The 144,179-nt window shown below is 41.3% G+C and overlaps 1 protein-coding gene and 1 pseudogene across 1 annotated transcript; one reads left to right on the forward strand and one right to left on the reverse strand.

The window, feature by feature from the left end:
* Window positions 1-12,926: 12,926 nt before the first annotated feature.
* On the reverse strand, window positions 12,927-83,609 carry LOC126162476 (peroxidase-like). Its single transcript, XM_049919017.1, has 4 exons — window positions 83,569-83,609; window positions 62,528-62,725; window positions 27,295-27,421; window positions 12,927-13,070 (listed from the first exon to the last, which is right to left on the reverse strand). The coding sequence occupies exons 1-4, from the start codon at window positions 83,573-83,575 to the stop codon at window positions 12,983-12,985; spliced, it is 420 nt and encodes a 139-aa protein (XP_049774974.1). The 5' UTR covers window positions 83,576-83,609; the 3' UTR covers window positions 12,927-12,982.
* LOC126097268 (5S ribosomal RNA) lies at window positions 52,732-52,849 on the forward strand (annotated as a pseudogene).
* Window positions 83,610-144,179: the final 60,570 nt, after the last annotated feature.

The following is a 144,179-nucleotide window of genomic DNA, read 5'->3' on the forward strand; positions in this document are numbered from 1 at the left end:
GTTTAGTTAGAAAGATGACTTTTGAAACATCCATGGCCAACATGCATCAATAACAGTTCACTAAGGTAAAATGCATAAGTTCAATTTATAGCTTCAGCTGTTAGGAATTTTTTTGAATTCGTTGAGAATGACAAGAAATAGGTTAATACAATTTTGTCAGAGATTAGCCTCATGATTGAATGATATATGCCAATGTTCAATATTTAACATTTTGAATGTGTTTTAAGTGTTCAAACGAGATCTGTCATATTTACAATAAAGTTACTGGTACAGTATAATCTAATTGATTAACTTAAGTTTTCTGATTACTACATTATGCATGTCATTGTCTTATTGAAACAATAGCTGACTGAGATACAAGTCGGGAGATAATTGGTGTTTCTTATTCAGATGTTGTAGAAACTGGCAACTCTTAACTTGTATGATTCCATAAACTGGCACAAAATATTGGGAAGAATAGCTTTCCACATGGACTTACAGAAGAACTCACAATGTGCAGAACTGTTTTCAGAAATGACTGTGGCCCTGTGGTTCTATTCTAAGTGGAAAGATTACAGTTGTAATTTCAAAGGTTCTGTGACAAGCTAGGCTGTGACTTTCTTGACCTGTGCAATATGGTGAGAACTGCAAGGTCCTCCAAATGACTCAAGGATCTACTACACACCAGAGACAGACACACAGGAAGCTGACTACCGTACCGAGTGCACAATCCACACTGAATCTGGTATTAATCACCTTGAGGTAGTTGTAGCTGCAATGATTATAAAAGTACTGATGGCACCTGAAAGAAGTAGAAATGTTTACGCATTTGGAAATTCTGAAGTAGGACATTTAGTTTGGATAAAAGATATGCAACTATATGAATATCCAGAGCCCACATGGAAAACCAGTACTAAGCAAAGAAGGGAAAACTGAAAGATGGAAAGAGTACGTAGAGAGTCTGTAAAGGGAAATGAAGGCAATGTTCTAGAAAGGGAAGAGGACATAGATGATGATGAGATAGGATATATGATACTGCGAGAAGAATTTGACAGAGCACTGAAAGACCTAAGTTGAAACAACACCCCTGGAATCGACACAGTTCAATGAGAATTACTGATAGCCTTGAGAGAGCCATCCATAAGAAAAGTCTTTCACCTGGTGTGCCTTATATGACTCAGGCAAAATAACCTCAGACTTCAAGAAAAATATAACAATACCACTTCCAAAGTAAGCAGGTGTAACAGGTGTGAATATTACTGAAACTAAGTTATGATTGCAAATATTAACATGAAGTATTTACAGAAGAATGGAGAAACTAGTTGAAGCTGACTTTGTGGAATATCAGTTTGGATTCTGGAGAAATTTAAAAACACACAAAGCAGTACTGACCCTACAACTTATCTTAGAAGATCTGTTAAGGAAAGGAAGTCCTATGTTGTATAACTTTTGTAGATGTGGAGAAAGTTTTCCGTAACATCAGCTGGAAGGCACTTTTTGAAATTCTGAAGGTGCAGGGGTAAAATGGAGGTAGTAAAAGATTATTTATAACTTGTGCAGAAACCAGAAGGCAGTTATGAATTGAGGGACACAAAAGGGAAGGATTGGTTAAGCTGGAAGTGAGACAGAGCTGCATCCTATCCCTGATGTTATTCAACATGTACATTGAGCAAACAGTAAAGGAAACCAAAGAAAAATTTCAAGAAGCAATGAAGACTCAGAGAGGAAAAAAAAAAGTTTTGATGTTTGCCAATGGCATGGCATTGTAGTTATGTCAGAGACAGCAAAGGACGTGGAAGAGCAGTTGTCTGGAATGGACAATGTCTTGAAAGGAAGATGTAAGTTGATCATCAAGAAAAGGAAAACAAGGATAATGGAATGTAGTCAAATTAAATTAGGCAATGCTGAGGGCATTAAATTAGGAAATGAGACAATGAAAGTAGCAGATGAGTTTTGCTATTTGAGCAGTAAAATAGCAGCTGATGGCAGAAGCAGAGAGGACATGTTGTGGAATTGTGGTTTATTCATCTCATAATGTACATTTTCGGTCTATTTGGTTTGGTTTGCGCACAGAAGCCATGTAAAAAAATTTACAATACAGTTACTTCAAATAGCATTCTTTTAAGTGGATCCAAATTCGTCCACATTAACTTGTTTAATATCCACATTTTAAGTTCACTAAATAATGGATGACATTCTTTTTGAATTATAGTGCACATATTTCAAATAATTTTTTTGTATTTTTAGTATACACGCTGTGTTCATTGAGTTACTCCAGAAAACAATACTGTAGTGATTTGAGAATTTCTGTGTGAATTCTAGAACCACTAAGCCTTCTACCGTCTCAAGTGAAATACAAAATGTATCCTATTATTCCTAAGTCATTACACGACCTCACAGCAGCAGACTTTTTTAAACCAATTCCACAAGGAAAGGGACGAGTATCATATAGTTTGGTTATCATACAATGCTTGTCAAAATATGTTAAAAAAGCAAATACACAAACAGTTATACACTGTTTACAATAATACTTCCTAGAAGTAGGTAAACCAAAACAGTTTCTTACAGATAATTGACCACAATTTGTGAGTAATGAATTTAGAGAATTCCTAGCATGGGAAAGTATTCGACAAGTGTTAATATCCAATTATAGCCCATCATCAAACCCGTGTGAATGAGTAATGAAGGAAATTGTAAAATTATGTCATACTTACTGCCACGAAAAACCTACTTCGCGGACAACAAAAATTAGACTTTGAACTTATCCTAAATGAGTTACCCCATTTATTGACTGTGTCAACACTTATAGAAATTATAGGACAAACCTTTTATAGAAGAACCTCTAATTACATATTTTAATTGGCCTGAACAACCAAGTGTCAATTATGAAGTGAATCAGGAAATAGTTACTAAGAATTTAGTTGAGAAAGCACAACAAATAGTAAGTAAGCATAACGAAAAAGCTGTAGAACCTCACTACCAAGTCGATGACCTGGTCCTTATAAAACAACATCTTCAAAGCTCAACTATAAAGAAAGAGACCAAGAAGTTTTTCCAAAAATATGAGGGACCATACCAGGAACAAATGGTGATCCATCCTAAGATGATATTTTTAGTAGATTCCACAACTGGATCAGAGAAGGGGAAATACAATATAAAAGATGTAAAACTGTATATCCCACAGGGATGTTAACATTCTGAGTTAACGGGCGGACTGACGACTGTCGGGTCACAAGTTGTTTGCGGTGTTTCTTCCAAAATAGTCTTCCTGCACCGAATTCCTTTAAAATCTTCAACAATTCTGTCATATATCCTTCAAAATCTAGAACTATCCTGGAATCTTATTGCTTAGAAAACTTAATATGACTATAAAATAGAGAACAACTCAAAAGAATCACAGAAAAACAGGTGATATCTAGATGAAATGAACTAAATAGAGTATTATATTTGTGGAAAATATAATACGATGTGACTAGCCGAACAACTGTTATACTGTTGTGTATAGATTCTCTATTTTGTATAGAGTATTTTATGCCTTTTATGAGATGTGATATAGGTAGGAGGGTTTGTTTAATTTTGAAAGGGGTGGGTATTGTAGCTAAAAGCTTGATTTACAAGAACAGATAACACAATACACACAACACACCTTTCAAACAACCCTCACAAACAAGTGTGACTGATTCATCATCATTTACCATTTCCCTAGGGTTGCTAGGATTTCCTTCGGGGACCATGACAGTGAAGGTGGGACAAGTCCATTCTGTAGGAGACGATTTAACACGGAATCTCCTACGGCGTCTCACTCAAGTACCTGAGATGTAGGGATCCTGGAGAAAGGGGGTGGGAAGGCTTTCCTGTCTTTGGGGCTATCTTCTTTCTCTTTTTCAACCCTAGCATCCACGTCTATTGTTTTCTTTCTTACTTCTCATTTGAGGACCTGCCTATTTTTTCCCCCTTTCCATATTCATAAACTTCTATTGCTGAAGTCCTTCCTTATTTCTGTGGTTTCTAACAACCTACATCTTATCTTTAGACAAGAAAACCGAAGAATCAGATTACATGAACACACATCTGCATATACACAAGTATACACTTAGATACAAACATACAATTACAGACTAGAAAACCTGTCATGATGTGAGAACCACTAAGTGTTGTAGGGGAAAATGTGGGTACATATAGAAAAATGCACACATATATAGAAAGCTATGACGGTTCTACATCGAATATACAGAAGAAAAGGTGTATATAAACTATGAAAGAGGCACGAGCAAAGAGAGAAAACGAATGCAGGAGAGAACGTTAATCATGATGATCAATAAGAAATGTCGGTATAATAAATACTCTAATGAACTGAAGGATGGTGGGACATGAATAGTATATGTTGACATAGTATCTATTGAAAGCATAGAAGTTGATAAGTAGAGGAGGACTCTGGGGAGTAAATGATGTATTAAAGAATAAACGTGAAGCTTAAGATAGATTTATATCTTTACCAGTAAATACTTAATTATGGGTAACGAACTGTGAGGCCTACTCAGAAAGGATAAGGGGTGTGTACCCAGCATTCTCTAGGTATAAAGGGCAGGCGTACTTATGTGGAGATGGGATGACCTGTGGCCTAAAAAATAGGGATTTTTTATAAGGGGTTTAACTACCAGAATGGAAAGAGGAAGTGCTCTCATAAGGTCAACCCACAAGAAAGGTATAGGTACAGATGCCAGGAGAAGGGTACAGTATTGTGACAAAAGTCGCATATTTTATAGGGATTATTCTGGAAATTTTATGAACAACAAGCATTATTATGTTTTGTAGAAATAAATGAGTGTCAAAAGAACATTTTTATTTAAGCCAGAGTTCCTCCAAGCTACAACTAATGAAAATAGTACATACTAGAGAAAGGTAGTACAAAAAGATAAGACTAGAAAATAGATTACTCATGTGTCATAGATTACTCATGTGTCATACAAGGGCGATGTACTTGAGGACAATATTATGGAAATGGAAGAGGATGTAGATGAAGATGAAATGGGAGATACGATACTGCGTGAAGAGTTTGACAAAGCACTGAAAGACCTGAGTCGAAAAAAGCCCCCGGGAGTAGACAACATTCCATTAGAACTACTGACGGCCTTGGGAGAGCCAGTCCTGACAAAACACTACCATCTGGTGAGCAAGATGTACGAGACAGGCGAAATACCCTCACACTTCAAGAAGAATATAATAATTCCAATCCCAAAGAAAGCAGATGTTGACAGATGTTAAAATTACTGAACTATCAGTTTAATAAACCACAGCTGCAAAATACTAATGTGAATTATTTACAGATGAATGGAAAAACTGGTAGAAGCCGACCTCGGGGAAGATCAGTTTGGATTCTGTAGAAATGTTGGAATGTGTGTGGCAATAGTGACCTTACGACTTATCTTAGAAGAAAGATTAAGGAAAGGCAACCTACGTTTCTAGCATTTGTAGACTTAGAGAAACCTTTTGACAATGTTGCCTGGAATACTCTCTTTCAAATTCTAAAGGTGGCAGGGGTAAAATACAGGGAGCGAAAGGCTATTTACAATTTGTACAGAAACCAAATGGCAGTTATAAGAATCGAGGGGCATGAAAGGAAAGCAGTGGTTGGGAAGGGAGTGAGACAGGGTTGTAGCCTCTCCCCATTGTTATTTAATCTGTATATTGAGCAAGCAGTAAAGGAAACAAAAAAAAATTTGGAGTAGGTATTAAAATCCAGGGAGAAGAAATAAAAACTTTGAGGTTCACCGATGACATTGTATTTCTGTCAGAGACAGCAAAGGACTTGGAAGAGCAGTTGAACGGAATGGACAGTGTCTTGAAAGGAGAATATAAGATGAACATCAACAATAGCAAAATGAGGATAATGGAATGTAGTCGAATTAAGATGGATGATGCTGAGGGAATTAGATTAGGAAATGAGACACTTAAAGTAGTAAAGGAGTTTTGCTATTTGGGGAGCAAAATAACTGATGATGGTTGAAGTAGAGAGGATATAAAATGTAGACTGGCAATGGCAAGGAAAGCGTTTCTGAAGAAGAGAAATTTGTTAACATCGAGTGTAGATTTAAGTGTCAGGAAGTCGTTTCTGAAAGTATTTGTATGGAGTGTAGCCATGTATGAAAGTGAAATGTGGATGATAAATAGTTTGGACAAGAAGAGAGTGGAAGCCTTCAAAATGTGGTGCTACAGAAGAATGCTGAAGATTAGACGGGTAGATCACATAACTAAGAAGGAGGTATTGAATAGAATTGGGGAGAAGAGGAGTTTGTGGCACAACTTGACAAGAAGAAGGGGTCAGTTGGTAGGACATGTTCTGAGGCATCAAGGGCTCACCAATTTAGTAATGGAGGGCAGTGTGGAGGGTAAAAATCATAGAGGGAAACCAAGAGATGAATACACTAAGCAGATCCAGAAGGATGTAGGTTGCAGTAGGTACTGGGAGATGAAGGAGCTTGCACAGGATAGATTACCGTGGAGAGCTGCATCAAACCAGTCTCAGGACTGAAGACCACAACAACAACAACAACGTGTCATAAACACCTGAAGATTGCAATTGAAAAAGAAAATAAAGAAAAAAAAGTCCTCACAATTCTTAATGTTAGTAAAGCTGACTAAAACCTTGAGTGTATGCTCATGTCAAACGAAAAATTGTTTAAGAAAGAACAAAGAATTGTTACTGAAAGAAGAGATATATATATATAATCTTCTGTAAAATGTATATTGTTAAGATATGTAATACTATTATAAGTGGTATTACTTGCATAATGATTATGTATAAAATATTGCGTGTTTGATCTGAGGGGGGGGGGGGGGGGGGGGAGGGGATATATAGTAATTCGAGAATTTCTGTGTAAATTCTAGAACCACTCAGCCTCCTATTGTTTCGAACCCATGATACTCTAGGTACAAGTGTGGGATGGTAAAAACCTACCTACTGCGTGTTACATGTCTGTGTGTGCAGGTTTAAAATCAGTCGCGGGAGGAAGGTAGACATGGCGGTCGAATGGCACCAGCAAGTACCCGTCTCACAATCCATAGATGTGTTAGTGTGTGTGTATGGAAGAACCACGGAGTTTATATGCAACTCTGTGTGTATTGTGTTACTCACTATTGTTATGTGAAACAAGAACAATTGAAAAAACTATTCTTATAGACTCTTAATCCAGTCTTGTTAGAGGCAAGACCTATTTTATGATTCATGTGAAGTAGAGTCATAGTTATTAAGTCAATTCTTTTATAAATGTAATTAAATTTGTTTCTGACATTGGACAAAGTGAGTGACTTACTGGAAGTCATATATGTACGTGGAAAGTAAGAATTTTATGCTGTATGGAGTTCAAATAAAATGGTTAACGAAATGTTAAGTTTGCGTATCTACTTATTTCACAAGTAGAGAGAGAGGCTTAAATATTCCTATACCTAGCATCATTCTACAGAGATGAAGTCGAGAGAGTTTTTCAGCAGCCAGCTAACCAGCAAAGAATATCAGCTGTTAACCTCAAGTAAGTCATCTCGTATAAAAGAAGTGGGAAGTTTGTACATCTACTTCATGCTTTAAATCACCATCAAAAACATTAGAATACTGTACCTAATAATGGATTAAATTTTGATTGTATACACTACCTTTTGTGTGTCCATGTCAGCTGCAGTTGATAATATTTGCACTGCAAATGTGAAGATGCTCAGTTTGTTTGCTAGGTCCTCAAGTTGTGCCTGTCAGTTCAAATTTTTATCCATGTTTAATCTAGAAAATTTGACTGAGCCAACTTCTCCTATATCTTGGTTGTTGTTAATAATGTTAACTTACTCACATTTGACCGTTTGGTTTTGTATTGTATCATGTGAATCTTAGATATGTTTATGCAACCCATTTAACAGAAAAAAAGTTTCCATGGTAGTGAGCGAACTGATTACAGATTTGGGAATCTTTCTGAATCCTGATTTTCTACTAAGAAAGAAGTATCATCTATGATCAGAAGTGATGGGGAGCTGATATTTAATGGTAAGTCATTAACATAGAAGAGAAAGAGGACTGGGCCTAGTACAGACCCTTGTGGAACAGCCATAAAAATATATATTCATATCATTTTCGAAGTCTTTGTTTTCAGTCTGATAAGTAAGGATTTAAGCCACTGTAGGGCAATGCCCCTGATGGGATACTTTTAAAGTTTGTAAATAAGCAGTGCATGGTTGACAGAATCAAACGCCTTTGTGAGGTCACAGAAAATTCCTGCCACCTTATGGCTCTTGTATAACTATGTACTTATTTTCTCAATGAAACTCTTCTTTGGTGAAAACCAAATTGAATGTTAACAATAATAGAATATTTTGCAATGAAGTTTTGGATTTGGTCAACAGCAATTTTTTCAAATATTTTAAATATGACTGGGGGCATTGGGCTAGGATGATAATTTCCCATGGTTTCACTGTTCCCTTTTTGAAAAGTGATTTGACTTCAGCATATTTTGGTACTTCTGGGAAATAGCTCTCTTCTAAAAATTGACTTTTGAGCTAATGGTTTTGCTATATTGTTGTGTACAACTTACATAACTTTGGTGGACATTCCATCCCATCCTTTGTTTTTTGATGCTAGAGATGCACTTTCTACATCTTTCATAGAAACATTTAAAAATTTTGTAAGGTATTCAGAGTTTTTTATTTATACCAATGGGATTTATTTTGTTGCGATAATCTGTTACAATTACATACACTTCACTAAATTTATAAAGAATTCATTAAAGCACTCTGGTATTTGAGTTGGACTTACAATAGTGTTTCCTTTAATGTTAATTTTTGAAATTTTTTGGTTACAGTATTTAACACCTAACTCAGATTTAATGATTGACTACACAGCCTTTATCTTATTTTTATTGAAAATTTTATGTAAAATGTATATTGGCAATGGCAAGAAAATTGTTCCTGAAGAAGAGAAATTTGTTAAGATCAAGTATAGATTTTAAGTGTTAGGAAGTATTTTCTGTAGCCTTGTATGGAAGTGAGAAAAGAATGATAAACAGTTCAGACAATAAGAGAACAGACCCTTCTGAAATGTAGTCCTACAGAAGAAAAATGAGGATTAGATGGGTAGATCATGTTATCCAACAAGGAGGTGCTGCACAGAAATGGGGAGAAAGGAAATCTGTAACATAACTCAATTAAAAGAACAGATTAGTTGATAGGACACATTCTGAGACATCAAGGGATCACCAATTTAGCGTTGGAGTGACATTTGGTGCATAAACTGTAGAGGGAGACAATAGATGAATACGGTAAGCAGGTTTGAAAGGATGTAGGCTGCAGCAGTTATTCAGAGAGGAAGAGGTTTGTACAGTATACAGTAGCGTGGATAGCTCCAACAAACCAGTATTCACACTGATGAAAACAACAACATATGCATTGGTCACCTTTATTTTCCCTTTTGCTGACATAAAAATTTTCTGAGTGAATGTTAACAATCTAGTAAATGATTTCCAATAATTACTGAAGTAAAATGGTTGCCTAAGAATGACATCAGAAACAATGCTTCTTGCTTCCATCTTGAATTTTAGATAGAAATCATATGAACAGAACTGATTATTAATTCAAAGCAACTTTCAGAATTAATAAATTAAATCATTTCTTTCAGAATATGGTGACCATAAGAGACTAACTGTAATATTTATTTCAGAGGTTTTAACAAGGTGAGTCACAAACATATCTTTTCATATGCTAGATGGACTGGCAGATGCAATCATAGTGTTAAAATAACACTGAAGTTAGCAATGTTAAGCTGAATCCATTTGTTTTGAAATTGTGGGTGAAATACACTCCTGGAAATGGAAAAAAGAACACATTGACACCGGTGCGTCAGACCCACCATACTTGCTCCGGACACTGCGAGAGGGCTGTACAAGCAATGATCACACGCACAGCACAGCGGACACACCAGGAACCGCGGTGTTGGCCGTCGAATGGCGCTAGCTGCGCAGCATTTGTGCACCGCCGCCGTCAGTGTCAGCCAGTTTGCCGTGGCATACGGAGCTCCATCGCAGTCTTTAACACTGGTAGCATGCCGCGACAGCGTGGACGTGAACCGTATGTGCAGTTGACGGACTTTGAGCGAGGGCGTATAGTGGGCATGCGGGAGGCCGGGTCGACGTACCGCCGAATTGCTCAACACATGGGGCGTGAGGTCTCCTCAGTACATCGATGTTGTCGCCAGTGGTCGGCGGAAGGTGCACGTGCCCGTCGACCTGGGACTGGACCGCAGCGACGCACGGATGCACGCCAAGACCGTAGGATCCTACGCAGTGCCGTAGGGGACCGCACCGCCACATCCCAGCAAATTAGGGACACTGTTGCTCCTGGGGTATCGGCGAGGACCATTCGCAACCATCTCCATGAAGCTGGGCTACGGTCCCGCACACCGTTAGGCCGTCTTCCGCTCACGCCCCAACATCGTGCAGCCCGCCTCCAGTGGTGTCGCGACAGGCGTGAATGGAGGGACGAATGGAGACGTGTCGTCTTCAGCGATGAGAGTCGCTTCTGCCTTGGTGCCAATGATGGTCGTATGCGTGTTTGGCGCCGTGCAGGTGAGCGCCACAATCAGGACTGCATACGACCGAGGCACACAGGGCCAACACCCGGCATCATGGTGTGGGGAGCGATCTCCTACACTGGCCGTACACCACTGGTGATCGTCGAGGGGACACTGAATAGTGCACGGTACATCCAAACCGTCATCGAACCCATCGTTCTACCATTCCTAGACCGGCAAGGGAACTTGCTGTTCCAACAGGACAATGCACGTCCGCATGTATCCCGTGCCACCCAACGTGCTCTAGAAGGTGTAAGTCAACTACCCTGGCCAGCAAGATCTCCGGATCTGTCCCCCATTGAGCATGTTTGGGACTGGATGAAACGTCGTCTCACGCGGTCTGCACGTCCAGCACAAACGCTGGTCCAACTGAGGCACCAGGTGGAAATGGCATGGCAAGCCGTTCCACAGGACTACATCCAGCATCTCTACGATCGTCTCCATGGGAGAATAGCAGCCTGCATTGCTGCGAAAGGTGGATATACACTGTACTAGTGCCGACATTGTGCATGCTCTGTTGCCTGTGTCTATGTGCCTGTGGTTCTGTCAGTGTGATCATGTGATGTATCTGACCCCAGGAATGTGTCAATAAAGTTTCCCCTTCCTGGGACAATGAATTCACGGTGTTCTTATTTCAATTTCCAGGAGTGTATAAGATCAGGCTCCTATATCCACCAGTTGCTTTGGAATTAGTAGTTGATCCCCTTCATTGTCTAATAACAATCCAGCTAGAGCACACATGGTTTAAATTGGTTAAACAGAGAGGTAAAAGTTATGATGTGCTTCATAGCCAAGGTCATACACCTCAAGTACACAGATGGCTAGTGTAGCATCTGATTTTGTGTGTAGGAGCCAAACTTGCAGACCAGTGCCCTTCATAGTCAGTATAAATGTTTTGGCTACCCTTGGTGTATTTAAACAATATTATCATATGATATAAATAACGTTAGGGCTAACTGGTCACAAAGTACCAGAAATTTTGTCCTAATACATAAGAAACTGGATACAGTTGTACCCAGTTTGTCACCACATAAGAATACAAAATGAAATTAATGTGGAATCACACAAGCTCACTTACAAAGCGCAGGTCAGAACAAATGCAGTGGCTCTCTCTAACACGTTATTTAGCTGCTTCATGATATTTATTACTTCTGCTGAGTCATCTTCAAACCCTTCCTCCAGTTCTTGCACATCAATATACACGAGGTCTTTGCATGACACAATATCCTTACTAGGTTTCAGGGTTTCATGTTATTCAGTCACAACTGAGTATTTGCCAAGCACGCTTGCTTTCTGTATCAGTTCAGTGTAATGTGGCACAGCTGCTCCCACCAACAGTGCGTCATTCCTCAGGTATCTGATGGACTTTTTGTACCTGCTGCGCATTCCAAGTCTTTATGTGTATAAGAAAGTGACACATTTTCAAATAATCAAAAACATGTTCAGTGTCCTATTTTTTATAAGCACTCTTTTCTTAGATGAACCTCACTTAGAGTTATCTTAAGTTCTCTTTGTTGAGTGATTGTTACAGCACACCCTCCTGCTAGGAGTGTTTCTTGTAAAAGACTGGAAATCATGTTGCCCTTGTGAGAAGATAGGTGTATAAGAGTACTCTCTGAACAGGTTTAATGGACTACTGTTTGCAACTAAAGTTACTTTTCAATTTTATTATGTTTCAAAAACTTTTGCTTTTTTCTCTGCTTTACCAACATTTCATTACACTCCCTGGATTTTAAATTTTGCCTGTGTAGTTTAATTCTATACCTAAAAAATACCTCTACAACACTCACTTCAACCACATTTTTATATTCTGTAAGCAACTCCAGTCTTTCCTTTTCTTCTCTGACAAATGACACAACAAATGTATTGCAATTAATTTTATTCCTTCATATTGATGTTCTTCATATCTGTGTGGTTCTTTCCATGTAAAGCTATTATTCTTACCTTAAAGCAGCTTGTAATTAGCAACCAACAACAGTGGCTGGTATAAAAAGAGGTGACAAAAAATGTTATATTTGTGTCTGGGAAATCACCACCAAGCAAAAAATAAGAAAATGAAGAAGCAACACCTTGCATCAATTCAGTATGCAAATAGATTGAGGCTCTAGGTCAAGGAAAGAACATGCTATGACTATAAATAAGTTAATATATAATAGTAGATTTGACATAACAATCTGTCATTTATATGTAGCAGTGAGAGCAGTTTATAGTGATTCTTATTTCATTTTAAAGTTTCTTTCTTTGTTCTTAAATGCTATATCATACTTAAGGAAAATAGATTCAGCCTCTAATTTCATTTTAGATGAAAGAAAAGCCTAGTAAATGTTTATAAGTTACCTCTCTGTCGAAATTTTCATCCTCTTTCCTACTAGAATGAGTAACTGCTCCAATCAACAATTCTTAAAATTTTTTAATTATTATAGACGGCGCATTAAAATATTCACTCAGAACAAGCTCCTTAATAGTCTTGCGTTCTTCAGTCATTATCCTGCACATAGTCACAGAGTGGAATGTGATTCAAATCATACAGTTGCTGAAATTTTAGTATACAATCTTGAGAATTATTTTGTAGAAGCTTAAGCTGACATTTGGAAAAAAAGCTCCTTGTTACTGTTGGTACATACACTGATCAGCCAAAACAGTATGACTGTCTACTCTAGAATCTGTTGGTCCATCTTTGGAATTCAATGCAGCAGCAATTCCAAGTGGCATATATTCAACAGATCCTTGATAGGTTTTGAGAGATATGTGGTGCTAGATATCTATGTACAGATTATGCAATTCCCACAAATTACAAATCAGTGCTTTGTGGGTGCACAGCTAATTCCAGATAGTGTCCCACATGTGTTCTATCAGATTCAGATCAGGCAAAACTGGTGGCCAAGATATCAGTATGAGTGTACTATCATGCTCCTCAAACTAATGTAGCATGATTCCAGCCTTGTAAATGGACATTTATCTTGCTGGAAGGCACCATCACCATTTGGGGAAACATCAAGTATGAAGGGATGCAGATGGTCTGCGATAATGTCCACATAGTTCACACCTGTTAAGTGTCTTTCATTCCTGCCACAGGTCCCATGGAAGCCCAGGTGAATATCCTCCATAGCAGAATACTGTCTCAAACGGCCAGTGTCCATGGCACAGTGCATGTTGTGAGCAGCAATAAGCCTTGATAATGTCATATCTAGACCCATTCATCTGGTGTCATGAGAAACATGATTAATCCAACCAGGCAACATGCTTCAATTGATCCAAAATCTAGTCCTGAATGATCCTGTATCCACTGCAATCAAACTGATGAAGGCATTAGGTCAACATGAGAACATGTATCTGTCATCTGCTGTGGACCACATGCTCAACAACATGCATGGAATGGCATACTCCAAAACAATTGTACTTGCACCAGTATTGTGCTCAGTTGAAACACCTGGCACAGATCACTGCCTATCCTGATTGTAGAGTGGGAAGCCTCTGATCTTCACTTTCTGTGATAAGACATAGGTATCCAACACCTTGTTGCACAGATGCGGCTGCACCATCTTTCAACCACTCTCCATAGACTCTCAACACGATAGCATGGGAACTGACAACCAGGTTTTCTGACTCTGAGATGCTCATTACCATGTTCTAAGCCATAACAATCGGCCCTTTGTCAACATTGCTTATGTCAGTGAATTTCCCCATTTGCAGAATATATCATTGTTAGAGTGATTCTCCACTTGTAGGTGCTCCTCTCATATACTTTTCTTACTGCATCATGTGCCTGCAGCCCCACCAGGTGACATTCAGTCTCCAGGTGGGCTATGATCATAATGTTTTGACTCATCAGGGTAGACAGAAAGTAACAAGGTGCATTTATGCTATCTCCTACCATTTTGTTCCTTAGATAATTTAATTTGTTTGTTAAAATATACTGGTAGTTACCAGAACATATCTATGGAAAATGTTTAAGTCTTATGTAGGTAATAATTCATTAAACAATGGAAAATCCAGGATGGAATGTAACAATATTTTGAAAAGGATAGTTGCTACTCACCATACAGCAAAGATGCTGAGTTGCAAATAGGCACAACAAAAAGACCTTCACAAAATAAGCTCTTGGCCAAAAAGGCCTTTGTCAAAAATAAATGACAGACAAACAAACACACACACACATTCATACAAATGCAACTCACACACATGTGACAACAGTCTCTGGCAGCAGAAGCCAGACTGAGTTTGCACCATACACTAAGGGATGTGGAGACATGGATTCCTATGGGAAATATGCTTGTTATGACCTATCGGCTCTCTCATTTTCTTCCACCATTTCATGTGCACCCTGTATATACCAATGCCAGACAGTAAGTCAGCAGTCTACACTTGTAAATAACCATGATAACATCTATGTGTAAAGAGTCTGCCTCTAACCACTACTCAAATCACATCTCTACATTATATTATGATAACTACGTAATTAAAACTAATTTGTGGTAGTCATCAGCCATAGCTTGCTTGTGAAAGTGCACTGTAAAAGTACTGCCAGTCTCAGAATATTTCAAAGTAGATTGCAAATGTCTACCTGTGATTAACATTCAGACTGCTGTTGTGAGTGAAAATAATCTGACAATCGGTCAGATTAACCAAAGCTGTGCTGTGTCCATTATTTAAAAACTTTTTATACAGCCAGATCATAGTTGGATTTATTGTAGAGCTCAGGAATTAGAAGCACATTAATTTCATGGATCTAATACCTATCTCACAAGAAAGTATATAGGAAAATTTTTCAAGTTAACAATAAATATTAGGTTGATGATATAATTTGAAGAAGGTGTACACAAAAGGGAGCTCAATGCAATTGAGCAGATAAATAATGTGAACATACAGCTTACACCCAAAATATCAAAACATATCAAATCTGAAATAACTGATGAGAATTTTGGGAAGGCTAAGGCTAATGTAGGTTTTAAGTAGATTGTGTTGCTGTTTCTGATAAATGTGACAGTTCGGCAGTGTAAGAAATAGATTTAGTTGTGATAAGATTGGCGTTGGCCAGATTGACGGGAAACTGGCATTTTGCTTCAGGGAGCACAACTACAGTGTGAGCAGCAGTGTACTCAGAAACCATTTGTCAAAACAGACACATGAACTGGGTCACCTATTCAAGTGTATGTAAATTCTGCACAGGGTTCAAAAGGAATTAACTTCAAATGTATTGGCAATAATCCAACTTACAGCATATGGAAACAAATTCTCACAATCATTATTGAACGAACAGAACAAATTTAGCACAAACTTTTTAATATTTCATAAGTTACTGATTTAAGATACTGATAGATACTGCCTACAGAACAATTAAAGAGACCTTTGGAGAAAAGAGAACTACTTGTAAGAATATCAAGAGCTCAGATGGAAACCCAGTTCTAAGCAAAGAAGGGAAACCAGACATGTGGAAGGAGTATATAGAGGGTCTATACAAGGGTCATGTCCTTGAGGACAATATTATGGAAATGGAAGAGGATGTAGATGAAGATTAAATGGGAGATACGATACTGCATGAAGAGTTTGACAGAGCACTGAAAGACCTAAGTCGAAACAAGGCTCCGGGAGTAGACAACATTGCATTAGAACTACTGACAGCCTTGGGAGAGCCAGTCCTGACAAAACTCTACCATCTGCTGAGCAAGATGTATGAGACAGGCGAAATACCCTCAGACTTGAAGAAGAACATAATAATTCCAATCCCAAAGACAGCAGGTGTTGACAGATGTGAAAATTACTGAACTATCAGTTTAATAAGTCACAGCTGTAAAATACTAATGCGAATTCTTTACTGACGAATGGAAAAACTGGTAGAAGCCAACCTCGGGGAAGATCAGTTTGGATTCCGTAGAATTATTGGAACATGTGAGGCAATACTGACCTTACGACTCACCTTAGAAGAAAGATTAAGGAAAGGCAAACCTACATTCCTAGCATTTGTAGACTTAGAGAAAGCTTTTGACAATGTTGACTGGAATACTCTCTTTCGAATTCTAAAAGTGGCAAGGTAAAATACAGGGACTGAAAGGCAATTTACAATTTGTACAGAAACCAGATGGCAGTTATAAGAGTCGAGGGGCATGAAAGAGAAGCAGTGGTTGGGAAGGGAGTGAGACAGGTTTGTAGCCTCTCCCTGATGTTATGCAATCTGTATATTGAGCAAGCAGTAAAGGAAACAAAAGAAAAATTCAGAGCAGGTATTAATATCCATGGAGAAGAAATAAAAACTTTGAGGTTCTCCGATGACATTGTAATTCTGTCAGAGACAGCAAAGGACTTGGAAGAGCAGTTGAACGGAATGGACAATGTCTTGAAAGTAGGATATAAGATGAACATCAACAAAAGCAAAACGAGGATAATGGAATGTAGTTGAATTAAGATGGATGATGCTGAGGGAATTTGATTAGGAAATGAGACACTTAAAGTAGTAAAGGAGTTTTGCTATTTGGGGAGCAAAATAACTGATGATGGTCGAAGTAGGGAGGATATAAAATGTAGACTGGCAATGGCAAGGAAAGTGTTTCTGAAGAAGAGAAATTTGATAACATCGAGTGTAGATTTAAGTGTCAGGAAGTCGTTTCTGAAAGTATTTGTATGGAGTGTAGCCATGTATGAAAGTGAAATGTGGATGATAAATAGTTTGGACAAGAAGAGAGTGGAAACCTTCAAAATGTGGTGCTACAGAAGAATGCTGAAGATTATATGGGTAGATCACATAACTAATAAGGAGGTATTGAATAGAATTGGGGAGAAGAGGAGTTTGTGGCACAACTTGACTAGAAGAAGGGATCAGTTGGTAGGACATGTTCTGAGTCATCAAGGGCTCACCAATTTAGTACTGGCGGGCAGTGTGGAGGGTAAAAATCGTAGGGGGAGACCAAGAGATGAATACACTAAGCAGATTAGGAAGGATGTAGGTTGCAGTAGGTACTGGGAGATGAAGAAGCTTGCACAGGATAGAGTAGCATGGAGAGCTGCATCAAAACAGACTCACAAGACCACAACAACAACAACTGATTTACCAGTGTCACATTCATTTGCAGATATTGCTGTTGTATAGCTAAGGTGAAAGCAGGTAGTACAGCTTTGGCTACTCAGCCTGTGAGTGGCATCCCTTTTGAAATGTTCTTGGTTACAACACCATGAGACACTGTCAAATTGACCTTTAATTGATGCTTTTATTCATTTTAGATTTTTTAATGATGCAAGTCTTTCTATTATGTACTATACTTACATGATATTGACAGCTTCAGCCTGCATTTTATAAACGTAGGAAGACTGCAAGTCTTATTATACCTATGTAACACTAAAGAGGATTAGGGGATTACATTAACTTTGTTTCTCCAACTTTCACTATTAATAACAAATTCTTTTGGGACCTGGGCCTACTTATGGCAAAAGGTTTTTTGAAATTGTATATTTTAATTTACGATTGGTCTCTGTGTGATAAAAGCACCTAAATGTTTTTTTTAAAACAAAATGGCATCAGTTTTTATGTAAATGACTATATACAGTAATACTGTTATATGCTCTGCACTAGTGGCAGTTAGTAGGAGTTTCCTTTTACTGTTTCACTTGATGATGCCATGCTTGCAGTTGTACCTTCAACTTGCAGACATAAGTTCAAATTGTTGGGTTGGAGTCGCCTCTATGACTGTTGTAGTTGGTAAGACTACCCTTTAACTTGTTTTTGTAAAGCATGGCCTGCATTACTCCTTTGTTTTATTTTACTTCTGTTGCAAATCTGACAATGGCTGCACCACAATTAAAAAAAAAATCTTTAGAGTAATATGAGTTGCTTATCAGCTTGTATCTTACAAATGAGTGCTATGGCATGCAGCTACAGTGTGCAGTTTGCCCTGCATGCCCATTGTAGAGGGTTGTGTGTGCAGGCTCAGCTTCAGTGTGTGTTCCTTGTTGAGTCATTTGGAGACATCATACCACCAATGGCCAAGGTACACAGACACACGCTGAGCCACTGCAGTGTGCCATGCTGTTCAGGCTAGTGCCATGGTGAGCTGCATATGAGGAGACTTCAGTCTGTACATGAGACAGTCTGAAGGGTCGGGCTAATGACAGACTGAGGCCAGCTATCCCTAAAGAGCTAACAGTTATCTATGCTTTTCACAACACTGGCAGCAGAGTACCAAAGAAAATTAATCTGGTGAGGAGACTTTTTGAACACACACTTTCAGTTTGGCAGTGTGATGCAGCTAGTGACTTTTACTCCGCAGCATGAAAAATTTCATTCTGAAAATATGCCCCAGGCTGTGGTTACAGCATGCCTCCACAATATCCTTTCTTGCAGGAGTTCTAGTCCCACAAATTTTGCAGCAGAACTTATGTGAAATTTGGAAGGTAGGAGATGAAGTACAGGTAGAAGTACAGCTGTGAGGACAGGTTCTGAGTTGTGGCTGGGCAGCTTAGATGGTAGAGCACTTGCCCACAAAAGACAAATGTCCCGAGTTCAAGTCTCGGTTCGGCATACAATTTTAACCTGCCAGGAAGTTTCATATCAGTGCACACTCCACTGCAGAGTGATAATTTTATTCTGGAAATGCTCAAAAGTTATTAAACATTAGTGTTATTGAGTTTCATTGATGCTGATGCACATAGTATCACATATAGAATGTGCATAGTAAAGGTGTTAGTCAACATCTGAAGCACACCTGACATAGATCTTTTTTGTGAGCTTTGAAACTGTGAACTACCAATTTTGGGTAACATCCAACACCTTAGAGACTGGCATCAGAATAAATTGTTAGTTTGTAAACTATGTTATGCTTTAAAAATCAGCTAGGATGGATTTTACTGTTTTGGAAGAACCACCAGAACTAATATAATTTTGGCTCATATAAAATGTTGTTCGTTAGAAATTTAGAAAAAAAACATGGGTATTACTATTGTTCCAGTATGTGGATCCTCTGGTTTACATGTATAAGTGCCATATTTGCAATTTAGTGTCCATCACCTGAAATTATTAATCAGTGAGTTAGTTAGCCAGTGCTGTATGTCACTTTGTACAGAGCAATTAAAATAACAAAAGTATAAATCAAAGTCCAGAATTTAACAATAGTTATAATTAAATCAGCCGTGGAAAATTATAATAATCAGGAACTTTGATGTTAATTATTTTGTATGTTAATTAATTTGAGATGATTCAAAATACTTTACAGGAAAATGTGACTGTCAGACTTTCTGTTGGTGTAAGTCACCTTTCTCACATGTATTCATTAGCCCATAGTATATTTCATGTTACAAATTGTAGTAATAACATCAAATAATTATATTTTCAAATTACAAATGCTCTAATGAAAACTAATCACATAAATGTAAACAGAACAACAAAAATCATAATCTACACAATAAATTCAAGTTAAATTAATTCTAAATAAGATCTTCAGATTTTCATGTAAATATTACATGCCAATATGTTTATGTATTGAAAATAAGATGAAAATTAGCAAACAAATTTAGTTATTTATGGGAGTAGAAAGAGGTAACAGCTCAAAAAACCCACTTTGCTTCACCATGAACATTACTGATCATCTGATAATATTAAGTAAAGAACAATTAACACTTAAGAACCATCAAAGAGGCAGTAATTAATTTTTCATGCTGCAGAGTGCAAATTTCATTCTGGAAACACTCCACAGGCTGTGGCTAAGCCATGTCACCATAATATCCTTTCTCCCAGGAGTGCAAGTGCCACAAGTTTCACAGGAGAGCTTCTGTGAATTCTGGAAGAGACAAGGTATGTTGGAAGTAAGGCTATGAGGATGGGTCATTAGTCATGCTTGAGTAGTACAATTGGTAAAACACTTGCCCAGAAAAGGCAAAGGTCCCGAGTTCAAATCAAATATCAGTCCAGCAGACAGTTTTATTCTGCCAGGAGTTTTCAACTTTTGAGTGGTTTCTGCATATCAGATGAATGAACATTTTAACTGAACTGTGTTGTAAATAACAAGTAGATGTATGATACCATTATCATGACAGTGAGCTATTGTGTCACATGGTGACTCTCATTGTGGACTGAATTAACTGAACTACAGCAATGAATGTTTCTCTGACAAATTACTACAGGATAATGATAAGCATGAGCTGTGAATTTTTCATGTAAATGTGAACTGTATTTTGTGCCTAGTGTAGAATAATAAACTTTGTCACCAAAGTGGTGATAGGTAAATGTGGGTGCTGATCTGGTTCTCCTCTTTTTTTTTTTAAAGAAAAAAAGTGACACTACATATTTATTCAGAGATCAGCAGGTTATTTTTGGTTGTACATGCATGTGTAGTTTGAAATTGTCTGTTATCATATTACAACTTTAATGGTTTAACCAATGCTGTGTCACAAGTTTTATTTAGCATAATTTTATAACAATTACCAACAACAAATCTCACATTAGAACCTGAATATCTTTTTAATATGGTTTCACAAAAGATTTTTGCTTCCATGTTTTATTTACATCATTGGACATGATAAGAACGCAGAGGGAAAACCACACATTGTTTGTGCGTGTCAGTGTTCAGCCGCTGTCTTTGTGATTATTATGTGATTGTGCTCACACAGACAAATGCACGTTTCCTTCTTCAATGTGATCATGTACAATGGTGTAAATAAAACATGGAAACAAAAATCTTCTATGAAACGACATTAGGAAGATATACTAGTTCTAATGTAAGACTTATTTTTGACAGCCATTATAAAATTATGGTAAATAAAACTTGTAACACAATATTGGTTAAACCACTAAAGTTGACAGTCTTCATAAACAGAGAACAACAGACACAAAATCTAATGCTCATTGTGTTTCCTAAGCTGAAAAGTGTAAAAAGACAGTTTTACTGCATCTACATTAATGTGTGAGCATAATAAATGTTTGTGTTGTGTTCATATTTATATGGGCAGATATTTAATGAAAGGTTTGACATAAAACACAACTTTTTCCATAATCTATTGCTCTCCAATGGCACTGTGGAAGCCACTAAGTTTAGCATACTCACCAAATAAATACATTGCTGATGACCACATATCGCACACCTATTTTGTAAAATGCCATGAAAAGATTTGGAATTCATTGCAGAAAATTTACGGAAAATATTTGCTTAAGAATTCATGCATCACTGTTTTGCCTTTCTTACAAAAATTATAATGAAAATGTCTTTGATCACCAGTATTTGAATTAGTTATCTATTTGTAAATACTGACGTTGAGAAACCTTTCCTCTGTATGTGGTTGCCAATCAGGCAAACAAAAATATCAAAACATCTGTAGTAGGTATAAAACTAATTACAGGAAATAAGAACAACAGCCATACTTTTTGTTTCCATAACATTTTCTGATGATGAAACAAATTTTGCCCTTATCTTGTGCCTTCCACTCATTAATTTCGTGGTTGTTTCTTTTCTAGAGTGAAATAATAGCTCCATTTCTTAACCACAGTAACAAATCAATGCAGAAAATCAATTTTATTTTTTCTAGGTATTAGAAACAATGTGCACTACTGGTCGTTAAAATTGCTACACCAAGAAGAAATGCAGATGATAAACGGGTATTCATTGGACAAATATATTATACTAGAACTGACATGTGATTACATTTTCACGCAATTTCAGTGCATAGATCCTGAGAAATCAGTACCCAGAACAACTGCCTCTAGCCATAATAATGGCCTTGATACACCTGGGCATTGAGTCAAACAGAGTTTGGATGGTGTGTACAGGTACAGCTGCCCATGCAGCTTCAACACAATACCACAGTTCATCGAGAGTAGTGACTGGCGTATTGTGACAAGCCATTTGCTCGGCTACCGTTGACCAGACATTTTCAATTGGTGAGAGATGTGGAGAATGTGCTGGCCAGGGCAGCAGTCGAACATTTTCTGTATCCAGAAAGGCCTGTACAGGACCTGTAACGTGCGGTCGTGCATTATCCTGCTGAAATGTAGGGTTTCGCAGGGATTGAATGAAGGGTAGAGCCACGGGTCATAACATATCTGAAATGTAACGTCCACTCTTCAAAGTGTCGTCAATGCAAACACGAGGTGACCGAGACATGTAACCAATGGCACCCCCTACCATCACGTCGGGTGATACGCCAGTATGATTATGATGAATACACGCTTCCAATGTGTGTTCACAGTGATATCACCAAACACGGATGCGACTATCATGATGCTGTAAACATAACCTGGATTCATCCGAAAAAATGACGTTTTGCCATTCGTGCACCCAGGTTCATCATTGAGTACACCATCGCAGGCACTCCTGTCTGTGATGCAGCATCAATGGTAACTGCAGCCATGGTTTCCGAGTTGATAGTCCATACGATAAACCACAATTGCCATAGGCTACAATCCGACCTTTATCATAGTCGGAAACGTGATGGTACACATTTCTCCTCCTTACACGAGGCATCACAACAATGTTTCACCAGGCAACGCTGGTCAACTGCTGCTTGTGTATGAGAAATTGGTTGGAAACTTTCCACATGTCAGCACATTGTAGGTGTCACCACAGGCACCAACCTTGTGTGAATGCTCTGAAAAGCTAATCATTTGCGTATTACAGAATCTTCTTCCTGTCAGTAAACTGGAACCATCCTTCTCATAATCAGTTCTTCATGTAATATTATTTAATTTGATATGTAAATGGCATCATTTAACTGTTAATATCCAGTATCATGTTATACACTTCCTTGAAATATCGGGTTTAAGATGCCTTCAACATGGATCATTTTTGACAGAAGTGCACCCACATACATTCACACATCCATTTATTATCTTTTGCAAATTAAAGCACAAACTCCTTGTCAGTCTTCACAAACTTTTTATGAACCTCCACCGATTACATATCATCTAAAATGAAAGGCACCCCAGTTTGTCTCTTTGATCAAAACACTTAGCACGATACCAGGCTTAGAAACTTTGTAATAGTCCTTGCATTTCCTTATGTATGACTTTCAAGTCATTGAAAGACTACAATGGACTCATTAAATGTTCAAATTATAAAAATACAATTGATAACACTCTCTGCCTCATACAATAATTTTGTATATTTTAACCATAACTGCAAAATCTACAGATTACTTCAGCATCAGGTAATCATTTAAATTATAGAGTAAGACTGATGTGAAATGATAAAGGTAACTGTACATTGTTATGGATGCAAGCTGAGAACAGAAATATAAACTACAGTTGCCTTAAAATTTTCATGCACTTGACATTAACAAGCTATTAAAGAACCACTAGACAGGTGAAGATCAAAATTCAGAAATGTAGCTTGTAGAAGAAATATGTCTCAAACAAGGTGGGTGTGTTTTGTGTATCTCTAAAATACTGGCAGCCATTCTGTAGGTGCAGCCACATTGGAGGGGTATCAATGGAGAGGACAGACAAACACATGGTTCCTGAAGAGGGGCAGCAGCCTTTCAGCACTTCCAGAGGCACCAGTGTGGAAGACTGACTGATCTGGCCTTGTAACATTAGCAAAAATATCCTTGCTAAGTTGGTATTGTGAACAGCTGAAAGAAAATGGGAACTACTGCTCTTGCATGCCTTGAGGACCTGCAACTCTGTTGTGTGGCTTAATGGTATTGGCATCCACCATGGTAAGATACTCACTTTGTCATAAAAGTTCCAGGATAATACTAAACAGGAACAAACATTGTTTTTATGTTACCTGGTGTGTGTGCATACTGGAAATGATCTTAGCCACGTCTCCATGCAAACTCACTAGGTGTCAGGACTGTGCTTAGAAAAACACTGTTTGGGTTCCTGGCACTTTAGTTGCAGTGACACAAGGGATGCTGATTGTGAGCAAAGTGTGAGCATTAAGTTCTGTGTTAACCTCTGGAAAACCCCTAGTAGATCATGGACAATGATTCAGCAAGCTCATGCAGGCAAGGCACTTTCAAGGAGTCGTGGCTTTGAGTGGCACAATACGTTTCATGAAGGCAGTGTTTCAATGCAAGAGGATCCCAGAGCTAGTTGCCCGTCAACAGCACATATCGATGCAAACATGGAGCAAGTAAGGCAGTTATTGCAAGGGGATCATCATGTAACTGTACATGGGGTATCAGAAGAACTTAATCTGAGTTGTGATGTGTGTCATAAGAATCAGGGGAACAGAAACTTAATGCAAACTAACAGACAAGCAGAAAGAGGAAAGATGAAGAACTTCTGCTAAACTACTGGATAGAGTCAGATGTGATCCCAGATTTTTTCAAACATTATTGCTGGTGGTGAAAGTTGGTACTATTAATTTAACAAAGTACTGAGTGATGGAGTCCTGGATCAACAGCCCCGAGAAAAGTCAAACGATAACTTCCAAGAACAAAGAAAATGTTGATCACATTGTTTGACAGTAAAGGATTAGTTTACCATGAGTATACTCCTACATGTCAAACAGTGAACCAAACTCTTTATATCAAAGTCTTGAAACATTTACGACAAGCAATTCGATGTCGCCGCCCTGATTTGTGACATTCTCAGAACTGGTTCTTACTGCATGACAATGCAAGATCCCGCACTGCTTTATCTGTCACTGAATATCTGACCAGACATTCTATTATTGCAATTCCCACATCTGCCATATTCACCCAACCTCTCACCTTGCAATTTTTCTTGTTTAAAGGTGACTAAAAGGAAAGCTTCATCAAGATGTTGCAGAACTCCAATGGGCTGTACAAATGAGCTTACAAGCATCACAGGTAAAAATTTCCCTGCTTGCTTCCAAGACCTCCAGAAGTATTGAAAATTGTGTGTAGATAGCCAAGGAAACTACTGCAATAGGAGCTAGAACCATTAGTTGGTAAGAACAGTATTCTATGTTGGATTTTTTTATTTTTTATTTTTTTATAGCAGCAGGTGTTCTATGGGTCAGGGAGTGAAATAATAGATCCCTTAAATAAGTAAGAAAACAGAACATTTAAAAAATAGATGAATAGGCTGAAGTTAGATATTGTGGGAATTGGTGAAGTGTGGTTCCAGGAAGACAGGACTTCTGGTCAGGTAAGTACAGTGTTATCAACACAAAATAAGAGTAGTGTAGGAGCAGGCCTAATAATGAATCAGAAAACAGGACTACAGGTAATCTGCTGTTAACAGTACAGTGAACCAATTATCATAGCCAAGATACATACAGAGCCAGCACCAATTACAGTGGTATAAGATTACATCACAAGCTCCAATATAGTTGCAAATAAAAAACAGTGATCCAAGAAACAATGGAGAGTCCAAGTTGGGATGTCAACATTTATAAAAAGGATAGATCGCAGAGTGGTCAGAGATAGTGGTCATGTGTGCATGAGATGTGCCTGCTTGTGTGAATAGGCATTTTGTTTTCTTTTCTGAAGAAGTCTTTGGCCAAAAGCTTAAGTGCATATGCATAACAGTCTTTGCATTGTGCCTGCCTGCAGCTCAAAGTGTCATCCTTACAGTGAATAGCGATCTATCCTTTCCACAATTGTTAGTGATCCATGAAATGTAGAATTTGTTTGTATTATTCCTGTCTATGATCACAAAAAACTTTGTCATCAGGTCATAGATTTCAATCAGTGGTGACAATCTTGAGATCAGAACACAAAAGGAAGCAGTAATGGACAAGGAATTAATCTTCATGAAGAAGAAATAAATTGTAATTTTATCAAAAATGGCAAAGGTCTTGGAAGAGCAGTTGAATAGACAGGATAATATCTTAAAAGAGATGATAAGATGAACGTCAAAAAGTAAAACAAGGATAATGGAATGAAGCTGAATGAAATCTGATATGAGATTAGGGACTGAGACCCTAAAAGCAGTAGATAAGTTTTGCTATTTGAGCACCAAAATAGTTGACAAAGTCTGTAGTAAGGAGGGTATAAAATGTATACTGGCAATCACAAGAAAAGCATTTCTGAAAAAGTGAAATTTGTTAACATTGAGTATATATTTAAATATATGGAATTTTTTTCTGGAGGTGTTTGTATGATGTGTTGTTCTGTATGAATATGAAATGTGGCTGATAAACATTCCAGACAAGAACAGAGTAGAAGGTTGGAGCATTGAATGAATGGAGAAGAAAAATGCCCTTTTCTTCCTCAAAGGAAATATCCTTGCATTTTTCTTAAGCAATTTAGGGACACTGTGGAAAATCTAAGTCTCGATGAGGTTCTGGACATTGATTCTCCTGACTATGAGAAGAAATTTACAGGCAAGAACACAACCTACATTAACAATATATCATGTTTAAAATAATACAGCAAACCAAATATCAACAATATTATGGGAAAGCTGCTACTCGCCATATAGCGAAGATGTTGAGTCGCAGATAGGCACAACAAAAATACTCCCTCAATTAAAGCTTTTGGACATTAAGGCCTTTGTCAACAATGGAAACACACACACAAACAATCACACTCACACAAATGTAAATGCAACTCACATGACTGCAGTCTCAGGCGACTGAAACCATACTGCCAGTGTGTGTGTGTGTGTGTGTGTGTGTGTGTGTGTGTGTTGTTAATGAAGGCCTTAATGGCTGAAAGCTTTAATTGTGAGAGTATTTTTGTTGTGCCTATCTGCAACTCAGCATCTCCTCTGTATGGTAAATAGTGACCTTTCTTCTCATAATATTGTACAATTCCATCCTGGATTTTCCATTGTCAAATATCAACAAAGAACGATGTCATCTGCCTTGTTTCATACATACTTCAAAATCCCGTGTACAAGTGTGTGAAAGTATCGGAAGCACACACTTGTGAATTCAACATATGTACCAGGACACAATTCTTCATCATATGCATAGCTCTGGAAATATTTCTGAAATGCTTCAAGTCCTAAAATATAAAAAAAGGAACTGTATTGATTACTTGCAGATTGATTCACATTTTATGAAACAAGATATTTTATTCATTCAGTTATACATACGTTGGGTTACTTAGGTGCTTGTTTGAAGGAGAACTTTCAGAAATGAGTTTCATAATGGTAAAACATTAATAAAGAGATGGGTTATTATAAAGACCTTTTCATTGTAGTGTCTAATGTTACTGCTGTTATGTTTACAGGGTGATAATTATTGAACTATATAAATTATAATCACCATAACTTCTGAACGATTTGCATTAAGATGTTCAAACAGCATGTTTAGGCACGGGGCATGATGGGGACTAGAATGTGCATGCACGGTTTGGTTTAGGGATGGAGCCCACTTTCATTTGGATGGGGTCATCAATAAGCAAAACTAGCACATTTGCGGGACTGAGAATCTACACTTCACAATCAAGAAGTCTCTTCACCCTCAACGAATGACTGTGTGGTGCACAATGTCCACTCACGGAATAATCCTTGTGATATTCCTTGTTGGCATGGTGACTACTGAATGGTATGTGAAGGTTTTGGAAGATGGTTCATCCCCATTAAGCTGATTTTGACAAGATGTGTTTCATGCAAGACAGAGCTTGATCCCATCAAAGCATGTGAGTGTTTGATGTCCTGGAGGAGCACTTTGGGGACTGGCCTGGGTACCCAGAGACCATTGCCAGGGACCTTGACTGGTGCTGTATTCTCTGGATATGAACACATGCAACTTCTTTTTGTGGTACTATATTAAAGACAAGGTGTACAACAATAACCCCAAAACCATTCCGCAGCTGAAAACAGCTATTCAGGAGGTCATTGACAGCATCAATGTTCTGACACACGGGTCATACAGAATTTCGCTATTTGTCTGTACCACATCATTTCCAATGATGGCAGGCATATTGAAAACGTCATAACCTAAATCCGTATATCTGTAGTGCTATTTACATGTTGAATGAAGTGTGTGCATGCTATAGTTTACAACTAATTTACTTTTTTTCATATAGCTCAATAATTGTCACCCTGTATACAATTAACAAAGTTTATCAGCTGTAGCATATAGTGATCCAAATTAGAGCATAATCAATGAATGAGAGCACATTTCCTCAACAGAATGATGGAATCATTATAAAGCTTAGTAATGAAGCATAATGTCACACAACAATAATTATAAAACATGAAACTGAAGGTAGACATTCAAAATAAAAATTAGTATAACTTGAAAAATCTTTTCTACATCTGAAAAACCAGCTTCATCATTTATCAAACGATGGAAAATCCAGGATGGAATGTATCAGTGTTATAAAAAGGAAAGTTGCTACTCACCACATATAGCAGAGACGCTGAGTTGCTGATAGGCACAACAAAAAGACTGGTACAAATACGCTTTTGGTCAGCAAGGCCTTCATTGAAAATAGACGACAGACACACCCACACACGTGCACTCATGCAAACGCAACTAACACACATGTGACTGCAGTCTCGGGCAACTGAAGCCACACTGCAAGCAGCAGCACCAGTGCATAATGGGAATGGCAACAGGGTGGAAGTAAGGAGGAGGCTGGGGTGGGGGGGAGGAGCAAACATGTACAGCCACACTGCAAAAACTCTCCACCTTGCTCACTTCTTACTCCTGCCTTGGAGGACCACTGTCCATCACCTCTACAACAACCTCCAAACCTCCCCATGTCCCCTAATAGCTGACACACCCTGTCTTGCAGACCTACTACATTGATCCCACCCTCAAAAACTCTCTCCCACCATCACATAGAATCCACACCCTAAACAGACCTGAAACACGGCCAGGAACCTTTGAAATTCAGTCATGCAGGACTCATTAAAGATTTTCTCTCCTTCCTTCGCCACCAAAACTACCAATAAGACTCAACTAGAGACCAATGTTGAACCTTGCGTGACTCAGTTCATCCTCCATCCAACCATGATCCACCACCACTGCCCCCAAATCACCTCCTGCTACCTTTCCAGAATTTCTTAACCTTGAACCTCATCTATGTCATTCACCAAATTCCTCAACATGCAAACTAACCTTACATCTGCAGAAAGGACCACAGTCCACCATCCAAAAACTGATCCCAACCTTATAATCCTACTTGTGGACAAAGGCTCCACCACTGTTGTTTTGAACCACAAGGATTACCTGGTAGAAGGACTTTTCCAGCTGTCAGGTACAACTACCTATAAGCTTTGCCACAGTGATTCCATTCCAGAAATCCAGCAATATCTCCAGTCATTCCTCAAATCCTTAGGCCCATCCCAGAATCTCTCCCCAGAGTCTGTCTCTCTCCTCACCCCCACCATTCCCAGCACCTGTTACCCAGAGCCTACTCTCCTATATAAAATATACCAACCGTTCCCTCCACCGACTCTCAACAGTTCCTGTTCCTATACCACACAGTGCCCTGCTCATCACTATTGATGCCACCTCCATTTACGGTAGCATCCCTAATGCCCATGGCCTTACCACTATTGAACACTACCTTTCCCAATCCCCGACGGACTCCAAACCAACAACCTCATTCCTAGTTGCCATGACCAACTATATCCTTACCCTGCTTTGAAGGATTACTTCTGCTTTGAAGGATTTACCTACAAACAAATCTGGGGTATGGCTATGAGACCCTGATGGCACCATCCTATGCCAACCTATTCATGGGCCATCTAGAGGTATCCTTCCTAAACACCCAGAATCCTAAACCACTCACTTGATTCAGATTCATTGATGACATCTTTGCGATCTGGACAGAGGGTGAGGACAGCCTATCCATATTCCTCCAGAACCTTAACAGCTTCTCCCCCATTTGCTACACCTGGTCCTACTCAACCCAACAAGCCACCTCGCTAGATGTTGACTTCCACCTCAAAGATGGGTACATCAGTATCTCTGTCCATATCAAACCTACTAACCACCAGCAATACTTCCACTTCAATAGCTGCCACCCATTCCATACTAAGAAGTCCCTTCTGTACAGCATAGCCACCCGTGGTCATTGTATCTGCAGTGATGAGCGGTCTCTCTTGAAATACACCAAGGATCTCACTGAAGCCTTCGCAACTATCCTCCCATCCTTGTGCAAAAACAAATCTCCCATGCCTTATCTTTCCAGTCTCCTACCATCTCCCAAAGCCTCATTGTCCAGCCACAGAGGGGCATTCCACTTGTAGCTCAGTACCACCCAGAACTGGAGCAACTAAATTACATTCTCTGCCAGGGTTTCGACTACCTCTCATAATGGCCTGAAATGAAAAATGTCCTGCCCGCTGTCCTTCCCACCCCTCCCAAAGTGGTATTCCACTGTCCACCAAACCTACACAATATACTCATCCATCCCTACACAACCCCTGCTCCCAGCCCCTTATCTCATGGCTCATATCCCTGTAATACACCTACAGCCAAGAGCTGTCCCATGCGTCCTCTCACTACCACCTACTGCAGTCCGGTCACAAATGTCACCTACCCAATCAAAGGCAGGGCTACCTGTGAAACCACTCATGTGATCTACAGGCTAGTCTGGAACCACTGCGCTGCATTCCATGTGGGCATGACAACCAACAAGCTGTCTGTCCGCACGAATGGTCACCGACAAATTGTGGTGATGAAACAAGTGGACCACCCAGTTGCTGAGCACGCTGCCCAACATGACATCCCTTATTTCAATGACTGCTTCATAGCCTGTGCCATATGAATCCTTCCCACCACCACCAGCTTTTCTGAATTGCACAGGTGTGAACTTTCCCTGCAATATATCCTACATTCCTGTAACCCTCATGGCCTCAACCTTCATTAGTCATTGTCCTCACCCATCTAGCCCCTTCCTTGTTCCCATCACAGCACTACACAGCCCTCATTCCATCACCACATCCATCCTTTTCCGCACTCCCCCCCCCCCTCCCACCTCTCCCCTGCCCTTCCTCTAACCTCCTGACTGTACATAGATGCCCTACCATCTCTCCACCTCGTCCCTTTGCGCTCCCTAGCAGCACTCCACTGTCCCCACTCCAACCCTACTATCCCTCCCACTCCTCACCACAGCCTCCTCCTTATCCCCACCCAGTTGCCACTTCCATCATGCACTGGTACTGCTGCTCGCAATGTAGCTTCAGTTGCCAGAGACTGCAGTCATGTGTGTGTGAGCTTCTTTTGCATGAGTGTGTGTGTGTGTGTATCTGTTGTCTGTTTTTGAGGAAGGCCTTGCTGGCTGAAAGCTTATTTGTGACAGTCTTTTTGTTGCAACTCGGCATATCCACTATGCAGTGAGCAACAACTTTCCTTTTCATAGCTTTGTCATTTAGTTGTTTAGATCATTCTGAATTATTACATTCAGTTTATTTGTTTTCGTTACATAATAATTCACAGTGCTGCAGCAGCTACATTTAGCATTGTTCTGGCTGCACAGACACTCTCAGTTCCACATCAGTAAGACATACATGCACCTATGCATTCATCACACATATTAACGTTAAACTGAAATTGTAGACACCACAGTATCAATATTTAGAGTCACTGTGATAGCGTATGGCAGATTTAATTTTAAACACCTGAGTAATCTGTGAAAGTATACCTTTTTTGGAACTACAAGACAATAAAATGACTAATTTATAGTTATATACTGCATGGTGTCTGTTCTTTTGGACATGTCCCAAAAAATTGACATCACACAGAATCCGCAGCTGCGATACATATTGTATAAATTGAAGGTGAAGAGGAGAGGAAGGGAAAGAAAGGGAAGGAACTACTGATGTCAGCTGCATCTGGACTTTATGCGGAATCAGCAGTGATGGGTGAAAATGTGTGCTGGCCCGGGATTCGAACCTGGGATCTCCTGCTCTCTAGACAGCTGCATTAACCACTGTCCCAGTCAGGCACAGTGTCTATCATAATTGTGCATACTAACTTGGCATACCTCTTGGCTGACCAACATTCCCATCTAACACCACCTATCTGCAGTCCCTGTCCATGTGCTCAATACTTTGAGATTCCCAAAAGAGATTGGATGTAATTGTGCATCAGCACTGAAGGTAGTGGATTCATTGCCCATTGAGTCCAATAAATTATATGAATGCTTGGTGTCTGTTCTTTTGGACATGTCTGAAAGAGCAGACATCGCATGGAAACCGCAGCTGTGACAGATAATATGTAAATTGAAGGTGGAGGGGGAAGAAAGGAATGGAAAGTGAATGGAATTTTGATGTCAGCTGCATCTGGACTTTATACAAAATTAGCAGCGATGAGTGAAAATGTGTGCCAGACTGGTACAGAAACATGGTATTTCCTGTTTACTACGCAGTTGCGTTAACCACTGCACCACCCAGACACACTGTCTACTGCCATTGCATGGGCTATCTTGGTATTCCTTTCGGTCGACCCACATTCCCACCTATCCGCAGTCCCTGTCCACATGCTCCATCCTCACTACTTTCAGATTTCCACTGTGCATCCACAGTGAAGGTGCTGAATTCATTGCCCATCAAGGTGAATCAACTACATGAATGCATGGTGTGTGTTGTTTCATACATGTCCAAATGAACAGACGAATCCACATCTGTGATACATATTACGTAAATTCAAGGTGCAGGGGGGAGAAAGGAAAGGAAAGGAGCTATTGACAGTAGCTGTGTCGAGATTGTATGTGGAATCAGCGGCAATGAGTGAAAATGTGTGCCAGACTGTGATTAAAACCCAAGATCTCTTGCTTACTAGGCAGCACATTCCCACCTAGCACCACCTATCCGCAGTCCTGAAAGAACAGACACTGTGCATTCATATAACTGATTCTATTCAATGAGCAATGAATCCACCACCTACTGTGTGGACGAACAATTATGTCTGACCTCCTGCGGGACTGTCAAAGCAGCGAGGATGCACAATATGGATGGAGAGTGTGGATAAGTGGCGCTAGGTGGGAATGTAGGTTGGCCAAGATGCATGTCAAGATTGTCCACACAACTGCAATTGCTGCTGTGTCCAGGTGACACAGTGGTTAACCCAACTGTCTGGTAAGCTGGAGATCCTATGTTTAAATCCCTATCTGGTAGACATTTTCACTTGTTGCTGCTGATTCTGCATAAAGTTCTGACGCAGATGACATCAATAGTCCCTTTCCGCCCCCTCCACTGACACTTTACATAACTTGTAGTTAACGTGTCAATTGTTATTAGTGAACATTATACGTTACTGTGACTGGTGCCCATGCTCTAACCTGATGGCAAAGTTTCTGTCATTATGTATAAACATTCCCAGTGTAGTAACTTCTCATATTCTTGATGCGTCTGCAGCCAGATCATACAATCACCCGTTTTCTAGGTGAGAACACTGTTTGCTAATTGCACCAGAACTTATTCCTACCAACATCAGTGACTCTTTTTGTAGTACAGGAGACCACCAGCACATGTGCACAAGATTGTTACTGCTGCCCCCTGACTCTGCCAAGTTTTAGGTCGGTGCCTGTTCTTAGCTCTTACATCAAAAAGTGTGAAGACCATATATGTAGTTCCACGGTTTTTATCTAGCATTTGAAGATTTGTGTCTTTGTCCCTTGGATCTGCTTGTGTACTTTGATGATCTTCTAGGGAAATTCAAGTGAATAGTTCCTCTGAGTCAGTGTGAGTAGAGGTCATTCTTGGCAACGGAAATAAAAATAATAATAGGATCCTTTTCCGACCTCCCAACTCAGATGCTTAAATTGCTGAAAGGATCAAAGAAAATGTGTGTCTAAATTCAAACACGTACCCGACTCATAAAGTTATAATTGATGGTGACTTCAATTTACCCTCGATATGTTGGCGAAAATGCATGTTTAAATCAGGAGATACGTACAAAACAACATCCGAAATTGTGCTGAACGCATACTCTGAAAACTATTTCGAGCAATTAGGCCCAGTCGAATAGTAAACGGTTGTGAAAACACGCTTTGACCCCGTATCAACAAAGAATTCTGACTTAATAACGGGCATCAAAACGGATACAGGGGTCAGTGAACACAGTGCTGTCATAGCGCGACAATACCGTAAACCCCAAATCGTCCAAAAATAAACGTAAAATACAGCTATTTTAAAATGCAGATCAAAATTCCCTTGATGCCTCCCTGAGAGACACTCTGCAAGCCTTCCAAATTAACGATGTGTCTTGAATTAAAAAAAAAATAGTATCGACAGCAAGTGAGAGATCCCAAACAAATTAACAAAAGACAGAATAATAAACTTGGAATAATAAAGACGTCAGAACATTGTTGCAGAAACAGCGAGAAAAGCAAGCCAATTTAAACGAACGCAACGTCCCCAAGACTGGTGGCGATCTTTTAAAGCTCGAAATTTAGCGCGGACTTCAATGCGAGATGCTAATAATAGTTTCCACAATGAAACCTTATAGTCCAGTCAAATAGCAGATATACCTTGCAAAAGATGGGGTAGAAGAGTTTATTTTTTCAACTCGTTCATATGGTTGGAAAGATTAGAAAACCGAGTTTTGCCAACAAAATTTCGCTTGGGAAAACTTTCTGCAGTCAAAAAACTTGGAAAATTTCGGCCTTTTTTCAGTTTTTTCTAAATATCTCAGTTTCCTTTGCTCCTCTCACTTTGACGTGTATTTTCTTTTTTAAAGAGCACAAAATTCTCTACAAATTTGATTCTTACCATTTTTTTCTACTCCCAATATCAAAAAATACCAATTTTTCAAATTTTGAGCATAGTGGCAAGATACCTTATTTTTGAACACTATTTTTTCAGTTTCTGTTTGTGTAGTATAAATACAGGGCTATTACAAATGATTGAAGCGATTTCATAAATTCACTGTAGCTCCATTCATTGACATATGGTCACGACACACTACAGATACGTAGAAAAACTCATAAAGTTTTGTTGGCTGAAGCCGCACTTCAGTTTTCTGCCGCCAGAGCGCTCGAGAGCGCAGTGAGACAAAATGGCGACAGGAGCCGAGAAAGCGCATGTCGTGCTTGAAATGCACTCACATCAGTCAGTCATAACAGTGCAACGACACTTCAGGACGAAGTTCAACAAAGATCCACCAACTGCTAACTCCATTCGGTGATGGTATGCGCAGTTTAAAGCTTCTGGATGCCTCTGTAAGGGGAAATCAACGGGTCGGCCTGCAGTGAGCGAAGAAACGGTTGAATGCGTGCGGTCAAGTTTCACGCGTAGCCCGCGGAAGTCGACGAATAAAGCAAGCAGGGAGCTAAACGTACCACAGCCAACGGTTTGGAAAATCTTACAGAAAAGGCTAAAGCAGAAGCCTTACCATTTACAATTGCTACAAGCCCTGACACCCGATGACAAAGTCAAATGCTTTGAATTTTCGGCACGGTTGCAACAGCTCATGGAAGAGGATGCGTTTAGTGTGAAACTTGTTTTCAGCAACATTTTTTCTTAATGGTGAAGTGAACAGACACAATGTGCGAATCTGGGCGGTAGAGAATCCTCATGCATTCCTGCAGCAAATTCGCAATTCACCAAAAGTTAACGTGTTTTATGCAATCTCACGGTTTAAAGTTTACGGCCCCTTTTTCTTCTGCAAAAAAAACGTTGCAGGACACGTGTATCTGGACATGCTGGAAAATTGGCTCCTGCCACAACTGGAGACCGACAGCGCCGACTTCATCTTGCAACAGGATGGTGCTCCACCGCACTTCCATCATGATGTTCGGCACTTCTTAAACAGGAGATTGGAAAACCGATGGATCGGTCGTGGTGGAGATCATGATCAGCAATTCCTGTCATGGCCTCCACGCTCTCCCAACTTAACCCCATGCGATTTCTTTCTTTGGGGTTATGTGAAAGATTCAGTGTTTAAACTTCCTCTACCAAGAAACGTGCCAGAACTGCGAGCTCGCATCAACGATGCTTTCGAACTCATTGATGGGGACATGCTGCGCCGAGTGTGGGAGGTACTTGATTATCGGCTTGATGTCTGCCGAATCACTAAAGGGGCACATATCAAACATTTGTGAATGCCTAAAAAAACTTTTTGAGTTTTTGTATGTGTGTGCAAAGCATTGTGAAAATATCTCAAATAATAATGTTATTGTAGAGCTGTGAAATCGCTTCAATCATTTGTAATAACCCTGTACATTATACATCATGTTATATGTTGGAATTTACCAGCTCACTTTCAGTTATTCAATTTCTCCGTATGCAACATGAGGACTGCTGGGCACCCAACTAGTATGATTCTTACGTCACTACCTGAAGTTCACTATGGGCCGCCTCAGCCCTGGTATTTGTAAAACTATAAATATAAAAATACATCATTAAGACACACACACACGCGCACACACACACACACACACACACACACATACACACGCACACAAAATAAATTGTCTCAGGAAACTGAACTATTATTAACTGCAATAGGCAACCTAATTAGGTAGGTAATTATTCTTATGTATAAAAGCCACACAGTTGACATTATAAATAAGTAGCTTTAATACAATTAAAATGCATTGTCAGTTACTAAAATATGTTGACAGTTCTGGGTGTGTAATACTTGTAATATCGCACTTTAGTGCACTTGAGGCAGATATGAGCATCACTTCCAACGTTTTGATGGGCCAGGTTCCTCAGTGTCACTAGAAATACCAGAAATACCTTGAGTTACGGACTCAGGGTCCGTACATAGAGTTGATCCCAGATTGACCTCTTCTTTAAACAGCGAGTCAGCCTCAGCAAGTTCGTTGATTTCGTCAGCGGTTTCCTCAACATCCTCCATAACATCTTCTTCACTGTCTTCATATAAAAATTTTGGCACGTTTTCACAGTTGACCCCAATACACTTCTTGCAAATTGAAGAACATTTCAAACGCGCTTTTCTGCAGGAGCACGCTCCGCCACAGTTCAGCTTGCATGAGCATGAAACGATGTGAAGAAGTGCTTCAGGTGCTGGATCTTGGCTCATTATAACGGGTATTGGACCGTGGTCACTGTGATTCTAGCCCCATTTCTCAGGAGGTTTCCAGTTTCCCATCCAACTTTGGACTTGTTGGCAACCGTGCAAGATTCAGTTTGCTTTCTGTGGCAGACTTTGCGAATAGCAGGTACCGCAAATGGTCTAGTGTGTGGAACTGCTGACACCTCCACTATACGATGCGAAAGTAACCTGTTCTCCTGCTGTTATTATTTCTTCACGGGTAGCATGTGGTTTATTGAACGTGCAAAGCGCTGAGGTTAGGTGTTCATTTTTCGCAACAATATTGCAGCACTTAATTTTTCCTTGACCTTAAAAAAGCGGATGTTGTATCACATCCGCTAAAGGCGTGAGTGAACAGAATATATTCACTGTCAAACTTGTAAGATGCAGTGGAAAACCACTTGTCTTCTACATTTCCTCTTCCTGGCTTTAAGAAAAATAAGTTTTCAGTGCCTTGCCGCAAACCAGTCATGAGCACAAGCAGGTCAACGTCTTCTCCTACAATGACAACACTTCCAAAATCTTTGGTTCTTGAAATGGCAGATGTTACAATCATAACGTCAGCATCTTCTTGTGCCTGGCGCACTTCAATGCTACACTCCAGAAATTCCTTTTTAAGAAGTGTGATCAAACGCATCTTGTTTCGTTCGTTGTACAAGAACTTGTCCTTAGGGACTTGGTTCACCATCTATGATTCAACCACAACGTCAACCGAAGAATCTTTTTTGGACCTACGAATCCTCTCAGCACTCTTTGTGCTACATTTGTCTCCCTCACATGGATATCCATCAAATTGAGATCCAAAATGACGTTGCAGGTAAGAAACATAGCTTTGGGCTATTGACTTGAAGCAAACATTTCGAGTCCAAGTCACTTTGTGGATAAGGTACCCTCCATCAATGACAAAAAATTTACTCGGTCCACCTGACTTCACATCTTCCACTGGAGCGAAAGCATTGCAGAATGAGGATTTTGTTCCTTTTCGCATGCCTTTTTCTGAGAATAGGGACATTGGGTAAGGAGCAAGTTCATATTTCAGAAAGGCTTATAACTCTTCTTCACTTTGTTTCTTTAAACAAATCCTTTGGAAAAGAGTTAAAGGATCAAAAAGAGTAATTTTAGTGCTCCCAGCTTTTACAGAAAGGAGACTCACAACTTTATCTTTTCTACGGAACTTTACATCGTGGAAATTGTCACCAACTATTCTTTTCATGCCTTTTTCCCCCTCTTCGTGACACATATGACAATTAACATCCTCCGTTCCGACAATACCACTGCAGATAGACATTATAAAATCACTTTCAGGGAAGGGAGGATGCACTGAAAACCAATCACGCAGCTTACGCAAGTCTATGCCATCTCGTTCGATGCGACAACTTCTTGCATCTACATGCTGTTTTGATGTTACTGCGCTCACTTCGCAATACGACTCAGTTTCTTCACAAATGTTCTGCATGTGAATCATACCCAATGTCCATCTGGTTAATACAATATCCGTGATTCCTCGGCCAGAAGTAAGTCCTCCAGAACTCTTCATGGTTCTCATCAATGTTTGTTCTATAGTCATGTCAGAAGGAACCCCTGACCAATACTTTTCTGATCGCCGGATTGTAAAATGTCCTTTCGTCGTGAACTTCTCATATTCTGATAAATCCATTTTTTCCTCGAGTCTCAACATATCCTGTAATTAGAGGTGGCCACTTTTAGCGTACATAAAATGTCCAGCTGAATGGAAGTAGGGAAGCATTTTTTGCACGCTTTCAAGATGAAGTTTCCAATTGCCTGATCGATCCGCTTCAATAAATTTTTTCATGAGAGTGACCATCTTGTAGTACTGAACCCATAATTTTGCTGTGGGTCCCTTACTTTCAATCGTTTTCAGGGCAGTTACAAATTTTCTTATGACTTGTTCCCTGATAACACTGGTATCCTGGCCAACTGACAGCTCTGACTCACCACAAGGAGAAGACAAGTCATTCAATGTCCCACGTTCATCTTCTGTTAGCTCAATGCAATCCCACACTTGACAGGCCAAAGCAAGGTGGCACAATAAATGCGCTCGCACAGCTCTGGAATATGCATGTCCTGACAAAATCTTTTCAACGCTTTTTTCAGCGAATATTACACCAAATAAGTCCTTTAATACACTGCCACCCATGATCATACCGATACATTCCATGAACGACATAAGGAAACGGAAACCTCCAAGTCGGACCTCCACATTATGAAATTCAGGAAGGTCAATCTCCACAATATCCCTTACCTTCCAATACAGAGACTGATCAAATGTGACAAAGCATGTAGTCTGATTATGTCTTTTACATGCGTCTCTAGCTATCATCAGAGCAGTATATATGGTGTCATAATACGTAGCTTGGCGATGAATTAAGAAATGGAAGACACTTTATTTTAGAACGTTCATATTCTTTGCCTGCCGTCAAGCGTTCCATGTAACCATTCCATCCTGAAACAACTGCATTCTGAGACCATTTGCAATATACGTAATTTCCGCTGTTTAGATGACGATCTCACCTTTTGCAGGAGCAATTATGTCCAAATCTTCAATTTTTATAGCCTTCAGCCCTCCAACTTGTGTTCTGTGGAATGTCTGTATGTCATTTTTTCCAGCTTCACTAACAAGTTGAGCTGAGGGACGATGATTCCACTTTTTAATATTTTTCTGAGGAAGCAAGGCATCATGAGGAGTAACACACATTATACCTCCCATTGCATGAAAAGTACCAGTTCGATCTAGGGTGTTTAGATTGAAATCTGAATTATCAAACACAAATTGGCAAAATTCGTCACTTCGTTGTCAAGCTGAAGGATTGAAGACACTTCCAATAGGGCAGTTTCTGTATAAGATGCTGCAAAGCCAAGGGAAGACATAACCTGGATGAGATGTTTTGAGCCAAACTTCCGGTACAAGTATGCACTAATAGCAGTCAAAAGTGATGAAATAAATGAACGTGGCCTCGCAGCACTTATGAGTGCATGAGCAAGAGAAACACATATTTTCCTCCATTTTCTGGGAGACCGCTTGTGTTTCAAAATTATAGTTTCAAAGAGCAATCTTACAGATTCTGTTATGACAGACTCTACATCAAATAAAAAATTATCAGAGGGAGGGTACTGTTTTACATCGTACACTACTGATCTTATATCGTCTAATATGATATTTGCAGCTGCTTTGACGATTCATAGTCTTTGTTGCTGAGGATCTGAATTTCTTTTGCTGTACCAATTTTCACTGAGTAGTTGGTGTCCAACATTCTTGAAACATACGACTGCTGGCTTTGAAGCTGTTTCAGCTATCACCACATCGTCACCATATTTTTGGAAAAGGAGAGCCTTGACAGTTCGAATATCAGGACGAGGTAATGTGGGTATTTTCTCTAACAGATCGTCCATAGAAAACTGACATTCTTCCGTATTGGTCTCCAGGTAGGCAAATAGAGCCTCCATGCCTTCATCTACTTGTCTTGCAGGTCGGTAACCTCGTTTCTGTCCAGTAGCTGAAACACGGTGAAAGAACATCCTGTAGCAAAATCTGTGGTACCAGCCATCTGAAGCAACCATATCATTTACATTTTGAATCCGATCTATCACTTGTTGACCAAATTCATCACCACGTCGTTTAGCCTGTTCTAATACTGTCGATTGCACTTCCAATGTCATTACTTTGTAAACAAAATTTCGTTTGGCATATGGCAATCTTAACTGCTTGGTTAAAAAGTCTTCAGAATTCCCTTTTGCACATAAGAAGCATTTCTCTTTGAAATTGAACTGACCTTTTTCCTGCGACCGACGTAGCACGCCTGTTGGTTCCTGAGGATATCGAAGGCTAGCTGCTATCATTCTCTCATTAATGTACTTCTTGTAGCATGCTTCATGCACCATCATTTCACTGAGCGTTTTCAAAAAACGGTTGTGAGCAGACTCCCTGCGTTTAGCACTACAATCGATAAGTGTGCTCAGTCCTTTCTTTTTCAAGTTGCGTCCACCACTCACCACAGTTTTTTCGCAAATGAAACACAAATTCATGTCAGACATACTCATTTTCAGCACCACAACATATACGGAATGGAAGCGACTCCAAACTGTAGGACCCTTATTGTTGTGTGCTAATAGCTGTCAGCGCGCTGTGAGCAATCACCAGAGATATGTAACACAAATAAACTTCACGCAATCCGACGTGAATGTGTTCGTAGTTACTGAATATGATGCTGTTTGTCCTGGCCCTGCAGCAGAGTGAGATGGTAAATTCCAATGAATAAAATGATGAGTAAAATGTTTATACTACACAAATAGAAACTGAAATAACAGTGTTCAAAAATTAGGTAATTTGCCACTTTGCTCGAAATTTGAAAAATTGGTATATTTTGAGGCGCTGTAGAAAAAAATGGTGAGAATCAAATTTGTAGAGAATTTTGTGCTCTTTAAAAGAGAAAATAGACGTCAAAGTGATAGGAACAAATGAAACTGAGATATTTTGAAAAAACTGAAAAAAGTCCGAAATTTCCCAAGTTTTTTGACTGCAGAAAGTTTTCCCAAGAGAAATTTTGTTGGCAAAACTTTGTTTTCTAACCTTTCCAACAATATGAACGAGTTAAAAAAATAAAATCTTCTACCCCACCTTTTGCAAGGTACAGGCTTTTTTTCTGACAGTTTCACTGGACTATTACCGGTATCTCTAAATCGGGAAAATCCAAAGAGAGTCTTGTCGTTTATCGTATGTAAAGTATGCTAGCGACAAGACAAGCAGTGCCTTCTCCGCGCGATAGCAAAGGAAATACTGTAGATGACAGTGCTGCTAAAGCAGTTACTAAACACAGACTTCTCAAATTCCTGCACCAAACAAGACGAAATAAATATTTCAGAATTCGAATCAAGAACAGCTCCCAACCTGAGTAACTTAGAAGTAGGTACCCTCAGAGTAGTGACGCAACTTAATAAAAACAAAACTTCCCGTCTAGACTGTATACCAGTAAGGTTCCTTTGAGGTATGCTGATGCAATAGCTCCATACTTAACCGCTCTCTCAACCAAAGATCTGCACCCAAAGACTGGAAAGTTGTGCAGGCGGCACTTTCATTCAAGAAAGGCAATAGGAGTAATCCAGTAAATTACAGGCGTCGAGATTTAGAAAACGTCGTTTTCGTGAAACGCAACTAGCTCTTACACTAAGTGTTGAGTGCTATCGACAATGGATTTCAGGTTGATCCCGCATTTTTAGATTGGCAAAAGGCTTTTGGGGCGTACCTCATAAGCGGCTTGTAATCAAACTGTGTGCTTATGGGATACCGTTTCTGTTATACGTCTGGATTCGTGATTTACTGTCAGAGAAGTCACAGTTCGTAGTAATTGATGCAAAGTCAATGAGTGAAACATAAGTGATTTCTGGCGTTCCTCATGGTAGTGTTATAAGTCATCTAGTAAAGTCATCAGAAGATCAAAACCAACTGCAAGACGATTTAGAGAAGATATCTGTAGGGTGATAAGATTGGCAGTGGACACGAAATAGTGAAAAGTGTGAGGTCATCCCTATGAGTGCTAAAAAGAATCCATTAAACTTTTACACGATAAATCAGTCAAATCTGAAGGTTGTAAATTCAACTATATACCTAGGAATTACAATTACGAACAATTTATATTGGAAGGAACACACAGAAAATGTCGTGGGGAGGGCGAATCAAAGTGAGCATTTTATTGGCAGAACACTTAGAAAATGCAACGTGTCTACTAAAGAAACTGTCTGCACTACGCAAGTCGTTCTCTTTGGGGTAATGCTGCGCGGTATGGGATCCTTACCAGATGGGATTAAGGGAGCACATCGAGAAAGTTCAAACAAGAGCAAAACATTTCGTATTATCGAGAAATAGGAGAGAGAGTGTCACGGACACATGATGGAGAATTTGAGTTGGACATCATTAAAACAGAGACATTTCTCGTTGCGGCGGGATGTTCTCACGAAATTTCAAACATCAACTTTCTCCTCCAAATGCGAAAATATTTTGTTGACGCCGACTTACATAAGAAATGGTCATAATAATAACATAGGGGAAATCAGAGCTCGCATGAAAGATACGGATGTTTGTTTTTTCTGTCCGCTGTTCGAGAGTGGAATAATAGAGACTTATTGTGAAGGTGGTTCGATGAATCCTCTGCCAGGCATTTAAGTGTGATTTGCAGAGTATCCATGTGGCTGTACATGTAGATGTAGATGGCACTAGCCCCTTTTACCCAGGTTTCTCTTGAAGAGTCCTTAATGTTAATTAGCGAAAAACTGGACTTGGAAATGATGAAATTTTGCTGTCATACGCTGACTCTGACTATTTTTTTATTCAGTGACAAGTACTTTGAACAAACTGATGTAGTGGCTGTGGAGAGTACATTATCCCCCATAATCACCATTTTATTTACAGAAGATTTTGAGACAGAGTGCTGAAGATGGTGTTCTAAAAACCTACTATTTTGGTAGTATATTGACAGTGCTATATCCTGACAAAATTAGTAAGGGAACGCAAGAGTAAAATTTTTTGTAAGTCCAAAACAACTGGCGTTATTCAACCGCTTGAAAGTGTTGCCAACTGCCAGCTGAGAACCATAAACATTTCAACACCGTTACTGGATCGGGTAAAACAGCCACCTCACCACTTTTAAGAGAGTTTATGAGCAATTCAGTACATATTGGTTAGAGTATTGCAAACAGAAGTGCATTCATTACTCTTGTAAGGTTACACAAGATACATTAGTTGGGACACAACGAAGACAGGCAACAGTTTGACTAAGCAGTAAACACCCTGGAGCAAATAAGTTAAGAAACGTAGTGGAACAGAAGACCGTTGATGGCTTTGGAAGAACTCGGTCATTATGAACAACATCGTAGAGCAGAGTACCTCTTTGCTGAAATAAATACTCCGCCCCAACTAGCTTTTGGCACTGGGTCAGTAGGATCGATGGCGCTCACGTCATTTGCACATGATTCTCTGGTTATGGTATAGTATCAGCTTGCATGTAAGGTTGTTCTAATGCTGATCTTGCACTTGCTGGCCTACGAGACGATCAGTGAACTGAAGCCACATCTGATGAAGTCTAGCAGTAGCGAAGTCAGCATAACAGCCAGCGCTCATGGATAAACTGAGGGTCTACTAACACCGCTCTAGTCCTGGACAGAAGCTGCGCTAAACTCCAGCGTCATAGAGTCTGATGGTTGGCGGGTCATGTTCAGCATTCAGCACAACTACACAGCATCAGACATTGCGGTCCACCTGAGGAGACAATGTTGGCAGTGAAGTGGGAGGGGTCGAGAACTGCCCAAAATGGCGTGGAAATTAAAATACATACGTCTTGGTCACCACCACCTCCGAAAGCAGAGCTACTGATGGGGCATGCTTCCTCGCCAGTGGGTGCCAAAATCACCACATCAGGGAGTCATTGGCTTCCACTCCAAGCTGACACAGCGTCTTTGGCAGCAGTGATTCCGCCATTGGATTCGGCGGATTCTTCTCTGGGTAACGTAGCCAAAGGTTGGCACAGAAGAAGCAGCATCAACTTGCATTTTCAGCTAGAAAGATAATAATTTTGAATATTGTTTTATTGCGTCTGACGACGCCACACACATCCTGGAACTGCATCCTGACAAACTGATAGGGATTTCCAGCCCAGAAGACAGTTGTCCCTACAATACATTGGCAGTGTGGCCACTTGGACTAGATGCATCAAGTCATTTCCTGGATCACTTCTGATGCCTTCTTCCCAGCATCAAGTTCATGATGGAGAACAAGAGGTGGAAAGCTTCCATTCTTGGACATACTGATCTACAGAAAGGATGATAGAACTCTGGGACACAGCACTCAGAGAACACCAATATATATAAACCAGTATCTACATCTGATCGGTTGTCAACCACTGTACCAATGCACAAGAACCTGACGATGTTGCAAAAGAGGCCTTACACCTGGGTGCAGAAAACATTGACACAAGAGCTAGAATACCTCAAGCTTGCTATACTAACAAACAGACCTGTGATGGTTCAGAGTCTTGACCTCTGCTGGAACCAGTAGTAGATGTATGTAGTTTGGCTGCTTTCCTTCCATATGCCAAAAGCATATCTTCAGAGCTAGGAAGGATTTTAAAAAGATTGGCGCGCGGGATTAGCCTGCGGTCTTAAGGCGCTGCAGTCATGCACTGTGCGGCTGGTCCCGGCGGAGGTTCGAGTCCTCCCTCGGGCATGGCTGTGTGTGTTTGTCCTTAGGATAATTTAGGTTAAGTAGTGTGTAAGCTTAGGGACTGATGACCTTAACAGTTAAGTCCCATAAGATTTCACACACATTTGAACATTTTTTTTAAAGATTTAATTCTGTAAGTATGTTTCGTCTGGCTGCCATTACTAGAGCACTCTTTGGTTCAGTTAAAGAGGAAGTCCGTCATTTACAAACCCTCTTGCCTTTGCAGGAAATCGTATATTGGCCAGACAGTTCGCACAATTCACGACAGATGTATCGAACACCATCAGTATACACGATTATTACAAACTGAGAAGTATGGTGTGGCAAGGCACTGTTAACCAAGTGAAACAGAATAAGGTGTAAAGAGACACAGATAGTTTGTCTTGAGTCTAACTGTTGGGATCGTTTGTTAAATAAATAACTCGAAATTAGATTGGCAGATAAGGCTATAAATAGAGACTGGCTACCCTTTAAGTAAAACACGGAATCCTCTTTTATCTGACATTAAAAAGCGGTGGTCTATAACTTGGCCAGCAGAATGTATTGACCCAAATACTCTACAGTATTCATTATTTTTATCAGGGCCACTCTTCATGGCAGGAATCAGTTCTGGCAACATTAGCAAATAGTGCTCTCACCTGAAGATGGTGGCCAGATCGACCACTGAAATATTGTTTCAATATGATTTATGATCTGGCTGCAGATTAAGAACATAGAAATTGAATTAAATATGTTTATTTACTACAACCGCCAGAAATAATCAGAAAAGAAGAGCTTGCAATGTCTATCTTTGACATTTAGAAGCAACTGGAGATGAGATGAAATTAGTGGGAGCCCTATTCTGTAAAGTTTTAAGGCTGGACATTCATCTCAGCAAATTCGGCCAAACAGGCTAATATGCCAAGGGTAGAGTAGTGGACACGTTATTGTTATGAGTAGGTTCCTAGGATGTTGGTTCAAAATGGTTCAAATGGCTCTAAGCACTATGGGACTTAAATTCTGAGGTCATCAGTCCCCTAGAACTTAGAACTACTTAAACCTAACTAACCTAAGGACATCACAGACATCCATGACCGAGGCAGGATTCGAACCTGCGACCGTAGCGGTCGCGCGGTTCCAGATTGTAGCGTCTAGAGCCGCTCGTCCACCCCGGCCGGCTAGGATGTTGGTTTAAGGAATATTGGCAGTAGTAGGTTTACAAACTCAGGCAGAGTATTCATAAGTTTAAGCATGCTGAGCTGCATCTGCACCTCCTACACAAAGTTCAGTTAACACAAAAATCATGATCCACAAAGTCCTGAATGCTTCTTCAAAACCCAAATGGAGACCATAAACTGCAGAAGTGTGGTTACATGAACTGCAACAAAATAATATCAACTAGAATATTTTTGGAGTGTCACACATAGCAAGAAGGGAAGAGGACCAGATGGAGCTGCAGTCAGGAAATATGTTTTAGAGTAAAGGCACATTTATAAGGCAGGTACTCAGTATTAGTTATTATCATTAACAATGGAACTAGAGATTGAATGCTGAAATTGAAAGAATCTCAACATAATACTGGAAATGGTATTAAAAAATAAACAAGTGATGCTGACCGGAAATACCGTCGTGAGCAGCGTATGGCTCTAGCGGAGCCGGCCAGAGTGGCCGAGCGGTTAAAGGCGCTACAGTCTGGAACCGCACGACCACTACGGTCGCAGGTTCGAATCCTGCCTCGGGCATGGATGTGTGTGATGTCCTTAGGTTAGTTAGGTTTAAGTAGTTCTAAGTTCTAGGGGACTTATGACCATAGCAGTTGAGTCCCATAGCGCTCAGAGCCATTTGAACCATTTGAACTCTAGCGGAACGCACTGCATTTACAGCAGCAATTTCAGCAGCTGTTGGCACCACAGTGACGCAACGAACTGTTACAAATCTGTTACTTCAGGGACAGCTCTGAACCAGACGCACTGTAGCGTGCATTTAGTGATCCCAAACCACCGCAATTTGCGACTTCAATGGCGCCAAGCGAGAGCTCATTGGAGGGCAAGATGGAATCAGTGTGTATTCTGATGAAAGATGGTTCCGCCTCGGTGTCAGTGGTAGGCATGTGTTGGTTAGAAGGCCAGTTGAGGGCCTGCATTCAACCTGTCAGCGTGCTAGACACACTGTACCTACACCTTGACTTATGGTCTGTGATTTCGTATGACAGCAGCAGCTCTCGTGGTAATCCCATACATCCTGACTTTAAATTTGTATGCCAATCTGGTGATTCGACCTGTTGTGCTGCTATTTATGAATAACATTCCCGAGATTGTTTTCCAACAGGATACCGCTCGCTTACAAACCGTTGTTGTAACGAAAACTGCTCTACAGAGTATCGACATGTTGCCTTGGCCTGCTTGATCAGCAAACCTGTCTCCAATAAACACTTGCGGGACACCTTTGGATGACAGCTCCAGCGTTGTCCATAAACTGCACTAACCGTCCCCTAATATCCGACTAAGTGCAACAGGCACGGAACTCCATGCCAAAAACAGGCATCCGGCACTTGGTCAACACAATGCATGCACGTTTGCACGCTTGCATTCAACATATTGGTGGTTACACCTGTTATTAACGTACCAACATTTCACATTTGTAATGGGTTATTTCACACTTACTTTAACCTGTGATCTTGCAATGTTAATCACTTAAATGTGTTATTTAGACAAATGTAATCCTGAAAATTCATTATCTACATTAATTATTTTTTGATGTTGTGATTTTTTTCGTCAGCGTAGAAGAATTATTCCCAGCTACCTCACTCCCTCATGAACAAGTTGATCTTCATGAGGAGCCACAAAAATTGTTAAACGAATGTAATTCCTGTTGTACGATGGAAATGTGCTACTTTAACGGAATATAGTGACAAAGTTGAAAAATAATTCATCAGTAATAAGAGGAACGATCATGCAGGCTCAACAGTGCAATTTGCTGAGAAGAACCAAGTGTACTCCCTAAACACATTTTTAAGAAAAACCAAGGCATAAAATGGATATGGAAAGGACCAAACACAACCAAAAATGAGATTGACTATGTGCTGTAGAACAACAAACAAATCATGTCGTATGTGTTGGTGTGCTTTCACTGCTTTTCTATTTCTATTGTAACATGGATGAATTCTCTTCTTATCTACATTAGCAAGTTGACACACAAAATCAGCTAGTTTCCTCTATAAAAGTCCAACCATTGTCGATATGGTCCCCATATTGCACATAGATTTCTGGTAGTTTTGGTACAATTGCGCTATCTCATAGTTATTCTCCATGTAAAATGTTCAGTTACTGTTTTTCCGATAAGTTTGCGGCATTAGCTGTTTCACACACCTATGAGTGTATGAGCGATCATGAAATAACATATTAACTTTCTTCATGTTTTCATCTATGATTACAATTGTGGAGCATCACTCACTTGGATCTAGTTCAAAAGAAGAAAAGCCGCATCAAGCTCAACAACCCATGTCTTACACCTTGACAATGAGGAGGCACCCTCCTCATAGACTATCAGCAACTTTTACCGATCTCTGTAGGCATGGTGTGGCGATGTTACCTTGTAAAGCGGACACGTCGGTTTCAGTTTCTGCCTTCTCGGCACAGGGTTCTTGGTGTATCACTCTCACTCACCCCATATGCTGTTCCAGGCGCAAATGGTTCGCAGGGTGAAGCACTATTAGTAATCCTCTGTGTGATCTCGAATATTTCTAATTGCATCATCGTGTATTCAAAATATATGCGTCGGAAGACACCATATATTGATTGACTGTTCTACGAGTGTCTCCCTCAGAAATTTAATAGAAAATTACACCAGAACACCTCTCCTGCACCATTTGCCACTGGAATTGGTTGAGCTTCTCTATGACACTTGAGTGCTCACTAAATGAACTTGTAACGAAACACGCATCTTCCCTGTTTCCTGCTCAGGTCCCAAACTGAAGAGCAGTATTGAAGTACTGGTGAAGCAAGGGTTTTGTAAGCCAGCCCTTTTGCGGGTGGATTACACTTCCTGAGGAATTTTCCATCACAAAAAACGGTTGAAATGGCTCTGAGCAGTATGCGACTTAACTTCTGAGGTCATCAGTCGCCTAGAACTTAGAACTAATTAAACCTAACTAACCTAAGGACATCACACACATCCACGCTCGAGGCAGGATTCGAACCTGCGACCGTAGCGATCGCTCGGCTCCAGACTGTAGCGCCTAGAACCGCACGGCCACTCCGGCCGGCTTTCCATCACATCTCTATCTGGCATGACTGTGATTAGTTTTACGTGGTCATTCCAATTTAGACTGCTCGGTATACATACGCCAAGATAATTTATAGATATGAATGTTTCCGGAGATTATTCTGCATTTATGTAATTATACCACAATGACTGTTTCTGCCTATTTATGCACAATATGTTACATGTATTTATGTTTTGGGTCAACTGCCAGTCACAGCACCAAGCGTCGATTCTCTGCACGTCTTCCAGCATTTCGCTACAATTCTCTTCCAGAGCAACTTCTGTATCTGCACCAGTAACATCCACTAAAAGTCTCGTGGGATTTCTGACGTTATCTACTGAGTCAGTCATATATCTTGAAACGTAATCGTCCTATAACACTCCCTTGAGGTATGCACAAAATTACATTTACCTTTGACGATTTACCTTTGTTGAGAACGACATGATGTGTTTTGTTTGCTAGAAACTCTTCAATCCCGCCACACAGTTGGTCTCATACTCCATATGTCCATCTTTTGTTCATTAGCAGTGGTGTCAAACTGTACCAAACACCTTCCATACCGAGCGAGGTGGCGCAGTAGTTAAGCACACTGGACTCGCATTCGGGAGGACGACGCTTCAATCCCGCGTCCGGCCATCCTGATTTAGGTTTTCCGTGATTTCCCTGAATCGCTCCAGGCCAATGCCGGAATGGTTCCTCTGAAAGGGCACGGCCAACTTCCTTCCCCGTCCTTCCCTGATCCGACGAGACCGATGACCTCGCAGTTTGGGCTCTTCCCACAAACAACCCAACCCAACCCCAACCCAACCAACCTTCCATAAGTCACGGAACATAGCATTAACCTGGACACCGGTATCTACTGTTTTCTGGTCCCGTGGACAAAAAGAGAGAACTGAGTTTCACACGATCGCCGTTTTTGGAACCCAAGTTGATTCCTACAGTTGAGAATTTTGGTCTCCAGAAATTTCATAATACGATAAATTAAAAGATGTTCTAAAACTAAACAACATACCAACGTGTGCGTCTGTTCAATGACTCTTCTTGAAAGCGGGAATGATCGTAGGCCTTTTTCCAATTATTAAGCACTCTTCGCCCCTGCCTGACATACGGAGGGGCTAGTACTTACACAAAATCAATGCAATAATTTACGATGAATGCCTCTATGGTTCAAATGACTCTAAGCACTATGAGACTTAACATCTGTGGTCATTAGTCCCCTAGACTTAGAACTACTTATATCTAACTAACCTAAGGACATCACACACATCCATGCTCGAGGCAGGATTCGAACCTGCGACCGTAGCAGTCGCGCCGTTCCAGACTGAAGCGCCTAGAACCGCTCGGCCACAACGGCCAGCTGCCTCTTGGTTCCTTGAACAATGTCACTACTGATTTATACCATCGCCCGTGTGATAACAAAACTGAACGAGTGTCAGAGTTGCCAGCATGGACATGGCGATGATATAACTCAATATTTTAAAGAAAAATCAACGTGACAGTAAAGCAGTGGAGTGCTGAAGACGCATTTGTAAGCTCCATATAGACATCGGATTTTCCACAACATTTCAAAATCTTTTCCGACAAAAGCTAATGTGATTCCTTCATCAAGGTCAGTACCGATTTATATCCTTATCGGTGTGAGATAGTGACATATCTCTAACGCTCTCGATGTAACTGGTACGTTAAACTCCTATCCTCAATCTTACAAGCAGAATGCAATCTAGTGTTCGGACCAGCATTGCATTTTAAGAAATTTTTGAACGATTCCTCACAAACATTTTAATGCAGACTCGGTTTCCACGCAAGCTGCTTGCAAATATGCAAAATACGACTGAGGGTATAGTTCATATCAGCCATTCACCTCATCGTTGACAGACTCTGAGGCCAACAGTGAGTGCAAATTGATTCACACTTCTTTGTCCAATCTTGTTTAGTAATGCCTCTCGTCCATTCTTTAACCTCTAAGTTATATGTCGTTCATCGACCTCCACGTTTGGACAGCATTTGTAGTGTTGTTGTTGTGGTCTTCAGTCCTGAGACTGGTTTGATGCAGCTCTCCATGCTACTCTATCCTGCGCAAGCTTCTTCATCTCCCAGTACGTACTGCAGCCTACATCCTTCTGAATCTGCTTAGTGTATTCATCTCTTGGTCTCCCTCTACGATTTTTACCCTCCACTCTGCCCTCCAATACTAAATTGGTGATCCCTTGATGCCTCAGAACATGTCCTACCAACCGATCCCTTCTTCTAGTCAAGTTGTGCCACAAACTCCTCTTCTTCCCAATTCTATTCAGTACCTCCTCATTAGTTATGTGATCTATCCATCTAATCTTCAGCATTCTATTTGTAGTACTGTTACATTATCTGTTGTTGAATCTTCCCCTGAAGACTAGTTTGACACAGTTTTCCACTGTAATCTACACTCTGCAAATAGTTTGATAACTGTTGCAGCCTACATCAACTGGCACACTGTTAACGTAGTGGATAACAAAGGTCTGCAGGGAATTTTAAATACACTGACGGAAAAAGAAATCGCAACAGGAAAAACGAATTGTGCTACGTAAAAGCAAGTAGGTAGGCCTGTTTCTACATCTGAAAGACGGTATCTATTCAGATTTTGCGTCAGTTCCGTAAGTGTGGCGGTAGTAGGATGTAAATCTGATTTGCTTTAAATACATTATGTAACTGCCATGCATGTTAGTTACCTTTGAGATTGGACGTGGTGAGTTGTTCGTCAAGAATGCCTGTAGGGTGACAAAGATGGCATCATCAACATCTCACTGAGGTAGTGTAATAGGGTTATGGGAAGCTGGGTGTTCCTTCTATGATATTGCAGAAAGAGTCGGCAGAAATTTAGCCACTGTACATGATTGCTGGCAACGGCCTTGTCGCAGTGGATACACCGGTTCCCGTGAGATCACCGAAGTTAAGCGCTGTCGGGCGTGGTCGGCACTTGGATGGGCGACCATCCAGGCCGCCATGCGCTGTTGCCATTTTTCGGAGTGCACTCAGCCTCGTGATGCCAATTGAGGAGCTACTCGACCGAATAGTAACGGCTTCGGTCAAGAATACCATCATTATGACCGGGAGAGCGGTGTGCTGACCCCACGCCCCTGCTACCCGCATCCTCCACTGGGGATGACACGGCGGTCGGATGGTCCCGGTAGGCCACTCGTGGCCTGAAGACGGAGTGCTTTACATGATTGATGGCAGCGGTGGTCACGAGAATGTACTGTCGGAAGAAGACCGGACTCTGTACGACCCCCTAGCCGGCCGGTGTGGCCGTGCGGTTCTAGGCGCTTCAATCTGGAACCGCGTAACCGCTACGGTCGCAGGTTCGAATCCTGCCTCGGGCATGGATGTGTGTGATGTCCTTACGTTAGCTAGGTTTAAGTAGTTCTAAGTTCTAGGGAACTGATGACCACAGATGTTAAGTCCCATAGTGCTCAGAGCCATTTGAACCATCTGTACGACCACGTAGCATTAACGAGCGGGAAGAACGTTGTGTTCAGCGTATGGCTCTGGCTCATCGTACTGCATCTGCAGCAGCAATCTCAGCAGCAGTTGACACCACAGTGACGCAGCGAACTGTTAAACATCGGTTACTTCTAGGACAGCTCCGAGCCAGATGCCCTGTGACATGAATTCCATGACCCCAGACCGCCGCCAGTTGCAGCTTCAGTGGCGTCAAGCGAGAGCTCATTTGAGGGCAGGTTTGGGGGCCTGTTGTGTTTTCTGATGAAAGCTGGTTAAGACTCGATGCCAGTGATGGCCGTGTGTTGATTAGAAAGAAGCCAGTTGAGGGCCTCTTAGCAACCTGTCCACGTGTTAGATACACTGGACCTACATCTGGAGTTATGGTCTGGGGTGCGATTTCGTATGACAGGAGGAGCACTGCCGCGGTTATCCTACGCACCCTGACTACAAAACTGTTTTCCATCAGGATAATGCTAACCTGCGCGCCGCTGTTTTAACTCAACGTGCTCTACAGAGTGTCGACATGTTGCCTTGGCCTTCTCGGTCACCATATGTCTCTCCAAAGAGCACGTATGGGACACCATCGGATGACAACTGCAGAGTCAGCCATAAAATACGTTAACTCTCCCTTTATTGACCGATCAAATGCAGCAAGCTTGGAACTCCATCCCACAAACTGACATCCGGCACTTGTACAACACAATGAATGCACATTTGCATGCTTGCATTTAACGTTCTGGTGGTTACACCCGTTATTAATGTACCAGCACTTCATATTTGCAATGGCTGATGTCGCGCTTACACAAATCTATGATTTGCAATGTTTATCATTTAAATATGTTATCTAGACAAAAGTGTTTCATAACTATACATTAATTACTTTCTGTTTGCGATATTGTTTTCCGTGTAAATTAGAGCCCTTCCCCACCCTTCCGACACGTCCCTTCCCTTCACAACATCATCTTGAAAGTAGGGATATTTTCCTGGTCCCACCCTAACTAAGAAAAGAAAGTTTTGAACGATCCACAACGCTACGCATTAAAACAGTGTGGACCAGCTTTATGAGTTATAGAAAGACAGTTCCGCAGAGAAAAATGTATTCAAACATCCTCTGTTTCCCCACAGTACCTGCTTTCTCAGTCCACCCCCGTCTCTCTACCCCTCTCGCTTTTCCTCATTTCCTGTCTACCTCCTTTCATGCCGTCACACACACACACACACACAATCAGAGCAAGTTTGTGTCTAGCTATTGACTGTAGTGTCACTGACGTTGAAAACAGCAAATTATTGTTGAAACTGAACAAAGACAGGACTCAACAGAATCTCTACCAGTTTCTATCCAACATTAGCAGCTCAGTTGGCGTTCTTCTTAACCATAATACACCGCGGATCCCACGAACGAGAAATTCTGCAAATTAGTTAAAAGAAAGTACAGGACGACACTGTTTTGCAAGAAGGGATGCCAAAGTGATCCACTAAATTTCTGTCCATTATCTTTGACGTCCATCTGTTTTATAGGCATAGAACATATTCTGAGCTTAACGAAATGAAGTGTCTTACTGCTCCATGACAACTAGTGCATAATCCGAAAACATCGGTAATTTGAAATCCAGCTCATCCTATCCCCACACGACACCCTGAAAGCCGCGGATCAAGGCAGTCCGGCCATACAAGATTACTTAACTTTCGAAAAGCGCTTGACTCAGCACCACACTAATGCTTTTTATTAAGATGGAGCAGTCTACCCTCTATCGGGTATCTTCAATTATTGTTCCTTAATTCTACCCTCACTTATTGCGATACACTTCGTTTCCGCATCGGTACATGAAAAAAGATAGAAAATACATTGGGACTGTGAGTGAACTTACACCAGAAACAAGAATTTAGCGTTTCAGACTTAATTTCATCATCGTTGGTGCCCTCATTATCAACGAGTTTCTGGAGAGACACTTTTGACCGAGTGGGCGATTTTCCGTAGGATTTTAACAGGAACTCAGTAGATAAAGTCTTGCTCTCGAATTAATAAAACACTTACCGCATAGCTGTTATTTCGCTTGCTTTGAGTTTATTCAGCTTTTGTTTCTAGACAAGAATTCCGCTTCATCTGAATCTAAGGCGCAGGCCTCTGCTTATATAGAATCTTTCTAGTATCTTATTGAACAACGTGGGTTTTTGCCTTTCATCATTATCTTCCACGGCACAAACTTGTCTAGCACATGGCTCATAACATCTATGAATTTATTCCACAGATCGCCACATTCTTGCCTTCGAAGCCGAATGTTTCTCCCCTTTCTTAACTATTCACTCAATACTGGGGAACTGTGAGGATAATGTCTACATTCATTGAATTGGAATGTTTCAGCATATTTGTTGCAAGCACACGAATGGGTTAGCTAAATAGCTCCTCAGTGTGGTTTTGAAAAATATTGAAATTTCCCCCTTCCACTACCGAATCACAGGGGAGATTCCAAGCGTTCTCTGAAACATCCCACCACGTCCATACAGGATGTACACTGGTGAATCAAAGCGTTATGACCACTGCCCATTAAGAGGATGCATGCCACATGGTGGCGTTGCGGGCATATGACGTGGTAAGGAAAGTATATGAATGGAGGAAACACAGCTCCGCGAACAAAGAGAGATTCATCTCAGATTCGAGAAAAGTTAAAACCGAACTGACAAACAAAAGGCGAACGAAGCGAAAATGAGCGTAAGGAGATCAATAAGAGAAGCGTTCAAGGACTTTGAAAGTAAAATTTTATCGATCGATATGAATAAAAATCCTAATGGGTTTTAACCTTGTGTAAAATCAGTAAGCGATTCGAAATCTTATATTCATTCACTTGGAGACTATAGAAAAAAAAGCGTTTGAATGCTGAGGTTTGCCAGACTTACACACTATTTAAACTAACTTATGCTTAGAACAACACCACACACACACACACACACACACACACGCACACACACACACACACACACACACACACACACATGCCCAAGGGAGGACGCGAACATTAGGCAGGAGGGGGCGCGCAGTCCGTGACATGGCGTCTCATACCGCGGGGCGGAGACCATAGAAACACGGAAACGGCAGATAGCAGATAGAAGGCTGAAATACTGAATTCGGTCTTCCGAAAGTGTTTCACCACGGAAGATACACTACGAGCCATTAAAATTGCTACACCACGAAAATGACGTGCTAGAGACGTGAAATTTAACCGACAGGAAGAAGATGCTGTGATATGCAAATGATTAGCTTTCCAGAGCATTCACACAATATTGCTGCAGGTGGCGACACCTACAACGTGCTGACATGAGGAAAGTTTCCAACCGATTTCTCATACACAAACAGCAGTTGACCGGCGTTGCCTGGTGAAACGTTGTTGTGATGCCTCGTGTAAGGAGGAGAAATGCGTACCACCACGTTTCCGACTTTGATAAAGGTCGGATTATAGCCTATCGCGATTGTGCGGTTTATCGTATAGCGACATTGCTGCTCGCGTTGGTCGAGATCCAATGACTTAGCAGAATATGGAATCGGTGGGTTCAGGAGGGTAATACGGAACGGCCTCGTATCACTAGCGGTCGACATGACAGGCATCTAATCCGCATGGCTGTAACGGATCGTGCAGCCACGTCTCGATCCCTGAGTCAACAGATGGGGACGTTTGCAAGACAACAACCATCTGCACGAGCAGTTCGACGACGTTTGCAGCAGCATGGACTATCAGCTCGGAGACCATGGCTGCGGTTACCCTTGATGCTGCATCACAGACAGGAGCGCCTGCGATGGTGTACTCAACGACGAACCTGGGTGCACGAATGGCAAAACGTCATTTTTTCGGATGAATCCAGGTTCTGTTTACAGCATAATGATGGCCGCATCCGTGTACGGCGACATCGCGGTGAACGCACATTGGAAGCGTGTATTTGTCATCTCATACTGGCGTATCACCCGGAGTGATGGTACGGGGTGCCATTGGTTACATGTCTCGGTCACCTCTTGGTCGCATTGACGGCACTTTGAACAGTGGACGTTACATTTCAGATGTGTTACGACCCGTGGCTCTACCCTTCATTCGATCCCTGCGAAACCCTACATTTCAGCAGGATAATCCACGGCCGCATGTTGCAGGTCCTGTACGGGCCTTTCTGGATACAGAAAATGTTCGACTGCTGCGCTGGCCAGCACATTCTCCAGATCTCTCACCAACTGAAAACGTCTGGTAAATGGTGGCCGAGCACCTGGCTGCATCACAGACAGGAGCGCCAGTCACTACTCTTGATGAACTGTGGTATCGTGCTGAAGCTGCATGGGCAGCTGTACCTGTACACGCCATCCAAGCTCTGTTTGACTCAATGCCCAGGCGTATCAAGGCCGTCATTACGGCCAGAGGTGGTTTTTCTGGGTACTGATTTCTCAGGATCTATGCACCCAAATTGCGTGAAAATGTAATCACATGTCAGTTATAGTATAATATATTTGTCCAATGAATACCCGCTTGTCATCTGCTTTTCTTCTTTGTGTAGCAATTTTAATGGCCAGTAGTGAATCACCCTACGGACGTAGAAATGACTGATATTGAGATAACCGATCGCGGAATAGAAAGGCAACTACAATCGCGTAGTACTGGAAACGCAACACGGCCAGATTAGAAACCTATAGGTTTTTACAAAGATTATGCGAAAGAAGTTGCTCCCCTCCTAGCAACATTTCATCGTTGATCACTAGAGCAACGAAGGGTAGTTAGCAACTGGAAAAGAGTGCAGGACGACAGAAGCACATAATTATAGACCTACATCGCTGGCGTCGGCCTGTTATGAACCTATGGAACATGTTTTATGACCAGGCATTACGATTTGCGTTACGTAAGTCAACATGGATTTCGCAAACAGAGATCTTGGGGAAATGAACTAGCTTTATTCCTCCATGAGATCCATAGCGCCGTAAACAATGGCGCTCATTGATGCCGTGTTCCTTGACATCAGGAAGGCATTGGACACCGTCCCCCACAGCTGTTTAGTGAAAAAAGAGCTTATCAGTTCACTAAGCAGGTTCAGAAGGCTATAGGTTGCAGTAGTTACTGGGAGATGAAGAGACTTGCACAGGGTAGAGTAGCATGGGGACCTGCATCAAACCAGTCTTCGGACTGAAGATCAGAACAACAACAACGAGCTTATCGATTAACTGATCAGATCTGCGATTCGATTCAAGACTTCCTCGAAGATAGAGCTCAACACGTTGCTCTTGACGGAACAAAATCGGCATATGTAAAAATAATGTACTGTGTACTCCATGGAAGGGTGATAGGGCCGTTATTGTCTACAATGTCTATAAATGTTCTAGCAGAAAGCTTCGGATGCTCTTTAAGACTATTGCGAGATGATGCGGTTCTCTATAACAAAGTAGCAACGACAGAAGACAGTATCGATTTGCAGGACCTGCAGAGGACTGATGAATGGTGTAGGGACTCATAGTTAACCCTGAACGTGAGCAAATGTAACATACAGCTCACACATAGGAAAAGAAAGCTATTACTGTACAACTACACTACTGACGAGAGCCGGCCGCGGAGGCCGAGCGGCTCTAGGCGCTTCAGTCCGGAACCGCGCAACTGCTACGGTCCCAAGTTCGAATCCTGTCTAGGTCATGGATGTGTGTGATGTCCTTAGGTTAGTTAGGTTTAAGTAGTTCTAAGTTCTAGAGGACTATGACCTCAGTAGTTAAGTCCCATAGTGCTCAGAGCCATTTGAATCATTTTGATGAGAAACTGCTGGAAATAGTATCTACAAAGAAACATCCAAGAGTAACTAATCCAGGAGTAACTATCCAGAGCGATCTTAAGTGGAATGACCACATAGAACAAGTAGTAGGAAAAAGAGATGCCAGAGTCAGATTCACAGGAAGAATCTAAAGGAAATTTGATTCGAAGAGCGGTGTGTTTCGTCATGGGATCGTTCAGTCGGTGTGAGAGCGTTACCGAGATTTTCAACATACTCCATTGGCAGATGTTACAAGAGGGACGTCGTGCATTACGCATAGACTTACTGAGAACCATTCTTCCTAGGCGTCACTCGCAAGAGGAACGGGGTAGGTGGATCAGTTAGTAGTATCAGAAGTACCCTCCGCCACACATCGGGAGACAGCTTGCGGAATACACGTACCAAACCAGTGTTCTGAAGCATATTGTTGCGCACGAGTTGTTGAGAAGCAGACACTGCACAACACTGTCCCTACGTGATCCCAAATTGACACAACGATATTGTCAATAACGATTGCAGTGGGCAAGATTGGACCGCGGATCAATGAAAACGTGTCGCCTGATCGGAAGAATCACGTTTCTATTTACACAATGTCGATAGTTGTGTCCAGATATGCTCTCATCCAAGTGAACTGCTGCTCCAAGTACGCACCGCGCCACGGACCCAGGACGGTGGGGGTAGTATTATGTTACGGGTGAAGTCCACCTGGGCTTCCATGGGACCAGTCGCAGGATTCGAAGGCAGTGTGACAGCGGCGGACTACATGAACATTACTGTGGGCTACCAGCATCCCTTTGTGTGTGATGTTTAACCTGACGGCGATAGCGTCTGCTGTCGAAATAACTGGCTAAGTCACAAGACCAGAACCGCGCTACAGTTGTTTCAGAAGTATGATAGTGGACCCAAGTTGACGCCTTGGCCATAAAATTCACTTGATGTCAACGGAAGACGTCTGGGACAATATCAAGCACCAACTCCACTCATAAAATCCACCATCCAGTAATTTACGAGAATTGTGTGATTTTCGCGTTGACGTCTGGTGCGACATACCTCCAGAAACTTACCAGAGGTTTGTTAAACTATGCTACACAGATCCGCTGCTGTATTCCGATCCAAAGGAGGACCAACACGCATTAAGCGAGTGACCATAACGTTTTTGCTCTTCGATGTGGGTTGATGAAAGTTAACATGCCGTTACTAATTTGGTCCAACTACCACGGTTTTCTTAACTCACATTCCGCCCTTGTATTTATTTCATTCGATATAGAAGATTTTTTCGTGTAAATTGACATCCAGCGTGGTTTTTCAGTCACTTTTTCAAATGTTTCCAGATCTTATTATTATTATCTTAATGTTCTCACTATGATAAACATTTCCTGAGACAGTGGTACAAGTGTTTAGGATCCCTATGCAGCAACGTTTATTCTGATCGTAGAGAAAGTCACCTAACCCAAAACAAACCTAGTGTTCACTGCTCACACAGTCAGTTGCACCAGTAATCTACTTTGGTGTGTAATGCACTACTGATTCCTTTATAATGATCCTGGAATTTGCAGTTTTCAACTTAGAGGCTGAAGTACAGGAACTCATTAAGTCCGGAATTAGAGGTTCACAGTCACTTCTAGGAACAATGTTGCAGGCTATGAGCATCAAAGTGCAATACGAACATTTCTGGTAGTTTTAACCTTCTCTGTCAGCCGTTGAAAAAAATCAGATACGGCTTCTGAATGGATACGATGAAAACACAGATTTCCCAATCTGCAACTGGTTGTACCCTCTGTCTTCAGGTAGAATAAGTCCCCTGGATATAACACACTCCATGCACATGGTTCTCCTTCTCATGGCTCGAAGCCATTTGCCTAACAAAACATTATTTACCATACGTTCAAACTACCAACGAAAAATTCATCTCTTCTATTCTGTGTCTACTTTAATTAGGCACGGGATATTGATGGCCTTCGGCAATGAGAATTGAGTCACCCTGGTCCACTCTCACTGTCGGCTTCAGACAGTACCTAGTACTTGTCGGTGGGTGAGATCGTTGCAATACACTGGCTCTTCCCTTGCACTGCTTCCTCTGTACAGGACACCTACGTCCCCCACTGAAACGCGCCTCACAATCGTTGGACTAATTCGATGTAGCCCTACCTTTTACACTCTCAATAAATTCTACTCTTCGACAGAAACTAACGCCACTTTCAACTATGCACTGACTTCAACGAACTCATTCCGCGCATGGGAAAAGTATATGCAATGCATCTCCACTCAAATTAGTAACTTTTATTCTGAAATTATGCTAAAAGAAACTCATTTATGAACACCCACAAATAAAATCGAAAATATACCAGTAAGTGACACAAAAACGTCAGTGCATTCGTCAAACATTAATAGCGATAATGTTGCCTTTGGCCGAGTCTATCTCAAAACCCACTAACAAGTAAGTGCGAAGTTTGTGCTATGATTCGTTTTATTCACGCGAAAGGCGATATAGAAGATGAATTTTGCCGCCGTACCATTTCTGGTTATTGTTAAAATGATATAAAGAAACAGTCTGGTCCATTCGACCATCACTTAATTTGTGCCGGCCGTTGTGGCCGAGCGGTTCTAGGCGCTTCAGTCTGGAACAGTGCGACCGCTACGGTCGCAGGTTCGAATCCTGCCGCGGGCATGGATGTGTGTGCTGTCCTTATGTTAGTTAGGTTTAAGTAGTTCTAAGTTCTAGGTGACTGATGATCTCAGATGTTAAGTCCTATAGTGCTCAGAGTCATTTAAACCATTTGAACTTAATTTGTTCTACACTACTGAAACATCGGACGAACTATCCTTGAAACTGTTGGGTTGTATTGAAAGAAAGTTTGCGCAGTCTGGGTGACGAAAATACTTTGTGGAAATCAGAGGTGTCGTAGATGAATAAGTTTCTATGCACACTAGGTGGCTTTTTTTCTGAGCTGCAGTAATACTTTGGTGAACAGTTTTCGACGGGCAACAATGAAAAAGTGGTTTAGAGGGCATAGGGACATTTTTAAGATGAAATAAAAAGAGTTGGTTCACAGAAGCGCTGAATTAATTATTGCGCATCCTGGTGATATGTGGAAAAGTAAAGGTGTACTCGCCTTAATCTAGAATGAAACCAAACTAATTCAGAAGTACTTTTGGCTTTTATCGCTAGTTGTAAATAGAGGTTTATATTGTTATAAGAGTAATCGTAAGTTATTCATAGTGACAGCTGCTTGTGAGTTATAGGCGAACTTACCTGCCCCGTAGCAAACAGTAAGCAGCTACTAACATTCTGTCTATATAATGTAATGTTACGGATTTTGGAAGGATATTGCTGCAAATACTATATTTACAAAAGAAAGGGCAAGGGTTGATGAAGGCGGTCTGATAATTGAGACTTAATATTAAGAAATAAATTGTTCTCACACATATACCTATGAAAAGCGGTAACATTTCTTCGTATGTTATGTGCTGGTAACAGGCGATAGCGATGCGCCTGGACTCCTGGTAGATACGTTCATCATCCCAGTGAGGATTAATAACAGCGAGACTTTCTGCTATTCTGTTGTGTTCTCGTAGGTATAGCACATGCGTAGCCGTCATGAGAGGATTCTGGTTAGCGCGGACATCACCTGTAATACATTAGTTGAAGATTTTATGATATTATTGAATAACATGGAACGGTTGTCACATGAAATAATACTGTTGTATGTGGTTTGGACGCTACAGGACAGAAAAAAGGAAGGCGTAAATGTAATCGCCTGTTTGCAATTTATTGAAAGGTGTTAACTTCTGACATCTTTCATCACATTTTACTCTTATTTTTTCATTCATTATACTAACATTGCAATCGCCATTTGAGCTTCAGGTGCTGCCAATAACTTCATGGGGCAACTTATTTACAGAGAAGTTTGTCTGTGAGAAAATGAGACTCATTTAAACTTCGTAAATATGAAGCTGTGTATCAGTAAAGTAAGCAGATTTACCGTTCTGTTCCTGGGTTAAATACTGTTTATTGTGTGGCATATGTCAGCGAAATACCATATTATCCTTTAACATGTAATCTCATTGTAAATATTGTTCTCGGGCGAGACGTCCGATGTCGTTGTGAAAATTCCGCAATATTTCGTCAGCGCAACTGACTGACATCTTTAGATGCGGCGATCACACTGCTAAAGCTGTGTTTCTTTTTTCTTTATTGTTATTTCATACCCTGCCCCATGAACAATTAGCCGCTCTTCAGCCAAGAGACTGTATAAAAGCAAACGTTAAATACATAAAATACGGGAATGAAACGTGAAGTTTACATGAGAAGGGGAAACAATGGGAGTTAAAATATACAAAAAAGTGGTAGTTTCACAAGGCAAGTTTACATAAAATCCACATATAATTAAAATGACACGACGAGCTTAATTAAAAACGGCGTTGACAGTCATGAGAGCCATGCGGGACGGCGACACTGAACACGCGCTGCACTTAACGTTAGATACACGGCGAGCACCAAAAAACGACAAAGTAACTGGATTAAAATTGGAAGAACCTGCCAAGGGAGAGGTGATCACAGAGGAAACGAAAACCGCCAATCACATTATTTAGACTTGACGCTTGCAATAGAAGACAATCACATCACTTTCAATATTTTTCGAAAAGAAACGTATACTGACCAAATAGTGCCTGCTTCCTCTTTTCACCCACAGTCTCAAAAAATGGCCTTTTTCACTCTGCCGTCCACCGACCACCTCCATACCACTTTCAACAGAAAAGTTTAATGAGGAGATTAATTTACTTAAAACCATATCAGTCAATAATGAATATACGCCTAACATAGTGGACGATATTCTAAAAAAGAAAACTGCAAGAACTACCACGCTCAACACCTCATGCACTGAAAATAAAACCAAAGAAACGTTTTTCTATTCCTTTCATAGGACCCATTTCCTATCAGATTCAGCGCATGCTTCGCAACAAATACAACTGCAATGTTGCCTTCTCTACTAATAATAATCTAAAGAGAAACTTCATTCATAATTTGAAACCCATTCGCTCCCCTAGAGAAAGTTCTGGCGTTTATAAGATCATCTGCGATACCTGCTCCCCCTATTATTTATGACAAACTGGACGTGCTTTCACCATCAGATATAATCTTTTCAGAAAGGACGGCTTCAGTCTCCTAAATTCATCCTTTGCCGATCATCTCTTAATCACTGGACACGTGCCTGATCTCAAAGAACAGCTGCAGCTGCGAAATAAAAACTTTTTCCACTGTATAAAGCCATTGCTTGATCTTTGATTCAGATTTCCTCATGCAGTTTACCGAAACGTTGTTTTTCTGTCACATCTTTGCTGTTTTCTTGTATGTCATAACTAACGTTTTTTACGTTACAAAATGTACCTCTATTTAAAGCATATAAATATGTAACTTCATCCTATTATTATTAGTGCATACGTTATGCGTGAATCAGCTGCGTCACAATTTCATGTGTCTATTTTTGAATGTGCAGTAGCCTAGTTGTTTCTGCGGCTACTAGATGGCGCACGTAGCAACACCATGTTTACTTGCCCACACTTTCTAAAGTAGGACCTCAGTCTTGTTGCAACCCTTGTTCACAGTACGAGCAGCCCTTAGCGGTTCGCCATCTCACAACTACACTCCTGGAAATTGAAATAAGAACACCGTGAATTGATTGTCCCAGGAAGGGGAAACTTTATTGACACATTCCTGGGGTCAGATACATCACATGATCACACTGACAGAACCACAGGCACATAGACACAGGCAACAGAGCATGCACAATGTCGGCACTAGTACAGTGTATATCCACCTTTCGCAGCAATGCAGGCTGCTATTCTCCCATGGAGACGATCGTAGAGATGCTGGATGTAGTCCTGTGGAACGGCTTGCCATGCCATTTCCACCTGGCGCCTCAGTTGGACCAGCGTTCGTGCTGGACGTGCAGACCGCGTGAGACGACGCTTCATCCAGTCCCAAACATGCTCAATGGGGGACAGATCCGGAGATCTTGCTGGCCAGGGTAGTTGACTTACACCTTCTAGAGCACGTTGGGTGGCACGGGATACATGCGGACGTGCATTGTCCTGTTGGAACAGCAAGTTCCCTTGCCGGTCTAGGAATGGTAGAACGATGGGTTCGATGACGGTTTGGATGTACCGTGCACTATTCAGTGTCCCCTCGACGATCACCAGTGGTGTACGGCCAGTGTAGGAGATCGCTCCCCACACCATGATGCCGGGTGTTGGCCCTGTGTGCCTCGGTCGTATGCAGTCCTGATTGTGGCGCTCACCTGCACGGCGCCAAACACGCATACGACCATCATTGGCACCAAGGCAGAAGCGACTCTCATCGCTGAAGACGACACGTCTCCATTCGTCCCTCCATTCACGCCTGTCGCGACACCACTGGAGGCGGGCTGCACGATGTTGGGGCGTGAGCGGAAGACGGCCTAACGGTGTGCGGGACCGTAGCCCAGCTTCATGGAGACGGTTGCGAATGGTCCTCGCCGATACCCCAGGAGCAACAGTGTCCCTAATTTGCTGGGAAGTGGCGGTGCGGTCCCCTACGGCACTGCGTAGGATCCTACGGTCTTGGCGTGCATCCGTGCGTCGCTGCGGTCCGGTCCCAGGTCGACGGGCACGTGCACCTTCCGCCGACCACTGGCGACAACATCGATGTACTGTGGAGACCTCACGCCCCACGTGTTGAGCAATTCGGCGGTACGTCCACTCGGCCTCCCGCATGCCCACTATACGCCCTCGCTCAAAGTCCGTCAACTGCACATACGGTTCACGTCCACGCTGTCGCGGCATGCTACCAGTGTTAAAGACTGCGATGAAGCTCCGTATGCCACGGCAAACTGGCTGACACTGACGGCGGCGGTGCACAAATGCTGCGCAGCTAGCGCCATTCGACGGCCAACACCGCGTTTCCTGGTGTGTCCGCTGTGCCGTGCGTGTGATCATTGCTTGTACAGCCCTCTCGCAGTGTCCGGAGCAAGTATGGTGGGTCTGACACACCGGTGTCAATGTGTTCTGTTTTCCATTTCCAGGAGTGTATTCATGACGTCGCCTCTCCGGCTTGGATCTTTTTTAATTTGTGACTTGTAAGTACAGCATATTTTCCAGTCAGTAAAAACTTTAATTTTATTAATGTATTATTACCTAATATGTTTTAGTACAGTTAGTCTAATTCTGAAGACGACGCTCATAGTAGCGTAGAAACCTGGTCAATTTTGACTTAATATTTGTGACCGAGTGTTTATTTGTTCTAATATATGCTAATGGAATTAGATTAGGAATCGAGACATTTAAAGTAGTAGATGAGTTTTGCTATTCTGGCCGAAAAATAACTGATCATGTTGGAAATAGAGAGCATATAAAATCTAGATTGGCAATGCCAAGATTTCTGAAGAAGAGAATTTGTTAACAACGAATACAGATTAAGGTGTTAGGAGGTCTTTCCTGAAAGTATTTGTCTGGAGCGTAGCCATGTATCGAAGTGGAACATGGACAATAAACAGCTTAGTCCAAAAGAGAATTGAAGCTTTCTACATGTGATGCTACAAAAGAATGTTGAAGACTAGATAGATAGATCACGTAACTAATGAGAGGGTACTGCATAAAATTGGGGAGACGTGAAATTTGGGATACAACTTGACAAAAAGAAAGGATCGGTTGAGAAGATGCATTCGGAGATATCAAGGTACCATCAATTTAGTATTGAAGGGAAGTGTGGGAGGGAGGAGGTGGGGGTGAAAATAGTTGAGGGCGACCAAGAGATAAATGCAGTAAGCATATTCCGAAGCATGTAGGTGCAGTATTTGCTCGCAGACGAAGAGACTCACACAGGATAGAATAGCGTGAGAGCTGCACCAAACCAGCCTTTGGACTGAAGACAACAGCAACGACATGGTATTTAGTTACCTAACGTTCTCTGAATTTTTATCATAAATGAATATAGTGGTCCATTAATGAAATTACCACTATAACAAGCAAGTTGTTTTTTGGTTCGTTGCTTGATGTGGGGGAGGGGACCAAAGAGCGAGGTCATCAGTTCCATCGTATTAGGGAAGGACGAGGAAGGAAGTCGGTCTTGCCCTATCAAAGTAAACATCGCGCCATTTTCCTGAAGCGATTTCGGAAAACCATGAAAAACCAAAATCAGGATGGCCGGACGCGGGTTTGAACCGTCGTCCTCCCGAATGCGAGTCCAATGTGCTTACCAATGCGCCACCTTGCTCCGTAGACAAACTGTCTGGCCGTAGATATTCAGTCCTACACGTGCGAAGATGGGGCGAGTCGCTAGTTATTTCATATATTCTACATTAAGAAATTTTTTGTGGGAAAATGGAGTTGTTTTTGTCATCCTGTACAACATGGAAAGCACTAGTTATACGGACAACCCGTGGTCTAGGGGTTGACATTTACAATACACCAATAGTGATACCCAAGTTAAAAGTGAAGGCCTACCAGTACTCAAAAGTAAAACATCAGCCGGCACGGTAGCTCAGCGTGTTCGGTCAGAGGGTTTAGCTACTCTCTGCTTTCTGTAATAGAATAAAATGACAGAAAAAAAGGGAGTAGCGTCTCTGATTCATAATCAAAACGTCTTCGGTCCCGGGTTCGAATCCCGCCACTGCTTAAATTTTAATTAATAATCAGCACCGGCAGCCGAAGACTTCCAGCGTAAGAAGTCACCCTCATCCTGCCAAAGGCCTTGTTAAAGAGGGCGGAGGAGCGGACAGAGGTTCAGGACACTCTCTTGTCCTAGGGGTGGGAAATTTCCCCTAAAGGCGAAAGAATCAGCAATGATCAATGGCATGAGGATGCAGAAGCCAATGTAAACCACTGCATTAGCGACACATAACGGGTATCCACAGGACATGTGGCCTGTAATTGAAGAAGTGTCATCATGATATCTCCATTGGCAAAAGATTCCGGAACAGTCCCCCATTCCGATGTCCGGGAAGGGACTGCCAAGGGGAAGCTACGATGGGAAAAATACTAGATAATCATGGGAAGGATAACGTTCTACGAGTCGGGGTGTGGCCTGCAGAAGCTTGAACGTGGTAGGGAAACTAGAGAATCTGAAAACGGAAATGCAAAGCTGAATCTGGATATAGTAGGGGTCAGTGAAGTGAAGTGGAAAGAAGGCAAGGATTTCTGGTCAGGTGAGTACAGGGTAATATCAACAGCAGCAGAAAATGGTGTAACAGGATTCGTTATGAATAGGAAGGTAGGGCAGAGAGTGTGTTTCTGTGAACAGTTCAGTGACAGGGTTGTTCTTATCAGAATCGACAGCAAACCAACACCGACAACGACAGTTCAGTTATATATGCCGACATCGCAAGCTGAAGATGAAGAGATAGAGAAATTGTATGAGGGTTTTGAAAGGGGAATACAGTATGTAAAGGGGGATGGAAATCTAATAGTCATTGGGGACTCAAATGCAGTTGTAGGCGAAGGACTACAAGAAAAGGTTACAGGAGAATATGGGCTTGGGACATAGAGTGAGCGAGGAGAAAGACTAATTGAGTTCTGTAACAAGTTTCAGTTAGTAATAGCGAAAACCCTTTTCAAGTATCGTAAGAGGAGGAGGTATACTTGGGAAAGGCCAGGTGATACTGGAAGATTTCAGTTAGATAACATGATGGTCAGACAGAGATTCCGAAATCAGATACTGGATTGTAAGGCGTACCCAGGAGCAGATACAAACTCAGATCACAATATAGTAGTGATGAAGAGTAAGCTGAAGTTTAAGACATTAGTCAAGAAGAATCGATACACAAAGAAGTGGGACACGGAAGTACTAAGGAATGACGAGATACGGTTGAAGTACTCTAAGGCTATAGACACAGCAATAAGTATTAGCTCAGTAGGAAATGCAGTTGAAGAAGAAATGGACATCTCTAAAAAGGGCCATCACAGATGTTGGGAAGGAAAACATAGGTCCAAAGAAGGTAACTGCGAAGAAACCATGGTTAACAGTTGATTGATGAAAGGAAGAAGTACAAAAACGTTCCGGTAAACTCAGGAATACAGAAATACAAGTCGCTGAGGAAAGAAATAAATAAGAAGTGCAGGGAAGCTAAGGTGAAATAACTGCAGGAAAAATGTGAAGACATCGAAAAAGAGATGACTGTCGGAAGGACAGATTGAGCATACAAGAAAGTCAAAACAACCTTTGGTGACATTAAAAGCAAGGGTGGTAACGTTAAGAGTGCAACGGGAATTCTACTGGTAAATGCAGAGGAGAGAGCGGATAGGTGGAAAGAATACATTGAAAGCCTCTACGAGGGGGAAGATTTGCCTGATGTGATAGAAGAGATAGGGAATCCAGTATTAGAATCAGAATTTAAAAGAGCTTTGGAGGACTTAATGTCACATAAGGCAGAAGTGATAGATAACAATCCATGAGAATTTCTAAAATCATTGGGGGAAGTGGCAACAAAACGACTATTCACGTTGGTGTGTAGAGTGTATGAGTCTGGCGATATACCATCTGACTTTCGGAAAAGCATCATCCACACAATTCCGAAGACGGAAAGAGCTGACAAGTGCGAGAATTATCGCACAATCAGGTTAACAGCTCACGCATCCAAGTTGGTTAAAAGAATAATATACAGAAGAATATAAAAGAAAATTGAGGATGCGCTAGATGACGATCAGTTTGGCTTCAGGAAAAGTAAAGGCACGAGAGAGGAAATTCTGACGTTGCAGTTAATAATGGAAGCAAGACACGTTCATAGGATTTGTCTACCTGGGAAAAGCGTTCGACAATGTAAAATGGTGCAAGATGTTCGAAATTCTGAAAAAAGTTGGGGTAAGCTATAGGCAGAGACGGTTCTTATACAATATGTACAAGAGCCAAGAGGGAATAATAAGAGTGGACGACCAAGAACGAAGTACTCGTATTAAAAAGGGTGTAAGACAACGATGTAGTTTTTCGCCCCTCCTGTTCAATCTGTACATCGAGGAAGCAATTATGGAAATAAAAGAAAGGTTCAGGACTGGAATTAAAATTCAAGGTGAAAGGATATCAATGATACGATTCGCTGATGACATTGCTATGCTGAGTGAAAGTGAAGAAGAATTACATGATCTGCTGAACGGAATGAACAGTCTAATGAGTACACAGTATGGACTCAGAGTAAATGGAGGAAATACGAAGGTAATGAACATCACATCTACCGATTTCCGTCCCATTTGGATAATTCCTTCATGGTACGACTTTTTTTGTTTTATAGAGTATATTAATGACCTTGCAGGGAATATTAATAGTAGCCGGCCGGAGTGACCGTGCGGTTCTAGGCGCTACAGTCTGGAACCGCGTGACCGCTACGGTCGCAGGTTCGAATCCTGCCTCGGGCATGGATGTGTGTGGTGTCCTTAGGTTGGTTAGGTTTAAGTAGTTCTAAGTTCTAAGGTACTGATGACCTCAAAAGTTAAGTCCCATAGTGCTCAGAGCCTTTTGAACCATTAATAGAAACCTCAGATTTTTTGCTGATATGCAGTTACTTATAATGAAGTACTGTCTGAAAAAGCTATACATACTGATATTCAGTTTGATCTCGATAAGATTTCAAAGTGGTGCAAAACATGGGCAACTTGTTTTAAATGTTAAAAATGTACAATTGTGCACTTCAAACGTAGTTTCTTTTGACTATAACATCGCTCACAAATGCATTCGTTGAACTGTTACTTGTACGGTTATGAACTGGAACGATCACATAATCTCAGTCGTAGGTAGAGTAGGTGGCAAACTTCTGTTCATTGGCAGAATATTACGGAAATGTTGTCAGACTAGGAAGAAGATTGTTTACAAATCACTCGTGCGAACCACCCAAGAATATTGCTCAAAACGAAAAGTCACAGTTTTGATTGACCCGTGGAAGAATGTCACAGAGATAGTGCAGAAACTGAGCTTGTTAGCTATCCCGAGAAAGCCTACTTACAAAGTTTCAAGAATCAATTTTAAATGATGAATCTAGGAATATATTACAACCGTAAACGCATCACTCCCCTAGGAATCGTCAAAACAAGATTAGATTAATTATGGCATGCACAGAGGCGTTTAAACAGTTATTCTGCCTGCGCTCCATGCCTAAATTGAAGAGAAAGAAGCCCTAAGAACTGGTACGATGGGAAGTACTTTTCGCTACCTTTTACAGTGGTTTGCAGAGCATAGATTTAGATACAGAGATACGTCGAGGACAGCTTCGACGTACTGTGTGGAGTCGAGAAATCTGGAACAGCTGAACAGTCTCCATCCAGCATTCAATTATCGTTGGTGGTAAGGAAGTATCGACAGCTACTCATTTCGACATACTGGTCGTGAGGTGGCTGAACCCTGGGCCACAAGCTATTTTATCGACAGTCACATGATAATCTATACCGTATCTAAACAAGCTTTAGAATCATCATCACAACCAGGCAAGAGCCATTATCAGTTGACTTGCAACGAACACGGCCAAATATGGGGGAAGCAATGGTATGTAATCATGAGCGTAGCGTAAAGACAGTCTGCTGTCCAAAACTGGCAGTAAGCGTTTGAAGTCAACAAACTTAAAAAAAGAGTGATCTGGTGAAAAGTTTGTGTTGAGATGAGAGGGACAATTCATCAACACACCACGATCGGCGAGAATAGCTGATATTGCAGTCTGAAATGCACGGAAAAATTACCTGTGACTGAACACACGCTGCATGGCATCCATCAAGAGTTGATTAAGATATATTGACAGAATGAAATATTCACTCTGCAGCGGAGTGTGCGCTGATATGAAACTTCCTGGCAGATTAAAACTGTATGCCAAACCGAGTCTCGAACTCGGGATCTTTGCCTTTCGCGGGCAAGTGCTCTAGTTCTGCAAGGTTCGCAGGAGAGCTTCTGTGAATTTTGGAAGGTAGGAGACGAGGTACTGGCGGAATTAAAGCTGTGAGGAGGGGTCGTGAGTCGTGCTTGGGTAACTCAGTTGGCAGAGCACTTGCCCGTGAAAGGCAAAGGTCCCGAGTCCGGCACACAGTTTTAATCTGCCAGGAAGTTTCAAGATATATTGCGTCTCTTAAAAATACTATGAAAGTAGTTTTCTAGAGTTTGAAGGTCTTGCCAGCCAAATCAGTTGCTGATAAAAGCGTAGAATGAAATGGTGGAGAACAGAGTAGAGCGACTCTATGATTTCCATGGAGGCTCAGATAGCTTGGCGAGACGTCACATGCAGTTAGTATAGTGTAGTGAAATGCAGTGCAGTGAAAACATTTATACAAGGCAGTACGAGCCCACAGATATAAACAAGGGAATGATCACACATCGAAAATAACGGAGATAAAAGTAAGCCTTTGTTGTCATAATACACGTATGATTTAAATAATCATGTTAACCTAAACGACTCAAAATCAAAAATGTACAGTTAAGCAAATAATTATTGTAATGATCGTTCATAAAACACTGAATATGCTTAAAACGATTGAAGCGGCAGTGTTGAAAAGAACGAAGCCCTTATTTCGACATTTCAAATTATCAAATTTTTTTATCCAAGCTTATTGACCGGTTAGTGGAGTTTTATGCATTCTCGAAAGAGTGAAATAATATGTTGACTAATGAGAGGCGTTAAGTGAGTGAAGTGGTTCCGTTCAACACTAAGTAGGAGAAAGCGCATACGCACTCCGTCGCGCAGGATACACTTGTTGGATTTTCCTTAAAGCTTTCCGTGTCGTTTCTGTATCGTCAAGCATGCAGGGAAAGCCTGCGTGTTATCCTTAGAGTGTTTTGTGACGCTGTGAACTTGAAATTTCTAGTCAAGAAATGATTGTACGGGAACTTTTTGCAAGGGAGATGGACTATTATCAAGGGTTCAATAACTAAAGCAACAGGATACACTAACTACAGTGGTAACTCCGTGGCAGCAAAATCTGTCGGAGAAAACTATGAGTAAGAACTGTTTTTTACGGCATTTATGTTACAAATAATTTTTTTTTTACTTAGTTGTGTATTTTCGTTATAAACTACAACGTTACCATCGAGTTGGGAAAGAGGAAAGGCTTGTGATTTTCGGGATGATTCATGATTTATTACGCATAAATGAACAAGTCCTTCATCTAGAATGGTTCTTGAGATCTTTACACAGAGCATCCGGTGAAGATTCCACGAAGTGCGTCTTTTAAATACTTTGTGCTTAATGGAAGAACTCGGACCAACGTATGTAGAAAGGCTTTTATGCATATGCACGAAAAAAGGATATGGAGGGAAAGAAAAAGCATATTTAGATTCAGAATTAAACGTTAAAGTAATGCACAGCCTATTTAATAAAAGCATCCTGATGATAACGTAAACTAAGAATATTATCTTAAAAAATTAATCAAAATTTTTCTTATTGTTTTGGGAGGCCTCGGACTGACGTATACAGCGTATGGACGGTGGATCGCCTACTGCAATTTATGCAGTTAGTGTAAACCCTCTGATTCTTCCCGAAGCCTCGAAATTAAAAAGAAATGATAGAAATAGATGCTCCTTACAGCCTTAGTATTACGGGATGTAATAAATTTGCTTATGTCGTGTTGAAGAAATAAATTTTATTCACGCACGACATTTGGTGATCCCGAATTTCCGAATTACGATCGCATCACTAACCGGAAAAATTGAAACGCGCGCCTTCAGTGTAAAATGTATCTTACGTAAGTTTTCGCGCCAACCTCGCCTCGTAATCAAAGCCTACCATGACAGATACACAAAATCCTGCAAACACTAACTTAACAGCGCCAAACGTGAACCTTAGCCCGACTGCGGTGAAACCCCACCCATCGTCTCGAATAATCCAATTTTGAGGTTCGCCCAACTTGAGTGCCAATTTGTCTTTCTACGTAACGACAGACGAAACGAAACATAGTAATGTGGTGGCTGTACTTAACGAGAATATGGCCACAGAAGTGCAAGACATCCTAGTTTCGCCGCCAAGCCCTAAAAACACACCTGTATGAAGCACGCCCTTGTCGCAGTCAGAAGCTGCTCCGCACTGAAGAGCTCGGCCAGCGTACACCATGACAACTACTTCGTCTTCTTCGCACGGTGTCAGGCAGTACAATGAACAACGATGTTCTGCGACATTTATGGCTGTCGCGCTCATTTATGGATGCACAGAAAAAACAGACTGTGCTGGCAATATCGACATCGGCACTGCCGCTCAAACAGATGACGAATAGTCTAGATGTATTCATCGCTAGGAGCCGGAATCGAGACTTCTCTGGAAGGACTAAGCACGAGTAATTGAGCTATCTACGCAACTCACAGCCCTAAAAATCACTGAAGAGCCAAAGTAACCGGTACCCTTCCTACTATCGTGTAGGGCCCCTACGAGCACGCAGTAGTGTCGCAACACGACGTGGCATGGGCCTAACTAGTGCTGGAGTAGTGCTGGAGGGAACTGACCCCATAAATCCTGCAGGGGTGTCTATAAATCCATAAGAATATGAGGTATTGAGATCTCTTTTGACCAGCACGGTTCAAGGCATCCCAGATATGCTCAATAATGTTCATGTCTGGAGCGTTTGGCGGCTAGAAAAGTGTTCCTGGAGTCACTCTGTAGCAATTCTAGAAGTGTGGGGTGGCGCATTGTCCTGCTGCAATTGCTCAAGTCCGTCGGCTCGCACAATGGACATGAGTGGATGCAGGTGATCAGACAGGGTGCTTACGTACGTGTCATACGTCATAGTGGTATGTAGACGTATCAGGGGTCCCATATCACTCCAACTGCACACGCCCCACACCATTATAGAGCCTTTGCCAGCTTGAACAGTCCCCTGTTGACATGCAAGGTCCATGGATTGATGAGGTTGTCTCCATACCCGTGCACGTCCATCCGCTCGATACAATTTGAAACGAGACTCGTCCGACCAGTCAACATGTTTTCAGTCATCAACAGCCCAATGTCGGTGTTGGCGGCTCTAGGCGAGGTGTAAAGCTTTGTGTTGTCCAATCATATAAACGAGTTGGCCTTCGGCTCCGAAAGCCCATATCGGTGATGTTTCGCTGAATGGTTCGCACGCTGACAGTTGTTGATGGCCCAGCATTGAAATCTGCAGCAATTTGATGAAGGGTTGCATCTCTGCCACGCTGAACGGTTCGCTTCAGTCGTCGTTGGTCCCCATGTTGCAGGATCTTTTTCCGGTCGCAACAATGTCGGAGATTTGATTCCTGATATTCACGGTACACTCGTGAAATGGTCGTGCGGGAGAATCGCCACTTCATCGCTACCTCGGAGATGCTGTGTCTCATCGCTAGGGCGCCGACTATAACACCACGTTCAAACTCACTTAAATCTCGATAATCTGCCATTGTAGCAGCATTATCCGATCTAACAACTGCGCTACACACTTGTTGTCTTATATAGGCGTTGCCGACCGCAGCGTCATATTCTGCCTGTTTACATATCTCTGTATTTGAATACACCTGCCCATACCAGTTTGGTTCAAATGGCTCTGAGCACTGTGGGACTTAACATCTGAGGTCATCAGTCCCCTAGAACTTAGAACTACTTAAACCTAACTAACTTAAGGACATCACACACAACCCATGCCCGAGGCAGGGTTCGAACCTGCGACCGCAGCGGTCGCGCGGTTCCAGACTGAAGCGCCTAGAACCGCTCGGCCATATCAGTTTCTTTGGCGCTTCAGTGTATATCATAAAAAGCAGAGACAAGTTCAATCATGGAGAAAACAGTGTTATCATGAATGTGCATAGCAAAGTCTTCAATATGTGGCATGGCATAACGATCAGGCTTTGTTCTGGCGCTATGAGAGGACTAGGTACTAAACGATGAGCGACAGATCCCTTGTGCTAACACGAAAGAGAACTCTCGCTTAGCGGTCTTTTGTTATTCAGTGTGCACATGACGAGGCTGTACGTCAAATGACGATCCTGCCATGGTGACCATGTACTGTTGAGTGTCTTACCGATGCTCGATTAGACGATGGACAGGTGACTTACGGGAACTGACGAAGCAGGTCACTATGGTGAGACCTAAATCCACTATGATGCTAGCACGGTTATCACGGTGTAGGTCTCCGCGACTACACAATAGTGTTGTACAGTCAGGGAATCGTCGATTGCGAACATCTGGGACGAGGCTGTAAGACGATAAGAAATCCGCTCCAGCAACCCGCGTACTGCGCGTCGGCAACAATGAATCTCCGTACGAATTCAAGTCTAAGTATGAAGTTTAGATGTAAGTTGGTGCAGCCGCAAGTCTTGTTGGCAGGTAAATTCGCAGTATACAGGTAAATGCCGTAGGTATTCCACCATGGAAGACGAGAAGAAGAGTAAACCGAGGTCAACACGTGTATCAGTGAGAAACTGGAAGTGCTGTGTTGCAAACGGTCGACTGCTGTCCAGTTTGAAATCAGTCATTCCCGGCAACAGGGTGGTCGACGCTGCCGAGCTGCAACTCAAAATGTTTTGTCACACCAGCAGATATGCACCCCGGCGGGCGAATTCCAGTTTCTGCTGTAAGAGTCGCAATCGTGACGCACGTATGGAGGGCCGCGACTTGCTTAGATAGTCCAGTTACTTGTGCATGAACTGCTTTCAGAGAAATCTCTGTTCTAGCCGAAACAGTTGCGGCAGCTGCGGCGCCCGTCGGTGGATACATCTCGACTATTCGGGTCAGCGCTTTGAGCGACAGGGTCGAGGTCACCAGCACGAACTGTCATATTTTCTGTGCAGCGGCAGGCAAGCACGACATCCAATAAAAAGACAAAAAATAAAGAAAAGTTAATAGTTTTACAGGGTGTATCAAAAAGAATCATCCGATTTAAAAAAAATTGTAACTATTATGTTATTTGCGATATGTCCGTGAACAATGTACTGTTGGCAAACTCTCGAGCTTTACATGGTCCCCACTAGGTAGCAGCAGTGTGCGCCCACTTCAGTTCTAGTAAAACTGGTGTCATGACAACAGAAAGCGTTTTGTGATATGCGTTTTGCGCAGTGTGGGTCAGTAATAACTGTTCAGCGTAACTTTCATACTAGGTACGGTATGGATCCTCCTACAGCATAGACCATTAGATGCTGGTATGAACAATTCCGAGAAACAGGTTGTTTGTGTAAAGGCAAATCGCCAGGCCACCCCGAATGCGTGACACAGACGTCGAACGCATTCACCATAGTTTCATAAGGAGTCCGCAGGAATCCATTCACCATGCTGCTCGACAGCTCAACATGCCCCTGATGTCCTTCTGGTGTGTGTTGCATCGATGTTTACACACGAAACCACACAAAGTTCAGCTACTCCAAGCTCTTCGTGAAGGTGACAAACGTGTCGAGTTCTCTATTTCTTTCTTCGAAAGATGGAGGATGACAGTTTTCTTCCATGCTTACTATTTAGTAACGAGGCAACATACCATTCAAATGGCAATCACATGAAGTTGTACAACATGGGAGGGACTGTCGAAAATTTAATGTGTTTTTGTGCAGTTTCGCGGGAACACTGTTACAGGAAGTATATATTTCGATAATCTTGAGAACTTTCTTTTCCCACAGTTGGAGACTGATTCGAACGATTTCATTTACCAACAGGATGGGGCACTGCCACACTGGCATCTGGAAGTGCCGGAATTTTTAAATCAAAGGATTACTGAACGATGTATCGATCGTACTGGACCAGATGATTCAGCCTTACATAACTGGCCCCCAAGGTCACCAGACCTGACTGTATGCGATTATTTCTTGAGGGGATTCATAAGAGATTCCGTTTATGTGCCTCCATTACCAGCGACAATGAATGAACTGAGGCATCGCATAACAGCAGCTGTGGAAGCTGTGCCTCAAGTCATTCTCTCGCAGTAGTGTGTGAAGAATCTGAATATCGCATTGACATATGCCGTGCATCTCAACGGAGGCATATTGACCATCTACGAAAATGTTCATCAAAAACCTAACTTCATTGTATAAGTTTACTATTTTCAGAAATCTAGGCGTGCCAAATAGGATTATTTTTGCTTCACTCGGTACTACTGACTCTGAAGACAGTAAGGCATTCTACGAGGCTATCTTGCAACGGCCTACTACAGACTAATTTGTATTATTAAAATCTATTATGTATTCCAATAGGCTTTTGAATTAATGTTCTTTCATGCTGCTCAGGCAACTTTTTTCTTTTTAAAATATAAGTTAATATAAATAATATTCAGTATTTTGTGATTAATTTATTAAATTCACCTATGAATATTTCCTTTGTTCAACAAAATTTCAACTTTTTTTCTAAACTTTGTTGTGTGGCCGTCCTGCTTGGTTTTGAAAAAAGCTAACTATTAAATTTAAAAGTGGAATAATGTGTATTGCAGATACGTCACAAGATTTTTTAAATTGGAAAAATTATTAGATACCAACAGAAAATAAATAAAGAGAGAATGTGAAATTTATAAACTGTTTTTTTTTTTTTAGTTTTCCAAACATTCGAACACTGGAGCTTAGTCCCATTCAACAATTACTGATTCAGTTACATAATGTAAATTTTGTTTAAAAAATCAGTTGTAAATAGTTATTCTTCAGCACCAGATAAACGCCACTCAATTACACTCCTGGAAATTGAAATAAGAACACCGTGAATTCATTGTCCCAGGAAGGGGAAACTTTATTGACACATTCCTGGGGTCAGATACATCACATGATCACACTGACAGAACCACAGGCACATAGACACAGGCAGCAGAGCATGCACAATGTCGGCACTAGTACAGTGTATATCCACCTTTCGCAGCAATGCAGGCTGCTATTCTCCCATGGAGACGATCGTAGAGATACTGGATGTAGTCCTGTGGAACGGCTTGCCATGCCATTTCCACCTGGCGCCTCAGTTGGACCAGCGTTCGTGCTGGACGTGCAGACCGCGTGAGACGACGCTTCATCCAGTCCCAAACATGCTCAATGGGGGACAGATCCGGAGATCTTGCTGGCCAGGGTAGTTGACTTACACCTTCTAGAGCACGTTGGGTGGCACGGGATACATGCGGACGTGCATTGTCCTGTTGGAACAGCAAGTTCCCTTGCCGGTCTAGGAATGGTAGAACGATGGGTTCGATGACGGTTTGGATGTACCGTGCACTATTCAGTGTCCCCTCGACGATCACCAGTGGTGTACGGCCAGTGTAGGAGATCGCTCCCCACACCATGATGCCGGGTGTTGGCCCTGTGTGCCTCGGTCGTATGCAGTCCTGATTGTGGCGCTCACCTGCACGGCACCAAACACGCATACGATCATCATTGGCACCAAGGCAGAAGCGACTCTCATCGCTGAAGACGACACGTCTCCATTCGTCCCTCCATTCACGCCTGTCGCGACACCACTGGAGGCGGGCTGCACGATGTTGGGGCGTGAGCGGAAGACGGCCTAACGGTGTGCGGGACCGTAGCCCAGCTTCATGGAGACGGTTGCGAATGGTCCTCGCCGATACCCCAGGAGCAACAGTGTCCCTAATTTGCTGGGAAGTGACGGTGCGGTCCCCTACGGCACTGCGTAGGATCCTACGGTCTTGGCGTGCATCCGTGCGTCGCTGCGGTCCGGTCCCAGGTCGACGGGCACGTGCACCTTCCGCCGACCACTGGCGACAACATCGATGTACTGTGGAGACCTCACGCCCCACGTGTTGAGCAATTCGGCGGTACGTCCACCCGGCCTCCCGCATGCCCACTATACGCCCCCGCTCAAAGTCCGTCAACTGCACATACGGTTCACGTCCACGCTGTCGCGGCATGCTACCAGTGTTAAAGACTGCGATGTAGCTCCGTATGCCACGGCAAACTGGCTGACACTGACGGCGGCGGTGCACAAATGCTGCGCAGCTAGCGCCATTCGACGGCCAACACCGCGGTTCCTGGTGTGTCCGCTGTGCCGTGCGTGTGATCATTGCTTGTACAGCCCTCTCGCAGTGTCCGGAGCAAGTATGGTGGGTCTGACACACCGGTGTCAATGTGTTCTTTTTTCCATTTCCAGGAGTGTAGAAACTGAGGAAGAATGGCTATAAATGTGATACTGATAGCGAAAAGGGACCTCAATGGGGAAGAAACATTTTCAGCTCAATAAAATGTCTAAAATATCCGTTTTAATTTTTTTATGTATTAAAATAATTTCCCTCATTCTGTACGTTCTCCTATCTACTGGGAAGTTGTTTGGATCCAACAGTAATATCATTAAATGCAGTGGATGTCAGTCATCTGAGAATTGACTTCCTGTCGTTATGAGGAAATAACATAGGCCCAACAAGAGGTCCCTGTTCAGAATGTTGCAGCTTTGTGTGCAGTGCTTCACAAAATTGCATCTCCTAAATTTTAGACGCATTTTCAGGAGCTCAATAGTTTTATATAAAACCAGAACATTTAATAATTACAATAATGCCAAACAAGGCAAGTGACCCGTTTCATATATTAAAGCTATATACGCCTACAGGTGTTACCAATTTGCATTTTGCCGTACCATAGAATAAAAATACCAGCACTTTGCCAAACGAATGCAACACAATGTTCACTAATTTCTCTCGATTTGGGGCCAATTTCCTTGGTTTTACATGTATGTACGCTGCAAAGTGCTTGAACTTTGAAGGGGTTAACCTCATAATACGCAATGTTAATTGAACAGGCTCTGTACCATTTGACAAAGGAGATTTTAAAGGTAATATACATGCAGAATTTGTTTCTTAAATATGTCCAATTGAACAATGATAAAAAAGTGAAACTTTAAAACGCATTATCCCAGAACACCTATGTTCAACAGAAATGTTCAACCTGTCATAACTCAATCAAATTTAGAGACAGGAATCTATTTTTTTTTTTTCAAATAACTTAAAATCTAAAATTTTTGACAAGAGTCCCTTTTCACTTTCCGTCTCACAACTATTAACTGCATAAAATGCGAACTGATTGCACTTTGTGTACCAGAGACAAAACCCTTTGTAAGATGCCATATCCAGAACTATAGGAAGTAGTAATTCTTGTGCATTCCTCTGACCAGATTACCTGAAAATTCGAAAAAGCGACTGTCCTATTGCTTCCACTCTTTCTGTTTAAGGGTTACATTCTGATAATTCGTGGCAGATCAATATCAGATCGTGAATAAATGCTTTTGACATCGGGTTGCACGGAATTTACTTTGTGTGGTTGCTAATGACTGAGTCTCATTATACCAGCGGAAACTCTGGGTTTTTCCTGATTTGAAACCATCTCCAATTTTCTAGACATTGCACCTATCGCACTAACGTCACCGTAATGAAACCTACAACTAAATGGCTGGCTTAATTTTCCACAAATTTGGCATCAGTTTTATATTTGAATATTAAATACAGAAGCTATAAGTAAAGTTTGTAGTCAACGTCATTAAGAAGGCAATATATGACTAGTTTATTTCTTGATTAAGAAAAATTACGTAGATATTTACGCAGAATAATTCATGTAATTTACAGAGAAAGACTTGATTTATAGAGAGACGAAACACACAGAATGTTCCACAAGATTCATTCAAGGATCCTCTACTATTTCCGCTATGTATGAAAGACGTCGCTCAGTTCTTTGTACCAGGCGTAAGAACTCATTAACTTAATAAAGCAGACAAGTGTCACCCTTCACTATGGTGATTTTATCCGCCCGATAGCAGTTATTTTAAATCATGATATGGCTCTACACCTATAAAACTTTGTTATTTAAGTGACTGCGAAATTGTTAAGTTTCAGTTCTTTTTAGGCACTAGAGTCTAAAACTACGTATATGAAATTGGAAAACGACTGCATTCCTCTACCAGTGTCAATTCTGAGGACAGAAGAATCATTAAAATACTCCAACTGATAGGCTATATATTAAAGTTCTCAAATTTATTTGTGGGGTTTGAACTGGACACCTTGCAGGCATTTCTTTGAACGAAAATATAAAAGTACAGTAAGTTTAGTGTAGAGAAAAATATTGTTATATTATGAATTTTACTATCAAGATACGCCATAAGTTGTCAAATTCTACGGTCGGTAACAGATATAAGAAACAATCTTTACTATTTTCTGCTGATAATTACTTTCTATCAAAAAGAACTGATGAAGTACATAATTAAAAAATTATATGATAATATTCCTTCGAAGTAAAATTAGCTGCAGACAAGAAATTGTATTTAAAACCAAATTATAGTTCCAATTATGTATTTTCACTCTGCAGCGTGATGTCTGCTAGTTTGAATCTTCCTGGCAGATCAAAACTGTGTGCCCTACCAAAACTCGAACCCAGAACCTTTTTCTCTTGGGAGCTATTCAATCACGAGTCACAATCTACCGTCACAACTTTACTTTCGGTAGCACTTTTCACTGGCACAGAGGTTTGATCTGCCACGAAGTTTTAGGTCAGCAAACACTCCATTACAGAATTAAAATTCATTCTGGAAACAGTCTCTCAGGGCCGTGACGGTGGCAGTTTCCCACAACATTCTTTCTCGCAGGCGTGCTAGTCCCATAAGACATGCAGGAACATTCTACAAAGTAATGGTGGAAGCAAAGCCACGGGGTCAGGTCATTAGTTATTCTAGACAGCTGAGTCTGCACACGAAAGGCAAAGGTTCCGAGTTTGAGTCCCAGTTTGGCACGCAGTATTCATGTGGCAGAAAGTTTCTAACTTAAAGTTGTTTCATCTTCACAACTCCTGTATCATACAGGAACTCTTGCATAATATTAACTTCTCAGTTACACGTCTCTAACGATGTAGGCATTCCAACGATATCTATTTAAATGTTGCATACATTTTGTCTCTAATTATATCAATATCAACAGAAGTTTAAACCTAAGCATTCCTCCTTATCACAAATGGCATGTTTCACCACGTAAAATTGACCATGATTATAATCTCACACACGGAAGTACTTACTAACTATTAATAAACGGCCATTCAGTTGCTATAATAACACATTCGATCAGTCCTCCCACTCACGCTTACACAGTCAGTAATGCAAGCGAGAAAGTTATTGACATTTTACAGCATGACAATCGGCACATGAATGCAAATGAGAAAAGGTGCTGTGTTTCTTAACCTGTGTTTCGAAAACCTATCGTCTTATGTTCTGCTTGACCTACTTTGATAAGTGAGGATGTGTTTTTGATATGCCAACCATATATTTCGTTTCGTAATGTGTTGTATCGATCATTATTTTCATTTCTATGAATCTATCAAGTTATGTTTTGCGTTCTTCTATTCATTCCTCACTAATGCTATCATCTACAGAATTCTGTGACACCATAACAAATTTTATTTAAGTTACTTTTCAGTCTGACATACATTTTTCTGTATTCACAGCCTCAGCAAGCTGCATTGTTAGTTAATACGTGATTTCCCATAGCTTAGTATTTTAAATCCTCTCATTCGAACAAAGCGTAATGTGTTATTCCATAACATAGTTTTTACTTTGGACACTAAGCTGAACAATTATTATCGGTAAATCGATTGACTTACCGGCCATGAAGCATAAATCTTGTGAAGGATTTATCGAATTACAGGGCGCTGGGCTATTAGGAGTCAATGGCAGAAATTCTCCCGTCCAGAATTTTTTCACCGCAAGACGACCACGCCTTCCTTCTCTCAGTCTCCTATTAGCTGTATCACTGTTGCCATACACAGGAGAAAGGTCTAAATGTGCCGTGACAACATTCATCTGCAAATAGAGTTCACTTTTTGTACAAAATATTGAACGAAATTAGACCAAAAACATTGGAAAATCGTTTACGAAAAGATAAAGTCAAATATAAAGTTGTACAAACACATCACCAGTCAATATGAAAGGAACAAAGAGTGCAAATCATTAGAGTACTGTGGTTCTAAGAGTGTGGACATGTGCTAGCCAATGACTTTAGCGTTTCCATCTGTGCAAATAAGCTCACCAGACAAATACAGGGCTATTACAAATGATTGAAGCGATTTCATAAATTCATTGTAGCTCCATTCATTGACATATGGTCACGACACACTACAGATACGTAGAGAAACTCATAAAGTGTTGTTCGGCTAAAGCCGCACTTCAGGTTTCTGCCGTCAGAGCACTCGAGAGCGCAGTGAGACAAAATGGCGACAGGAGCCGAGAAAGCGTATGTCGTGCTTGAAATGCACTCACATCAGTCAGTCATAACAGTGCACCGACACTTCAGGACGAAGTTCAACAAAGATCCACCAACTGCTAACTCCATTCGGTGATGGTATGCGCAGTTTAAAGCTTTTGGATGCCTCTAAGGGGAAATCAACGGGTCGGCCTGCAGTGAGTGAAGAAACGGCTGAACGCGTGCGGCAAGTTTCACACGTAGCCCGCGGAAAATTGGCTCATGCCAGAACTGGAGACCGACAGCGCCGACTTCATCTTCCTACAGGATGGTGCTCCACCGCACTTCCATCATGATGTTCGGCATTTCTTAAACAGGAGATTGGAAAACCGATGGATCGGTCGTGGTGGAGATCATGATCAGCAATTCATGTCATGGCCTCCACGCTCTCCCGACTTAACCCCTTGCGATTTCTTTCTGTGGGGTTATATGAAAGATTCAATGTTTAAACCTCCTCTACCAAGAAACGCGCCAGAACTGCGAGCTCGCATCAACGATGCTTTCGAACTCATTGATGGGGACATGCTGCGCCGAGTGTGGGAGGAACTTGATTATCGGCCTGATGTCTGCCGAATCACTAAAGGGGCACATATCGAACATTTGTGAATGCCTAAAAAAACTTTTTGAGTTTTTGTATGTGTGTGCAAAGCATTGTGAAAATATCTCAAATAATAAAGTTATTGTAGAGCTGTGAAATCGCTTCAATCATTTGTAATAACCCTGTACTTTGTCATCCCAGAGCGCACACACGTGCGAATCGCATAGCCTTTACCGATGGCGCAGCGCTCGAGTCACGTTCTCAACCGCACAAGCACTGCCTCTACCTGAGCATAAGGCAGTAGCGATCAGTGAGACGTTCATGTTTCAATCGGACATTGTACGTATACATGTGTAAATGTAAGGACGTGGCAGAGTGACAAAAAGGGTCAATCATGTTTGGTCGTGCCTATGGCCATACGGTGTGTGAAGGTGCTGGATTTGTTGGTGTGTAATGGCGGACTTTTGAATGTGTCTGCAAGCGGTGGTGTAACACACGCGATCACGAAACACATCAGAATTGTGGTAGGAGAAAGATCCTTGCTCGGAGGAGCAGGAAACGCGTTTCAAAGCTTGTGAATAAAAGTCGCTTCCAAACCCGGCAGGAATTGCTGCAGGCAGTGAATGAAGGTCCATCATGACCTGTTAGCGAGAGGACATTGCATCACGAACGGCACGCAATGAACGTTTGAGTCGGTCACCTCGCAAGAGACCGCCGCTCACACAGGTACCTAAAGACCAAAACAGCAAAGTTCATTCAGCGGGAAGAATAAGCGACTAATGTTCTGTACAATCCTCCGCATTATTATATCCCGAATGGCTTGCAAAATCACGTGGCTTGACCCTCATAAAAAAATCTTTGGGAGATGGAATAGTAGGGCTGCGATGGAAGCAGAGGTAGATGGTGCACTGCCCTTCCTTGACGTCCTCGTTCGCCGGAAAACCAGTGGGCACCTCAGCCACAGCCTCTACAGAAAAGCCACACACACGGATCGATACCTGCTTACTCTCAGCCACCACCATCTGGCTAAAAAACGTGGCATTCTGAACACCCTAGTTCACTAAATTAAAGTCGTCTCAGACCTGAGAATCTGACACTGGAGTAAAACGCCTACGAAAAGTATTCCACGAAAATGGCCACAATCGCTGCCACGTAGCACAGGCATTTTCTAGTGGGATGTACAAGAAAAACACCTCTGAAAAAGATAGCGAAAAAATGCGTTTTTGCCTTTCTGCGACACAGTGTCGGGAACGATTAACTGGCTCCTGAAGAGATACAACATTTCATCAGTGTTCAGACCCCAAGCAAAAAATACGACACTTCATGAGGCCAGTGAAGAACAATCTAGGGCTCAGAATGCCTGGAGTGTACAAGATACCACGTCAGTGTGGCTGCCACTACGTCGCCCAAACAGTACACTCTGCGGAGCAACACCGGATGGACCACGAGAAGTACTTACTCCTACGCTATCCGGAAAATGCAGCAGTAGCAGAACACGTTTTGGAAAATGGACACTGAATTATATTCGACGAAACGTCTGTTATTATGAGAAAGAAGTGATTTTGGGATAGTTTTATAAAAGGAGCCATACAAATAAAAATATCTGAAAAACACCACGATAAAGACGCCGGTTTGCAGCTCAGCACAGCCTGGGACCCGGCCATCACGACGTTGAAACAGGCGCGATGAACGCGGGACAAAAACGTTACCATATTTGGCGAGGAAGGGAGCACCAGTGACGTCACAGACAGCAGTGCGGCTATATAAAGACGAGGCAGTCACTTACCACTAGACATCAACCGAGGAGAGGTCGATCGAAAGCCTGTGGGATTTTAACCGCCTGACACGGCTGGAAGCCCGAGAAGATTCTATTAATTCATATCGCCGCAAGACTATGTGTTTATTCATGGAACAGCAGGTAACATGCCGACATCAGCAGCCTCGCAATTTGGTGGAACTGAGTGATCAAATCCTCAGAGAGTTGCTTAACCTGGATGTGACGAGCCTGCACAACCCTGTGGACTCACTTTCTAATTAAATGCTATCGGTCAACCAGGAGCGGAATTTAACGGTATTAAATGATCCTTGTATGATTTCTACATCTACATCTATATCTAAATAGATATTCCGGAAGCGACCGTGCGGTGCGTGGAGGGAGGGTACCCTGTACGACTACTAGTCATTTCCTTCCCTGTTCCACTCGCAAATAGAGCGAGGGAAAACGACTCTCTATATGCCTCTGTATGAGAAAGAACATAGCCTTCCCTCCAGGAATTACCAGTCTTCGTAACACTTACGTGTTGTTTGAACTGATAACAAATCTAGCAGGCCGCCTATGAATTGCTTTGATGTCTTCCTTCAATCCGATCTGGTTCGGATTCCAAACAGTCGAGTAGTACTCAAGAATAGGTCGCACCATAGTCCCAAATATCGTCTCCACCACAGGTAAACCAATCTTTCCTTAAGTTCTCCCATATGCCGAAATCGACCATTCGCCTTTCCTACCACAGTTCTACCATGCTAGTTCTATTTCATATCGCTTTGCAACGTTACACACATATTTAACATCTTGACTCTGTCAAGCAGGACACTGGTAATACTGTATCCAAACAATACAGGGTTGTTCTTCCTTTTCATCTGCATTAATTTACATTCTTCCATATTTAGAGCTAGGTGTCGTTCGTTACACCAACTACAGATTTGTCTAAGTCGTCTTGTCTCCTCCTACAGACCCTCAACCTCGTCATCTTACTGTACACCACAACATAATCAGCAAACAACCGCAGACTGCTGCTCATCCTATCCGCCGATAATTCACGTTTGTATAGAGGACAACAGCGGTCCCACCACACTTCCCAGGGGCACTGCTGACGATATCTGCGTCTCTGAGGAACACTTACTGTCGAGGGCAATATGCTGGGTTCTATTACTTAAGAAGTCTTTTAGCCTCTCTCTTATCTGTGAACTTACTCCGTATAATCGTACCTTCATTAACAGCCTGCAATGGGGAACCATGTCAAATGCTTTCCGGAAATCTAGAAACATGGAATATGCCTGTTCCCTTTCACTCACAGTTCGCAGTATATCATTTGAGAAAAGGGCAAACAGTTTCGCACGAGCGATGCTTTCTAAAACCATGCTGATTCGTGCAAATAAGCTTCTCAGTCTCAAGAAAGTTTAATATATTCAAATTGAGAATATGTTCAAGGATTCTACAGCAAACTGAAGTTAGGGATATTGGTCGGTAATTTTGCGGGTCCGTTCTTTTACCCTTCTTATTAACTGTAGTCACCGGCGCTTTTTTCCCGTGACTTGGGACTTTGTGCTGAGCGATAGATTCACGACAAGTGCAGGCTTGGTAAGGACCCAAATGCCGTAGAGTACTCTTCGTAAAATCGAATTGCGATTCCATTCGGATCTGGTAATTTATTTTCTTTCAAATATTTCAGTTGTTTCTCGACACCAGGGATGCTTATTGCTGTGTTATCCATATGGGAGTGATCAAATGATGGTATGTTTGCACGATTCCCCTGTGTGAACCATTTCTTGAACCTTAAATTTAGCACTTCGGCTTTTGTTTTGCTCTCTTCAACAGCCACAACAGGCTGTCAACAAGGGGCTGGATGGAAACCTTAGACCCGCTTATCGATTTTATTACATAGGACCAGAATTTCCTCGGGTTCTCTGCCAGATCTTTTGCTAAGGCGTGACGTTAGTAGTTGTTGTATGCTTCGTGCAAAGATCTTTCACAGTCGCACGAATCTCTACTAACCTTCGCTTGTCGTCATTTGTGCGTTCTCTTTTGAACCGAGAGTGGAAAAGCCTTTACTTCCTCAGCATCTTCCGAATTACGTTATTAAACCATGATAGATCTTTTCCATCACTAACCCATTCACTAGGCACATGAAACTCCAGAACACGATTTATAGACCAGAACACGATTTACAGTCTGCTTGAACTTTGTCCATAATTCATCTACATCCAACTTATTGGAACTATGTGATGTCAGTTACTGTCTAAGTGAGATGCTAACAACTACTTACCTGCCCTATCTAGCAAAACACTCTCCAAGCCTTCCTGACTGATTTATTAACTTTTGTAATCTTAATTGCTATAATGTCATTTCTATACTGACATTGTCGGTAAGGTCTGGCCTATTTGTAGCGACAAGGCCTATATTTTCATTGCGTGTGGGCTGCCGAGCTAGCTGCTCACGACAGTTTCCAGAAAACGTGTTCAAAAGTATTTCTCATAACTGTCTGTCTGTACGCCACGCAATGTATCCATGGTCATCCCAGTCTATACTCGGTAGGTTAAAGTCGTCTCCGACTAGTGCAGGAGGCTCTGGATATTTACTTGCTACTGACTGTAGACTTTCTTTGAATGATTCTAGAACCGTCACAGAGGAATCGGATGACCGATAAAAACATACAACTATTAACTTGGTTTCACCCACACCTGTTATACGCAACCGGATAACTTCACTCTCACACTCGATGACGATGTTTGGTTTGTGGGGCGCTCACCTGCGCTGTTATCCGCGTCCATACAAATTCCCAACCTTTGCTCAGCCTAATCTCGCCACATTCATGAATGATGATGAAATGAGGAGGATAATACAAACACCGAGGTGAAAATCCCTGACCCCGCCGGGAATCGAACCCGGGACCTCGTGCTCGGGAAGCGAGAACGCGACCTCGAGACCACGAGCTGCGGACTCTCACACTCGACTTCGACCTCAATAGAGACAATATTTTGTGAACTCTAATGATCACTCCCCCCTCCTACGGCCTCTAATCTCTTTCCAATGTACGTTCCATGTCACGCCAAACATCTCAGAGCTTTACACCTTAGGTTTCAGCCAGTTCTCAGTCCCAAGAATAATTTGAGCGCGAGAACTTTCCCGGAGGGCAGTAAATTCGGGATCTTTATTACAATTACAATTTAGGGATAAAATTTTGACAAAGTGTCTTTATTCAGAACGGTGACTTCCCGTGGTGCGTGTCCAATGGCGAATGTTCATCAGAGTACCTCCAACTACCGCCCAGCCTAAACACCCTCATATTCTCTGCTACCTGAGTAGCTGCTTCCTTTGTGTGGTACATTCCTGACCTGTCAAGGGGAATTCTAGAAATCCCCACGAGATAACGCAGGTCTAGGAATCTGCAGCCAAGTCCGCCATAGAGTCGATAAAGGCTTTGGTCGAGACCCTCCACTTGGCTCCAAACCGAAGGATTCCGGTCAACTCTGGGAACTGTAAACTGCGAGCTCTGCTTTCACACCCACGTGCAGACCAGCAGCCTTCACCACCTCCGCCAGCTGGCTGTACGAACTGAGGATGACCTCAAAACCCACGCGACAGGCGTCATTGGTGCCGACGTGACCCACAGCTTGCAGACTGCTCCCTGCACGCTCGATAGCCGCAGCCAAGGCTGCCTCCACTCCTCGGATGAGGCCCCAAGGCAAATATATCGAGTGCTTATCGACTTTCTTTCCAGCTTCAGGGGCCCCATAAAGCACCTAACGTTGGAGCTCCCGACAACTAGTAAATTCCTTCCATCGTGCGCCTACTCGAAGCTTGCTGGATGATCTGTCACCTGTCCACCCACAGGGAATGGGCGAAGCGAACGTGTTACCACCAGCCACTCACCCTGCTGTGAGGGCTGATCCACAGCGACGGGTGCACTAGGAGGTGCTTCGGAAGCAGAGCCCGTGGGCGAAACAAATGACACCCGAAGATTCCATGCGACATGAAACCTGAATGTGACTGACCATAGCCAAAAGGGCATTCAGTTGTTCGCCGGATTTCTCTAGTGGTGACTACTTTTTTGTCCAGTGAGTTTGTCTTGAAATGTAAAGCAAATCGCCACACAGCCGATGAAGAATAGATAAGTTCTAGAGATCTGTTACTTATATTGGAAAGTTATTGTCACATGTCATCAGCTTACAGAAAGAAGAATCTCATTACGTGTTGTCAGTTCTACCAATGTTGTCTGGAAATGCAAGAGGCTGATGAAGTAATCAAGTGGCTTGCACTCAAAGTGCCAGAAAAAAATAACTGAAATAAGCAGCAGCAGTGTGAGCCTGCTGCGGAAAGTGTTGATGCGAATGGGTTTCTTTCATACAGTATCTACTCTTTAAATCCAAGAAAGGATTAGGGTTAAAAAATACCATCGACGAGGAAGTCATAGTGCAATCTCTTACTGGGGAAGTACGGGGAAGTAAATTGGCCTTATACTTTACAAAGAACCATGCCGGAATTTGTCTGAAGCAACATAGCGAAACAACGGGAAAAAATGGATGGTTAGACGGTGTTCTGAACCGATGTCCTCCCGAATCCGAGTCCAGGGTCTTAATTAGCCACCTCACTCGATCCACAGAAACTAAATCCCTGTTTTACAGGAGTGAGTTTCTGGTAAAAAGCGGCTACTCGTTTTGAATACGTGTCACGTGCTTGCGTGTGAATCAGCTACCAATCACGCCGCGAGTGAATCTGCGACGCCAATGATCAGTAGAGTGTGCCGATTGTGGATTTTGAAAATCTTCAGTTTAATGCAGACTGCGCACCCACTGAAACGGGGACATTGTCTGCTATCTTCATAAGTTAACCTGTTCTCGCTGTTCTCTCATGCAACAACAATGGATTTTATATCTTTTTATTTTTTTATTTTATTATTTGCTTTGATTTCGCGACCCACTTCAAAGTTTGCGCAAAGGCCTGGTGTTTTGTTCTCCCACAAGAGACGAAATATCTGAAACCAGAAAGTTATTTACACAGACAGAGGAAAATATTATATAATTCATAAATAAAAACATAAATAAATGTTGAAAATATGAAAATACAATCTATTTAACGAGAAATTTTATTTTAGATGTTATTTGGAACCTAGAAAGGAAACAAGAAACAAAGGATAATGATGCTGTCGTTTACCGTCCAGTAAAGCCATCAGAATATCAAAACCAATTGCAAAACGATATAAAAAAGATATCTGTATAGTGCGAAAACTGGCAGTTGACCCTAAATGACGATAATTGTGAGGTCATACATATAAGTTCTAAAGGGAATCCATTAAACTTTTACACGATGAATCAGTCAAAGCTAAAGGCCGTAAATGAAATTAAATACACAGGAATTGCAATTAAGAACCACATAAATTGAAAATAACACACAGGAAATGTCATAGGGAAGACGAAAGGAAGACTATTTATTGGCAGAACACTTATAAGATTCAACAGATCTACTAAACAAAGAGACTGCTTACACTACACTTGTCGTCCTCTTTTGGAGTACTTGGTTCAAATGGCTCTGAGCACTATGGGACTTAACATCTGAGGTCATCAGTCCCTAGAACTTAGAACTACTTAAACCTAACTAACCTAAGGACATCACACATATCCATTCCCGAGGCAGGATTCGAACCTGCGACCGTAGCGGTCACGTGGTTCCAGACTGAAGCGCCTAGAACCGCTCGGCCACTCCGGCCGGCCTTTTGGCGTACTGCTGCGCGGTGTAGGATCCTTGCCAGATAGGGTTAACGGAGTACATCGAGAAAGTTCAAAGAAGAGCAACACGTTTTGTATTATGGGGAAATAAGGGAGAGAGTGTCACTGACATGATACAGGATTTCAGGTGGACATCATTAAAACAAAGGTGTTTTTCGTTCCGCTAGTATCTCCTCACGAAAATTCAATCACCAACTTTCTCCTCCGAATTCTGTTGTCGCTGAACCATGTATGGAGAAACGATCATCATAATAAAATAAGGGAAATCACAACTCGCATGGAGAAATATAGGTGTTCGTTTTTTTCCGCATGCTGTTCGAGATTGGAATAACAGAATTATTGTGAAGGTGGTTCCAAGAACCAAGCACTTACGACTGATTTTCAGAGTGCCCATGTAGCTGTAGGTGTAAATCCCCGATTAGAACATGTTTTTGAGCACAATTTCAAAAATTGGAATCAATAGGAGAATACTGGCGATTTACTGTAGTATGCAACGACTTAACACTTTTCAAGAAAAGCGGTGAACGGTAAAACAACCAAGTTAATTTATTTGCCTATTTCATTTAATATTTTGTCTTGAAACGAGAGAATTAAAATTTTTTAAATTTTTTATTCGATTTCTGCGTTTTTTTACAGAAAGTAACAGAAATATAAAACCGAAAATCGATCTTTTCAGCAATCGGTTATTTTGAACAATTTTAACAGGCTGGTTAAACCGGTGCTGAAAAAAAAGATTTAACCAAAAAACAGTTGTTTCAGAGACAACCGCCGTCCTTAGTCGAGTACCGTCCTTCTCTGTGAGGTACTCCGCGACTTGAGGTGGGCCAGCAGCCTCGACAGGGTTGTCATACATCGGCTTCCGCGTGCGGCCTCTGTCAGCTATGGCCTTCCTGCTGGCTGCTGATCGCTGACTCCAGTGTCTGACACCGCTGCCCAGGCGTAGCTGCTGACGGCGGCTCACTGAGCTCTGAAGCTCACTACGTCATAGTGGGATCGACGGCCTCTCCTCTAGCGGCGACCACACCTCTGTACCTAACATGAATAAAAGTTTGATTCGACCAGGGATTTATTTCTAGTGGTCCGCCGCTCGCTTCCTGTCACCAACACCACTCTCAACCCACACCCCGGCGAAGGGGGTTGCCTTACTTACTGATCGCATAGCTGTTTCCTCCGCCACGGTCACATTCCAGGCCTATTGTCCGAGTCTTCTTTCCACATGCTTGTCAGATTCAGACGCTGATGCTCCACTGTCATCCGACGACTGATGCTCTGAAGGCTGACTAGTAATTTTCGATAAATCTACGTTGGTATCAAAGACCTACTGTTCCTACGACGCTATTTCAAATGACTGCACTATGTGGCCAACGTCGTAGAGGTTTGCGAGAGCCTTGAACCGAACTTCTTGTTTAGGAGTGAGACAACATGTCTGACGAGCGATTCTGCATTTACACGCAAAACCATTTTTGCGACCTAGAACCTGGAGGCAGGCAGTCCGTGACGTGCGTCATTGTATGACCTACTTAGCACACTGGTTGACTATAGTGAGGCAGCCGTCACAATTCGTGAACCACTTTGTATAACTAACTGCGTGATGACAGTAATAGAGCACTCGTAGAAGCAGGATCGACAACTATACTGACTACTGTTTTACTAGATGCTTACATGCTTCTGTTATTATTAGCAGAGTTTATACGTCTACAGGAAGTTTATGGGATGAATGCAAAGGTCGTCCAGTGTCAGTAGAAAAGGCGAAAAATGTGTCAAGGATTAATGGATTTTACACTGAAACGCCAAAGAAACTGGTACAGGCATGCGTATTAAAATACAGAGATACATAAACAGACAGAATACGGCGCTGAGGTCGGCAGCGCCTCTATAAGACAAGAAGTGTCTGACGCAATTGTCGATCTGTTACTTCTGCTACAATGGCAAGTTACCGAGACGTGAGTGAGTCTGGACGTTCTGTTTAGTCGGCGAACGAGCGATGGGACACAGTATCTCAAAAATAGCGATGAAGTGGGGATTTTCCCGTACGACCATTTCACGAGTGTACCGTGAATTTCAGGAATACAGTAAAACATAAAATCTCCGAAATCGCCGTGGCTGGAAAAAGATCCTGCAACAACGGGAACAATGATGACTGAAGAGAATCGTTCAACGTAACAGAAGTGCAACCCCTCTGCAAATTGCTGCAGATTTCAATGCTGGGCCATCAACAAGTGTCAGCGTGCGAATCATTCAGCGAAATATCATCCTTATGGGCTTTCGGAGCATAAAGCCCACTCGTGTACCCATTATGACTGCACGACACGGAGCTTTACGCCTCGCCTGGACCCGTCAACACCGTCATTGGTCCGTTGATGACTGTAAACATGTTTCCTGGGCTGACGAGTCTCGTTTCAAATTGTATCGAGTGGATGGACGTGTACGGGTATGGAGACAACCTCGTGAATCCATGGACCCTGCATGTCGCCAGGGGACTGTTCTAGCTGGTGGAGACTCTGTGATGATGTGGTACGTGTGAATCTGGAGTGATATAGGACTCCCGATACGTCTAAATACGACTCTTGATAGGTGACACGTACACGTCAATATCTTGTCTGATCACCTGCATCTATTCATATCCATTGTGCATTCCGACGGACTATGGAAATTCCGGCAGGACAATGCGACAACCTACATGTCCAGAATTGCTACAGAGTGTCTCCAGGAACACTCTTCTGAGTTTAAACACTTCCGGTGGCCACCAAACTCCCCAGACATGAACATTATTGAGCATCTCTGGGATGCCTTGCAACGTGGTGCCCAGAAGACATCTCCGCCACCTCCTACTCTTACGAATTTATGGACAACCCTGCCGGATTCATGGTATCAATTTCCTCCTGCACTACTTCAGACATTAGTCGGGTCCATGCCATGTCCTGTTGCGGCACTTCCGCGTTCTCGTGGGGGCCCTACGCGCTATTAGGCAGGTATGCCAGTTTCTTCGGCTCTTCGGTTTGTGACAGTCAGACAAGGCTATGAAGATCTGAACGAGATAAGTTTCCACCTATAAGTAAATTGCGGGAGAAATGGGTAAAGATATTACCTAATTATACAATTCCAGTATGTTTGTTTTAGAAGATGAGCCACATGGTGCATTCAGGGGAAACTGCCCTTTGCGTCATTGTATTCATAGCATGAATAGCATAGTATAGCATGAAGTTTTGGGTAATTTCTGACAATGAAAGAAGTTATGTATGGAATGTTCAGCAACATACCCGTAAACAAACTAGTAGCGCTCCTGAAAAGAATCGAGGCCTAAGGTTTGAAAGGACGTAACATTACCTGTGACTACTCATTTACCTCCTATGAGTTAGGACAAATGCTGATGAAGAAAATTTTATCACAAGATTGTAACTATGCGAAAAAAGCCGTCCATCCCACCAAAACGTTTGCAAACCAAGAAGATTCCTGGTTTCATTTCAACATTTGCTTTCAAAAAGGACACAACGCTAGCATCATACGTCCCAAAGAGAAACAAATGTATTATTCTGCAAAACACTCTTACCACAAGGCAAAAGTCAGCGTTGACACCAAGAGAAAACCTCAAATTATTTAAGATTACTACGCTACGTAAGGAGTTGTGGACACAACAGGCACGATGGAGGTGAATCTTACAGCAAAGGCGAAGACAAACAGATGGCCGATTCTTGTGTTCTCAGACACCAACGAGATACCTGCATACAAGGCAGCTTACCCTCAAATGAAAGCAAGCACCCTAGAGCGAAGAAGATTGTTCATAGAAATTCTTGGCGAGCAGCTAATTGTTGCAGAAATAAAGAGCCCAGAATGTCTGCCAAGAGGAAATGCTTCAAAAATACGTGTGAAGAACCTTATTTGAATCTGCATCCTCAAGATCGGAAGAAAATGATCGTACGGGTGGGAAGAGAGGTAGATGTCACCTATGTGGAAAAACTGATAACAAATGTTCCATGAAGTGTGCTAAGTGGATAAATTCTATTGCAAGAAACATCTTACTTATACATGTAAAAACTGTAATGGGTTAGTAAAATCAACACACACTTCACTTTAATATTCCACTGTTGTATTGCTGTACTATTCCATTATGCAATTTCAATGATTAGTAAATTAAACTATTTAAATTACAATTTTATTTATGATTTCAATACACGAATGTCGAATTATACATACCGGAAACAAAAAGAACTGGGTCTTTTTTAATCCGAATATCGTGAGTGCATATGGGAAATAAAGCACTGTGGCAGGGTTAAGAACAGAGGACCACTAGATGGCACTTCACACACGACAATTAACGATATTTTTGGCATTACAAAGGTAATTTGCATTTTTTGGACATCATATAGTATTAACTAATCAGTATTCTTCTATCAGTTTCTTCATAATATTAATTAAATATTTTCTTACAGTTACGTGCAAGGGGTTTGGTGAGTATTACACTGTTTGTCTCCTGCAGCAGATATTTGTGCGATAAACTTTCGTGAAAGTGAACTTTATTTACCACGAAAAACTTCGTTACTAGGTATAAAGAGTCAAAAACTGATAACGACGAACTTTCTTTACAAAAATATTACGAAAAATATTAATTAAATGTGTCATGACCTAGAAAGAACGGTTATACGGGAAACTAATATTTATGATCATTGTCAATCTGAGAACAAATGCTCTGATGAATTTTTTGTTCTCACTTCTTCTTCTTCCTTGGTTTCCAATGTTGTATCTTGAGTGTGCTGGAGGCGTGTAATTTCGGTAATTTCATGAAATAGATGAAATTTTACTAATTTTGTACTCTCTTACTGTAGTATCTGCTAGTTAGATATTTTATTAATGAACTACATTTGGTATTTAATAAAAAGAGAGCTTTCTAGCTGGAACTTATAGCTCTACCCACCAAAAACAGTTTAATAACGTGTGATTGTAGTTTGAGCATGTAGGTGAGATGTATTTGCTGATAAAGCAGATGAACAATTAATGGAATCTTATCACCAAAGATAACTGCTATTATGTATATGCATACTGTTGCAACCTGCATTTTAAGACATTCAAGATCCTCGCAGATTATTTTCAGTGTATATTTTGAAAGTTTCTCGTAAAATATTACACAAACAATATTAAAGTATGTCCACGTCCAAAGATTTACTATACAAAAACGAGCTTTATCAGATTCTTACGATACATTTCACAGCGTGTACATGTCTTTACATTAATACAATAACACGAATCATACAGACATTCTACACACCACAGTATTTTCAAAACTACATCGTGATAACGTATAACGATGTCTACAGTATTAGTGAATACATAGTTGAATTTTTTTATTTCATGTTTCAATTTTTTCCAACGCAGTCTAATCTGTTTGCATTGGCATGCGATGACGTTAAGGTTGTGAGATACTGTGTATCTATAGTGGACATATTGATTAATCGTTTCGCTATGCAGGAAACCTTGTATTATATTTTTGGAAAATAATATGACCAAGAGAAACAGTGTCACCTATATTCAAGTGTAATATCTGAATGTATTCACATTTTATTATTAAATACGAGGGTTGGAACTTAAATAGTGGAAACGATTTATTCACAACCGATACAAAAGGGTAACATGTTCGCACCTACTACTGTCCTTCAAAGTAGTCACCAGCATTGTGTAGAACCCGTTGCCAGCGATGTGGATGGCGTAGTATACCGTTAGCAGAGCCTGTTCTGTTGATGGTGCGAATGGAGCTGTCTACTGCCTGTCGAATCTCTGGAACAGTTCTGAAGCGAATACCACGAAGTGGTTCCTTCATCTTCGGAATCAAACCAAAGTCACAAGGGGAGTATGGTGGATAGTGCAGTACTTCCCAGTCCCATCGACCGGACAGAGCAACCACAGCTTGCGCTGTATGCGCCCGCGCATTGGCGTGCAAAATGATGGGTGGGTTGCGCAGAAAGTGTCATCGCTTCTTTCGCAAAGCTGGTCCCAGGTGATGCTCCAAAAACGAACAGTAATACTGAGCACTGACGGTCTGCCGTGGAGGAGCTTAATGCGTTGGGATAACATCATCACAGTCGTACACGAGAATCACCATAACTTTAGACCGCCCTATTCGCACCACCGCTCTATTCGCACCATCCACAGAACAGACTCTGCTACCGGTATACTACGCCTTCCACATCGCTGGCAAAGGGTTCTACACAACGCTGGTGACTACTTTGAAGGACAGTAACAGGTGCAAACATGTAACTCTTTTGTATCGGTTGTGAATAAATAGTTGCCACAATTTAAGTTACAATCCTCGTATAATCAATAAAACAGACTAGTAAAAGGAGAAAAAATATTTATGTAGGTGTAATTCCGTGCCAGTTCAATGTAAAAAAACGCAATATTTTCAACCTGATCATATCATGTTTCATACAAATTTCTTGCATTCAACGGTGCAGATAAGAAATGGAAAACTACGAGTTTGCAATAGTATATGACAATTGCGAAGAAAGTTACAGATCTGCCAAGTTCGGAAATTGTGTGAAATTTACACGTGTGTCTCAACATAAAATGATTCTAATCCAGACACAATCCTAAAACTTGTATCACTGAGAAGGAGAGCTCTACATGGGCATGCAACATGGAAGGTCATTGACCTTGACCCTTGATTAACTCAAAACACTCCACCGTCAATATTTTTTAAATATATTGTATTGCTCAAGTATGTTAGTATAAGCTATCAAGATGGCACAACAGAAACATCATGTCTTGAAATTTGTAAGAGATCTGAGTGGGTCAGGTTGGTGGTGCGTTGAACTTATGTACTGTTAGCAGTAGGCTACCTACACCTATACATTCACAGACACAAATGTCAGTTATCCCACCATACATATATGTTGTCTAAATCATTTTTCAGTTTTGTTTTTATCTTCTGATGACTTTACAATATGGTAAACGACAGCATCACCTGCAAACAATATAAAAGGCCTGTTTACATTGTCTCCTAAAACGTTTATATAGATTAAGAACTGTAGAGGACCTACAAAAATTCCTTGCGGAATCCCAGATATCACTTCGATTTCACTAGATGACTTAGTATCTGTTACTACGAGCTGTTACCTTTCTGACAGGAAATCAGGATTCAGTTATAAAACACGTAGGAGGGGCAAAAATTCACATTTTGCTCTTCTAGAAGAACTACCCACCTTAATCCTTGACTTATAAATACAGTTGTAAGTGAAAAAGGAGCTCACTATCGCTCCCTATTATTGACTACTCGAATGTCCCACTGCCTGACTACAAGGCATAGTTCAGCCTACACGTATTTTTTAAAAGTCATAGGACTACATTGAAATATTTATTGAGAGTGTACATGCTGTCAGTCTCGTTATGTAGCTGCTTTACCAGCAAGTTATGCCATAAGCAGTCAAATCACATCTAGGAAGTAATGTTGAGCGACAGTGCATATCACTGTCAAACATGTTTTTGCAATTACCCCGCGTGACACCATTTCTTATCCAGTAGTCAGTTACTATGGAAAAATCGCACAGCACACTAAAATATGTAAGAATACTGGGGTGTGACGTCCCGTCGAGGATGAGATCATGGGACTTGGAGCACAAGATCGGGCTGGGGGAGGACGGAGGATGAAATCGGTCATGTCTTTTTTAAGTAAATATCCCGTTATTTGCTTTAAGCGATTTATGTAAACTACGGGAACACTAGATGTGGGTAGCTGGACGAGGATTTGAGCTGTCGGTCTCACGAATGCGAGTCCATTGTCTTACCACTGCGCCATCTCGATCGGTAAACTGCAGTCTTTATAAGCTTTTTGGGTGGTAATATCGTTAACCTAAATACAACACCCGTGTGGAAAATCTGCATTTTGTAGAAAGCAAGAATTTAATCTTATCCAAGTTTAAAAGGACAAAGTTACTCAAGACTTACTGGGACAGCCGGTTGCAGTACACAGTCGTCAGGTGGGACTGTCATGGCACGCACAAACTCCATGCAGCGTACGTTGTAGCGCTCGTACACGGGGTCCATCGGCGGTATGGGAATGGGGTAGCAGGCGTCGGGAAGCCGCGGCGGCTCCAGAGTCGCAGAACCGTCGCTTGTGCAGCACTGCAGAGGGCCTGACTCTGCAACAGCACCAGATGGGCGAAACAAATGGGCAGCCGCTGCAGGTGAATAGGCATTTTCCTTTTATGAAAATATAGCTCCAAAATATGTGATAACTATTTAACTGTTACCTAAGTATATGTAGTATATACGAAAGTGACTCTGAAATGAAATTTAGATGACCTTTTGGTTCAAATGGCTCTAAGTACTATAGGACTTAACATCTGAGGTCACCAGTCCCCTAAACTGAGAACTACTTAAACCTAACTAACATAAGGACATCACACGCATCCATGCCCGAGGCAGGATTCGAACCTGCGACCGTAACAGCAGCGTGGTTCCGCACTGAAGTGCCTAGAACCGCTCGGCCACCGCGGCCGGCCGATGACCTTTTACCCAGTTGATGAACCATGACACTTGAGATCGTTTAAGGATTCGTGGATTAGTAGAAATACTTATTCATTATTCTTCCTTAACTAAAACTACTATAATAGTTTCTTATGACATTCCTTTCATATCTTTGCTGCTTCGAACTACTTTATTTACTAAGAGACGCTGCACAATCTGCTCTAACAGAGGAACTATGCTGCAATTTAAAAAAAAAATTGTTTTTAAACTGAATTGACGAACTTTTTCTCTTAATATTTAATGGCTTCTAATTCGAAATTATTTCCATTCATTACTTAAACTATGTCGCATCCATAATTGCCTCTACCTTAATCTTTGTCCTGGTGGTGTCTGTAGCCCCTTAAACCACGTACCTTTATCTACAGTTAATCCAATGAGAGAAAAGATGAAAGGAGAAAGACACAACCGCTACCTCCAATCCTTAAAAAGGAAAATATTAAAATGCTTGTGCCAAGCGAGGCAGTGAGGTATGCGTATAAAATATAAGAACCTTAAACGCAGATATCTTAATACAAATAGTAATGTTAGGTTCAACAAATAATGTGTTAAAACGGTATAATCCCTAAATATTTAAAGCTGAAAAATGGTGATAAAAATATCTTCACAATAACTATCTTCAACCGCTGAAATAGGCACACTTTATACGCGAAAGTATTTGCGGTAGAGGCCATCAAGTCAATTATAAACATTGTGAGAAGCTAAATGCTATCAAAGTGTATGAGAGAGGTTCACATTTAAATGCCACCAGAAAAACCGCACTGAATTCTAGGTGGTTAGTGGTTTGTTTCAGCAAACAATTGTAGGTCACAGATGTCGGGTGGTGTAGGTGACAAAGAATAGAAGAAGCAAACAAACAAAACATACTACAAAATTACAAAGAAAAAGTTCGAAAGTGAGAAATTTGTGAGTAAAATTGACGTTTTATTAAAAGGAATTCTTTTGTTCTGCGAAGAGTATAGCCGACAGATGCCGAACATATTCGACATAAGGAGTCAATCTCATTCTGAAGATGTTCAAAAGGGGAATATACGTTCAGGGTGCCCTTTTACCGCCAAAATAATATGTAATCTAAGAATCTCCAGGTGGCAACAGTTTATGATGCGATTACGAGCAAGGTAACGAACAAAGCTAATGTTCTACATGAGCATGGAGTGTCAGAAGTTTGATGTTGTGAGGATACTTGAGGAAAAATTGAAGACAGAGAGAGAGAAAGAGAGAGAGAGAAAGAGAGAGAGAGAGAGAACGATCTATGGAAGGATGACAGAAACTTCCTGACAGGTCATGGCATCCTCGAGTGGTATGACACACATTAACCTATTTATGAATCGTGCCTTTGGAGACAGAGTGAGCTACTACGAATGGTCGAACGAAGCCTGTTAAACCAGCTGACGTACCAACGTCACAAGGTGACGGTTATGATGAAACTGATGAAGTAATGAAATATTGGATTGGGGATGAAATTCTAATAATACTGGGTAACTGGAATGCTACAGATATGCAAGAAGGGAAATACAGAATTAATCGAAACATGTGCTGCGAAAAAAAAAAGAGAAAGAGACTAGTAGAGATGTGAGCTATGTTTCAACTGGGAGAAAAACACACTTTAAAAAATTCTGGGAGCCATGAGGATACATCTACTGATTAGGTAAAGATTTAGGTACCTTGCTCCGTATCTATTAGTCGTTAACGTTAGGCCGATTTTAAAAAGATTTTTTAATAGAAAGAAGTGGAGATTCACAACTAAAAAAAGTCTGTTTTTTTCTGAGGCAGTGAACGGCTGATCAAAGTCATCATCATCATCATCATCATAATCATCATCATCATCATCATCATCATTTAAGACTGATTATGCCTTTCAGCGTTCAGTCTGGAGCATAGCCCCCCTTATGCAGTTCCTCCATGATCCCCTATTCAGTGCTAACTTTGGTGCCACTTCTGATGTTAAACCTATTACTTCAAAATCATTCTTAACCGAATCCAGGTACCTTCTCCTCGGTCTGCCCCGACTCCTCCTACTCTCTACTGCTGAATCCATGAGTCTCTTGGGTAACCTTGCTTCTCCCATGCGTGTAACATGACCCCACCATCTAAGCCTGTTCGCCCTGACTGCTATATCTATAGAGTTCATTCCCAGTTTTTCTTTGATTTCCTCATTGTGGACACCCTCCTGCCATTGTTCCCATCTACTAGTACCTGCAATCATCCTAGCTACTTTCATATCCGTAACCTCAACCTTGTTGATAAGGTAGCCTGAATCCACACAGCTTTCGATCCCATACAACAAAGTTGGTCGAAAGATTGAACGGTGCACAGATAACTTAGTCTTGGTACTGACTTCCTTCTTGCAGAAGAGAGTAGATCGTAGCTGAGCGCTCACTGCATTAGCTTTGCTACACCTCGCTTCCAGTTCTTTCATTATGTTGCCATCCTGTGAGAATATGCATCCTAAGTACTTGAAACCGTCCACCTGTTCTAACTTTGTTCCTCCTATTTGGCACTCAATCCGTTTATACTTCTTTCTCACTGACATTACTTTCGTTTTGGAGATGCTAATCTTCATACCATAGTCCTTACATTTCTGATCTAGCTCTGAAATATTACTTTGCAGACTTTCAATCGAATCTGCCATCACAACTAAGTCATCCGCATATGCAAGACTGCTTATTCTGTGTTCACATATCTTAATCTCACCCAGCCAGTCTATTGTTTTCAACATATAATCCATAAATAATATGAACAACAGTGGAGACAGGTTGCAGCCTTGTCTTACCCCTGAATCTACTCTGAACCATGAACTCAATTTACCGTCAACTCTAACTGCTGCCTGACTATCCATGTAAAGACCTTTAATTGCTTGCAAAAGTTTGCCTCCTATTCCATAATCTCGTAGAACAGACAATAACTTCCTCCTAGGAACCCGGTCATATGCCTTTTCTAGATTTATAAAGCATAGATACAATTCCCTGTTCCACTCATAACACTTCTCCATTATTTGCCGTAAGCTAAAGATCTGGTCCTGACAACCTCTAAGAGGCCTAAACCCACACTGATTTTCATCCAATTGGTCCTCAACTAATACTCGCACTTTCCTTTCAACAATACCTGAGAAGATTTTTCCCACAACGCTGATTAAAGAGATACCTCTGTAGCTGTTACAATCTTTTCTGTTTCCATGTTTAAAGATTGGTGTGATTACTGCTTTTGTCCAGTCTGATGGAACCTGTCCCGACTCCCAGGCCATTTCAATTATCCTGTGTAGCCATTTAAGACCTGACATTCCACTGTATTTGATGAGTTCCGACTTAATTTCATCCACCCCAGCCGCTTTATTGCACTGCAATCTGTTGACCATTTTTTCCACTTCCTCAAATGTGATCCTATTCCCATCATCATTCCTATCCCATTCTACCTCGAAATCTGAAACATTACTGATCGCATTTTCACCTACATTGAGCAACTCTTCAAAATATTCCCTCCATCTGCCCAAGGCATCCACAGGATTCACCAACAGTTTTCCTGACCTGTCCAAAATACTTGTCATTTCCTTCTTACCTCCCTTTCGAAGACTGCTAATTACACTCCAGAATGGTTTTCTAGTACCTTGACCCATAGTCTCCAACCTGTTTCCAAAGTCTTCCCACGATTTCTTCTTGGATGCTGCAATTATCTGTTTGGCTTTGTTTCTTTCTTCAACATAACTTTCTCTGTCTACCTGGGTTCTGGTATGTAGCCATTTTTGGTACGCCTTCTTTTTCCTTTTACAGGCTGCCTTGACTGTATCATTCCACCAAGCTGTTTGCTTCATCCTACTTTTACACACTACTGTTCCAAGACATTCTTTAGCCACTTCTAGTACTGTGTCCCTGTACCTTGTCCATTCCTTTTCCAATGACTGTAATTGACTACATTCAACTAACTGGTACCTTTCTGAGATCGCTGTTATGTTCTTGTGCCTGATTTCCTTATCCTGAAGTTTCTCCACTCTTATCCTCCTACATATGGACCTGACCTCCTGCACTTTCGACCTCACAATCCCAATTTCACTGCAGAGTAAAACCGTTAAAAGTAAATCAGTAGAGAGGAATGGAGCAAATAATGAAATAATGAAGGTGTGCAATCAATTGCACGAGAAGTGAGAGAGCCAAAGACTGCGCACAAAATCATTTTACTTACAATAGATGGGAGCATGGGCGTGCGCAGATATTTTTCTAGGGGTGAGAGGGGGAGGACACGGCTCTAAACTGACATTTTTTTTATATAAATGGGTTGGGACGTTAGAGTTAAATTTTTTAGATGACACAAAGACTTATTTTTTCCTAGCGAATGGATGTTTATCTACTCAATTTATGACTAAAATCTCTGTACCCCAGATTCCTGAGGGGAAAGAGTGGACATGAGATTGTGTTAATTCCAGCCGTCATGAAACTTAGATGTTAGCTTTATACTTCGGCACGGCAGTTGCTCGGGCGTGCATCGTTAAAAGTCTAACTAGCTCAGTACCCAGTATTGCCCAGGTATGTATTTATTCCAGTCTTCTATTGGTCTGTCTCCTTCTCTCCCCTCTCTCTCTGTACATCTCCTCCTCCTCCTCACTTCGTACAGACTGGAACCGCACGACCGCTGCGGTCGCAGGTTCGAATTCTGCCTCGGGCATGGATGTGTGTGATGTCCTTAGTTTAGGTAGGTTTAAGTAGTTCTAAGTTCTAGGGGACTGATGACCCCAGAAGTTAAGTCCCATAGTGCTCAGAGCCATTTGAACCTCGCTTCCTGTCCAGCTCCTCTTCCCCCCTCTCACTGTTCATGTCCTCCTCCCTCCTGCCTCTGTCCATCTCCAGCTCTTTCCTTTCTCTGTTCATCAGCTCCTCCTTCTTCTCTCTATCCATCTCCTGCTTCCCCCTACCTGTGCCCAGCCTATCCGTACCTAAAGACAGGAAAGTCACACAAGTCACACCAATACCCAATAAAGCAAATAGGAATAATCCGCTAAATTACAGACCCATAGCGGTAACGTCGATTTGCAGTAGAATTTTGGAGTACATATTGTCATCGAACATTATGAGTTATATCGAAGAAAACGATTTATTGACGAACAGCCAATACAGATTCAGAAAATATCGTTCTTGTGAAACACAATTAGCTCATTATTCTCACGAAGTAAAGAGTGCTATTGACAGGAGATACCAAATTGATTCCGTATTTATAGGTTTCCAGTAGGCTTTTGCCATCTAATCTCACAAGTGCCTGAACTATCGTCACAGTCGTGCGACTGGATTCGTGACTTACTGTCAAAAAGGTCACAGTTGGTAATAACTGACGGAAAGTCAATGAGTGAAACGGAAGTAACATGTGGCGTTCCTCAGGGAAGTATTATAGGCCCCCTGCTGTTCCTGATCAACATAACGATTTAGGACACAATCTGAGTAGCCCTCGTAGACTGTGTGCAAATAATGCTATTATTTACCGTCTTATAAAGTCATCGCCGGCCGATGTGGCCGAGCGGTTCTAGGCGCTTCAGTCTGGAACCGCGATACCGCTACGGTCGCAGGTTCGAATCCTGCCTCGGGCATGGATGTGTGTGATGTCCTTAGGTTAGTTAGGTTTAAGTAGTTCTAAGTTCTAGGGGACTGATGACCTCCGATGTTAAGTCCCATAGTGCTCAGAGCCATTTGAACCATTTATAAAGTCATCAGAAAATGAAAACAAATTGGAAATTTATTTAGTCAAGATATTTGTATGGTCCAAAAAGTGGCAATTGACTATGAATAATGAAACTGTGAAGTCATTCACATGAGTACAAGAAGGAATCCGCTAAATTTCGGTTACACAATAAATCACACATATATAAAGGCTGTAAATTCCACTAAATACTTAGAGATTACAATTACGAGTAACTTAAGTTGAATCGATCACATAGATGCTAGGTCAGTTCAAAAAATTCTTGTACACTCGTAATTTCGCTCGAATGGCGTGTTGGAGCGAAATGCTCTTGACATTCCTGCACACGCCTGTGTTTAATGTGTAACTGGCAGAGGTTACATTGTTGTGTGAGCGGTAGTTACTGTTCAGTGCTGTATTAAATAGAACGTTGTGTCGCGCAGTTTACGAATTTTGATATGGTAGAGTTAGAGGAGCAACACGTCTGAATCGAATTTTTCATGAAACTCAAGAAAACCTAACAGAGACACCAAATGATGCAGAAAGCCTACGGTGATGAGTACTTAAGCCGTACTCGGTATTACGAACGGTTAACACGGTTTAAAAACGGCCAGACGGAAGTTAAATATGACCCTCGTTCAGGACGCCCTTCGATGTCTACTGACGACCCTCATGTCAGGAAAGTCAACGAAACCTTCCGTGCCAATCGAAGACTGTCCGAGGGATTGCAGAAGAGTGTAACAATTCAGTTGGATCATGTCATGAAATCCTTACACAGCATCTTGGAATGCATCGTGTTGCCACAAAGTTCGAACCACGGCTCATGAGTCAAGATCAGTCTGTGAAGAGCTTTTGAATCCCGCAAATGAGAATGAGATGGTCCTTAAGGGAACATTGTACGTCCTATGCCGTCAATGTTAAATTATCGAATTTTGTGATCCATTATCTTGGAAACTATTTAAGATACCAACTTACAATTTTCCATAATTATTGAACGCACCTTTATAGATACACTGAACTAGAATTATTACTGAAATTGTATTGTGGCGCATGTTATCTTTTTCTTTTTAAAACACTCAATTTTTTGACAGAATTTTGTAAATAAATGAACATAAAAACAAAACAACTCAGGATAATTTAATTATTCTAGTTCCATAGTTCAATATGTGTTGAGTCTCACACTTGGCATACTGTGAAAATTTCATGTCGCTACCCCCAGTACTTTTTTTAGAAAACGGGTCATTTATTGCAAAATATGTAGTTCAGAGATATTGAGGTTTAAAACTTTTTTAATTACAAATTCTTATACACTTACATTTCTGCGTCTTTTATGCACTATAATTGCCCTGGCTCCTAGTCTGTGTCTTCTTCAGTGTCGTAACAGTCCAAATCTTACTCCTAACTTCTCCAGAACCTTAAGTCTTTCATAGTTTCCACGGTTAGAAGTTATTACAGCATCAGACACTGCTAACTTGAGAGTCATAAGGCCAACAAATACATTTTTAGGCACACGGCACCACACAACATTATTGAAGAACTCATTCACATTCTTCGCCTTCCCACGTAAACACTTTTGTAGTAGCTCAGGATTTGCCAAATCTCTAAATAGATTTGATTGCCTACATTACTGCCAAAGGAAGAGAACGTTCATGTGTAAATTCATGCAGGATGCCAGAAAATTCAGCTTTCTTATATTTACACCAAGTGTTTGGAGGTGGACACAAAGCATGACATGGCTTTTCATCGGTTGATATTCGATGAAAGAAAGTGCTCCACACAGCTCTCTTCATTTTCTCTAAATTGTCACAGTTGTTTCTAATGGCCTTCCCATAATATTCCTGTAATTCATCAATTACTTTGTCTTCCAGAACATTTTATTGTCTTGCCATCAGACAGTTTTGTGTTACCCAGCTTGGTTTTTAGGATACGCAGACGTGTTCCCATCCTTTTCTTGACATTGCCTACACACTCAAGTTTTTGTACAGGAACTTCATATGGATTACTGTTCTGTACTGCAATGAAAGACTTGCTGTCTCCATCACCTAGGTTTACATATCTGACACCTCTCTCCTTCTGCAAACGCTGGAAAATGTTAACTGCTCCTTTTACCTACATTCCTCCACTTGTGCCATCATAATTTTTTATACACTGCTGCTTATGAAGTAATCTGTTCTTCTGGTTCACTGTACAACCTTGGCAGTACTTACTGAGAACTTCAAAATCCAAAACTTTTCCAGTGTCAATACTTATTGCAGATGTAAAACCATTTTTAGAACCAAACCCACGCTTTTGCCAGGATCCATCCACAACAGTGCTGATGTCTGTGTCACCCTCATTTTGCTCAACAGCTTCTGATGTAGTAGCAACCACTGAATCTTCAGCCACAACATTTACAGAGTCGTCAATTGCTGTTACATATTTCGTATACCTAGAAGGTGGTTTTGGCAAATTCAACACAGTGCAGAGAACATTACCAGCCCTTGCACCTTTACCAATGCATCTTAGACCATGGAACAGTCTCACATTAGTTTCATACAACTCATTACCTGAACACTCTGATGAAGTATGAAACGCTTTTTTGTTTTTGCCCTTCTGACATTTAATAATTAATTTAGACACATCACCTATTCTACACTAATGTTCATAAATTAAGGATAATGCTGATACATGGTAAAACAACGCTCTGTTGGGCGGTTTGCGGGTTTAAATCACCTCGGGGTATGACCATGCGGTGCATTTGATCTGCAGTCGTCGCACGGTGGCGCTGGCAGCAGTACACATACACAGAGGTCTGTTGATGCATGTCAGGTATGGTGCAGCGAGTAAGTGTGCACACGTTTTCAGACGTGCTAATGGTGTCAGTGTGTTGAAAATGCCTCAAAGAACACATATTGATGACGTTATGAGGGGTGGAATACTAGGGCGATGGAGGCTGGTCAAACACAGCAGGTCGTAGCACGAGCCCTCCGTGTGCCACAAAGTGTGATCTCAGGATTATGGCAACGATTCTAGCATACAGGAAACGTGTCCAGGCGCTACAGTACGGGACGTTCACAGCGTACAACACCACAAGAAAACCGATACCTCACCATTAGTGCCCGCAGAAGGCCACGGAGTACTGCAGGTCACCTTGCTCGGGACCTTACCGCAGCCACTGGAACAGTTGTCTCCAGACACACAGTCTACAGATGACTGAAAAGACATGGTTTATTCGCCCGGATACCTGCAAGGTGCATTCAACTGACCCCTGGTCACAGGAGAGCCCGTAAAGCCTACTGTCAGGAACACAATATATGGTCATTGGAAAAGTGGTCCCAGGTTATGTTCACGGACGAGTCCAGGTATAGTCTGAACAGTGATTTTCGCTGGGTTTTCATCTGGCGTGAACCAGGAACCAGATACCAACCCTTTAATGTCCTTGAACGGGACCTTTATGGAGGTCGTGGTTTGATGGAGTGGGGTGGGATTATGATTGGTGCAAGTATACCCTGCATGTCTTTGACAGAGGAACTGTAACAGGTCAGGTGTATCGGGACTTCGTTTTGCACCAGTATGTCCGCCTTTTCAGGGGTACAGTGGTTCCCATCTTCCTCCTGATGGATGATAACGCATGGTCCCACCGAGCTGCCATCGTAGAGGAGTACCTTGAAACAGAAGATACGAGGCGAATGGAGTGGCCTGCCTGTTCTCCAGACCTAAACCCCATCAAGCATGTCTGGGATGCTCTCGGTCGACATATCGCTGCATGTCTTCAAACCCTTATGACACTTCAGGAGCTCTGACAAGCACTGGTGCAAGAATGGGAGACTATATCCCAGCAGCTGCTCGACCACCTGATCCAGAGTATGCCAACCCATTTGTGCGGTCTGTGTACATGTGCATGGTGATCATATCCCTTATTGATGTCGGGGTACACGCGTAGGAAATACTGGCGTTTTGTAACACATGTGTTTCGGGACGGTTTTCTCAACTTATCACCAATACCGTGGACTTACAGATCTGTGTCGTGTGTTTTCCCTATGCGCTTATGCTATTAGTATGCTATTAGAGCCAGTTTTGTGTAGTGCCACGTTGTGTGATACCACATTCTGCATTTATCCTTAATTTATGAGCATGAGTGTAGCTCCAATATTCTCATAAAGTTTAACTTCACCACCACAAAGACAGCGAGAGACAGTTTTAGGGAGAACTTGTGCAAGGACTTGCAGATCAATAATGACGTTGTCCATAATATCATTACTTTTACAACTGTCTCCGTCCCGTTTCTGAAGTTACTTTCCCTGTCGATCCACTTGGGGGGCGTGGTCACTTCAGAAACATTATCGTGGTTTCCTTCACTACCAGTACACGTGTTTTCAAGTACTTCAGAAGAAACGGCAGGTCTCACATATCTGTAACCCGCAACTTTGCGTTTCTTGAAGTTACTTTTACACTTAGTTATTTTATTTACGTATAAAAAGCAATAGAAGTTAGTTTACTAAAAAATAGCAGATAATCACACTAAATTCAACAGAAACTAGTATCAGAAACAAAGGACTAATTTGTTTATTCGTAATGCCAACTTCTGAGACGTAGCAGTAGGCACAACACAAAACAAAGCACTTCACAACCTTCTAGTCTGTGTAGTTCCAAAAATTTTATTGCTCAAATGTGACAGTATATGCGTAGCCGCGAAATTTGACAGTTACACGTCAACATTCAAAATACTATTTGAAGGTCTCACAATTGTCTGATTTTAATGTATTATATACCAAAATATTCAGGAAAGTCCAAAGTACATTATGGAGTAGAAAACAGAAAACGTCAAATTGCAACGTATTTCACATACAATGCCCCTTAAGAAAATCATTACTGGTGATAAGACATGGGTCTACGGTTATGTTGTTGAGACTAAGGTTCAATCTTCACAATAGGTCGGGAAAGGTTCTCCACGACCAAAAAATGTTCGTCAAGCGAGGTCAAAAGTCAAAGCCATACTGACAGTTTTCTTTGAGTTTGAAGGATTAGTTCATCATGAATTTATGCCACAGGGACAAACTGTTTATCAATGGTACTATCGGGACGTATTGTGACGCCTGCGAGAAAGTATGAGAAAGAGACGGCCTAAAATGTGGCGAAACAATTCATGGCTATTGCATCACGATAAGGCACCCGTGCATTCATCCCTGTTGGTGCGTGACTATTGCACAAAAAACGAAATCACTCTGCTGCTTCTTTCCCCTCAGACCTGACCCCTGCGGACTTCTTTATTTCAAGAGTTGAAAATGCACATGAAAAGACGAAATGAAATGAAACGATCGTATGGCATTGTCGGCCGGGAGGCCCCATCCGGGTTCGGCCGCCGAGTGCAAGTCATTTCAGTCGACGCCACATTGGGCGACTTGCGTGCCGGTGATAGGGATGAACTGATGATGAGGACAACACAACAACCCGTCCACGAGCGGAGAAAAACTCCAACGATTTGCAACGATAGACAAGACAAAAGAAAATATTCAGAGGCCGCTTCGCGCAGTCAAGTAAGAGTCGCACTAAGACTGCTTCCGGAAGTGGAAACGGCGTTGGGAGCGGTGTATCAATTTTGGAGGAGAGTATTCCGAAGAAGACCATGCACAATAAGTAAAAAGTAAGCGTAGAAAAATTTGGTGGACAAAGATCCGGAATCTTTTGAAGAGATCTCCTAATGTTGTGGGTAAAGCAAACCAAAGGCACACTACGAAAAAGCAACAGGTCTACTATAGAGCGTGCCTGCCCTACGCTCGTACGTCGTCTTTTGGAGTATTGCTGTGCAGTGTGCGATCCGCATCAGATAGGATCTACGAAGAACATCGAAAAAGTGCAGAAGAGGGTGTAACAATAATGTACCTATAATAATTTTTTCCTTTATGCATGTAGATAAATGTTCCTTTCTGAATTTATGTGAAATAATGTAAATATTATTTTAGATTTTTTTCTTTTCGTGTCATGTTAAAGAAACTGTACACAACTTTTGAAATGAATGTCATTACTTATGTTAGATTTTAAGCAATTTGATAACCAAAGGAAAATGTATTTAATGTTAAAACTATTGTAAAATGTGTAAATTGTAATTTAAACACTTGGTCCATACGTAGGTAATGCATTAGAATATGTGTAGTAGAAAACCTGTGGTGAATACCCTACCTGTAGGGGCGCGGGAAAAGGTGGATGCTGGCGAGCGCGGGAAAACGCACACTGGCGCAGATCGGCACAACGGGCTCAGTCTGACAGTCGGAGTTGAGTATCGGTCAGAGGAACATGTACTGTACCGAGGAGGCTATCTAGGAAAAGTGGATTCCATTGAGCCTCGGATGGGCCGATTCCGACGACTACTTGGCATGGCTATATTCACAGGCACAAAACTGGAAAGATTACGACGCTAAGAAGAATGAAAGTGCCGATACTGTGAGAGCCTTAGCCGTGCTTGTATGTGTGCTGTGCTGCACGCTATCTCGCTGCCCGCCATCCGCCGTACCGACGTGCACAGGTCAAACATTTATTTCATCTTTAGAAGTGTATCTGTGTGGACCAGTGTTGAATCTGTTCTAACTGTTCAATAATAACGTGACTTTTACCAGAATTGCCTTAGCCATCATTTATCCTTATCATTGACCTAGACAGGGTCCTTACCGCATATTGTGCAACCCGAGTATCCCGAACTGAAAGTTACAGTTAGTACTAAATTATCTGCAGACCAATTTATGCTATAAAGACGTTCAAGGTTAGGAGTGCAAATATAAATGTTAGTAAAGAACAACAGTGTGGTTAAATTGAAAGATAAATTTTGAATGGAGTTAGCAATGTTATTTAATTGATTTGTGACTGAAATAATGATAACTAAGTAATTCAAAATAAGACAAAAGATTAGTTCTTCACAGATTGATAACTTCGAGTGTTAATTTACATTCAGGACTTACTAGTTTCAGTATAACAACCATAACAGTTTCAGGCCCCCCCCCCCCCCCCCACTTCTCTTGTCTATTCTTGCACATTTTGAAGTGTACTGATCAGAATTGAACAGTAAAATTAATTTCTATATTAAACCTAAGTGTATTAAAGATTTTTCCAATTTTAATAGTGACTTTGTATGTGTGTTTTCAAAATTGCTGATTCTAGGGTAATCTATGCCCGATTTCAGTCTGATCAATATACAAAGTGCAGCTCGTAGTAATCATTGCTGTGTGGTGTTGTGTAATTTTAGCTCGTACAAATTAGTACAAAAGAAGAAAACCTTAGTTCAGTAGATTCTTTCTGGTTCTAAAGTTTGTTATAAAACGCAACATTACCACGTGTCATTATGCTTGTACATGCTACCACTTGTACAGGGAAAAACTCACTAAATGCCTAATTAGGCTGGCGACCGTATTATTAATCATTGGTAGTATCTGCTGTGTGTACTTCTTGTCCATGCGAACGCGTAATTGTACTTTACATTTACTTGACGCATCACTGTAGTTACTTACTGAATAAGTCCGAATTGCTTCCATTAGGTACACGCGGTCAACTTATGTACTAAATCCTTGTTTACAAGGTGAAGCCCGTGAACTTATTACAGTACAGGCTTTATTGAGCTAACGCACGTCCGGCAGGGCGGTAGTGTTACACGTGGCTTCCCGGTGACAGGACATCCAGTTGTTGTCGGTTATAAACTAACGTAAAGACCGAACAGTGGATGTTCAGTGGCTCGAATAGAAATAAAGTTCAGTAAAATAAACTGCAGTGTGAGTCAAGTACAATAGTGTAGTGTAGTTGGCATTTAATATGGACAAGAACGGGGACAGGATAGATGTGCCAAGCGAAATGGAGAATGCAGCTAGCAGTTGCAGGAGTTTACGCGGCCAGATAACAGATGGCGTTAGCGGAAGACAATTGGCGTACATACAATACCATGAACACGTCAATGAACAGCTTGAAATGTCGCGATCGTCTCGAACACAGCAAGGGACAAAACAGGAAGTAGAGGGTGACTTTGTAGATGATAGTGGGTACGTGAACGAATCCACTGACATATTTGATTCACCGCAGATAAAGAAAGAACCGAAAGAAACTTTTGAAGTAGGTTCGGAACACACGGATTCCGTAGAACAAAACAGTGTAAAAATTTTGAGCATGAACGATCTATTTGAACAATTAACCAAACAAATTGCAGGGCAGAATGAGCAACTTCAAAGACAAGTCGGTAATCAGAATGAGCAACTTCAAAAACAAGTCGGCAATCAGGTTAATCAGCTCAAAACACACGTTGACGAGCAGCTCAAAACACAGAACGAGCAGCTCAAAACACAGAATGAGCAGCTAAAAACACACGTTGACGAGCAGCTCAAAACACAGAACGAGCAGCTTAAAACACACGTTGATCAAATTAAAGCACATGTCAAAGATCAAGGAATTAGAATTAGTAAACAAATAGAGCAGGTAGAACAAAAAGTGGGAAATTTAAGTTCTGTGGTAAATAATATGAAATTTGAAATTGATACTATTAACAAAAATATGGATACTATGCAGGAGGAAATTGGTAACATCCAAGAGAAGGTAGAACCTCTGGTTGAAACTAAGGTAGACGAAAAAGTTTTCGGTCTTAAAACTGAGATCGTAAACGAATGTCAATACGGAATATCTCAGTTGAAAAAGGTAGTTGTAAACACTGAAAAAGAATTAGGTGAAAAAGTAACCGGATGTGTTCAAAATTGTACGAAAATTCAAGGCAAAATTTTCGATCTAGAGAGCAAAATTAAAGATAGGCCTGGTGTGGTCTGTAATGGCGCACCAATTACGAAGCTGTTAGAAGGCGAGGAACGCTTTGATCCAGCCAAGAAACATAACGGGTGGCATCCGTTAGATTTTATCAAAAATTGCGAGAGAGTATTTCCTGAGCACTTGTCTGATCAGGAAAAGATAAATGTAGTAATTAGCGCCTTAGCAGGTGACGCTAAGCGCTGGGGAATAAATTTAGATACCGAACGAATGACGTTCGAAGAATTCAGGCAAAGATTTACAGAAGAATATTGGTCTGAACAAAAGCAGGACCATTTATGGCGCGAGTTTATCATGGCCAAACTGCATGATAACAGGGGCAGGAATTCTCTGAAAGATTTCTGCGAATATTGGTACCGAAAATTGACACATTTAAAAGGCCGAAGATCAGATTCAGAAATTATCTGGGAACTGTATAAAAAGCTCCCAGAAGATTCCAAGAGGTATGTAGGAAGCAACCATCGTAGCTTCCAAGCCTTTCTGGAAAGGGTCGAAGACGAAGACCATTGGCGCGCAAGTCGTGCCAATTATCAAAATTTTGGTAACCATAATAACCGACACAATGACGAAAGAAATGACGGCGATGGATTTCGCGTCAATATGATACAGAGAGGAAGAGGCAGAGGAAGAGGCAGAGGAAATTATCAAGGTCGCGGTAGAGGGTATGCCGCGCAAAATAATAACGACGCGGGAAACTAATTTCCGCGAACGTTGCGGGCCAAACGGAAGCGGACAATACATACCGGCCCCGAATTAAGAAAAGATACCGGTCCGACCGTAATGTATTGAGACAGGCTAGAGACAGGCGCGAAGCGACGCAATGTGTAGTGGCGAGACAAGCGTCAGGTGCGAGCCAGCATGAGTCATATAGGCCGCACAGAATACTCCAGATTAACGGGCGAGTGGAGCATCAGAGGGCAACGGCCCAGCCTAGCGGAACATCTGTTCAGAGAGAAGCCGCTAGCAATACGGCAGCAGTAGGTACGAACGTAGCTGTAAGAGATAATGAAAATTTTACGAGTGATAATTCCGTGGCAAAGGAAACAATAGATGAGACTGTGAGTACACAGAGAGGTGCGGTTAGCAGTGTTTGCAATGAGGAAAAGGGCGATAATGAATTAGCAGAAGTTACTGATTGGCGTGTGCAGATCGACGACCTGTACAAGGGCCTAAAGATGATAGAGTGGGAGGATGTTAAGAAGGAATATGAGGCGAAGAAATTAGTTAATAGAAAGGGAAATGATAGGGGCGTCAATATAGTAAAGTGGCCCAAATTTGAAGAAGGGAGAATAAATAGCGCCGCGAAAAGTACGCGTGCTGCCGATAAGGGGAAGGTTAATGATAGGAAGGATTTGGAGGATGAAATCCTCAGCATTGACGAAGAAATAACTTCTGCTAACAATCCGCCAATAGTGCAAGCTGCTACCGAGAGGCACCGTGGAGAAGGGGCAGATGATTACATGAAAGTAATTAAAGTCCACGAGGATTACACCGAATATGAAGTCACAGTAGAGGTAAATAAAGCTGATGATGAGGCCGTTTCACCAAAAGAGGAGATTGAATTAAAATCTAAGCCTGATGACAATACCGAGGAAGAACTTAGTGCCTGTCTCAGAAAAGCCTTTATGTTAGAACCTGATAGCGATCCGGAATGGTCGGATTCCGACGATAGTTCAGATGATGAAATATACGTAAATACAGACAAAATTGAATATACTAGCTTTCCCTGTTGTGCAAAAGTAGCGTATTTAAATGAATCTGATGTGGAGGAAGAGAGTAGTGATGACTCTAGTGAAGATGAATTTTTCGGGGTAAAAGAAAGTGAATATACTTTTACCGAAAGAGGGTATGAAAAAATCAGTGAAATCAAAGGGGATGCAGTTAAGTACGATATTGTACCTAACAATGACGAAGTGTCAAAACAGAATCCAGATGTTGTGACTGAACAAAGAAAGAAAGAACCACCGGACGACTCAGAGTTTATTTCGCAAAGGGTTCAGGTAATTAATGACTTTGAACTCCCGGAACCAAAGAAACCGCCTGATATATGTGAAGTGAATGTTAAAAGCATATCTTGGGACGATGTTATCGTCGACCCGGATTTGCTCAAGGAAGACCACGATAATGAAAAGCATTCGACGGTGAAACAAACAATAATACCGGTTGAAATTTATAACATGAAATTGCAAGTACTTCTTGATACTGGGTCTCAGATAAGTGCAATTTCCCAATCGTTTTTCGAACACATTTGTGATAAGCCTGGGCTAGTAATTATGTCAGTAACAGGTGTAAAAATTGTTGGGGCTACTGGCAAGGCTAGCAAGCCGGTAAAGAACCAGATTTTGGTTGAATTTAGTATAAAAGGACAAAACTTTGAACACGATTTTTTGGTTGTGCCAGACTTGAGTACTGAAATGATTTTGGGAATAGATTGGTTGGATAAGGAAAAGGTTATTATTGATTGTAGCCAGGGAGTGATCAAAATTAATAGTACATTTAGGAATTTGGAATTAAATTTTGAGGGAACTGGGAAAGTGTTGGATTCAGAAATTGATTCTTTGTTGTTGGAGATTGACAAAGGGAATGATGGGTTGACGAACAAGTACGAGATGTACCATGTCCAGAAATTATTGAATGAGAGTGACAAGCAGGGGCATGAATTTAAGGGAATGGTGGAAAATTTAGAGGGAATATCTCCCGAACAGAAAGCAGAGTTGCTTGAAATTTTAGATAATAACAGCCCCGTATTTTCGGACAAACCTGGCCTAGTTAAGAATTTTGAATACCAGATTGAGACAATAGAGCATAAACCTTTCTTCGTAAGACCGTTTTCGATACCCATATCAAAGAGGCAGGCTGTTCAATTGGAAATAGATAAGATGATAGACTGGGGGGTAATCGAACGAAGTAACAGCGAGTATAATAGTCCTCTTATCATAGTGAACAAAAGGGATGGGGGAGTGAGAGTAGTTATCGACGCTAGGACTTTAAACAAAATTGTAAAGAAGGAAATAGATAGGCCTGAGAATCTGGACGAAATGCTCCAAAAATTTTATAACGTAAAATATTTAACCAGTCTGGATATGACCGCCGGATACTGGCAAATCCCATTGAGTAAAGAATCCCGTAAATATACCGCTTTTCTATTCGCCGGGAAATGCTATCAGTATAAAGTAGTGCCATTTGGGCTTAGCACATCTGTGGCAGTATTTATTAGGGCACTGGACTTTGTGTTAGGTAGAGAACTGAGTTCCCGGTTAACCATTTATGTAGACGATTTACTGATTGCTACAGAAACATGGCAGGAGCATTGCGAGTTATTACAGAAAGTTTTTGTTGCTCTACAAGCAGGGGGCATGACACTTAAATGGAAGAAGTGTGAATTTGTGAAATCGGAAATAAAGTTTCTGGGGCACATTATTACTACCAACGGTATTGGCAAGGATCCGGAAAAGTTAAGTGCAATATCGGGATGTCCAGCTCCTAGAAATAGAAAACAATTGAAAGCCTTTCTAGGTTTGTGTGGATTCTATAGAAAATTCGTCAAGGGCCAAGTTTTTAATAGTCCTCGTTTGAACAATTTACTTAAGAAAAATAGTGCTTTTGTGTGGACTGAAGAATGCATGAGAGATTTTGAAAACTTAAAAAGGGAACTTTTGAATGACAATATTTTGCATCACCCCATACTGTCAAAACCTTTCCATATGAGTACTGATAGCAGTGCTTATGGAATTGGCATAGAAGTGTTCCAAGAAATCTGTGAGGACAAGGAAATCGAACACCGGACTATCGCATTTGCCAGTAGAACCCTGACAAGATACGAGAGAAATTACACTATTTCGGAAAAGGAAGCTTTAGCCATTATATGGGGGCTGAAGAAATTTAGAAATTATCTGTGGGGCCATAAGCTCATTATACATACCGACCACAAAGCTTTGACTTTTCTTAAAGATTGCCGTTTACTTAATGGTAGGCTAACTCGTTGGGCTTTGTACCTGCAGCAATTTGATTACGATATTTGCTATATTAAAGGTACTGAGAATTATGTGGCAGATGCCTTATCTCGATTGCCAAATGGTATGAGTGAATTGCCCAATGAAAATGGGGAAGAGGGTACTTTTCAGATAAGGTATATGAAAGAGATTTCAGGAAATAGGAAAATTGAGCAGATATGTAAGAATATGAGGTACCATCAGAATGAGGATTCAACCTGGAAATCAGTGAAAGTAAATTTTGACAGTGTGCAGTATCCTCAAATTAAGAAATATTACAAAATTTATAAAGGCATTTTATATATGAGGAAAGATTTAGTTACTGAGAAATGGAGGGTATGTTGGCCAAAACAGTTTGATACTGATGTCATAGATTATTTTCATTTGGCATTGGGGCATAGTGGGCCGAAAAAATGTTTGGATAAACTGAATAAGGTCGTAGTGATTACTGGTAATGTAAGTAAGAAGGTAAAGGAACGGATTAAGTCATGTGATATCTGTCAAAAGACCAAAGTACCGAACAAAACTAGTAGGGGACCAATGCAAAGTACATTGCCTGAAGACACCCTAGACTTATTATCGATAGATTTATATGGTCCCCTCCCAAAGACTTCGGGAAATTGTGCATATCTTTTGGTGATTTTGGAAGTATTTTCTAAATTTGTGAAACTATACCCCTTGAAAAGGGCCACAGCAAAAGCTGTATTTAGTAGGATGGTCGAATACTTCAGGACCATCGGGAAACCCAAGGCAGTACTATCGGACAATGGACCCCAGTTCATATCCAAAATTTGGAAAGAGGGAATGGAGAAAAATGGTGTGGAGGTTAAATATATTGCAGCCTACCATCCTGCAAGCAATCCGGTTGAAAGATACATGCGTGAAGTCGGGAGATTGTGTAGAACATACTGCAGTCACAATCATAGAGCCTGGGGCAGATTCATATCGGATTTTGAGAATGTCATGAACACATTACATCATGAAACGACAGGATTCCCACCGGAAGAAATTTTGTTAGATAAAAGTAGTAAAAGTTTAATTGAAGAAAAATTAGAGTTTCCACCTTGTACAAGTTTGGGATTGAATCAAAAGAAAGAATTGGTAATAAAAAGGGCAAGGCAAAGAGCCGAATCTAGATCTAGAAGACACGATAAGAATCTAAAAGTTTCAAAATTTAAAATTGGAGATCATGTTCTTCTGAAAACCCACGAAAAATCTAGTGAACTAAACCATGAAATTTCAAAATTTAAATATATCTATAATGGACCATATATAATACAGAACATTCCACACGAAAATGCTTACTACCTAATCTACCCAAAATCCAAAAGACCTTTAGGTGTAAGAAATATAGTGGATCTGAAACTGTATGTTCCCAGGAACGAGTAATTATGCTGTATTTTATGCTGAACCCAAGTTATTTCAAATGTAACTATTCTTTGTAAATGTCTGTATAGTCTTGAAAGTGTGCTAATGTAGTTATGTGAGTTTCAGATTACCAATTGTACTGTAACTATAAAAATGTATGGAGGAAAGGACTGAAAGGAAAGGATAAATGCTTTCAGCCAGAAAAAAGATGGAACTGTCTAAAATGAAAATGGGCAGTGTATGAACCAGAATATGAAGGACTGCCAAATACCAATGAGGGCAGATAAATAGTTGATGGTAAATAGTAAATGTAATCCAGAGGATGTGACAATATGAAGTGAAATGGACTGCCCAAATCCACATAATAGGCAGCAAATATGTGTAAATAATTTCTGAAAATTTTGTGGGTGTGTTTTGTTTAATAAATTAAGAACTGGACTGCTATTCAAAGCAAGCAGCGACAAATTATCCTATAGTGTATACGAAATATGCATTTGTTTTTGTAGTTAAATGTGTGTATTCCAGAATTTTAAATTATTTCTTTAAGAAATTTGGGAAAAAAATGATTAAATTGCTATTTTAGTAATGTTATGAAGGGAAGTTGGACTGTGCAAAAGGCACTTAAGTAAATAACAAGATATTGGTCTTAATATATTAAAATAGTATGAACCTATATACAGTGAGTGGAAGGAAATATGTAGTGTAAATCTTCTTGAACTTTTACGTAAAGATTCAGAACCAGTGTATTATTGTTAAATTTAGTGTTCCCATAAAATTTGGACTTAAGAAAATTTTCTGGAAACAGGGGCATGTGTAACAATAATGTACCTATAATAATTTTTTCCTTTATGCATGTAGATAAATGTTCCTTTCTGAATTTATGTGAAATAATGTAAATATTATTTTAGATTTTTTTCTTTTCGTGTCATGTTAAAGAAACTGTACACAACTTTTGAAATGAATGTCATTACTTATGTTAGATTTTAAGCAATTTGATAACCAAAGGAAAATGTATTTAATGTTAAAACTATTGTAAAATGTGTAAATTGTAATTTAAACACTTGGTCCATACGTAGGTAATGCATTAGAATATGTGTAGTAGAAAACCTGTGGTGAATACCCTACCTGTAGGGGCGCGGGAAAAGGTGGATGCTGGCGAGCGCGGGAAAACGCACACTGGCGCAGATCGGCACAACGGGCTCAGTCTGATAGTCGGAGTTGAGTATCGGTCAGAGGAACATGTACTGTACCGAGGAGGCTATCTAGGAAAAGTGGATTCCATTGAGCCTCGGATGGGCCGATTCCGACGACTACTTGGCATGGCTATATTCACAGGCACAAAACTGGAAAGATTACGACGCTAAGAAGAATGAAAGTGCCGATACTGTGAGAGCCTTAGCCGTGCTTGTATGTGTGCTGTGCTGCACGCTATCTCGCTGCCCGCCATCCGCCGTACCGACGTGCACAGGTCAAACATTTATTTCATCTTTAGAAGTGTATCTGTGTGGACCAGTGTTGAATCTGTTCTAACTGTTCAATAATAACGTGACTTTTACCAGAATTGCCTTAGCCATCATTTATCCTTATCATTGACCTAGACAGGGTCCTTACCGCATATTGTGCAACCCGAGTATCCCGAACTGAAAGTTACAGTTAGTACTAAATTATCTGCAGACCAATTTATGCTATAAAGACGTTCAAGGTTAGGAGTGCAAATATAAATGTTAGTAAAGAACAACAGTGTGGTTAAATTGAAAGATAAATTTTGAATGGAGTTAGCAATGTTATTTAATTGATTTGTGACTGAAATAATGATAACTAAGTAATTCAAAATAAGACAAAAGATTAGTTCTTCACAGATTGATAACTTCGAGTGTTAATTTACATTCAGGACTTACTAGTTTCAGTATAACAACCATAACAGTTTCAGGCCCCCCCCCCCACTTCTCTTGTCTATTCTTGCACATTTTGAAGTGTACTGATCAGAATTGAACAGTAAAATTAATTTCTATATTAAACCTAAGTGTATTAAAGATTTTTCCAATTTTAATAGTGACTTTGTATGTGTGTTTTCAAAATTGCTGATTCTAGGGTAATCTATGCCCGATTTCAGTCTGATCAATATACAAAGTGCAGCTCGTAGTAATCATTGCTGTGTGGTGTTGTGTAATTTTAGCTCGTACAAATTAGTACAAAAGAAGAAAACCTTAGTTCAGTAGATTCTTTCTGGTTCTAAAGTTTGTTATAAAACGCAACATTACCACGTGTCATTATGCTTGTACATGCTACCACTTGTACAGGGAAAAACTCACTAAATGCCTAATTAGGCTGGCGACCGTATTATTAATCATTGGTAGTATCTGCTGTGTGTACTTCTTGTCCATGCGAACGCGTAATTGTACTTTACATTTACTTGACGCATCACTGTAGTTACTTACTGAATAAGTCCGAATTGCTTCCATTAGGTACACGCGGTCAACTTATGTACTAAATCCTTGTTTACAAGGTGAAGCCCGTGAACTTATTACAGTACAGGCTTTATTGAGCTAACGCACGTCCGGCAGGGCGGTAGTGTTACAAGGGCAGCTCGTTTTCTACTATCGCGAAATAGGGGAGAGAGCGCCACAGATATGATGCGTGAATTGGGGTGGCAATCATTAAAACAAAGAAAGGCCTTTTTCGTTGCGTCAGGGTCCTCTCATGAAATTTCAATCACCAATTTTCTCCTCAGTGGAAATATTTTGTTGGGGTCCACCTACATGGGAGGGTCTCTAACGAAAAAAGTAACAAATTAAAACGCCATGCATGATGCGGCTCTTTTTCACGAATCTAAGTTTTTATGATGTTATTTCTCCAGAACTTTTTGCCCTATAGTGACATATTTTTTTAGGTACATTCAGCGACATATGTGGATATTGTCCGCTAATACAGGTAATAGTACAGAAGTAATAAGTAAAAACGTGATGCCTCGTGTAGCAGTTTTACTACATGAGTAGCGAAAAGGTAGTAAGCTATAATTTTTTTTTTCCTTTTAACATTCTGTGGGGATTGTCAGCGAGGAAAACTTTCGTAAAGATATGAAATTACGTATAAAGTTTGTTGTAAGTGACTAAGTGCTCTCATTTTCAAACAGCGGTCTACATTTATAATATACAGGGTGGTCAGAAACCGTCTAAAACGCTTGTAAGGGTGTTGCAGGGTAAATTGTCCCGAAAAATTACTGTTAAGAAAAAAATTCGATACGTTGCACCGTTTTCGAGTTCAATAGCATTGAAGTAAGCTTATCAGGCCGTTGCGCGTGCAGTTTCAAGCGGCCTGCGAAGTATAGGTTCAGGTTCGATCCTTAGTATCGCCCTATGCACAATTTTGGTATTGCTCTGTTGTTCGGTTTTATGAAGCCAAACTAAAAACACATTTTCTAGTGGACCGCTTCAATTTGCGAGCGCAATGGCCTGACTGGCTAAATTCAATGCTAATTAACTTGGAAACGGAGCAACGGCACCAATGCAACCTACCTTGAAACACCCTTACAAACTTTTCAGACTGCTTCTGACCACCATGTCTGTGTATATTGAATCAATACCTGTTTGAGGTCACGCGCGACCACATTCATAAACCTTTTAATTTATTATACTATTTCCACACGACAGTAAATACTAATAACACTTTATTTCGCTAATTTAAGCACCAAAAGATTGCCATTGCACGATTATCTAGCAACAAAATCAGCCCATCACAGTTGACTGTTATTAGCTCCATTCTTATAATAAGTAAAAATCACTGTTAGCGAATGAGTCTCTCCATTACAAAATTAAAATAACAATTTTGGATTACTACCATATTACGAAGTGAATTCACTAAAACTAACTAGTGTTCCAGACTTATATCATCGCTCGAACTACCTGTAAGACAAACTGACGGTTGTCCACTGTTGCCGGCTGGGGTGGCCGAGCACAGTCTGGCGTTAGCTGCCGCAGCGGTCGCACGCTCCTCAAGTTTGCTCCGTGAACGTTCAGTGTTTACGCCAGTGTTTTCGTGTTTTGTGACGTTTTGCACGTGAATTAAGCGTTATCAATTGAGCATTTGGTCTTCTTTCGTGTCATCTTTCTACGAAGTGCCGTTGGGATTTCGGCGTTGTCCGAGATTTCTTCGCTGCAGAACACCATGGCAAACTCCGTGAGAAAAAACACCGTGATTTTCACCTGCGACAAGTACACCCGTCGAGTACAGCCCTCTGCACTTGAAATACACGACTGGATTACCGAGGTAATTGGCCTTCATTCTGAATCTGTTCATACCATGCAGCTGGACTCTGATGAATACTGCATTTTTGTAAAGTTTAACGATTCAGCGAGTGTAGACCGCTTTCTGGCAAAATTTGGTTATGAAACGGAATTTATACACCGTGATGGTACTAAAAGTACTGTCAAACTCCGGAATTCCGAGTCTGTAATTAGGAATGTTAGGGTTTTGAATATTCCCATAGAAGTAGACAACTCGAAAATTAAAGATGTCCTTTCAAAGTATGGGGTTGTCAGGCAAATAGTCAACGAAAGGTGGGCTTCGCATTTCAAGCTGCAGTGCTTTAACGGCATTCGCTCCGTGGAGATGGAAGTGAAAGCAAACATTCCCTCCCACATCTTTGTTGACGGGCACAAGGCGCATGTTATGTACTCAGGGCAAACCCCTACATGTCATGTATGTAACGAGTCTGGTCACCTCCGTCAGGACTGCCCTCGCCGTGTATTTGTGCTAACAAATAACCTTACGCAACGCCGGAAATTGACACTCAACGATTTGTTGCCAGCCAGTAATACAACAGAGCCGGCGGCGGTCGTGGATCCTGTTACTACCTCTGAAAATGTTGCACTTCATGTTAATGACTTTCCGTCTTTAAAACCTGCATTAACTGCTGAAATTCCGTCCCGTGACAGCGAGATTCCCACAGAAAAGCGTCCTCTAGAGGACACTGAAAGAAATGTTGATGAGGACTCTTCCTGTGAAACACCCGTTGCCAGGAGGCCGAAGCCCAGTCCTGAAGATCTGTTGGAAGTGGAAAAAGGAGATGGAATGAAGGTCGATGTGGCTCCCACTTCCGCCCAAGGACTTACACCGCCACGAACAGATAGTGACGCAGCGGGTAGTGATTTTTCACGGAAATGTGACCCTGAGCCTGAGGTCACGGCTGAAATAACCGCATCAAGTGCACAACCCATACAGTGCGAACCGTACGAGGAAGTACCAGGTAAAGAACCTGCTGACTCCGAAGCGCAACGCCGCGCCGAAGGAGGAAATACACACGCATCACCGCCTCGCCAGCAAAACAACACAGCAGACACCACGCCGGAACCAAACATTGACGACTCGCAAGCCACGGCCGTTGCCCCATTCAGCCACCGCCGGCGGCTGCGACAGACACCGGGTCTTGCTGTCACGCGTCATCAAGCGAAAGGCACACCAGAGAAGAAAGACATCAAGAAAAAGAATATTAAATATGAAGTCATCAGGGCCAACACTGACGAGGAGAAAGAGAATGGCCACAGTGACTTATAGCAATGCGTTGTCAGGATTTCAGGATACTTTTCTTCTCAAGCTATTTGTTTAAAAGCAGTGCAAATTTTTCTAGGCAGTTAGTACATGTAATGGGCACACAGCTTGTAAAGATCGCGCCTTGTAGGGAAGCAAGTTTGCTGCTATAATCATACCGAACCTCATCTCAAATAGCTTCTTCCGGTATGTCTGTGCTGCAAGCTTATAGCATTACTACTATTAACATTAATAAAATACAGTCACCCTTGAAATTGGCAGCACTAAAAGAATTCTTGTACCAGTCCGGAACAGATATCGCGTTGCTACAAGAAGTTGCGATAGCGGAATTTCGGATCCCAGGCTTTTTTGAAATTGTTAATGTTTCTACGGAAGCCAATATCGGTACAGCCATTCTTATAAGGGAAGGCATTCCGGTGACTGAAATCGAACGACTAGAATCAGGAAGAGCAATAGGCATAAAAATTTTCGATGTGACAGTGATTAACCTTTACGCCCCATCAGGAACTTCCCACAAATTGGATCGTGCGAAGTTTTTTCAAGATGAACTGATTTATTTATTGAGGAAAAATCCGTGTTCTCTTATACTAGGTGGAGATTTTAACTGTGTTTTAAACCAGAAAGATCAACAACCCAACTTCAACTACTCGCCACAGTTAAAAAAGTTAGTAAGTGATCTACACCTTAAGGATGTGTGGGAACTTCAGCACCCGACGTCAGTCGGGTTCACGTATATAACCAGCCACTCTCGCAGCAGACTAGATAGAATTTACGTGTCATCAAATTTGCAAAACTATTTATTAAACGTTGAGACAATTCCAGTGTATTTTAGCGATCACAGTACACTTTTAACTTGCTTTAATCTAAGTGTACAGCCAATCCGTCGATTCAGAGGCCAATGGAACTTAAATATCTCTGTTTTAACTGACGAAGAACTGGAACAGGAAGTAAGGTTTGCGTGGACTATGTGCCTCCGCACAGTAGACAAGCACCCAACAGTCATTGACTGGTGGACAAGGAGGGCTAAACCAAGGCTGCGGAAAGTTGTCATGCAGTATAGTGCAGCGAGGCACAGGGAGTTGAGGAATACAATGGAGTTTTATTATAAGGTTTTAAGAGACTTATATAAACAGGCACATGATGACGTAATTCGTCTGAATGATATCAAAAAAATAAAAGCCAAGTTATTAAGCATTAAACGGCAACAGATGGAGGGACTAAAAATTAAATCGAAAGCCACATCAGTCATAGCAGATGAAACAGCTTCTCTGTATCACTTGGTGCGGCATGCTAAAAATAGACGTCAAACTTTTATTGATGAAGTCCAGACGCATACTGGTACAAAGCTCACATGCCAGAAAGAAATACTGGACGAAGTCCACAGGTACTATGAAACCTTATACGCCCCTACCACAGTGGAAGATGCAGCTCTCGCGGATTTTCTCACTATTTTAGGTCCACAATTGTCGGGAACAGACAACGCTGACATCCTGTCACCTATTACTAAAGATGAAGTGCATGAGGCAGTGCGTAACTCACCTCTCAAAAAATCTCCGGGACTTGATGGCCTCCCTGTGGAGTTTTATGCCCGCTACTGGTCTATAATTGGGGATAAGATCACTTCCATGGCAAATGAGGTCCTGAACGGAAAAACGGTCCCTGCAGAGTTTAAGGAAAGTAAAATAGTACTGATTCCTAAGAGTAAAGGCAAAACCAACTTGACTCTCTGCCTTTTCCAACAAAATATTGAGTCATCACCAATCTTGCTCTCCGACCAGAACGATATTCGAAAGTCTATCTGCATACAGAGACGTCATTGCAATTACCTCAGTGACAAGTATAAAATGTGCTTTAATCTTTATCGATTTCAACAAAGCTTTTGACCGCGTTAGTCATAGATACCTCTTTGCGGCGCTGTCAAGAATGGCTTTCCACCCCCAGATTGTGAACATGCTAAGGAATATTGCAACAGGTGTAAATGCGAAAATTGCAATCAACGGCCAAACATCTAAACCCATACAGATAAGGCGAGGGGTTCCACAGGGCAGTCCCTTATCAATGTTTTTATTTTCAGTATCATTAGAGCCCTTCCTCCGCACTGTCCACGCAAGATTAACAGGCATAACATTGAGTGGTGAGAAAACTGTCATACGAGCTTATGCTGATGACGTGGGCGTTGTAATAAGAAATAAGGAGGAGACAGTTACACTGGAAAGAGAAATCCAAAGATATTGTCTAGCGTCGGGAGCGACAGCAAATGAAAACAAAAGTCAAATATTGAATCTACGGGGCCTAGATCACCTTCGACTGGCATGGGCAAAACAAGACAACAAACATAAAACTTTAGGAATCACCTTAATGGCATGTCCGATGCGGATGGCTGCTTTTAACTGGACGGAAACTAGGAGGAAAGTTCATGGTGCTGTAATGGAGAACATCCATCGAACTATGGACCTGGTACAAAAAGTCAGATTCATCAACTCCTGCGTTTTGTCTAAAGCGTATTTCACTGCACAGGTATTTCCAATCCCTAAACTAGTAGCGAAAGGGATCATGTCCACTGTTACCAATTATTTATGGCGAGGAGACATATTCAGGGTTGGTGCGACTACGGTTATACTGGATGTCAGAAACGGGGGCCTCGGTTTGGTGGATATTCGCAATAAAGCGTCTGCTCTCTTCCTCAAACGAACTTTCCATATACTCAGAGAACTTCCACAATGTATAACCGCGAAGCTCTTTGAGGCTGTGACACCCCATAGCCTGCAAGCACCGATTGATGTGCGAAGGATTAATGCCCGTCTGCAGTATGTGAGGAACTTTTTCCTCGAAGCAAGTTATCTTAGTGACGAAATCAGAAGCAACGCACGTATCACAGCGCGCGACATCATACGTGAAAGGAAGTTAAATGAGGGTAGAAACAAAATTGAAACGAAATTCCCAAATTGTGACTGGAAAGCTGTATGGCGGAACATCAACTATGCCGGGCTATCTACAGACGCTATTTCCGCATGGTACAAAACAGTTAATAATGTCATCAGCACCAACGAGAGACTATATGGGATCGGTTTAAACCAGACACACCATTGTGGAAAATGCAATCTAGTGGATACACTCAGCCACAGATTCACCTGTGGTGGCAATGTGCATAACTGGAATTGGATCAGGCAACAAATCGCCTTTCTCACCAGATCCTCTACGCAATATATAACGCCGTCGCTCCTCCTGAGACCGGACATGACATACTTTCCGAAATTAAAAACCAACGCCATTAGCTGGTTACTGGGAAAATATATTAGTTATGTCATCCACTCACTTGGGTCGGACAACGAGATAGAATTCCGCGTTTACATGAAGTGTGAATATGCAAAAATCAGCACGTATCGCAACCACAAGAAGCACTATGGCAACATGCTGAAGATCATTTTTGAAAGAATGGGTGTTGGTTAAATATGTGAAACCACTACAACACCTTGAACGAGAACGAACAGAAGAAAAATAAAAGTCACTTGGTTTACTTTAACCTTGCTTCCGGAAATTTTTTTTTTTTTGTGTTGTTGTATGTGTTTAATTGGATTGTATTTAAACTGGTTCATAGTCAAGAAAACTGGTATAAAATATGCTATTATTTTTTATTCAATGGACAGTTTACAAATTAAACAGTGAATTAAACTTTGAAAACAAACCCAGTGATTGGGTGACAATAGTTTGCACCTTAGAATAATCTCAGTTATCTTGAGCAAAGTTTTTACTGTAACCCACTATTAAAGTTTGTTTTACCATTATTACTGTATAAGACATATTTAGCATAAAATAGTTTAAAACTGGTTCTTTTTTTTTAATGTTGCCAATGGTTTAATCATTAATTGTACTGTTGAACTTGAAATGTATGTTTTAGTAAAATACAATAAAAAAAAAAGCTGTTCTAGGTGCTAGTCTGTAAACGCGCGACCGCTACGGTCGCAGGTTCGAATCCTGCCTCGGGCATGGATGTGTGTGATGTCCTTAGGTTAGTTAGGTTTAAGTAGTTCTAAGTTCTAGGGGACTGATGACCTTAGAAGTTAAGTCCCATAGTGGTCAGAGCCATTTGAAACATTTTTTTGTCCACTGTTGTGGTGCTCGCTTGTACGGACTACCTCGCAACTGATTATAAATTATTACAGCGACGTTGAAATATAAAATTCGTACTATAAACTTACAAATTTTAAACATCTGAACAGTAGAAAATCTAATGATACGCTCCATACTTCTATGCCAAACAACAAAACATGGCGACACACCTGCTGAGAATGTCTAATCTATGTTGTGTTTAGTGGTGGAAGTTGGAAACAGAACAATGCAACTATTGGTGGGAGACAATATCAGGGCCGTTTTTGGGTGCAGGCACGACTAACACTGTAAATATATAGAGAAAATGTGTTTATTTTAATATTATAGTGTTGGCCCCATTATAATTGTAAGCGACCTAGACATAATAATTTTATATGGTCTTCTTGGGATAAATTTTTCTTTGGATAGCTGATATGAATTAAACCTGGTATAGTAAGGCAAGGTACCGTATTCCCCACTTACTTCTCTTTTTAATATTTCTAAGAAATGGCTGCACTTCGTTATTTCAGATTCCAGCTACCCTTTGGGCAGGTAGATACCTATTTAGTAGCAGGTCGAACCATGTATGAAGTAGTTTTGTTTTTCACTAGCAGCGTTGTTAGGACACGACGTCAGAATAGTGTTGCTGCAATTATTTCTTCTCACATTCCCGTTTGTATGAAGAATTTTATAATAATCATAAGTTATAGAACGCCAATAGGTAAGTCATAGAATTTTTTAATTCTATCAAGCACATTTACTGAAAACGGTGAGAGAAATTATCAGACGGGGATATTACCGCGATGCTTACTGTGAAGATGAAAATAATGCTGAAGAAAGAGACGAGTACAGAACCAATAAAATAGACGCAGATCAGTTCATTGATGATCATCATGTTTAAGAGGATGTGATAGTCTATGATAAAGTGATATTTTGGGGAAAAACCTAAAGCTACACTGCTACAAACCATCTAGAAAGAGAACACTGCTGCAGTAAGGCGCTGGCGTGTTTTTCGCAGGAAGAACCAGACCCGGACCTAGGATGGTAGGGGTTGTGGGAGGGGACGGGGAGGGGGGGGGGCGGGGGGACCAGAACGCGGTGCCTGCCCCGGGCGGTAATTTCAAATGTCAAATGAATATTCTTGAAGAAAAAAACTTTGTTTCACGAAGCGCCTGTCATTCGGCTCACGTTGCTCTATCAATTATTCATATGATTTTGACACGCATCCCTGTTGGTTTTTCAATATGTTTTAACATATTCTAAGCTGATTTCTGCATGAACCATAAGTTGATTTTTGGATGCGTGCATAGTGTATGTGACGTCTCTGCCAGGAGTATCCTCCTCGCATCTAGAAACATAGAACTTTCCCACAGACAAAAGCGACGGGGCTAAACGAGCTGAGCCGAATAAACCCGAAGGGATGAATGCGAATTGCTGTATGTTTATGTGGTTGACTGGGTGAGTGAATGATCAGCGCTGTTATGGTCATTAGCGGAATCCATAGCTTCAGATTACTAGAGTAGAAATAAACGACTACCAAGAATAACATGTAAGGAAGATTACATATTACTGTACCTTCTTGGTGTGTATAAGAAAATGAAATCTTGACAGAAACTTTTTGCCCGATCGCTACACTACCAGTTGTACAGTCCCCGGTTAGCAGCCGCTAGGAAGAGCGCAGAAAACGAGTCGTACGAACACGTAATAACGCCTAACCGGAGAATAAACGCGGGATAACTGAACCAATGATTCTGGCAGGGTTAGTGAAATTAACTAGAGAATAAGTTTTGACAATGGCAGGAATAGTTACAGAATTATTGATGACAATATTGTTTGTTAGAAAGAGGAAGGAGAAGAAGCTGGGACTTCACACAAATTATTTTGATACGCCAAAGAAACTGGTATAGGCAGGCGTATTGAAATACAGAGATACGTAAACAGGCAGAACACGGCACTGCCGTCACTACACCTGTAGGAGACAAGTGTCTGGCGTAGTTGTTAGATCGGTTACTGCTGCTAAAATTGCAGGATATCAAGATCTAACTGAGTTTGAACGTGGCGTCTCCGAGGTAGCGATGAAGTGGGGTTTTCCCGTACGGTCATCTCACGAGTGTACCGTGAATATCAGGAATCCGGTAAAACATCAAATCTCCGACATAGCCATAGCTGGAAAAAGATCCTGCAAGAACGGGACCAACGGCGACTGAAGAGAATCGCTAACGTGACAAAAGTGCAACCCTTCCGCAAACTGTTGCAGATTTCGCTGTTGGACCATCAACAAGTGTCAGCGTGCGAACCATTCAACGCGACATCATCGATATGGGCTTTCGGAGCCGAAGGCCCACTTGTATACCCTTGATGACTGCACGACACAAAGCCTTACGCCTCGCTTGGGCCCGTCAACACCGACATTGGACTGTTGATGACTGGAAACGTGTTGCCTGATCAGACGAGTCTTGTTTAAAATTGTATCGAGCGGATGGACGTGTACGGGTATGGAGACAATCTCATGAATCCATGGACACTGCATGTCAGCAGGGGACTGTTCAAGCTGGTAGAGTATCCCGTCTGATCACCTGCATCCATTCATGTCCATTGTGCATCCCGAGGGACTTGGGCAATTCCAGCAGGGCAATACGGCACGCCAAACGTCCAGAATTGCTACAGAGTGGCTCCAGAGACACACTTCTGAGTTGAAACACTTCCGCTGTCCACCAAACTCCCCAGACATGAACATATCTGAGATGCCTTCAGAAGAGATCTCCACCCCCTTGTTCTCTTACGAATTTATGGACAGCCCTGCAGGACTCACGATGTCTGTTTCCTTCTGTACTACTTCTTAGTCGAGTCCGTACCACGTCGTGTTGCGGCACTTCTGCTGCTCGCGGAGGCCCTACACGATATTAGGCAGGGATACGAGTGTCTTTGGCTCTTCAGTGTATATGGAAGAATATGACGATTCCAAATTCATACAAAAATTTCGTACTACTACTTTTCGATCTCATGCTTGAGAAACTGGAGCGTATGAAAAAATGTGAAATTATTTCCTAACATAAAACTTTTTGCTTGTAGTAGGCCTAATAGACGTTTGATATAGGTATTTCGTCAATTATGTTCTGTCGTGTTATTTATGTAAATGAGGCATATAGAAACGACAGTTTGTGCCAAAACAGTCTCGCTTATTTTGCGTGTGTTACAATTGCTGCAATATGAGAAAGGAGTATTTCGTTTTATCCAGTAGACAATGAGAAAACAGACGTAATCGAATCGAGAAACCACACCAGTCTAGGGTAGTATCTGTATTAACAGCCTTTGCAGTATTAGACAACGACGTTTTGATTTTTTAATCTTCGTTGGTCCATTATGGACCGTGGGACAACGGCTGGCATGTATTTCTTGATGCAATAATTCACCAGCAGCCGTCTATACTGTAGAAATTTATTTTATGAGCTTGTTATGTGCTACCAGTTTCGGCATTACATTGATGCCATGTTCAGGCCCCATAGTTTGTGTCGCCTGGCCACCAAGAGCTGTTGCATAACGATTTGATTCGCGGATCCAGTTATATGGCTCCTTCCGTGTATAGCGATTTTACGACTATGACGTGTGCGGCTTGAAGATGGCATCAGTGTAATGCCGAAACTGGTAGCATATAACAAGTTCATAAAATAAATTTCTAAAATATATACGGCTGTTGGTAAATTATTGCATCAAGGAAAATAAATTTTGATTTTTCGTGTACCGTAGCAAAATGTTTGACGAACCTTGATGTAATAGATTGTTTGGCAGAAAGGAAGCACGCCGTGTAAAGCTGTAGCAACATTAGAGAAAAAAAAAATGCTGGGGCCTAAGGACTGAAGAAATGTGTACTGTCTTCCTTGTCTCTTATCTTTACTGGTTTTATGTTTCCTATATTTATGTCACACAAGGGATAAATTTATTAGCTAACAGGCAATAAATAGTGCAATTTTTCTGAAGAGTTCTTATTCTCCCAGTCACAAATAATCCCACCAAGTGTTAACTGTGAGTACTTTTTTTAAGCGGGGTAGGATGTCAAACCGGCCGACTTGGACGAGGAGAGGCCCCACATGACATTTGAATTACCACTAACCTGATTATACGTTTGATGGTTTCCATTACAAAATACACACGTTTGAATTCCACAGACCGAAATACAGTGACGTGCGGTAGAAGAGTGCTGTGTAAAAAGGCGTAGCACTGCAATTCGACACACTTAAGACCGAATAACATGTCTTACATTTCCTCGAACATGTATGTTTTATATATCAAACTGTTCAGAAATATATGCGCTACAAATCGAACAAATATTTGAAAAATCTTTCTTTTTAATTTCAAGTTTTGCCCCGGCTAGGAAATATCATAGATCCGGGTTTGGGAAGAACAACAGAAAGACAACGGTTAAGTGCGAAAAATATAGCAGATTTATTTTAAGGGCACATAAAGTGTCTGTATGCCCTAATTGCACGTAAAGTATCATGTGGAAACTGATTTCACTATTCACTGGTTTGTTAACAATAGAGAGATGTAGTTTGATGAACCCTCTTCCAGGCACTTAAGTGTGGATTGCAGAGTAGTCTTGTAGATGCAGATATAGATGTAGAATACGAATTTGCACCACTGAAATAGTGATTTCAATTATTTTGATAACTGGAGTATACAACTCATGGTATTTTGGCTGTTTGAAGAGAGCTCGATTTCCAGGAATATCCATTTCCTGCGTATCTCACTTCATCCAAACGCTTTCACTTCCTGTCACCAGACGCTGTTTCTAGAGTTTTCGAAGCTGGAAGAGACCATTTTCGGGTAACTGAATTCATTAACAATGGATTACGGGAAACGAACAAGATGTCGTAAGATAAACAAATCTGATTCCTGATGTCGTAGCGAGGTTACGCCATCAGGAAATTCAGGAGTTAAATAAACAAACGCGTTCCAAAAATTTACAAATGTATTTTTCCAAAAAAATATATATTTTTGTTACTATTAATTATACTAATAACTGAGAACTCCAAAAATTAGTCCATATCTCATTGACTTCACTATTTAAAAAATTATATTTCCATGAAGTTGCTTTTCTTCCTTTTAAAAAAGTATATAGTTGTTCATAGCGACGTTAATAAATGCTGTCGAATACCTTACTGATTTAAAAGTATTCTTTCTTTTACTCTCCGTAAATCATTAAATCATAAATTGTACAGGGAAATTTTATACACATAAATAATAAAGCTTAAATGCTGCGTTGAAAGTGTGACTGCGGTAAAGTGGCGGGGCTAGGCAAAATGGTCTCGGGTTGAATTCCCTAAGGTCTATAATGTTTATCTGTCATTTATCACTTCTTTCATCTCTGGAAACGTTTTTTAACCCTCTGCTAGACGCATACGTCTGTGTTGCTCAAGTAGGTGCTGGGTGACAGATGTCAATGTATACAGAATAAAGAAAATTATTTTTAAATGATGATTCTTTCTCTCATTTGAAAAAAAATGATAATTACAAATGATATAGTACTTTTGATTTACACATGGTTATACTGCATGTTACGGGCCTTTTTTCGTGATAACTGGACTGGTTGCAAGCGTATTACACAATGTTTTTGTGAAGTTCTCCACACAACTATCTCTGACTGAAGGAACGACATCTTTGTTTCCTATTTACTTGCTGGGTATGTACTTTTATGAGGAACTTTTGCGTCCCATCTTCACTCATGATTTTTTCATGATAAAATTCGGATGAATTGGCTGCATTCAATTCAGACGAACTGAATTTCGTTTCCTCATCATTCACCTCTCGTAACGACTCAATATTCTGGTCACAAGATAAATTTCACCGCCGGCCGGAGTGGCAGAGCGGTTCTAGGCGCTACAGTCTGGAGCCGCTCGACCGCTACGGTCCTAGGTTCGAATCCTGCCTCGGGCATGGGTGTGTGTGATGTCCTTAGGTTAGTTAGGTTTAAGTAGTTCAAAGTTCTAGGGGACTGATGACCTTAGAAGTTAAGTCCCATCGTGCTCAGAGCCATTTTTAAATTTCACCGTCATCTTTATCAGAACATATCTCTGACTCCTCCTCTTCCTCCTCACGGCACGGCAGATCAATATTAATATCTGTTATCGTCTGCATCTTCCAGCTTTTTGACATTTTACTTAAGTATATAGTCATGCTGTTGACGTCACCTAAACAAGCTACTGTAGAGAGAATTTAGTTCTTACAAACAGTAGACAGTAAATTGAACTGTACTACTGTGACCGCAACGAACACCAACAATAAACGTTCAGCTACTGAAAGCTGCGACTCCGAAAATCAAAACACAGTGCTGAAAACTTACACAAATACCACACCTGTCATCCACGCGATTAATCTAAGGTTAATGTGAAAAACAGCAAGTTGTTCCGCGGTTCGGCGTACATGTTGCACTGTATGTAGCCTTGTAACTGGCTAGGGAAATCAGTTCCAGTGTCGGAGGAATGCAATGGTATACCACCTCAAATACGACCATGCATAGTAAGACACTGTTGTTTTCGGGTTGGTGACTTTCATCTCTGCACACATTCGAAAACTGCTCTACAACACTAGTTTTGTGGCTTAGTTATGACGAAATTAGCCCTGGCAGGGCCTGCAGCACAGGTTCTGCCTAAATATGACACTGGATGACAGTGCCATATTGTAAGCGTTGAATTTTAAAATATACATTCGAGCTTTATAGCAGCGCTTTGAAGCCTTGTAGACAAACATTCAGTAAGCACACACTGTCTGAACTCGAAAAGAATATAAATCATGATCGCAAAAGCAGCATGAAGTGACCTAGATTATCACTAACCTTAATTCAGCTGAATATCTGTCAGACTTTGGGAGTGTTAGAGTTTCCCGACTGTATCCATGAACGGCTAGCGTCGTATGATCCGAGGTATCACAAATGCTTTTCGGGCGAGTTTTGTTAACGATGTACAGAATACAGCGACGTTAAAATGACGTGTACTTGTTCACCGACTGCTGCCGAGTTTTGTAGCTCCATCGAGTTTTATGGAAGTAAGCTGTGTGCATGAACTATCAGAAATCGCAACGTATTTGAAAAAAAAAAAAAAAAAAAAACAGATAATATTTGTGACAAACAAGAATATAAACCGAAGAAACTCACTCATGAAAGAGAGCACTCTTTATAAGTAAATATCATCGAATACTGCAGAATATACTTATGTTACATTAATAACAAGATACCTGATAAGCGCAAATGTACAACAAAAATTTACGGTATAGCAGGAGACGAACCTGCGTCATTCGACTCCATAGCTCCACGTCTCTAACTACTATACTACTGTGAACGCATACAACTGCTATCGACTGTGTTGTTCATGTTAGGATCTCCTGAAGGCTTTTAAATACCAGTGTTTCGTTAACCGTCAGATAACTATAAAGAATCATACAAGGGTCTGTGTTTGTGATGTATCTTCAAGGTATCGTTGCCTTGAAACTGCATACTGTCATTACAACATGCAAGTAATAATACTAAGACAACAAAATCCAATAGTTCTTCATTTGTCGACTGCTATCGAGTCTCATGATGTCATTGAATAAACCCGCCATTCTGTCTTCATTTCCGGGTGCGATGGGCGTGACAGTAGCAGAGAAGTAATGTACGACTGTGGACACTAGCTTCATCCAACAATCTTTGGTGACATTGTTGTAGCGCGGCCACAAATTCGTAATAATTCTCAACGAACCATTGAGGAATACAATATTTAAATAAAATTCTTGAGCCAGTTTGTAACACATGTATTGTGATATAATGTCGTAGATTTACTTCAAATGTAGTCTTGAAACGTTCGACAAATACGCATAATTTATGTCAATAACCTATTATTTTCAGTGTTTTAAAATACGGGATTATTTTTAGTTCGAAATTGCTAACGGTTAATTTTTTTCCCGAAAAATTTGTCAATGCAACTATAGTAGTCATGGCAATGTGGGACCGTAGTATGTGCTAACTGCACTAAATGGGTAAACCGTCTTCGATGGATAGTGTCTACACTTTCCTGCAAACTTTTCTGCGGTAAGTGTAGTTATTGTCTATTCACACTTTAGAGGTGTCTGAGGTCGCCTTGAAAACTGACGCTGAACAGACGGCTTGGCACTAATTTTAAAAAAAATCCATGAAATAAAACGGTTTCATACAAAAGTCTATTGAAAAATGGAAGCGGAAGTAGAAGGTGAGAAAACACTGTATATTTGCTCTAGTTTAGAGCGTTCATATTGTAATTTGTTAATTCTATGCGTTTTTATGTACTTATAACTTTAGCCAATGATACAAGATAAATAAGGGTAGTACATAACTAACAAACTCTCAGTTCGTCAAGATACGTGATATACAATTTAGGATTCATTGAAATTCATTTAATAATAGTATATTTCTTCTTGATCTAGAACAATAAGTTTTCACTTACCTTTTGTTGATTTTCTGTGATGTTTACTTTTCTATTTCTCAAGACAAAACTCAGGTATGGTTACTTTATCTTACAGGCAACACAGATACTTTCAATTCTCACAATTCAAAACAGTATTGGAACCAACATAAGAAATTTCTTACCTGTTTGTCTCACAGAGGAAAGAGCTAGGTCGTGTGACACGAACTGGCCAAACTGCATGAAGAATAATGTCAAATCACGCGCATTAATTCGCCTTTCTCCAAAGATTTTGGTTTGAACGTATCTGGCACTCGGTAGTGGCTTCCCAGACTTCGATGTGCGTGGTTTGTAAACACCTGAAAATATACTTACATTTAACATTTCTGCACAAAAATGTAATGTATTTTTTCCGTAATGAGAACTAATGACATGTGAGATTTAGCATGAGGACGAGGCAATGTGTGCCGGTAGCATTGCCTGTGACATTGCTGCACTGTGCAGGTCGAGTGTCTAGACTACATCAGTGCCGAAGCGAGAGGATGGGAAGACTGGCCCCCACCATGGGCGCGACACAGAGAGGATGCAAAAACTCTTCGAAAACAAACACGAGAAAGAAGGAATGCGTAAAAATTAGGCTATCTGGAGACGTACGTCAGTTCTCTTACGCGTCGTGTTCTCACCTTCGGCGTACGAGGACAGCGACTGTAAACGCACTCTGCTGTTACAGTGTCTATTCTACTGTGTCGTTTCGTCCAAATATCATCACAAAGAAACGACTACTGCCGAACACACGGGTATGGATAACATGATTTGTGTAGCAGCGGTGCTATTGGTTCACAACAGGGTTGCCAACGACATCATTCCAAAAACACCAAACTGACCGTAAAATCCCACCAAAACAGCCGAAATTGACGAAGTTCCTGTGCAAAAAACCACCGACATTCTTCTTAAAGCAATTCTTTCTTTGCAATAAATACTATTTGTAGCGATATTATTTCCAGGAACATATAATTCAATTCTCATATAACACAATACAATAATGCTACAACTTACTACTAGCACAACGTAACAATCGCGACACTTCTCTCATTTTGTTACCTCCAGCAACAGCAGCGCCTCAAACGGACAGCAAGCGGTACATCTGAATGTGATATCGAAAGAGTGTGAATACAAACTTTATATTGATTTGAAACGTAATTCTGACAATGGGTTGTGTATGCAGTGCCATAAAAATCGACAGTAACTAACAATTACATAATAACTGTGTTTATTTTCTAAAAACCCTGGGAAATATGAAACGGTGCATTACAGGACAGTTAATTTATATTCTCTTGCAACTTACAGACGTTTACTGAATAATGTCGTTTTTCTTTAATAACAAAATATTGCTGGTGAACACCGGGTTAGTTACACTTTCGGCTCAATCAGTGAATGTAGTTCGTATGAAACCTATATCGAATATATTACCAACATTATCAACGCATCAAATAAGCCACCACAACTGTGGCTTAACAGCATAGATGTGATAATAAATAGTCAAAACTGTTTCCCAACACAGGAAAACCAATTCCACAAATGTTGCTAAATTTGATCTACAAACGGCAAATATCTTCAACACAATCACTTTTGAAGCAAAAGTAATTCCATTTACAAAAACACTCGTGTGTTAGAAAGTCGAGTGACGTGTAAGAAAGGGCGAATCAATGAAAAAAAATTTAATTGTCAAGGAAAGTGCCTATGATTATAGCAACAGACAACAACAGAAATATTTGCTTCTCATGCATTAAATGTATTTTCATTCTCTTGCTTTCAGGGGAATAAATTGCAAATATAGATATATTTGAATGTATTTCTTCGTGAGTTGTAGCATATGTGATTGAATCAGCGTGATTTGGCTGATTTTCGCGATGATTAATGTCTCTTGGTAACTTACTAACACTTGGAATGCAAGGATATAACCTCCGTTCCTTTTGTTAAATAGAAAATAATTAAAAACGAACATTAGTGGTGGGACAAAATGGGAACCAGTGAATTTTGTTGGTGTGGGTTGCATACATCAGGGGCAAACTTGATTGATTTATGACCTTAGTCTACTCTTCCGCTAAGTGGTTTATGACACCATGAGGGTTGACTTACGACCCCCTGGGAATAATCCATCCCTCTGTGAAATCCACACACCTCCTCCACCTCCTCCCACAATCCTCTGGGAAACACCCAACCCCTACCTTTCTCTCCATCGCCAGTACAAGCACTTTTTTGAAAACAAATTAATTTAATAACTAATTAAATCATTCAATAAATTAGCTCCCTTTTCTCTAGGAAATCCACAGCCCTCCCCTCCCATCCCCTCCCCTATCTGGAGAGGAAGACTGCCATCATACAGAATTGAAATCAATATCAATTATATAGTTCAGGATATACAGTTTATTTACAGAGTTCAACTTTCAAGGGTTGGGTCTCTGTATTTGCCGGAAAAATCTCACATCCAGCAACTGCATGTCCTAACTATGTAATTACACTGCTGAAGATTGGAGGTCTTGTCTTGAAAAATCTTCATGTAGGTGCTCACCTTGAGATGCAGGGATCGACTGAGCTAGTGCACAATGCCACCACCAGAGGACGTCTTACTCCTCACCTTTCACCTCCTCCCCCCACCAGTCCCAGAAAAAAATGGCAGGAGGAAGACATTCCGTGCTGTAGAGGAAGGACCGCACGACACGAAATTCAAATCAATGTCAATAATATACTGAAGCATATTTTTTAATTTAATCAGTTTGTGGGAAACAGGGTCTCCCTGCTTGGTTAGTGCTCACGTCTGCACACCCCTCCAACCCCCGATTCCCAAGACATAATATGTAGGCACCGAGGAATGGAGAGAAGAGCGGTACAGTAGTCACACTTTGGGGTCTCCCATGTGTGTGTCTATCGTCGGACACCACCTCGTAGGTCAAAACCCGCCCAACATCCTAAGTACAGATCAAAATGCTAAACACTACCGACAATGGACCAGATATCAGCCTCCTTTGATCTTGCAGTCCCAAACAAAGCATGAAGTGGCGCCATTCTGTTGCTCAGGAAATTCCAGACTCGCTTCCTTTCTCCGTCTCTCTCAAGAGGCAACTTACTGTGTGCAGGTCGAGTGTACTACATCAGCCGGCCGAAGTGGCCGCGCGGTTCTGGCGCTGCAGTCTGGAACCGCGAGACCGCTACGGTCGCAGGTTCGAATCCTGCCTCGGGCATGGATGTGTGTGGTGTCCTTAGGTTAGTTAGGTTTAACTAGTTCTAAGTTCTTGGGGACTAATGACCTCAGCAGTTGAGTCCCATAGTGCTCAGAGCCATTTGAACCATATTTTTTGTACTACATCACTGCCGAAGTGAGAGGATGGGAAGACTGGCCCCCACCATGTGCGCGACGCAGGGAGGATGAAAAAACTCATCGAAAACAAACACGAGAAAGAAGGAATTCGTAAAAATTAGGCTATCTGGAGACGTACATCAGTACTCTTACGCGTCGTGTTCTCACCTTTGGCATACGAGGACTGCGACTGTAAACGCACTCTGCTGTTCCAGTGTCTATTCTGCTGTGTCGTTTCGTCCAAATATCATCACAAAGAAACGACTACTGCCGAACACACGGGTATGGATACAATGGTTTGTGTGGCAACAGGTTTTCATCTCTCTTCAGAATATTGTGTTCCTATTGGCCAATACTGGGGGCAAAGGGAGAGCTGACGCAATTTCAGTATCAAAAATGGAGAGGAATAGTCCATTTGCTCGATCCTACAAAAGTAATTGTTTAATAACTTACAGGACTCAAATACATCGCATAAAACACTTACCTCCAGTTTACAATGATTCCTCTTCATAATAAAAACATATTTCCAACGTTAGAGTATCACTCAGAAACATTATGCAAACCGAGTAATTAAATTTTCACCACAAATAGACCATAGCGCTAAATATATCTAAGGTCTTGTATGCAGCAATGTTTGAAAACACAAGTAAACCCCTCCACCACAACATATCCTCTAAACATATTCGGAGAAAAAATCCAACCGATCACACACACTTGCGATCGCGAGGAGCAGCTGCCAGGAGCAGCTGTCGCCGCTGTCCATCGCAAACAGGGGCATCACGGCGTCTGGCACTGGTGAGGATAGACCCGAACATACATCGGCTATGGCGGCAGCTGCACACCCATCCTCCAGCATGCACACACTGGCCCTATCAAATGCTCAGAGATCAGAGAGACTGTCACCAAGCAGTCCACCGAACAATTAACATGGTGGGGAATAATCATCAAGCGCAAACACACATCATATCGAATCTTCTCATGCAACACACACATCCACTTCTGTTCCACTCACCCAGGCAGACTTGTCACTTCGCAAGCCCCTGCTGCTGCAGGCAAGAGAAGACAGTTTGGCGCATTCTCTGTACATAACTGCACATGACAGGCAAAGCTAATCCATGACTTCCAGCCGCCGAAACCTCATGACCACTCGTGCCGCCGACCGAGGTGCACTGCGTGCTTGGATATACGGGGTGTTACAAAAAGGTACGGCCAAATTTTCAGGAAACATTCCTCACTCACAAAGAAAGAAAATATGTTACGTGAACATGTGTCCGGAAACGCTTACTTTCCATGTTAGAGCTCATTTTATTACTTCTCTTCAAATCACATTAATCATGGAATGGAAACACACAGCAACAGAACGTACCAGCGTGACTTCAAACACTTTGTTACAGGAAATGTTCAAAATGTCCTCCGTTAGCGAGGATACATGCATCCACCCTCCGTCGCATTGAATCTCTGATGCGCTGATGCAGCCCTGGAGAATGGCATATTGTATCACAGCTGTCCACAATACGAGCACAAAGAGTCTACATTTCGTACCGGGGTTGCGTAGACAAGAGCTTTCAAATGCCCCATAAATGAAAATCAAGAGGGTTGAGGTCAGGAGAGCGTGGACGCCATGGAATTAGTCCGCCTCTACCAATCCATGGGTCACCGAATCTGTTGTTGAGAAGCGTACGAACACATCGACTGAAATGTGCAGGAGCTCCATCGTGCATGAACCACATGTTGTGTCGTACTTGTAAAGGCACATGTTCTAGCAGTACAGGTAGAGTATCCCGTATGAAATCATGATAAGGTGCTCCATTGAGCGTAGGTGGAAGGACGTGGGGCCCAATCAAGACATCACCAACAATGCCTGCCCAAACGTTCACAGAAAATCTGTGTTGATGACGTGATTGCACAATTGCGTGCGGATTCTTGTCAGCCCACACATGTTGATTGTGAAAATTTACAATTTGATCACGTTGGAATGAAGCCTCATCCGTAAAGAGAACATTTGCACTGAAATGAGGATTGACATATTGTTGGATGAACCATTCGCAGAAGTGTACCCGTGGAGGCCAGTCAGCTGCTGATAGTGCCTGCACACGCTGTACATGGTACGGAAACAACTGGTTCTCCCGTAACACTCTCCATACAGTGACGTGGTCAACGTTACCTTGTACAGCAGCAACTTCTCTGACGCTGACATTAGGGTAGTAGTCAACTGCACGAAGAATT

Source organism: Schistocerca cancellata, chromosome 1 (assembly GCF_023864275.1).
Source record: "Schistocerca cancellata isolate TAMUIC-IGC-003103 chromosome 1, iqSchCanc2.1, whole genome shotgun sequence".
NCBI classification, from domain to species: domain Eukaryota; kingdom Metazoa; phylum Arthropoda; class Insecta; order Orthoptera; family Acrididae; genus Schistocerca; species Schistocerca cancellata.

Excerpts from the sequence above, each read along its gene's own strand:
- LOC126162476 (XM_049919017.1), bottom strand. Across the intron at positions 27,422-62,527 it reads AATGTTACCGCTTTTCATAG|GACTTGAAGCATTTCAGAAA; the intron begins GTATATGTGTGA and ends TTTATATTTTAG. Across the intron at positions 13,071-27,294 it reads CTTGTACACGGGATTTTGAA|GATAATGACTGAAGAACGCA; the intron begins GTATGTATGAAA and ends GACTATGTGCAG.